The following is a 144,179-nucleotide window of genomic DNA, read 5'->3' on the forward strand; positions in this document are numbered from 1 at the left end:
CTAAGGCCCTAACTATTCGATGTGGTGGAGCAACGCCCTAGAGTGAAGCCTAGGTTGTCCGGAACGTAGAAATGACCATAGCTTTCACACTGGTTGCAATTACTCCTGTTATACAAGGGAAAAACTGTTGTACTTATATTGTATTTTATGCTTCTGGCGTTGACTTCTTAGGCCCTAACTATTCGATCTGGTGGAGCAACGCCCTAGAGTGAAGCCTAGGTTGTCCGGAACGTGGAAGTGACCATTACCTTCATACTGTTTGCGATTATTCATTCTATACGATGGTAAAGCTGTTGTACTTAAGTTGTATTTGATTCTTCTGGCGTTGAATTCTAAGTCCCTAGCTATTCGATATGGTGGAGCAACGCCCTGGAGTGAAGCCTAGGCTACCCGGAACGTAGAAGTGACCAGTACTTTCACACTGGTTGCAGTTATTCCTGTTATACAATGGAAAAACCGTCGCATTTTTATTGTATTTTATGCTTCTGGCGTTGTCTGCTTAGGCCCTAGCTATTCGATTTGTTGGAGCAATGCTCTAGAGTGAAGCCTAGGTTGCCTGGAACGTAGAAATGACCATTACCTTCACACTGCTTGCAATTATACATTTTATACGATGGAGGAACTGTTATACTTATGTTGTATTTTATTCTTCTGGCGTTGAATTCTAAGTCGCTAGCTATTCGATCTGGTAGAGCAACGCCGTAGAGTGAAGCCTAGGTTACCCGAAACTTAGAAATGTCCATTACCTTCAGGCTTGTTGCAATTATTCCTGTTATACGATGAGAAAACTGTTGTATTTATCTTGTATTTTATGCTTCTGGCATGGACTGCTAAGGCCCTAACTTTTCGATCTGGTGGAGCAACGCCATAGAGCGAAACCTAGGTTGCTCGGAACGTAGAAATGACCATTACTTGCACACTGGTTGCAACTATTCATTCTATACGATGGTAAAACTGTTGTACATATATCGTATTTTATGCTTCTGGCGTTGACTTCTTAGGCCCTAACTATTCGATCTGGTGGAGCAACGCCCTATCGTGAAGCCTCGGTTGCCCGGAACGTAGAAATGACCATTACTTCCACACTGTTTGCAATTATTCATATTATACAGTGGAAAAACTGTTGTATTTATATTGTATTTTATGCTTCTGGCATTGTCTTCTGAGGCCCTAACTATTCGATGTGGTGGAGCAACGCCCTAGAGTGAAGCCTAGGTTGCCCGGAACGTAGAAATGACCATTACTTGCACACTGGTTGCAATTATTCATTCTATACGATGGAAAAACTGTTGTACATATATCGTTTTTTATGCTTCTGGCGTTGACTTCTTAGGCCCTAACTATTCGATCTGGTCGAGCAACGCCCTAGAGTCAAGCCTAGGTTACCAGGACCGTAGAAATGACCAGTACTTTCACACTGGTTGCAATTATTCCAGCTATACGTTGGAAAAACTGTTGTATTTATATTGTATTTTATGCTTGTGACGTTGACTTCTTGGGCCCTAACTATTCGATCTGCTGGGCCGGCGCCCTAGAGTGAAGCCTAGGTTGCCCGAAGCGTAGAAATGGCCAATACTTTCACACTGGTTGCAATTATTCCACTTATACGTTGGAAAAACTGTTGCATTTTTATTGTATTTTATGCTTCTGACGTTGACTTCTATGTCGCTAGCTATTCGATCTGGTGGAGCAACGCCCTAGTGTGAAGCCTATGTTGCCCGGAACGTAGAAATGACCATCACTTCCACATTGGATGCTATTACTACTGTTATACGATGGAAAATCTGTTGTATCTTTATTGGATTTTATGCTTCGGGCGTTGACTTCTAAGGCCCTAGCTATTCGATCTGGTGGAGCAACGCCCTAGAGTGAAGCCTAGGTTGCCCTGAACGTAGAAATGACCATTCCTTTCACACTGTTTGCAATAATTCACTTTATACGATGGAGAAACCCTTGTATTTGTATTGTATTTTATGCTTCTGGCGTTGACTTCTAAGGCCGTAGCTATTAGATGTGGTGGAGCAACGCCCTTGAGTGAAGGCTAGGTATCCCGGAACGTAGAAATGACCATCACTTTCAAACTGGTTGCAATTACTCGTTTTATACGATGGAACAGCTGTTGTATTCATATTGTGTTTTATGCTTCTGGCGTTGACTTCTGAGGCCCTAACTATTCGATCTGGAGGAGCAACGCCTCAGAGGTATATCGAGGATGCCCGAACGAAGAAATGGACGTCACTTTCACACTGGTTGCTATTAATCGTTTTATACGATGGAACAGCTGTTGTATTTATATTGTGTTTTATGCTTCTGGCGTTGACTTGTTAGGACCTAACTATTCGATCTGGTGGAGCAACGCCCTAGAGTGAAGCCTAGGTTGCCCGGAACGTAGAAATGACCATTACCTTCACACAAATGGCAATTACTCATCTTATACGAAGGAAAAGCTGGTGTATTTATATTGTATTTTATGCATCTGGCGTTGTCTTCTTAGGCCCTAACTACTCGATCTGGTGGAGCAACGCCTTAGAGTGAAGCCTAGGTTGCCCGGAACGTGGAAGTGACCATTACCTTCACACTGTTTGCGATTATTCATTTTATGCGATGGTAAAGCTGTTGTACTTAAGTTGCATTTTATTCTTCTGGCTCTGAATTCTAAGTCTCTAGCTATTCGATCTGGTGGAGCAACGCCCTGGAGTGAAGCCTCGGCTACCCGGAACGTAGAAATGACCATTACCTTCACACTGCTTGCAATTATACATTTTATACGATGGAAGAACTGTTATACTTATGTTGTATTTTATTCTTCTGGCGTTGAATTCTAAGTCCCTAACTATTCGATGTGGTGGAGCAACGCCATGGAGCGAAACCTAGGTTGCTCGGAACGTAGAAATGACCATTACTTGCACACTGGTTGCAATTATTCATTCTATACGATGGAAAAAGTGTTGTACATATATCGTATTTTAGGCTTCTGGCGTTGACTTCTTAGGCCCTAACTATTCGATCTGGTAGAGCAATGCTCTAGAGTGAAGCCTAGGTTGCCCGGAACGTAGAAATGCCCATTACCTTCACACTGCTTGCAATTATACATTTTATACGATGGAAGAACTGGTATACTTATGTTGTATTTTATGCTTCTAGCGTTGTATTCAAAGTCCCTAACTATTCGATCTGTTGGAGCAACGCCCTGGAGTTAAGCCAAGGTTGCCCGGTACGTAGAAATGACCATAACTTTCACACTGGTTGCAATTATTCGTTCTATACAATGGAAAAACAGTTCTATTTATTTTGTATTTCATGCTTCGGGCGTTGACTTCTAACGCCCTAACTATTCGATCTGGTGGAGCGACGCCCTACAGTTAAGCCTAGGTTGCCCGGAACGTAGAAATGACCTTTACTTTCACACTGTTTGCAAATATACATTATATACGATGGAAATGCTGTTGTATTTATATTGTATTTTATGCTTCTGGCTTAGTCTTCTTAGGCCCTAACTATTCGATCTGGTGGAGCAATGCTCTGGAGTGAAGCCTAGGTTGCCCGGAACGTAGAAATGCCCATTACCTTCACACTGCTTGCAATTATACATTTTATACGATGGAAGGACTGCTATACTTATGTTGTATTTTATGCTTCTAGCGTTGTATTCAAAGTCCCTAACTATTCGATCTGGTGGAGCAATGCCCTGGAGTTAAGCCAAGGTTGCCCGGTACGTAGAAATGACCATAACTTTCACACTGGTTGCAATTATTCGTCCTATACAATGGAAAAACAGATCTATTTATTTTGTATTTCATGCTTCGGGCGTTGACTTCTAACGCCCTAACTATTCGATCTGGAGGAGCGACGCCCTACAGTTAAGCCTAGGTTGCCCGGAACGTAGAAAAGACCTTTACTTTCACACTGTTTGCAAATATACATTATATACGATGGAAAAGCTGTTGTATTTATATTGTATTTTATGCTTCTGGCGTTGACTTCTTAGGCCCTAACTATTCGATCTGGTGGAGCAATGCTCTAGAGTGAAGCCTAGGTTGCCCGGAACGTAGAAATGACCATTACCTTCACACTGCTTGCAATTATACATTTTATACAATGGAAGAACTGTTATACTTGTGTTGTATTTTATTCTTCTGGCGTTGAATTCTAAGTCCATAGCTATTCGATCTGGTGGAGCAACGCCCTAGAGTGAAGCCTAGGTTACCCGAAACGTAGAAATGACCATTACCTTCAGGCTTGATGCAATTATTCCTGTTATACGATGAAAAAACTGTTGTATTTATATTGTATTTTATGCTTCTGGCATTGACTTCTAAGGCCCTAACTATTCGATGTGGTGGAGCAACGCCATGGAGCGAAACCTAGGTTGCTCGGAACGTAGAAATGACCATTACTTGCACACTGGTTGCAATTATTCAATCTATACGATGGAAAAACTGTTGTACATATATCGTATTTTATGCTTCTGGCGTTGACTTCTAAGGCCCTAACTATTCGATGTGGTGGAGCAACGCCCTAGAGTGAAGCCTAGGTTGTCCGGAACGTAGAAATGACCATAGCTTTCACACTGGTTGCAATTACTCCTGTTATACAAGGGAAAAACTGTTGTACTTATATTGTATTTTATGCTTCTGGCGTTGACTTCTTAGGCCCTAACTATTCGATCTGGTGGAGCAACGCCCTAGAGTGAAGCCTAGGTTGTCCGGAACGTGGAAGTGACCATTACCTTCATACTGTTTGCGATTATTCATTCTATACGATGGTAAAGCTGTTGTACTTAAGTTGTATTTGATTCTTCTGGCGTTGAATTCTAAGTCCCTAGCTATTCGATATGGTGGAGCAACGCCCTGGAGTGAAGCCTAGGCTACCCGGAACGTAGAAGTGACCAGTACTTTCACACTGGTTGCAGTTATTCCTGTTATACAATGGAAAAACCGTCGCATTTTTATTGTATTTTATGCTTCTGGCGTTGTCTGCTTAGGCCCTAGCTATTCGATTTGTTGGAGCAATGCTCTAGAGTGAAGCCTAGGTTGCCTGGAACGTAGAAATGACCATTACCTTCACACTGCTTGCAATTATACATTTTATACGATGGAGGAACTGTTATACTTATGTTGTATTTTATTCTTCTGGCGTTGAATTCTAAGTCGCTAGCTATTCGATCTGGTAGAGCAACGCCGTAGAGTGAAGCCTAGGTTACCCGAAACTTAGAAATGTCCATTACCTTCAGGCTTGTTGCAATTATTCCTGTTATACGATGAGAAAACTGTTGTATTTATCTTGTATTTTATGCTTCTGGCATGGACTGCTAAGGCCCTAACTTTTCGATCTGGTGGAGCAACGCCATAGAGCGAAACCTAGGTTGCTCGGAACGTAGAAATGACCATTACTTGCACACTGGTTGCAACTATTCATTCTATACGATGGTAAAACTGTTGTACATATATCGTATTTTATGCTTCTGGCGTTGACTTCTTAGGCCCTAACTATTCGATCTGGTGGAGCAACGCCCTATCGTGAAGCCTCGGTTGCCCGGAACGTAGAAATGACCATTACTTCCACACTGTTTGCAATTATTCATATTATACAGTGGAAAAACTGTTGTATTTATATTGTATTTTATGCTTCTGGCATTGTCTTCTGAGGCCCTAACTATTCGATGTGGTGGAGCAACGCCCTAGAGTGAAGCCTAGGTTGCCCGGAACGTAGAAATGACCATTACTTGCACACTGGTTGCAATTATTCATTCTATACGATGGAAAAACTGTTGTACATATATCGTTTTTTATGCTTCTGGCGTTGACTTCTTAGGCCCTAACTATTCGATCTGGTCGAGCAACGCCCTAGAGTCAAGCCTAGGTTACCAGGACCGTAGAAATGACCAGTACTTTCACACTGGTTGCAATTATTCCAGCTATACGTTGGAAAAACTGTTGTATTTATATTGTATTTTATGCTTGTGACGTTGACTTCTTGGGCCCTAACTATTCGATCTGCTGGGCCGGCGCCCTAGAGTGAAGCCTAGGTTGCCCGAAACGTAGAAATGGCCAATACTTTCACACTGGTTGCAATTATTCCACTTATACGTTGGAAAAACTGTTGCATTTTTATTGTATTTTATGCTTCTGACGTTGACTTCTATGTCGCTAGCTATTCGATCTGGTGGAGCAACGCCCTAGTGTGAAGCCTATGTTGCCCGGAACGTAGAAATGACCATCACTTCCACATTGGATGCTATTACTACTGTTATACGATGGAAAATCTGTTGTATCTTTATTGGATTTTATGCTTCGGGCGTTGACTTCTAAGGCCCTAGCTATTCGATCTGGTGGAGCAACGCCCTAGAGTGAAGCCTAGGTTGCCCTGAACGTAGAAATGACCATTCCTTTCACACTGTTTGCAATAATTCACTTTATACGATGGAGAAACCCTTGTATTTGTATTGTATTTTATGCTTCTGGCGTTGACTTCTAAGGCCGTAGCTATTAGATGTGGTGGAGCAACGCCCTTGAGTGAAGGCTAGGTATCCCGGAACGTAGAAATGACCATCACTTTCAAACTGGTTGCAATTACTCGTTTTATACGATGGAACAGCTGTTGTATTTATATTGTGTTTTATGCTTCTGGCGTTGACTTCTGAGGCCCTAACTATTCGATCTGGAGGAGCAACGCCTCAGAGGTATATCGAGGATGCCCGAACGAAGAAATGGACGTCACTTTCACACTGGTTGCAATTATTCGTTTTATACCATGGAACAGCTGTTGCATTAATATTGTGTTTTATGCTTCTGGCGATGACTTCTTACTACCTAACTATTCGATCTGGTGGAGCAACGTCCTAGAGTGAAGCCTAGATTGCACGGAACGTAGAAATGACCATTACCTTCACACAAATTGCAATTATTCATTCTATACGATGGAAAAACTGTTGTATTTTTATTATATTTTATGCTCCGGGCGTAGACTTCTAAGGCCCTATCTATTCGATCTGGTGGAGCAACGCACTAGAGTGAAGCCCAGGTTGCCCCGAACGTAGAAATGACCATTACCTTTACACTGATTGCAATTATTCATTTTATACGATGGAAAAACTGTTGTATTTTTAATGTGTTTTATGCTTCGGGCATTGACTTCTAAGGCCCTAACTATTCGATCTTGTGGAGCAACGCCCTGGAGTTAAGCCAAGCTTGCCCGGAACGCAGAAATGACCATAACTTTTACACTGGTTGCAATTATTCGTTCTATACAATGGAAAAACTGTTCTATTTATTTCGTATTTCATGCTTCGGGCTTTAACTTCTAAGGCCCTAACTATTCGATCTGGTGGAGCGACGCCCTACAGTTAAGCCTAGGTTGCCCGGAACTTAGAAATGACCTTTACTTTCACACTGTTTGCAAATATACATTATATACGATGGAAAAGCTGTTGTATTTATATGGTATTTTATGCTTCTGGCGTTGACTTCTTAGGCCCTAACTATTGGATCTGGTGGAACAACGCCCTAGCGTGAAGCCTAGGTTGCCCGGAACGTAGAAGTGACCATAACTATCAGACTGGTTGCAATTATCCGTTTTATACGATGGAAAGACTGTTGTATTTATATTGTATTTTGTAGTTATTTCGTTGTCTTCTAGGGCCGTAGCTATTCGATATGGTTGAGCAACGCCCTCGAGTGAAACATAGGTTGCCCGGAACGCAGAAATGACCATAGCTTTCACACTGGTTGCAATTATTCCTGTTATACAAGGTAAACACTGTTGTATTTATATTGCATTTTATGCTTCCGGCGTTGACTTCTTAGGCCCTAACCATTCGATCTGGTGGAGCAACGCCCTAGAGAGAAGCCTAGGTTGCCCGGAACGTAGAAATGATCTTTACTTTCACACTGTTTGCAAATATACAGTATATACGATGGTAAAACTGTTGTACTTGTGTTGTATTTTATGCTTCTGGCCTTGACTTCTAAGGCCCTAACTATGCGATGTGGTGGAGCAACGCCCTAGAGTGAAACCTAGGTTGCCCGGAACGTAGAAATGACCATAGCTTTCACACTGGTTGCAATTATTCCTGTTATACAAGGGAAACACTGTTGTATTTACATTGCATTTTATGCTTCCGGCGTTGACTTCTTAGGCCCTAACTATTCGATCTGGTGGAGCAACGACCTAGTGTGAAGACTAGGTTGCCGGAACGTAGAAATGACCATTACTTTCACACTGGTTGCAATTACTCCTGTTATACGATGGAAAAACTGTTGTATTTTTATTGTGATTTATGCTTCTGGCGATGACTTGTTAGGACCTAACTATTCGATCTGGTGGGGCAACGCCCTAGAGTTAAGCCTAGGTTGCCCGGAACGTAGAAATGACCATTACCTTCACACAAATTGCAATTATTCATTTTATACGAAGGAAAAACTGTTGTATTTTTGTTGTATTTTCTGCTTCTGGCGTTGACTTCTTAGGCCCTATCTATTCGATCTGGTCGAGCAACGCCCTAGAGTGAAGCCTAGGTTGACCGGAACGTTGAAATGTCCATTAGATTCACTCTGGTTGCAAATTACTCCTCTTATACGATGAAAAAACTGTTGCACTTTTATTGTGTTTTGTGATTCTGCCGTTGACTTCTAAGGCCCCAGCTATTCGATTAGGTGGAGCAATGCCTCAGAGTGAATCCTAGGCTGGCCGGAACGTAGAAATGACCATTATCTTCACATTGGTTGCAATTAATCGTTTTGTGCAATGGTACAGCTGTTGCATTTATATTGTATTTTATGCTTCTGGCGTTGACTTCTATGGCCTAGCTATTCGATCTGGTGGACTAAAGCCCTAGAGTGAAGCCTAGGTTGCCCGGAACGTAGAACTGACCATTACCTTCACACTGGTTGCAATTATTCCTGTTATACGATGGAAAAACTGTTGAATTTATTTTGTATTTCATCTTCTTGCATTGACTTCATAGGCCCTAACTTTGCGATCTGGTGGACCAACGCCCTAGAGGGAAGCCTAGGTTGCCCGGAACGTAGAAATGGCCAATACTTTCACACTGATTGCAATTATTCATTTTATACGATGCAAAAGCTATTGTATTTTTATTGTATTTTATGCTTCTGACGATGACTTCTATATCGCTAGCTATTCGATCTGGTAGAGCAACGCCCTAGAGTGAAGCCTAGGTTGCCCGGAACGTAGAAATGGCCAATACTTTCACACTGGTTGCAATTATTCCAGTTATACGTTGGAAAAACTGTTGCATTTTTATTGTATTTTATGCTCCTGACGTTGACTTCTATGTCGCTAGCTATTCGATCTGGTGGAGCAACGCCCTAGTGTGAAGCCTATGTTGCCCGGAACGTAGAAATGACCATCACTTCCACATTGGTTGCTATTACTACTGTTATACGATGGAAAATCTGTTGTATCTTTATTGGATTTTATGCTTCGGGCGTTGACTTCTAAGGCCCTAGCTATTCGATCTGGTGGAGCAACGCCCTAGAGTGAAGCCTAGGTTGCCCTGAACGTAGAAATGACCATTCCTTTCACACTGTTTGCAATAATTCACTTTATACGATGGAGAAACCCTTGTACTTGTATTGTATTTTATGCTTCAGGCGTTGACTTCTAAGGCCGTATCTATTAGATGTGGTGGAGCAACGCCCTTGAGTGAAGGCTAGGTATCCCGGAACGTAGAAATGACCATCACTTTCACACTGGTTGCAATTACTCGTTTTATACGATGGAACAGCTGTTGTATTTATATTGTGTTTTATGCTTCTGGCGTTGACTTCTGAGGCCCTAACTATTCGATCTGGAGGAGCAACGCCTCAGAGGTATATCTAGGATGCCCGAACGAAGAAATGGCCGTCACTTTCACACTGGTTGCTATTAATCGTTTTATACGATGGAACAGCTGTTGTATTTATATTGTGTTTTATGCTTCTGGCGTTGACTTGTTAGGACCTAACTATTCGATCTGGTGGAGCAACGCCCTAGAGTGAAGCCTAGGTTGCCCGGAACGTAGATATGACCATTACCTTCACACAAATGGCAATTATTCATTTTATACGAAGGAAAAACTGTTGTATTTTTATTGTATTTTCTGCTTCTGGCGTTGACTTCTTAGGCCCTATCTATTCGATCTCGTGGAGCAACGCACTAGAGTGAAGCCCAGGTTGCCCCGAACGTAGAAATGACCATTACCTTTACACTGATTGCAGTTATTCATTTTATACGATGGAAAAACTGTTGTATTTTTAATGTGTTTTATGCTTCGGGCATTGACTTCTAAGGCCCTAACTATTCGATCTTGTGGAGCAACGCCCTGGTGTTAAGCCAAGCTTGCCCGGAACGCAGAAATGACCATAACTTTTACACTGGTTGCAATTATTCGTTCTATACAATGGAAAAACTGTTCTATTTATTTCGTATTTCATGCTTCGGGCTTTAACTTCTAAGGCCCTAACTATTCGATCTGGTGGAGCAACGCCCTACAGTTAAGCCTAGGTTGCCCGGAACGTAGAAATGACCTTTACTTTCACACTGTTTGCAAATATACATTATATACGATGGAAAAGCTGTTGTATTTATATGGTATTTTATGCTTCTGGCGTTGACTTCTTAGGCCCTAACTATTGGATCTGGTGGAACAACGCCCTAGTGTGAAGCCTAGGTTGCCCGGAACGTAGAAATGACCATAACTATCAGACTGGTTGCAATTATCCGTTTTATACGATGGAAAGACTGTTGTATTTATATTGTATTTTATAGTTATGGCGTTGTCTTCTAGGGCCGTTGCTATTCGATATGGTTGAGCAACGCCCTAGAGTGAAGCCTAGGTTGCCCGGAACGTAGAAATGACCATAGCTTTCATACAGGTTGCAATTATTCGTTTTATACGATGGAAAGACTGTTGTATTTATTTTGTATTTGGTGCTCCTGGCGTTGACTTCTTAGGCCCTAGCTATTGGATCTGGTGGACCAACGCCCTAGAGTGAAGCCTAGGTTGCCCGGAACGTAGAAATTATCTTTACTTTCACACTGTTTGCAAATATACAGTATATACGATGGTAAAACTGTTGTACTTGGGTTGTATTTTATGCTTCTGGCCTTGACTTCTAAGGCCCTAACTATGCGATGTGGTGGAGCAACGCCCTAGAGTGAAACCTAGGTTGCCCGGAACGTAGAAATGACCATAGCTTTCACACTGGTTGCAATTATTCCTGTTATACAAGGGAAACACTGTTGTATTTATATTGCATTTTATGCTTCCGGCGTTGACTTCTTAGGCCCTAACTATTCGATCTGGTGGAGCAACGCCCTAGAGAGAAGCCTAGGTTACCCGGACCGTAGAAATGACCAGTACTTTCACACTGGTTGCAGTTATTCCTGTTATACAATGGAAAAACTGTTGCGTTTTTATTGTATTTTATGCTTCTAGCGTTGTATTGAAAGTCCCTAACTATTCGAACTGGTGGAGCAACGCCCTGGAGTTAAGCCAAGGTTGCCCGGAACGTAGAAATGACCATAACTTTCACACTGGTTGCAATTATTCGTTCTATACAATGGAAAAACTGTTCTATTTATTTTGTATTTCATGCTTCGGGCGTTGACTTCTAAGGCCCTAACTAATCGATCTGGTGGAGCGACGCCCTACAGTTAAGCCTAGGTTGCACGGAACGTAGAAATGACCTTTACTTTCACACTGTTTGCAAATATACATTATATACGATGGAAAAGTTGTTGTATCTATATCGTATTTTATGCTTCTGGCGTTGACTTCTTAGGCCCTAACTAATCGATCTGGTGGAACAACGCCCTAGAGTGAAGCCTAGGTTGCCCGGAACGTAGAAATCACCTTTACCTTCACACTGTTTGCAAATATACATTATATACGATGGAAAAGCTGTTGTATTTATATTGTATTTTATGCTTCTGGCGTTGTCTTCTTAGGCCCTAACTATTCGATCTGGTAGAGCAATGCTCTAGAGTGAAGCCAAGGTTGCCCGGAACGTAGAAATGACCATAACTTTCACACTGGTTGCAATTATTCATTCTATACAATGGAAAAACTGTTCTATTTATTTTGTATTTCATGCTTCGGGCGTTGACTTCTAAGGCCCTTACTAATCGATCTAGTGGAGCGACGCCCTACAGTTAAGCCTAGGTTGCACGGAACGTAGAAATGACCTTTACTTTCACACTGTTTGCAAATATACATTATATACGATGGAAAAGCTGTTGTATTTATATGGTATTTTATGCTTCTGGCGTTGACTTCTTAGGCCCTATCTATTCGATCTGGTGGAACAACGCCCTAGAGTGAAGCCTAGGTTGCCCGGAACGTAGAAATGAGCTTTACTTTCACACTGTTTGCAAATATACATTATATACGATGGAAAAGCTGTTGTATTTATATTGTATTTTATGCTTCTGGCGTTGTCTTCTTAGGCCCTAACTATTCGATCTGGTGGAGCAATGCTCTAGAGTGAAGCGTAGGTTTCCCGGAACGTAGAAATGACCATTACCTTCAGACTGCTTGCAATTATACATTTTATACGATGGAAGAACTGTTATACTTATGTTGTATTTTATCCTTCTGGCGTTGAATTCTAAGTCCCTAGCTATTCGATCTGGTAGAGCAACGCCCTAGAGTGAAGCCTAGGTTGCCCGGAACGCAGAAATGACCATTACTTTCACACTGGTTGCAATTATTCCAGTTATACCTTGGAAAACTGTTGTATTTTTATTGTACTTTAATGTTGTGGCGTTGACTTCTATGTCGCTAGCTATTCGATCTGGTGGACTAAAGCCCTAGAGTGAAGCCTAGGTTGCCCGGAACGTAGAACTGACCATTACCTTCACACTGGTTGCAATTATTCCTGTTATACGATGGAAAAACTGTTGAATTTATTTTGTATTTCATCTTCTTGCATTGACTTCATAGGCCCTAACTATGCGATCTGGTGGACCAACGCCCTAGAGGGAAGCCTAGGTTGCCCGGAACGTAGAAATGGCCAATACTTTCACACTGATTGCAATTATTCATTTTATACGATGCAAAAGCTATTGTATTTTTATTGTATTTTATGCTTCTGACGATGACTTCTATATCGCTAGCTATTCGATATGGTTGAGCAACGCCCTAGAGTGAAGCCTAAGTTGCCCGGAACGTAGAAATGACCATAGCTTTCATACTGGTTGCAATTATTCGTTTTATACGATGGAAAAACTGTTGTACTTATATTGTATTTTCTGCTTCTGTCGTTGACTTCTTAGGCCCTAACTATTCGATCTGGTGGAGCAACGCCCTAGAGTGAAGCCTAGGTTGCCGGGAACGTAGAAATGACCACTACTTTCACACTGTTTGCAATTATTCATTTTATACGATGGAGAAACCCATGGATTTTCATTGTATTTTATGCTTCTGGCGTTGACTTCTAAGGCCGTAGCTATTACATGTGGCGGAACGGCGCCCTAGATTGAAGCCTAGGTTTCCCGGAACGTAGAAATGACTATCACTTTCACACTGGTTGCAATTATTCGTGTAATACGGTGGAAAAACTGTTGTATTTCTATTGTATTTTATGCTCCGGGCGTTGACTTCTAAGGCCCTAACTATTCGATCTGGCGGAGCAACGCCTCAGAGTTATATCCAGGATGCCCGGACGTAGAAATGGTCGTCACTTTCACACTGGTTGCAATTATTCGTTTTATACCATGGAACAGCTGTTGTATTAATATTGTGTTTTATGCTTCTGGCGATGACTTCTTACTACCTAACTATTCGATCTGGTGGAGCAACGTCCTAGAGTGAAGCCTAGATTGCACGGAACGTAGAAATGACCATTACCTTCACACAAATTGCAATTATTCATTCTATACGATGGAAAAACTGTTGTATTTTTATTATATTTTATGCTCCGGGCGTAGACTTCTAAGGCCCTATCTATTCGATCTGGTGGAGCAACGCACTAGAGTGAAGCCCAGGTTGCCCCGAACGTAGAAATGACCATTACCTTTACACTGATTGCAATTATTCATTTTATACGATGGAAAAACTGTTGTATTTTTAATGTGTTTTATGCTTCGGGCATTGACTTCTAAGGCCCTAACTATTCGATCTTGTGGAGCAACGCCCTGGAGTTAAGCCAAGCTTGCCCGGAACGCAGAAATGACCATAACTTTTACACTGGTTGCAATTATTCGTTCTATACAATGGAAAAACTGTTCTATTTATTTCGTATTTCATGCTTCGGGCTTTAACTTCTAAGGCCCTAACTATTCGATCTGGTGGAGCGACGCCCTACAGTTAAGCCTAGGTTGCCCGGAACTTAGAAATGACCTTTACTTTCACACTGTTTGCAAATATACATTATATACGATGGAAAAGCTGTTGTATTTATATGGTATTTTATGCTTCTGGCGTTGACTTCTAAGGCCCTATCTATTCGATCTGGTTGAGCAACGCCCTCGAGTGAAACCTAGGTTGCCCGGAACGTAGAAATGACCATAGCTTTCACACTGGTTGCAATTATTCCTGTTATACAAGGGAAACACTGTTGTATTTACATTGCATTTTATGCTTCCGGCGTTGACTTCTTAGGCCCTAACTATTCGATCTGGTGGAGCAACGACCTAGTGTGAAGACTAGGTTGCCGGAACGTAGAAATGACCATTACTTTCACACTGGTTGCAATTACTCCTGTTATACGATGGAAAAACTGTTGTATTTTTATTGTGATTTATGCTTCTGGCGATGACTTGTTAGGACCTAACTATTCGATCTGGTGGGGCAACGCCCTAGAGTTAAGCCTAGGTTGCCCGGAACGTAGAAATGACCATTACCTTCACACAAATTGCAATTATTCATTTTATACGAAGGAAAAACTGTTGTATTTTTGTTGTATTTTCTGCTTCTGGCGTTGACTTCTTAGGCCCTATCTATTCGATCTGGTCGAGCAACGCCCTAGAGTGAAGCCTAGGTTGACCGGAACGTTGAAATGTCCATTAGATTCACTCTGGTTGCAAATTACTCCTCTTATACGATGAAAAAACTGTTGCACTTTTATTGTGTTTTGTGATTCTGCCGTTGACTTCTAAGGCCCCAGCTATTCGATTAGGTGGAGCAATGCCTCAGAGTGAATCCTAGGCTGGCCGGAACGTAGAAATGACCATTATCTTCACATTGGTTGCAATTAATCGTTTTGTGCAATGGTACAGCTGTTGCATTTATATTGTATTTTATGCTTCTGGCGTTGACTTCTATGGCCTAGCTATTCGATCTGGTGGACTAAAGCCCTAGAGTGAAGCCTAGGTTGCCCGGAACGTAGAACTGACCATTACCTTCACACTGGTTGCAATTATTCCTGTTATACGATGGAAAAACTGTTGAATTTATTTTGTATTTCATCTTCTTGCATTGACTTCATAGGCCCTAACTTTGCGATCTGGTGGACCAACGCCCTAGAGGGAAGCCTAGGTTGCCCGGAACGTAGAAATGGCCAATACTTTCACACTGATTGCAATTATTCATTTTATACGATGCAAAAGCTATTGTATTTTTATTGTATTTTATGCTTCTGACGATGACTTCTATATCGCTAGCTATTCGATCTGGTAGAGCAACGCCCTAGAGTGAAGCCTAGGTTGCCCGGAACGTAGAAATGGCCAATACTTTCACACTGGTTGCAATTATTCCAGTTATACGTTGGAAAAACTGTTGCATTTTTATTGTATTTTATGCTCCTGACGTTGACTTCTATGTCGCTAGCTATTCGATCTGGTGGAGCAACGCCCTAGTGTGAAGCCTATGTTGCCCGGAACGTAGAAATGACCATCACTTCCACATTGGTTGCTATTACTACTGTTATACGATGGAAAATCTGTTGTATCTTTATTGGATTTTATGCTTCGGGCGTTGACTTCTAAGGCCCTAGCTATTCGATCTGGTGGAGCAACGCCCTAGAGTGAAGCCTAGGTTGCCCTGAACGTAGAAATGACCATTCCTTTCACACTGTTTGCAATAATTCACTTTATACGATGGAGAAACCCTTGTACTTGTATTGTATTTTATGCTTCAGGCGTTGACTTCTAAGGCCGTATCTATTAGATGTGGTGGAGCAACGCCCTTGAGTGAAGGCTAGGTATCCCGGAACGTAGAAATGACCATCACTTTCACACTGGTTGCAATTACTCGTTTTATACGATGGAACAGCTGTTGTATTTATATTGTGTTTTATGCTTCTCGCGTTGACTTCTGAGGCCCTAACTATTCGATCTGGAGGAGCAACGCCTCAGAGGTATATCTAGGATGCCCGAACGAAGAAATGGCCGTCACTTTCACACTGGTTGCTATTAATCGTTTTATACGATGGAACAGCTGTTGTATTTATATTGTGTTTTATGCTTCTGGCGTTGACTTGTTAGGACCTAACTATTCGATCTGGTGGAGCAACGCCCTAGAGTGAAGCCTAGGTTGCCCGGAACGTAGATATGACCATTACCTTCACACAAATGGCAATTATTCATTTTATACGAAGGAAAAACTGTTGTATTTTTATTGTATTTTCTGCTTCTGGCGTTGACTTCTTAGGCCCTATCTATTCGATCTCGTGGAGCAACGCACTAGAGTGAAGCCCAGGTTGCCCCGAACGTAGAAATGACCATTACCTTTACACTGATTGCAATTATTCATTTTATACGATGGAAAAACTGTTGTATTTTTAATGTGTTTTATGCTTCGGGCATTGACTTCTAAGGCCCTAACTATTCGATCTTGTGGAGCAACGCCCTGGTGTTAAGCCAAGCTTGCCCGGAACGCAGAAATGACCATAACTTTTACACTGGTTGCAATTATTCGTTCTATACAATGGAAAAACTGTTCTATTTATTTCGTATTTCATGCTTCGGGCTTTAACTTCTAAGGCCCTAACTATTCGATCTGGTGGAGCAACGCCCTACAGTTAAGCCTAGGTTGCCCGGAACGTAGAAATGACCTTTACTTTCACACTGTTTGCAAATATACATTATATACGATGGAAAAGCTGTTGTATTTATATGGTATTTTATGCTTCTGGCGTTGACTTCTTAGGCCCTAACTATTGGATCTGGTGGAACAACGCCCTAGTGTGAAGCCTAGGTTGCCCGGAACGTAGAAATGACCATAACTATCAGACTGGTTGCAATTATCCGTTTTATACGATGGAAAGACTGTTGTATTTATATTGTATTTTATAGTTATGGCGTTGTCTTCTAGGGCCGTTGCTATTCGATATGGTTGAGCAACGCCCTAGAGTGAAGCCTAGGTTGCCCGGAACGTAGAAATGACCATAGCTTTCATACAGGTTGCAATTATTCGTTTTATACGATGGAAAGACTGTTGTATTTATTTTGTATTTGGTGCTCCTGGCGTTGACTTCTTAGGCCCTAGCTATTGGATCTGGTGGACCAACGCCCTAGAGTGAAGCCTAGGTTGCCCGGAACGTAGAAATGATCTTTACTTTCACACTGTTTGCAAATATACAGTATATACGATGGTAAAACTGTTGTACTTGGGTTGTATTTTATGCTTCTGGCCTTGACTTCTAAGGCCCTAACTATGCGATGTGGTGGAGCAACGCCCTAGAGTGAAACCTAGGTTGCCCGGAACGTAGAAATGACCATAGCTTTCACACTGGTTGCAATTATTCCTGTTATACAAGGGAAACACTGTTGTATTTATATTGCATTTTATGCTTCCGGCGTTGACTTCTTAGGCCCTAACTATTCGATCTGGTGGAGCAACGCCCTAGAGAGAAGCCTAGGTTACCCGGACCGTAGAAATGACCAGTACTTTCACACTGGTTGCAGTTATTCCTGTTATACAATGGAAAAACTGTTGCGTTTTTATTGTATTTTATGCTTCTAGCGTTGTATTGAAAGTCCCTAACTATTCGAACTGGTGGAGCAACGCCCTGGAGTTAAGCCAAGGTTGCCCGGAACGTAGAAATGACCATAACTTTCACACTGGTTGCAATTATTCGTTCTATACAATGGAAAAACTGTCCTATTTATTTTGTATTTCATGCTTCGGGCGTTGACTTCTAAGGCCCTAACTAATCGATCTGGTGGAGCGACGCCCTACAGTTAAGCCTAGGTTGCACGGAACGTAGAAATGACCTTTACTTTCACACTGTTTGCAAATATACATTATATACGATGGAAAAGTTGTTGTATCTATTTCGTATTTTATGCTTCTGGCGTTGACTTCTTAGGCCCTAACTAATCGATCTGGTGGAACAACGCCCTAGAGTGAAGCCTAGGTTGCCCGGAACGTAGAAATCACCTTTACCTTCACACTGTTTGCAAATATACATTATATACGATGGAAAAGCTGTTGTATTTATATTGTATTTTATGCTTCTGGCGTTGTCTTCTTAGGCCCTAACTATTCGATCTGGTAGAGCAATGCTCTAGAGTGAAGCCAAGGTTGCCCGGAACGTAGAAATGACCATAACTTTCACACTGGTTGCAATTATTCATTCTATACAATGGAAAAACTGTTCTATTTATTTTGTATTTCATGCTTCGGGCGATGACTTCTAAGGCCCTTACTAATCGATCTAGTGGAGCGACGCCCTACAGTTAAGCCTAGGTTGCACGGAACGTAGAAATGACCTTTACTTTCACTCTGTTTGCAAATATACATTATATACGATGGAAAAGCTGTTGTATTTATATGGTATTTTATGCTTCTGGCGTTGACTTCTTAGGCCCTAACTATTGGATCTGGTGGAACAACGCCCTAGCGTGAAGCCTAGGTTGCCCGGAACGTAGAAGTGACCATAACTATCAGACTGGTTGCAATTATCCGTTTTATACGATGGAAAGACTGTTGTATTTATATTGTATTTTGTAGTTATTTCGTTGTCTTCTAGGGCCGTAGCTATTCGATATGGTTGAGCAACGCCCTAGAGTGAAACCTAGGTTGCCCGGAACGCAGAAATGACCATAGCTTTCACACTGGTTGCAATTATTCCTGTTATACAAGGGAAACACTGTTGTATTTATATTGCATTTTATGCTTCCGGCGTTGACTTCTTAGGCCCTAACCATTCGATCTGGTGGAGCAACGCCCTAGAGAGAAGCCTAGGTTGCCCGGAACGTAGAAATGATCTTTACTTTCACACTGTTTGCAAATATACAGTATATACGATGGTAAAACTGTTGTACTTGTGTTGTATTTTATGCTTCTGGCCTTGACTTCTAAGGCCCTAACTATGCGATGTGGTGGAGCAACGCCCTATAGTGAAACCTAGGTTGCCCGGAACGTAGAAATGACCATAGCTTTCACACTGGTTGCAATTATTCCTGTTATACAAGGGAAACACTGTTGTATTTACATTGCATTTTATGCTTCCGGCGTTGACTTCTTAGGCCCTAACTATTCGATCTGGTGGAGCAACGCCCTAGAGAGAAGCCTAGGTTACCCGGACCGTAGAAATGACCAGTACTTTCACACTGGTTGCAGTTATTCCTGTTATACAATGGAAAAACTGTTGCGTTTTTATTGTATTTTATGCTTCTAGCGTTGTATTGAAAGTCCCTAACTATTCGAACTGGTGGAGCAACGCCCTGGTGTTAAGCCAAGGTTGCCCGGAACGTAGAAATGACCATAACTTTCACGCTGGTTGCAATTATTCGTTCTATACAATGGAAAAACTGTTCTATTTATTTTGTATTTCATTCTTCGGGCGTTGACTTCTAAGGCCCTAACTAATCGATCTGGTGGAGCGACGCCCTACAGTTAAGCCTAGGTTGCACGGAACGTAGAAATGACCTTTAATTTCACACTGTTTGCAAATATACATTATATACGATGGAAAAGTTGTTGTATTTATATCGTATTTTATGCTTCTGGCGTTGACTTCTTAGGCCCTAACTAATCGATCTGGTGGAACAACGCCCTAGAGTGAAGCCTAGGTTGCCCGGAACGTAGAAATCACCTTTACCTTCACAGTGTTTGCAAATATACATTATATACGATGGAAAAGCTGTTGTATTTATATTGTATTTTATGCTTCTGGCGTTGTCCTCTTAGGCCCTAACTATTCGATCTGGTAGAGCAATGCTCTAGAGTGAAGCCAAGGTTGCCCGGAACGTAGAAATGACCATTACCTTCACTCTGCTTGCAAATATACATTTTATACGATGGAAGAACTGTTAGACTTATGTTGTATTTTATTCTTCTGGCGTTGAATTCTAAGGCCCTAACTATTCGATGTGGTGGAGCAACGCCATAGAGCGAAACCTAGGTTGCTCGGAACGTAGAAATGACCATTACTTTCACACTGGTTGCAATTATTCATTCTATACGATGGAAAAACTGTTGTACATATATCGTATTTTATGCTTCTGGCGTGGACTTCTCAGGCCCTAACTATTCTATCTCGTGGAGCAACGCCCTATGGTGAAGCCTAGCTTGCCCGGAACGTAGAAATGACCATAACTATCAGACTGGTTGCAATTATCCGTTTTATACGATGGAAAGACTGTTGTATTTATATTGTATGTTATAGTTATGGCGTTATTTTCTAGGTCCGTAGCTATTCGATATGGTTGAGCAACGCCCTAGAGTGAAGCCTAAGTTGCCCGGAACGTAGAAATGACCATAGCTTTCATACTGGTTGCAATTATTCGTTTTATACGATGGAAAAACTGTTGTACTTATATTGTATTTTCTGCTTCTGTCGATGACTTCTTAGGCCCTAACTATTCTATCTGGTGGAGCAACGCCCTAGAGTGAAGCCTAGGTTGCCGGGAACGTAGAAATGACCACTACTTTCACACTGTTTGCAATTATTCATATTATACGATGGAGAAACCCATGGATTTTCATTGTATTTTATGCTTCTGGCGGTGACTTCTAAGGCCGTAGCTATTACATGTGGCGGAACGGCGCCCTAGATTGAAGCCTAGGTTTCCCGGAACGTAGAAATGACTATCACTTTCACACTGGTTGCAATTATTCGTGTAATACGGTGGAAAAACTGTTGTATTTTTATTGTATTTTATGCTTCGGGCGTTGACTTCTAAGGCCCTAACTATTCGATCTGGCGGAGCAACGCCTCAGAGTTATATCTAGGATGCCCGAACGTAGAAATGGTCGTCACTTTCACACTGGTTGCAATTATTCGTTTTATACCATGGAACAGCTGTTGTATTTATATTGTGTTTTATGCTTCTGGCGATGACTTCTTACTACCTAACTATTCGATCTGGTGGAGCAACGACCTAGTGTGAAGACTAGGTTGCCGGAACGTAGAAATGACCATTACTTTCACACTGGTTGCAATTACTCCTGTTATACGATGGAAAAACTGTTGTATTTTTATTGTGATTTATGCTTCTGGCGATGACTTGTTAGGACCTAACTATTCGATCTGGTGGTGCAACGCCCTAGAGTTAAGCCTAGGTTGCCCGGAACGTAGAAATGACCATTACCTTCACACAAATTGCAATTATTCATTTTATACGAAGGAAAAACTGTTGTATTTTTGTTGTATTTTCTGCTTCTGGCGTTGACTTCTTAGGCCCTATCTATTCGATCTGGTCGAGCAACGCCCTAGAGTGAAGCCTAGGTTGACCGGAACGTTGAAATGTCCATTAGATTCACTCTGGTTGCAAATTACTCCTCTTATACGATGAAAAAACTGTTGCACTTTTATTGTGTTTTGTGATTCTGCCGTTGACTTCTAAGGCCCCAGCTATTCGATTAGGTGGAGCAATGCCTCAGAGTGAATCCTAGGCTGGCCGGAACGTAGAAATGACCATTATTTTCACATTGGTTGCAATTAATCGTTTTGTGCAATGGTACAGCTGTTGCATTTATATTGTATTTTATGCTTCTGGCGTTGACTTCTATGGCCTAGCTATTCGATCTGGTGGAGCAACGACCTAGTGTGAAGCCTAGGTTGCCGGAACTTAGAAATGACCATAACTTTCACACCGGTTGCAATTATTCGTTTTATACGATGGAAAAACTGTTGTATTTTTATTGTGATTTATGCTTCTGGCGATGACTTGTTAGGACCTAACTATTCGATCTGGTGGGGCAACGCCCTAGAGTTAAGCCTAGGTTGCCCGGAACGTAGAAATGACCATTACCTTCACACAAATTGCAATTATTCATTTTATACGAAGGAAAAACTGTTGTATTTTTGTTGTATTTTCTGCTTCTGGCGTTGACTTCTTAGGCCCTATCTATTCGATCTGGTCGAGCAACGCCCTAGAGTGAAGCCTAGGTTGACCGGAACGTTGAAATGTCCATTAGATTCACTCTGGTTGCAAATTACTCCTCTTATACGATGAAAAAACTGTTGCACTTTTATTGTGTTTTGTGATTCTGCCGTTGACTTCTAAGGCCCCAGCTATTCGATTAGGTGGAGCAATGCCTCAGAGTGAATCCTAGGCTGGCCGGAACGTAGAAATGACCATTATTTTCACATTGGTTGCAATTAATCGTTTTGTGCAATGGTACAGCTGTTGCATTTATATTGTATTTTATGCTTCTGGCGTTGACTTCTATGGCCTAGCTATTCGATCTGGTGGAGCAACGACCTAGTGTGAAGCCTAGGTTGCCGGAACTTAGAAATGACCATAACTTTCACACCGGTTGCAATTATTCGTTTTATACGATGGAGAAACCCTTGTATTTGTATTGTATTTTATGTTTCTGGCGTTGACTTCATAGGCCCTAACTATTCGATCTGGTGGACCAACGCCCTAGAGTGAAGCCTAGGTTGCCCAGAACGTAGAAATGACCATTACCTTCACACTGGTTGCAATTACTCCTGTTACGCGATGGAAAAACTGTTGTATCTTTATTGTATTTTATGCTTCGGGCGTTGAATTCTAAGGCCCTAGCTATTCCATCTGGTGGAGCAACGCCCTAGAGTGAAGCCTAGGTTGCCCTGAACGTGGAAATGACAATTCCTTTCACACTGTTTGCAATTATTCATTTTATACGATGGAGAAACCCTTGTATTTGTATTGTATTTTATGCTTCTGGCGTTGACTTCTAAGGCCGTAGCTATTAGATGTGGTGGAGCAACGCCCTTGAGTGAAGGCTAGGTATCCCAGAACGTAGAAATGACCATCACTTTCACACTGGTTGCAATTATTCGTTTTATACGATGGAACAGCTGTTGTATTTATATTGTGTTTTATGCTTCTGGCGTTGACTTCTGAGGCCCTAACTATTCGATCTGGCGGAGCAACGCCTCAGAGTTATATCTAGGATGCCCGAACGTAGAAATGGCCTTCACTTTCACACTGGTTGCAATTTTTCGTTTTATACCATAGAACAGCTGTTGTATTTATATCGTATTTTATGCTTCTGGCGATGACTTCTTACTACCTAACTATTCGATCTGGTAGAGCAAGGTCCTAGAGTGAAGCCTAGATTGTCCGGAACGTAGAAATGACCATTACCTTCACACTGGTTGCAGTTATTCCTCTTATACGATGGAAAAACTCTTGTATTTTTATTGTATTCTATGCTTCTGGCGTTGACTTCTTAGGCCCTAACTATTCGATCTGGTGGAGCAACGCCCTAGAGTGAAGCCTAGGTTGCCCGGAACGTAGAAATGACTATTACCATCACACTTGTTGCAATGACTTGTGTTATACGATGGAAAAACTGTTGAGTTTATTTTGTATTTTATCTTCTTGCATTGACTTCATAGGCCCTAACTATGCGATCTGGTGGACCAACGCCCTAGAGGGAAGCCTAGGTTGCCCGGAACGTAGAAATGACCATTAGCTTCACACTGGTTGCAATTATTCCATTTATACGTTGGAAAAACTGTTGTGTTTTTATGGTATTTTATGCTTCTGGTGTTGACTTCTATGTCGCTAGCAATTGGATATGGTGGTGCAACGCCCTAGAGTGAAGCCTAGGTTACCCGGAACGTAGAAATGACCATTACATTCACACTGATTGCAATTATTCATTTTATACGATGCAAAAGCTATTGTATTTTTATTGTATTTTATGCTTCTGACGATGACTTCTATATCGCTAGCTATTCGATCTGGTAGAGCAACGCCCTAGAGTGAAGCCTAGGTTGCCCGGAACGTAGTAATGGCCATTACCTTCACACTGGTTGCAGTTATTCCTCTTATACGATGGAAAAACTGTTGTATTTTTATTGTATTCTATGCTTCTGGCGTTGACTTCTTAGGCCCTAACTATTCGATCTGGTGGAGCAACGCCCTAGAGTGAAGCCTAGGTTGCCCGGAACGTAGAAATGACCATTACCATCACACTTGTTGCAATGACTTGTGTTATACGATGAAAAAACTGTTGTATTTTTATTGTATTTTATGCGTCTGGCGATGAATTCTAAGTCCCTAGCTATTCGATCTGGTGGAGCAACGCCCTAGAGTAAAGCCTAGGTTGCCCGGAACGCAGAAATGACCATTACTTTCACACTGGTTGCAATTATTCCAGTTATACGTTGGAAAACTGTTGTATTTTTATTGTATTTTAATGTTGTGGCGTTCACTTCTATATCGCCAGCTATTCGATCTGGTGGACTAAAGCCCTAGAGTGAAGCCTAGGTTGCCCGGAACGTAGAAATGACCATTACCTTCACACTGGTTGCAATTATTCCAGTTATACGTTGGAAAACTGTTGTATTTTTATTGTATTTTAATGTTGTGGCGTTGACTTCTATGTCGCTAGCTATTCGATCTGGTGGACTAAAGCCCTAGTGTGAAGCCTAGGTTGCCCGGAACGTAGAAATGACCATTACCTTCACACTGGTTGCAATTATTCCTGTTATACGATGAAAAAACTGTTGTATTTTTATTGTATTTTATGCGTCTGGCGATGAATTCTAAGTCCCTAGCCATTCGATCTGGTGGAGCAACGCCCTAGAGTAAAGCCTAGGTTGCCCGGAACGCAGAAATGACCATTACTTTCACACTGGTTGCAATTATTCCAGTTATACGGTGGAAAAATGTTGTATTTGTATTGTATTTTAATGTTGTGGCGTTCACTTCTATATCGCTAGTTATTCGATCTGGTGGACTAAAGCCCTAGAGTGAAGCCTAGGTTGCCCGGAACGTAGAAATGACCCTTACCTTCACACTGGTTGCAATTATTCCAGTTATACGTTGGAAAACTGTTGTATTTTTATTGTATTTTAATGTTGTGGCGTTGACTTCTTAGGCCCTAACTATTCGATCTGGTGGAGCAACGCCCTAGAGTGAAGCCTAGGTTGCCCGGAACGTAGAAATGACCATTACCATCACACTTGTTGCAATGACTTGTGTTATACGATGGAAAAACTGTTGAATTTATTTTGTATTTTATCTTCTTGCATTGACTTCATAGGCCCTAACTATGCGATCTGGTGGACCAACGCCATAGAGGGAAGCCTAGGTTGCCCGGAACGTAGAAATGACCATTAGCTTCACACTGGTTGCAATTATTCCATTTGTACGTTGGAAAAACTGTTGCGTTTTTATTGTATTTTATGCTTCTGGTGTTGACTTCTATGTCGCTAGCAATTGGATATGGTGGTGCAACGCCCTAGAGTGAAGCCTAGGTTACCCGGAACGTAGAAATGACTATTACCATCACACTTGTTGCAATGACTTGTGTTATACGATGGAAAAACTGTTGAGTTTATTTTGTATTTTATCTTCTTGCATTGACTTCATAGGCCCTAACTATGCGATCTGGTGGACCAACGCCCTAGAGGGAAGCCTAGGTTGCCCGGAACGTAGAAATGACCATAACTATCAGACTGGTTGCAATTATCCGTTTTATACGATGGAAAGACTGTTGTATTTATATTGTATGTTATAGTTATGGCGTTATTTTCTAGGTCCGTAGCTATTCGATATGGTTGAGCAACGCCCTAGAGTGAAGCCTAAGTTGCCCGGAACGTAGAAATGACCATAGCTTTCATACTGGTTGCAATTATTCGTTTTATACGATGGAAAAACTGTTGTACTTATATTGTATTTTCTGCTTCTGTCGATGACTTCTTAGGCCCTAACTATTCTATCTGGTGGAGCAACGCCCTAGAGTGAAGCCTAGGTTGCCGGGAACGTAGAAATGACCACTACTTTCACACTGTTTGCAATTATTCATATTATACGATGGAGAAACCCATGGATTTTCATTGTATTTTATGCTTCTGGCGTTGACTTCTAAGGCCGTAGCTATTACATGTGGCGGAACGGCGCCCTAGATTGAAGCCTAGGTTTCCCGGAACGTAGAAATGACTATCACTTTCACACTGGTTGCAATTATTCGTGTAATACGGTGGAAAAACTGTTGTATTTTTATTGTATTTTATGCTTCGGGCGTTGACTTCTAAGGCCCTAACTATTCGATCTGGCGGAGCAACGCCTCAGAGTTATATCTAGGATGCCCGAACGTAGAAATGGTCGTCACTTTCACACTGGTTGCAATTATTCGTTTTATACCATGGAACAGCTGTTGTATTTATATTGTGTTTTATGCTTCTGGCGATGACTTCTTACTACCTAACTATTCGATCTGGTGGAGCAACGACCTAGTGTGAAGACTAGGTTGCCGGAACGTAGAAATGACCATTACTTTCACACTGGTTGCAATTACTCCAGTTATACGTTGGAAAACTGTTGTATTTTTATTGTATTTTAATGTTGTGGCGTTGACTTCTTAGGCCCTAACTATTCGATCTGGTGGAGCAACGCCCTAGAGTGAAGCCTAGGTTGCCCGGAACGTAGAAATGACCATTACCATCACACTTGTTGCAATGACTTGTGTTATACGATGGAAAAACTGTTGAATTTATTTTGTATTTTATCTTCTTGCATTGACTTCATAGGCCCTAACTATGCGATCTGGTGGACCAACGCCATAGAGGGAAGCCGAGGTTGCCCGGAACGTAGAAATGACCATTAGCTTCACACTGGTTGCAATTATTCCATTTGTACGTTGGAAAAACTGTTGCGTTTTTATTGTATTTTATGCTTCTGGTGTTGACTTCTATGTCGCTAGCAATTGGATATGGTGGTGCAACGCCCTAGAGTGAAGCCTAGGTTACCCGGAACGTAGAAATGACTATTACCATCACACTTGTTGCAATGACTTGTGTTATACGATGGAAAAACTGTTGAGTTTATTTTGTATTTTATCTTCTTGCATTGACTTCATAGGCCCTAACTATGCGATCTGGTGGACCAACGCCCTAGAGGGAAGCCTAGGTTGCCCGGAACGTAGAAATGACCATAACTATCAGACTGGTTGCAATTATCCGTTTTATACGATGGAAAGACTGTTGTATTTATATTGTATGTTATAGTTATGGCGTTATTTTCTAGGTCCGTAGCTATTCGATATGGTTGAGCAACGCCCTAGAGTGAAGCCTAAGTTGCCCGGAACGTAGAAATGACCATAGCTTTCATACTGGTTGCAATTATTCGTTTTATACGATGGAAAAACTGTTGTACTTATATTGTATTTTCTGCTTCTGTCGATGACTTCTTAGGCCCTAACTATTCTATCTGGTGGAGCAACGCCCTAGAGTGAAGCCTAGGTTGCCGGGAACGTAGAAATGACCACTACTTTCACACTGTTTGCAATTATTCATATTATACGATGGAGAAACCCATGGATTTTCATTGTATTTTATGCTTCTGGCGTTGACTTCTAAGGCCGTAGCTATTACATGTGGCGGAACGGCGCCCTAGATTGAAGCCTAGGTTTCCCGGAACGTAGAAATGACTATCACTTTCACACTGGTTGCAATTATTCGTGTAATACGGTGGAAAAACTGTTGTATTTTTATTGTATTTTATGCTTCGGGCGTTGACTTCTAAGGCCCTAACTATTCGATCTGGCGGAGCAACGCCTCAGAGTTATATCTAGGATGCCCGAACGTAGAAATGGTCGTCACTTTCACACTGGTTGCAATTATTCGTTTTATACCATGGAACAGCTGTTGTATTTATATTGTGTTTTATGCTTCTGGCGATGACTTCTTACTACCTAACTATTCGATCTGGTGGAGCAACGACCTAGTGTGAAGACTAGGTTGCCGGAACGTAGAAATGACCATTACTTTCACACTGGTTGCAATTACTCCTGTTATACGATGGAAAAACTGTTGTATTTTTATTGTGATTTATGCTTCTGGCGATGACTTGTTAGGACCTAACTATTCGATCTGGTGGTGCAACGCCCTAGAGTTAAGCCTAGGTTGCCCGGAACGTAGAAATGACCATTACCTTCACACAAATTGCAATTATTCATTTTATACGAAGGAAAAACTGTTGTATTTTTGTTGTATTTTCTGCTTCTGGCGTTGACTTCTTAGGCCCTATCTATTCGATCTGGTCGAGCAACGCCCTAGAGTGAAGCCTAGGTTGACCGGAACGTTGAAATGTCCATTAGATTCACTCTGGTTGCAAATTACTCCTCTTATACGATGAAAAAACTGTTGCACTTTTATTGTGTTTTGTGATTCTGCCGTTGACTTCTAAGGCCCCAGCTATTCGATTAGGTGGAGCAATGCCTCAGAGTGAATCCTAGGCTGGCCGGAACGTAGAAATGACCATTATTTTCACATTGGTTGCAATTAATCGTTTTGTGCAATGGTACAGCTGTTGCATTTATATTGTATTTTATGCTTCTGGCGTTGACTTCTATGGCCTAGCTATTCGATCTGGTGGAGCAACGACCTAGTGTGAAGCCTAGGTTGCCGGAACTTAGAAATGACCATAACTTTCACACCGGTTGCAATTATTCGTTTTATACGATGGAAAAACTGTTGTATTTTTATTGTGATTTATGCTTCTGGCGATGACTTGTTAGGACCTAACTATTCGATCTGGTGGGGCAACGCCCTAGAGTTAAGCCTAGGTTGCCCGGAACGTAGAAATGACCATTACCTTCACACAAATTGCAATTATTCATTTTATACGAAGGAAAAACTGTTGTATTTTTGTTGTATTTTCTGCTTCTGGCGTTGACTTCTTAGGCCCTATCTATTCGATCTGGTCGAGCAACGCCCTAGAGTGAAGCCTAGGTTGACCGGAACGTTGAAATGTCCATTAGATTCACTCTGGTTGCAAATTACTCCTCTTATACGATGAAAAAACTGTTGCACTTTTATTGTGTTTTGTGATTCTGCCGTTGACTTCTAAGGCCCCAGCTATTCGATTAGGTGGAGCAATGCCTCAGAGTGAATCCTAGGCTGGCCGGAACGTAGAAATGACCATTATTTTCACATTGGTTGCAATTAATCGTTTTGTGCAATGGTACAGCTGTTGCATTTATATTGTATTTTATGCTTCTGGCGTTGACTTCTATGGCCTAGCTATTCGATCTGGTGGACCAACGCCCTAGAGTGAAGCCTAGGTTGCCCAGAACGTAGAAATGACCATTACCTTCACACTGGTTGCAATTACTCCTGTTACGCGATGGAAAAACTGTTGTATCTTTATTGTATTTTATGCTTCGGGCGTTGAATTCTAAGGCCCTAGCTATTCCATCTGGTGGAGCAACGCCCTAGAGTGAAGCCTAGGTTGCCCTGAACGTGGAAATGACAATTCCTTTCACACTGTTTGCAATTATTCATTTTATACGATGGAGAAACCCTTGTATTTGTATTGTATTTTATGCTTCTGGCGTTGACTTCTAAGGCCGTAGCTATTAGATGTGGTGGAGCAACGCCCTTGAGTGAAGGCTAGGTATCCCAGAACGTAGAAATGACCATCACTTTCACACTGGTTGCAATTATTCGTTTTATACGATGGAACAGCTGTTGTATTTATATTGTGTTTTATGCTTCTGGCGTTGACTTCTGAGGCCCTAACTATTCGATCTGGCGGAGCAACGCCTCAGAGTTATATCTAGGATGCCCGAACGTAGAAATGGCCTTCACTTTCACACTGGTTGCAATTTTTCGTTTTATACCATAGAACAGCTGTTGTATTTATATTGTGTTTTATGCTTCTGGCGATGACTTCTTACTACCTAACTATTCGATCTGGTGGAGCAACGCCATAGAGCGAAACCTAGGTTGCTCGGAACGTAGAAATGACCATTACTTGCACACTGGTGGCAATTATTCATTCTATACGATGGAAAAACTGTTGTACATATATCGTATTTTATGCTTCTGGCGATGACTTCTTACTACCTAACTATTCGATCTGGTAGAGCAAGGTCCTAGAGTGAAGCCTAGATTGTCCGGAACGTAGAAATGACCATTACCTTCACACTGGTTGCAGTTATTCCTCTTATACGATGGAAAAACTCTTGTATTTTTATTGTATTCTATGCTTCTGGCGTTGACTTCTTAGGCCCTAACTATTCGATCTGGTGGAGCAACGCCCTAGAGTGAAGCCTAGGTTGCCCGGAACGTAGAAATGACTATTACCATCACACTTGTTGCAATGACTTGTGTTATACGATGGAAAAACTGTTGAGTTTATTTTGTATTTTATCTTCTTGCATTGACTTCATAGGCCCTAACTATGCGATCTGGTGGACCAACGCCCTAGAGGGAAGCCTAGGTTGCCCGGAACGTAGAAATGACCATTAGCTTCACACTGGTTGCAATTATTCCATTTATACGTTGGAAAAACTGTTGTGTTTTTATGGTATTTTATGCTTCTGGTGTTGACTTCTATGTCGCTAGCAATTGGATATGGTGGTGCAACGCCCTAGAGTGAAGCCTAGGTTACCCGGAACGTAGAAATGACCATTACATTCACACTGATTGCAATTATTCATTTTATACGATGCAAAAGCTATTGTATTTTTATTGTATTTTATGCTTCTGACGATGACTTCTATATCGCTAGCTATTCGATCTGGTAGAGCAACGCCCTAGAGTGAAGCCTAGGTTGCCCGGAACGTAGTAATGGCCATTACCTTCACACTGGTTGCAGTTATTCCTCTTATACGATGGAAAAACTGTTGTATTTTTATTGTATTCTATGCTTCTGGCGTTGACTTCTTAGGCCCTAACTATTCGATCTGGTGGAGCAACGCCCTAGAGTGAAGCCTAGGTTGCCCGGAACGTAGAAATGACCATTACCATCACACTTGTTGCAATGACTTGTGTTATACGATGAAAAAACTGTTGTATTTTTATTGTATTTTATGCGTCTGGCGATGAATTCTAAGTCCCTAGCTATTCGATCTGGTGGAGCAACGCCCTAGAGTAAAGCCTAGGTTGCCCGGAACGCAGAAATGACCATTACTTTCACACTGGTTGCAATTATTCCAGTTATACGTTGGAAAACTGTTGTATTTTTATTGTATTTTAATGTTGTGGCGTTCACTTCTATATCGCCAGCTATTCGATCTGGTGGACTAAAGCCCTAGAGTGAAGCCTAGGTTGCCCGGAACGTAGAAATGACCATTACCTTCACACTGGTTGCAATTATTCCAGTTATACGTTGGAAAACTGTTGTATTTTTATTGTATTTTAATGTTGTGGCGTTGACTTCTATGTCGCTAGCTATTCGATCTGGTGGACTAAAGCCCTAGTGTGAAGCCTAGGTTGCCCGGAACGTAGAAATGACCATTACCTTCACACTGGTTGCAATTATTCCTGTTATACGATGAAAAAACTGTTGTATTTTTATTGTATTTTATGCGTCTGGCGATGAATTCTAAGTCCCTAGCCATTCGATCTGGTGGAGCAACGCCCTAGAGTAAAGCCTAGGTTGCCCGGAACGCAGAAATGACCATTACTTTCACACTGGTTGCAATTATTCCAGTTATACGGTGGAAAAATGTTGTATTTGTATTGTATTTTAATGTTGTGGCGTTCACTTCTATATCGCTAGTTATTCGATCTGGTGGACTAAAGCCCTAGAGTGAAGCCTAGGTTGCCCGGAACGTAGAAATGACCCTTACCTTCACACTGGTTGCAATTATTCCAGTTATACGTTGGAAAACTGTTGTATTTTTATTGTATTTTAATGTTGTGGCGTTGACTTCTTAGGCCCTAACTATTCGATCTGGTGGAGCAACGCCCTAGAGTGAAGCCTAGGTTGCCCGGAACGTAGAAATGACCATTACCATCACACTTGTTGCAATGACTTGTGTTATACGATGGAAAAACTGTTGAATTTATTTTGTATTTTATCTTCTTGCATTGACTTCATAGGCCCTAACTATGCGATCTGGTGGACCAACGCCATAGAGGGAAGCCTAGGTTGCCCGGAACGTAGAAATGACCATTAGCTTCACACTGGTTGCAATTATTCCATTTGTACGTTGGAAAAACTGTTGCGTTTTTATTGTATTTTATGCTTCTGGTGTTGACTTCTATGTCGCTAGCAATTGGATATGGTGGTGCAACGCCCTAGAGTGAAGCCTAGGTTACCCGGAACGTAGAAATGACTATTACCATCACACTTGTTGCAATGACTTGTGTTATACGATGGAAAAACTGTTGAGTTTATTTTGTATTTTATCTTCTTGCATTGACTTCATAGGCCCTAACTATGCGATCTGGTGGACCAACGCCCTAGAGGGAAGCCTAGGTTGCCCGGAACGTAGAAATGACCATAGCTTTCACACTGGTTGCAATTATTCCTGTTATACAAGGGAAAAACTTTTGTACTTATATTGTATTTTATGCTTCTGGCGTTCACTTCTTAGCTCCTAACTATTCGATCTGGTGGAGCAACGCCCTAGAGTGAAGCCTAGGTTGCCCTGAACGTAGAAATGACCATTCCTTTCACACTGTTTGCAATTATTCATTTTATACGATGGAGAAACCCTTGTATTTGTATTGTATTTTATGCTTCTGGCGTTGACTTCTAAGGCCGTAGCTATTAGATGTGGTGGAGCAACTCCCTTGAGCGAAGGCTAGGTATCCCGGAACGTAGAAATGACCATCACTTTCACACTGGTTGCAATTATTCGTCTTATACGATGGAACAGCTGTTGTATTTATATTGTGTTTTATGCTTCTGGCGTTGACTTCTGAGGCCCTAACTATTCGATCTGGAGGAGCAACGCCTCAGGGTTATATCTAGGATGCCCGAACGAAGAAATGGCCGTCACTTTCACACTGGTTGCAATTATTCGTTTTATACGATGGAACAGCTTTTGTATTTATATTGTGCTTTATGCTTCTGGCGTTGACTTGTTAGGACCTAACTATTCGATCTGGTGGAGCAACGCCCTAGAGTGAAGCCCAGGTTGCCCGGAACGTAGAAATGACCATTACCTTTACACTGATTGCAATTATTCATTTTATACGATGGAAAAACTGTTGTATTTTTAATGTATTTTATGCTTCGGACATTGACTTCTAAGGCCCTAACTATTCGATCTGGTGGAGCAACGCCCTAGAGTCAGGCCTATGTTGCCCGGAACGTAGAAATGGCCATTACTTTTACACTGGTTGCAATTATTCCAGTTACACGTTGGAAAAAATGTTGTATTTTTATTGTATGTTATGCTTCTGGCGTTGACTTCTATGTCGCTAGCTATTCGATCTGGTGGACCGACGCCCTAGAGTGAAGCCTAGGTTGCCCGGAACGTAGAAATGACCATAACTTTCACATTGGTGCAATTATTCGTTCTATACAATGGAAAAACAGTTCTATTTATTTTGTATTTCATGCTTCGGGCGTTGACTTCTAACGCCCTAACTATTCGATCTGGTGGAGCGACACCCTACAGTTAAGCCTAGGTTGCCCGGAACGTAGAAATGACCTTTACTTTCACACTGTTTGCAAACATACATTATATACGATGGAAAAGCTGTTGTATTTATATTGTATTTTATGCTTCTGGCGTTGTCTTCTTAGGCCGTAACTATTCGATCTGGTGGAGCAATGCTCTAGATTGAAGCCTAGGTTGCCCGGAACGTAGAAATGACCATTACTTTCACACTGCTTGCAACTATTCATTCTATACGATGGAAAAACTGTTGTACATAAATCGTATTTTATGCTTCTGGCGCTGACTTCTTAGGCCCTAACTATTCGATCTGGTGGAGCAACGCCCCAGAGTGAAGCCTAGGTTACCCGGACCGTAGAAATGACCAGTACTTTCACACTGGTTGCAGTTATTCCTGCTATACAATGGAAAAACTGTTGCATTTTTATTGTATTTTATGCTTCTGGCGTTGTATTCAAAGTCCCTAACTATTCGATCTGGTGGAGCAACGCCCTGGAGTTAAGCCAAGGTTGGCCGCAACGTAGAAATGACCATAGCTTTCACACTGGTTGCAGTTATTCGTTCGATACAATGGAAAAACTGTTCTATTTATTTTGTATTTCATGCTTCGGGCGTTGACTTCTAAGGCCCTCACTATTCGATCTGGTGGGGCGACGTCCTACAGTTAAGCCTAGGTTGCCCGGAACGTAGAAATGACCTTTACTTTCGCACTGTTTGCAAATATACATTATATACGACGGAAAAGCTGTTGTATTTATATTGTATTTTATGCTTCTGGCGTTGTCTTCCTAGGCCCTAGCCATTCGATCTGGTGGAGCAATGCTCTAGAGTGAAGCCTAGGTTGCCCGGAATGTAGAAATGACCATTACCTTCACACTGCTTGCAATTATACATTTTATACGATGGAGGAACTGTTATACTTATGTTGCATTTTATTCTTCTGGCGTTGTATTCTAAGTCCCTAGCTATTCGATCTGGTAGAGCAACGCCGTAGAGTGAAGCCTAGGTTACCCGAAACGTAGAAATGTCCATTACCTTCAGGCGTGTTGCAATTATTCCTGTTATACGATGAGAAAACTGTTGTATTTATATTGTATTTTATGCTTCTGGCATTGACTTCTAAGGCCCTAACTTTTCGATGTGGTGGAGCAACGCCATAGAGCGAAACCTAGGTTGCTCGCAACGTAGAAATGACCATTACTTGCACACTGGTTGCAACTATTCATTCTATACGATGGAAAAACTGTTGTACATATATCGTATTTTATGCTTCTGGCGTTGACTTCTTAGGCCCTAACTATTCGATCTGGTGGAGCAACGCCCTAGAGTGAAGCCTAGGTTGTCCGGAACGTGGAAATGACCATAGCTTTCACACTGGTTCCAGTTATTCCTGTTATACAATGGAAAAACTGTTGCATTTTTACTGTATTTTATGCTTCTGGCGTTGAATTCAAAGTCCCTAACTACTCAATCTGGTGGAACATGCCCTAGAGTTAAGCCTATGCTGCCCGGAAAGTAGAAATGACCATAACTTTCACAATGTTTGCAATCAATCATTTTATACGATGGAAATGCTGTTGTATTTATATTGTATTTTATGCTTCTGGAGTTGACATCTAAGGCCGTAACTATTCGATGTGATGGAGCAACGCCCAAGAGTGAAGTCTAGGTTGCCCGGAACGTAGAACTGATCCGTACTTTCACACTGGTTGCAGTTATTCCTGTTATTCGACGGAAAAACTTTTGCATTTTTATTGTATTTTATGTTTCTTGCGTTGCATTCTAAGTCCCTAACTATGCGGTCTGGTGGAGCAACGCCCTACAGTTAAGCCTAGGTTGCCCGGAACGTGGAAGTGACCATTACCTTCAAACTGTTTGCGATTATTCATTTAATACGATGGTAAAACTGTTGTACTTAAGTTGTATTTTATTCTTCTGGCGTTGAATTCTAAGTCCCTAGCTATTCGATCTGGTGGAGCAACGCCCTAGAGTGAAGCCTAGGTTACCCGAAACGTAGAAATGACCATTACCTTCAGGCTTGTTGCAATTATTCCTGTTATACGATGAAAAAACTGTTGTATTTATATTGTATTTTATGCTTCTGGCATTGACTTCTAAGGCCCTAACTATTCGATGTGGTGGAGCAACGCCATGTAGCGAAACCTAGGTTGCCCGGAACGTAGAAATGACCTTTACTTTCACACTGTTTGCAAATATACATTATATACGATGGAAAAGCTGTTGTATTTATATTGTATTTTATGCTTCTGGCGTTGACTTCTTAGGCCCTAACTATTCGATCTGGTAGAACAACGCCCTAGAGTGAAGACTAGGTTGCCTGGAACGTAGAAATGTCCTTTGCTTTCACACTGTTTGCAAATATACATTATATACGATGGAAAAGCTGTTGTATTTATATTGTATTTTATGCTTCTGGCGTTGACTTCTTAGGCCCTAACTATTCGATCTGGTAGAACAACGCCCTAGAGTGAAGCCTAGGTTGCCCGGAACGTAGAAATGTCCTTTACTTTCACACTGTTTGCAAATATACATTATATACGATGGAAAAGCTGTTGCATTTATATTGTATTTTATGCTTCTGGCGTTGTCTCCTTAGGCCCTAACTATTCGATCTGGTGGAGCAATGCTCTAGAGTGAAGCCTAGGTTGCCTGGAACGTAGAAATGACCATAACTTTCACACTGGTTGCAATTATTCGTTCTATACAATGGAAAAACTGTTCTATTTATTTTGTATTTCATGATTCGGGCGTTGACTTCTAAGGCCGTAACTATTCGATCTGCTGGAGCGACGCCCTACAGTTAAGCCTAGGTTGCCCGGAACGTAGAAATGACATTTACTTTCACACTGTTTGCAAATATACATTATATACGATGGAAAAGCTGTTGTATTCATATTGTATTTTATGCTTCTGGAGTTGACTTCTAAGGCCGTAACTATTCGATGTGATGGAGCAACGCCCATGAGTGAAGCCTAGGTTGCCCGGAACGTAGAACTGACCAGTACTTTCACACTGGTTGCAGTTATTCCTGTTATTCGACGGAAAAACTTTTGCATTTTTATTGTATTTTATGTTTCTTGCGTTGCATTCTAAGTCCCTAACTATGCGATCTGGTGGAGCAACGCCCTACAGTTAAGCCTAGGTTGACCGGAACGTGGAAGTGACCATTACCTTCAAACTGTTTGCGATTATTCATTTAATACGATGGTAAAGCTGTTGTACTTAAGTTGTATTTTATTCTTCTGGCGTTGAATTCTAAGTCCCTAGCTATTCGATCTGGTGGAGCAACGCCCTAGAGTAATGCCTAGGTTACCCGAAACGTAGAAATGACCATTACCTTCAGGCTTGTTGCAATTATTCCTGTTATACGATGAAAAAACTGTTCTATTTATTTTGTATTTCATGCTTCGGGCGTTGACTTCTAAGGCCCTATCCATTCGATCTGGTGGAGCGACGCCCTACAGTTAAGCCTAGGTTGCCCGGAACGTAGAAATGACCTTTACTTTCACACTGTTTGCAAATATACATTATATACGATGGAAAAGCTGTTGTATTTATATTGTATTTTATGCTTCTGGCGTTGACTTCTTAGGCCCTAACTATTCGCTCTGGTAGAACAACGCGCTAGAGTGAAGCCTAGGTTGCCCGGAACGTAGAAATGACCTTTACTTTCACACTGTTTGCAAATATACATTATATACGATGGAAAAGCTGTTGTATTTATATTGTATTTAATGCTTCTGGCGTTTGCTTCTCAGGCCCTTACAATTCGATCTGGTGGAACAACGCCGTAGATTGAAGCCTAGGATGCCCGGAACGTAGAAATGACTATCACTTTCACACTGGTTGCAATTATTCCAGTTATACGATGGACAAACTGTTGGATTTTTATTGTACTTTATGCTTCTGGCGTTGACTTCTAAGGCCCTAACTATTCGATCTGGTGGAGCAACGCCCTAGGCTGAAGCCTAGGTTGCCCGGGACGTAGAAATGACCATAACTATCAGACTGGTTGCAATTATTCGTTTTATACGATGGAAAAACTGTTGTATTTATTTTGTATTTGGTGCTCCTGGCGTTGACTTCTTAGGCCCTAGCTATTCGATCTGGTGGAGGAACGCCCTGGAGTGAAGCCTAGGCTACCCGGAACGTAGAAGTGACCAGTACTTTCACACTGGCTCCAGTTATTCCTGTTATACAATGGAAAAACTGTTGCATTTTTATTGTATTTTATGCTTCTGGCGTTGTATTCAAAGTCCCTAACTATTGGATCTGGTGGAGCAACGCCCTGGAGTTAAGCCAAGGTTGCCCGGAACGTAGAAATGACCAAAACTTTTACACTGGTTGCAATGATTCGTTCTATACAATGGAAAAACTGTTCTATTTATTTTGTATTTCATGCTTCGGGCGTTGACTTCTAAGGCCCTATCCATTCGATCTGGTGGAGCGACGCCCTACAGTTAAGCCTAGGTTGCCCGGAACGTAGAAATGACCTTTACTTTCACACTGTTTGCAAATATACATTATATACGATGGAAAAGCTGTTGTATTTATATTGTATTTTATGCTTCTGGCGTTGACTTCTTAGGCCCTAACTATTCGCTCTGGTAGAACAACGCCCTAGAGTGAAGCCTAGGTTGCCCGGAACGTAGAAATGACCTTTACTTTCACACTGTTTGCAAATATACATTATATACGATGGAAAAGCTGTTGTATTTATATTGTATTTTATGCTTCTGGCGTTGTCTCCTTAGGCCCTAACTATTCGATCTGGTAGAGCAATGCTCTAGAGTGAAGCCTATGTTGCCCGGAATGTAGAAATGACCATTACCTTCAGGCTTGTTGCAATTATTCCTGTTATACGATGGAAAAGCTGTTGTATTTATATTGTATTTTAAGCTTCTGGCGTTGTCTTCTTAGGCCCTAACTATTCGATCTGGTGGAGCAATGCTCTAGGGTGAAGCCTAGGTTGCCCGGAACGTAGAAATGACCATTACTTTCACACTGGTTGCAACTATTCATTCTATACGAAGGAAAAACTGTTGTACATAAATCGTATTTTATGCTTCTGGCGCTGACTTCTTAGGCCCTAACTATTCGATCTGGAGGAGCAACGCCCTAGGGTGAAGTCTAGCTTGCCCCGAACGTAGAAATGACCATAACTATCAGACTGGTTGCAATTATCCGTTTTATACGATGGAAAGACTGTTGTATTTATATTGTATTTTATAGTTATGGCGTTGTCTTCTAGGGCCGTAGCTATACGATATGGTTGAGCAACGCCCTAGAGTGAAGCCTAGGTTACCCGGAACGTAGAAATGACCATTACCTTCAGGCTTGTTGCAATTATTCCTGTTATACGATGAAAAAACTGTTGTACTTATATTGTATTTTATGCTTCTGGCATTGACTTCTAAGGCCCTAACTATTCGATGTGGTGGAGCAACGCCATAGAGCGAAGCCTAGGTTACCCGGAACGTAGAAATGACCATTACCTTCAGGCTTGTTGCAATTATTCCTGTTATACGATGAAAAAACTGTTCTATTTATTTTGTATTTCATGCTTCGGGCGTTGACTTCTAAGGCCCTATCCATTCGATCTGGTGGAGCGACGCCCTACAGTTAAGCCTAGGTTGCCCGGAACGTAGAAATGACCTTTACTTTCACACTGTTTGCAAATATACATTATATACGATGGAAAAGCTGTTGTATTTATATTGTATTTTATGCTTCTGGCGTTGACTTCTTAGGCCCTAACTATTCGCTCTGGTAGAACAACGCGCTAGAGTGAAGCCTAGGTTGCCCGGAACGTAGAAATGACCTTTACTTTCACACTGTTTGCAAATATACATTATATACGATGGAAAAGCTGTTGTATTTATATTGTATTTTATGCTTCTGGCGTTGTCTCCTTAGGCCCTAACTATTCGATCTGGTGGAGCAATGCTCTAGAGTGAAGCCTAGGTTGCCCGGAACGTAGAAATGCCCATTACCCTCAAACTGTTTGCGATTATTCATTTAATACGATAGTAAAACTGTTCTACTTAAGTTGTATTTTATTCTTCTGGCGTTGAATTCTAAGTCCCTAGCTATTCCATCTGGTGGAGCAACGCCCTAGAGTGAAGCCTAGGTTACCCGAACCGTAGAAATGACCATTACCTTCAGGCTTGTTGCAATTATTCCTGTTATACGATGAAAAAACTGTTGTATTTGTATTGTATTTTATGCTTCTGGCATTGACTTCTAAGGCCCTAACTATTCAATGTGGTGGAGCAACGCCATGGAGCGAAACCTAGGTTCCTCGGAACGTATAAATGACCATTACTTGCACACTGGTTGCAATTATCCGTTTTATACGATGGAAGAACTGTGGTACTTATATTGTATTTAATGCTTCTGGCGTTTGCTTCTCAGGCCCTTACAATTCGATCTGGTGGAACAACGCCGTAGATTGAAGCCTAGGATGCCCGGAACGTAGAAATGACTATCACTTTCACACTGGTTGCAATTATTCCAGTTATACGATGGACAAACTGTTGGATTTTTATTGTACTTTATGCTTCTGGCGTTGACTTCAAAGGCCCTAACTATTCGATCTGGTGGAGCAACGCCCTAGGCTGAAGCCTAGGTTGCCCGGGACGTAGAAATGACCATAACTATCAGACTGGTTGCAATTATTCGTTTTATACGATGGAAAAACTGTTGTATTTATTTTGTATTTGGTGCTCCTGGCGTTGACTTCTTAGGCCCTAGCTATTCGATCTGGTGGAGGAAGGCCCTGGAGTGAAGCCTAGGCTACCCGGAACGTAGAAGTGACCAGTACTTTCACACTGGCTCCAGTTATTCCTGTTATACAATGGAAAAACTGTTGCATTTTTATTGTATTTTATGCTTCTGGCGTTGTATTCAAAGTCCCTAACTATTGGATCTGGTGGAGCAACGCCCTGGAGTTAAGCCAAGGTTGCCCGGAACATAGAAATGACCATAACTTTTACACTGGTTGCAATGATTCGTTCTACACAATGGAAAAACTGTTCTATTTATTTTGTATTTCATGCTTCGGGCGTTGACTTCTAAGGCTCTATCCATTCGACCTGGTGGAGCGACGCCCTACAGTTAAGCCTAGGTTGCCCGGAACGTAGAAATGACCTTTACTTTCACACTGTTTGCAAATATACATTATATACGATGGAAAAGCTGTTGTATTTATATTGTATTTTATGCTTCTGGCGTTGACTTCTTAGGCCCTAACTATTCGATCTGGTAGAACAACGCCCTAGAGTGAAGCCTAGGTTGCCCGGAAGGTAGAAATGTCCTTTGCTTTCACACTGTTTGCAAATATACATTATATACGATGGAAAAGCTGTTGTATTTATATTGTATTTTATGCTTCTGGCGTTGTCTCCTTAGGCCCTAACTATTCGATCTGGTGGAGCAATGCTCTAGAGTGAAGCCTAGGTTGCCTGGAACGTAGAAGTGACCATAACTTTCACACTGGTTGCAATTATTCGTTCTATACAATGGAAAAACTGTTCTATTTATTTTGTATTTCATGATTCGGGCGTTGGCTTCTAAGGCCGTAACTATTCGATCTGCTGGAGCGACGCCCTACAGTTAAGCCTAGGTTGCCCGGAACGTATAAATGACATTTACTTTCACACTGTTTGCAAATATACATTATATACGATGGAAAAGCTGTTGTATTTATATTGTATTTTATGCTTCTGGCGTTGTCTTCTTAGGCCCTAACTATTCGATCTGGTGGAGCAATGCTCTAGAGTGAAGCCTATGTTGCCCGGAATGTAGAAATGACCATTACCTTCAGGCTTGTTGCAATTATTCCTGTTATACGATGTAAAAACTGTTGTATTTATATTGTATTTTATGCTTCTGGCATTGACTTCTAAGGCCCTAACTATTCGATGTGGTGGAGCAACGCCATAGACCGAAACCTAGGTTGCTCGGAACGTAGAAATGACCATAGCTTTCACACTGGTTGCAATTATTCCTGTTATACAAGGGAAAAACTGTTGTACTTATATTGTATTTTATGCTTCTGGCATTGACTTCTAAGGCCCTAACTATTCGATGTGGTGGAGCAACGCCATAGAGAGAAACCTAGGTTGCTCGGAACGTAGAAATGACCATTACTTGCGCACTGGTTGTAATTATTTATTCTATACGATGGAAAAACTGTTCTACATATATCGTATTTTATGCTTCTGGCGTTGACTTCTAAGGCCCTAACCATTCGATGTGGTGGAGCAACGCCCTAGAGTGGAGCCTAGGTTGCCCGGAACGTGGAAATGATCATAGCTTTCACACTGGTTGCAATTATTCCTGTTATACAAGGGAAAAACTGTTGTACTTATATTGTATTTTAAGCTTCTGGCGTTGACTTCTTAGACCCTAACTAGTCGATCTGGTGGAGCAATGCTCTAGGGTGAAGCCTAGGTTGCCCGGAACGTAGAAATGACCATTACTTTCACACTGGTTGCAACTATTCATTCTATACGAAGGTAAAACTGTTGTACATAAATCGTATTTTATGCTTCTGGCGCTGACTTCTTAGGCCCTAACTATTCGATCTGGAGGAGCAACGCCCTAGGGTGAAGTCTAGCTTGCCCCGAACGTAGAAATGACCATAACTATCAGACTGGTTGCAATTATCCGTTTTATACGATGGAAAGACTGTTGTATTTATATTGTATGTTATAGTTATGGCGTTATCTTCTAGGGCCGTAGCTATTCGATATGGTTGAGCAACGCCCTAGAGTGAAGCCTAGGTTGCCCGGAACGTAGAAATGACCATAGCTTTCATACTGGTTGCAATTATTCGTTTTATACGATGGAAAAACTGTTGTATTTATATTGTATTTTATGCTTCTGGCATTGACTTCTAAGGCCCTAACTATTCGATGTGGTGGAGCAACGCCATAGAGCGAAACCTAGGTTGCTCGGAACGTAGAAATGACCGTTACTTGCGCACTGGTTGCAATTATTTATTGTATACGATGGAAAAACTGTTGTACATATATCGTATTTTATGCTTCTGGCGTTGACTTCTTAGGCCCTAACTATTCGATCTGGTGGCGCATTGCTCTAGAGTGAAGCGTAGCTTGCGCGGAACGTAGAAATGACCATTACCTTCACACTGCTTGCAATTATACATTTTATACGATGGAAGAACTGTTATACTTATGTTGTATTTTATCCTTCTGGCGTTGAATTCTAAGCCCTAGCTATTCGATCTGGTGGAGCAACGCCCTAGAGTGAAGCCTAGGTTACCCGAAACGTAAAAATGACCATAACTTTCACACTGGTTGCAATTATTCGTTCTATACAATGGAAAAACTGTTGCATCTTTATTGTATTTTATGATTCTGGCGTTAAATTCTATGTCCCTAACTATGCGATCTGGTGGAGCAACGCCCTACAGTTAAGCCTAGGTTGCCCAGAACGTAGAAATGGCCTTTACTTTCACACTGTTTGCAAATATACATTATATACGATGAAAAAAATGTTGTATCTATTTTGTATTTTATGCTTCTGGCGCCGACTTCTTAGGTCCCAACTATTGGATCTGGTGGAGCAACGCCCTGGGGTGAAGCCCAGGTTGCGCGGAACGTAGAAAAGATCATAACTTTCACACTGGTTTCAATTATTCGTTTTATACAATGGAAAAACTGTTGTACTTAGGTTGTATTTTATTCTTCTGGCGTTGAATCCTAACTCCCTAGCTGTTCGATCTGGTGGAGCAACGCCCTGGAGTGAAGCCTAGGTTACCCGGAACGTAGAAATGACCAGTGCTTTCTCACTGGTTGCAGTTATTCCTGTTATACAATGGAAGAGCTGTTGCATTTTTATTGTATTTTATGCTTCTGGCGTTGAATTCAAAGTCCCTAACTAGTCAATCTGGTGGAACATGCCCTAGAGTTAAGCCTAGGTTGCCCGGAAAGTAGAAATGACCATATCTTTCACACTGTTTGCAATCAATCATTTTATACGATGGAAATGCTGTTGTATTTATATTGTATTTTATGCTTCTGGCGTTGTCTTCTTAGGCCCTAACTATTCGATCTAGTGGCGCAATGCTCTAGAGTGAAGCCTAGGTTGCCCGGAACGTAGAAATGACCAGTACTTTCACACTGGTTGCAGTTATTCCTGTTATTCGACGGAAAAACTTTTGCATTTTTATTGTATTTTATGTTTCTTGCGTTGAATTCTAAGTCCCTAACTATGCGATCTGGTGGAGCAACGCCCTACAGTTAAGCCTAGGTTGCCCGGAACGTGGAAGTGACCATTACCTTCAAACTGTTTGCGATTATTCATTTAATACGATGGTAAAACTGTTCTACTTAAGTTGTATTTTATTCTTCTGGCGTTGAATTCTAAGTCCCTAGCTATTCGATCTGGTGGAGCAACGCCCTAGAGTGAAGCCTAGGTTACCCGAAGCGTAGAAATGACCATTACCTTCAGGCTTGTTGCAATTATTCCTGTTATACGATGCAAAAACTGTTGTATTTATATTGTATTTTATGCTTCTGGCATTGACTTCTAAGGCCCTAACTATTCAATGTGGTGGAGCAACGCCATGGAGCGAAACCTAGGTTGCTCGGAACGTATAAATGACCATTACTTGCACACTGGTTGCAATTATCCGTTTTATACGATGGAAGAACTGTGGTACTTATATTGTATTTAATGCTTCTGGCGTTTGCTTCTCAGGCCCTTACAATTCGATCTGGTGGAACAACGCCGTAGATTGAAGCCTAGGATGCCCGGAACGTAGAAATGACTATCACTTTCACACTGGTTGCATTTATTCCAGTTATACGATGGACAAACTGTTGGATTTTTATTGTACTTTATGCTTCTGGCGTTGACTTCTAAGGCCCTAACTATTCGATCTGGTGGAGCAACGCCCCAGGCTGAAGCCTAGGTTGCCCGGGACGTAGAAATGACCATAACTATCAGACTGGTTGCAATTATTCGTTTTATACGATGGAAAGTCTGTTGTATTTATATTGTATTTTATAGTTATGGCGTTGTCTTCTAGGGCCGTAGGTATTCGATGTGGTTGAGCAACACCCTAGAGAGAAGCCTAGGTTGCCCGGAACGTAGAAGTGACCATAGCTTTCATACTGGTTGCAATTATTCGTTTTATACGATAGAAAAACTGTTGTATTTTTATTTTATTTTATGCTTCAGGCGTTGACTTCCTAGGCCTTAGCTATACGATGTGGTGGAGCAACGCCCTAGAGTGAAGCCTAGGTTGCCCGGAACGTAGAAATGACCATTACTTTCACACTGGTTGGAGTTATTCCTGTTATACAATGGAAAAACTGTTGCATTTTTATTGTATTTTATGTTTCTGGCGTTGTATTCAAAGTCCCTAACTATGCGATCTGGTGGAGCAACGCCCTGGAGTTAAGCCAAGGTTGCCCGGAACGTAGAAATGACCATAACTTTTACACTGGTTGCAATTATTCGTTCTATACAATCGAAAAACTGTTCTATTTATTTTGTACTTCATGCTTCGGGCGTTGACTTCTAAGGCCCTAACTATTCGATCTGGTGGAGCGACGCCATACAGTTAAGCCTAGGTTGCCGGGAACGTAGAAATGACATTTACTTTCACACTGTTTGCAAATATACATTATATACGATGGAAAAGCTGTTGTATTTATATTGTATTTTATGCTTCTGGCGTTAACTTCTTAGGCCCTAACTATTCGATCTGGTGGAACAACGCCCTAGACTGAGGCCTAGGTTGCCCGGAACATAGAAATGACCTTTACTTTCACACTGTTTGCAAATATACATTATATACGATGGAAAAGCTGTTGTATTTATATTGTATTTTATGCTTCTGGCGTTGTCTTCTTAGGCCCTAACTATTCGATCTGGTGGAGCAATGCTCTAGGGTGAAGCCTAGGTTGCCCGGAACGTAGAAATGACCATTACTTTCACACTGGTTGCAACTATTCATTCTATACGAAGGAAAAACTGTTGTACATAAATCGTATTTTATGCTTCTGGCGCTGACTTCTTAGGCCCTAACTATTCGATCTGGAGGAGCAACGCCCTAGGGTGAAGTCTAGCTTGCCCCGAACGTAGAAATGACCATAACTATCAGACTGGTTGCAATTATCCGTTTTATACGATGGAAAGACTGTTGTATTTATATTGTGTTTTATAGTTATGGCGTTGTCTTCTAGGGCCGTAGCTATACGATATGGTTGAGCAACGCCCTAGAGTGAAGCCTGGGTTGCCCGGAACGTAGAAATGACCATAGGCTTCATACTGGTTGCAATTATTCGTTTTATACGATGGAAAAACTGTTGTATTTATTTTGTATTTTATAGTTATGGCATTGTCTTCTAGGGCCCTAACTACTCGATCTGTTAGAACAACGCCCTAGAGTGAAGCCTAGGTTGCCCGGAACGTAGAAATGACCTTTACTTTCACACTGTTTGCAAATAAACATTATATACGATGGAAAAGCTGTTGTATTTATATTGTATTTTATGCTTCTGGCGTTGTCTCCTTAGGCCCTAACTATTCGATCTGGTGGAGCAATGCACTAGAGTGAAGCCTAGGTTGCCCGAAACGTAGAAATGACCATTACCTTCAGGCTTGTTGCAATTATTCCTGTTATACGATGAAAAAACTGTTGTACTTATATTGTATTTTATGCTTCTGGCATTGACTTCTAAGGCCCTAACTATTCGATGTGGTGGAGCAACGCCATAGAGCGAAGCCTAGGTTGCTCGGAACGTAGAAATGACCATTACTTTCACACTGGTTGCAATTATTCATTCTATACGATGGAAAAACTGTTGTACATATATCGTATTTTATGCTTCTGGCGTTGACTTCTTAGGCCCTAACTATTCGATCTGGTGGAGCAACGCCCAATGGTGAAGCCTAGCTTGCCCGGAACGTAGAAATGACCATAACTATCAGACTGGTAGCAATTATCCGTTTTATACGATGGAAAGACTGTTGTATTTACATTGTATGTTATAGTTATGGCGTTATCTTCTAGGGCCGTAGCTATTCGATATGGTTGAGCAACGCCCTAGAGAGAAGCCTAGGTTGCCCGGAACGTAGAAGTGACCATAGCTTTCATACTGGTTGCAATTATTCGTTTTATACGATAGAAAAACTGTTGTATTTTTATTTTATTTTATGCTTCAGGCGTTGACTTCCTAGGCCTTAGCTATACGATGTGGTGGAGCAACGCCCTAGAGTGAAGCCTAGGTTGCCCGGAACGTAGAAATGACCATTACTTTCACACTGGTTGCAGTTATTCCTGTTATACAATGGAAAAACTGTTGCATTTTTATTGTATTTTATGCTTCTGGCGTTGTATTCAAAGTCCCTAACTATGCGATCTGGTGGAGCAACGCCCTGGAGTTAAGCCAAGGTTGCCCGGAACGTAGAAATGACCATAACTTTTACACCGGTTGCAATTATTCGTTCTATACAATCGAAAAACTGTTCTTTTTATTTTGTATTTCATGCTTCGGGCGTTGACTTCTAAGGCCCTAACTATTCGATCTGGTGGAGCGACGCCATACAGTTAAGCCTAGGTTGCCCGGAACGTGGAAATGACATTTACTTTCACACTGTTTGCAAATATACATTATATACGATGGAAGAGCTGTTGTATTTATATTGTATTTTATGCTTCTGGCGTTAACTTCTTAGGCCCTAACTATTCGATCTGGTGGAACAACGCCCTAGAGTGAAGCCTAGGTTGCCCGGAACGTAGAAATGACCTTTACTTTCACACTGTTTGCAAATATACATTATATACGATGGAAAAGCTGTTGTATTTATATTGTATTTTATGCTTCTGGCGTTGTCTTCTTAGGCCCTAACTATTCGATCTGGTGGAGCAAGGCTCTAGAGTGAGGCCTAGGTTGCACGGAACGTAGAAATAACCATTACTTTCACACTGGTTGCAACTATTCATTCTATACGATGGAAAAACTGTTGTACATAAATCGTATTTTACGCTTCTGGCGCTGACTTCTTAGGCCCTAACTATTCGATATGGAGGATCAACGCCCTAGGGTGAAGCCTAGCTTGCCCCGAACGTAGAAATGACCATAACTATCAGACTGGTTGCAATTATCCGTTTTATAGGATGGAAAGCCTGTTGTATTTATATTGTATTTTATAGTTATGGCGTTGTCTTCTAGGGCCGTAGGTATACGATATGGCTGAGCAACGCCCTAGAGTGAAGCCTAGGTTGCCCGGAACGTAGAAATGACCATTACTTGCGCACTGGTTGCAATTATTTATTCTATACGATGGAAAAACTGTTGTACATATATCGTATTTTATGCTTCTGGCGTTGACTTCTAAGGCCCTAACTATTCGATCTGGTGGAGCGACGCCCTACAGTTAAGCCTAGGTTGCCCGGAACGTAGAAATGACCTTTACTTTCACACTGTTTGCAAATATACATTATATACGATGGAAAAGCTGTTGTATTTATATTGTATTTTATGCTTCTGGCGTTGACTTCTTAGGCCCTAACTATTCGATCTGGTAGAACAACGCCCTAGAGTGAAGCCTAGGTTGCGCGGAACGTAGAAATGACCTTTACTTTCACACTGTTTGCAAATATACATTATATACGATGGTAAAGCTGTTGTATTTATATTGTATTTTATGCTTCTGGCGTAGACTTCTTAGGCCATAACTATCAGATCTGGTGGAAGGACGCCCTCGAGTGAAGCCTAGGTTGCCCGGAAAATAGAAAAGACCATTACCTTCACACTGGTTGCAATTATTCCTGTTACACGATGGAAAAACTGTTGCATCTTTATTGTATTTTATGATTCTGGCGTTAAATTCTATGTCCCTAACTATGCGATCTGGTGGAGCAACGCCCTACAGTTAAGCCTAGGTTGCCCAGAGCGTAGAAATGGCCTTTACTTTCACACTGATTGCAAATATACATTATATACGATGAAAAAACTGTTGTATCTATTTTGTATTTTATGCTTCTGGCGCCGACTTCTTAGGTCCTAACTGTTGGATCTGGTGGAGCAACGACCTGGGGTGAAGCCCAGGTTGCGCGGAACGTAGAAAAGATCATAACTTTCACACTGGTTTCAATTATTCGTTTTATACAATGGAAAAACTGTTGTACTTAGGTTGTATTTTATTCTTCTGGCGTTGAATTCTAACTCCCTAGCTGTTCGATCTGGTGGAGCAACGCCCTAGAGTGAAGCCAAGGTTACCCGGAACGTAGAAATGACCAGTACTTTCACACTCGTTGCAGTTATTCCTGTTATACGATTGAAAACCTGTTGCATTTTTATTGTATTTTATGCTTCTGGCGTTGAATTCAAAGTCCCTAACTACTCAATCTGGTGGAACATGCCCTAGAGTTAAGCCTAGGTTGCCCGGAAAGTAGAAATGACCATAACTTTCACACTGTTTGCAATGAATCATTTTATACGATGGAAATGCTGTTGTATTTATATTGTATTTTATGCTTCTGGAGTTGACATCTAAGGCCGTATCTATTCGATGTGATGGAGCAACGCCCAAGAGTGAAGCCTAGGTTGCCCCGAACGTAGAAATGACCAGTACTTTCACACTGGTTGCAGTTATTCCTGTTATTCGACGGAAAAACTTTTGCATTTTTATTGTATTTTATGTTTCTTGCGTTGAATTCTAAGTCCCTAACTATGCGATCTGGTGGAGCAACGCCATACAGTTAAGCCTAGGTTGCCCGGAACGTGGAAGTGACCATTACCTTCAGACTGCTTGCAATTATACATTTTATACGATGGAAAAAACTGTTATACTTATGTTGTATTTTATTCTTCTGGCGTTGAATTCTAAGTCCCTAGCTATTCGATCTGGTGGCGCAACGCCCTAGAGTGAAGCTTAGGTTACCCGGAACATAGAAATGACCAGTACCGTCGCACTGCTTGCAGTTATTCCTGTTATACAATGGAAGAACTGTTGCATTTTTATTGTATTTTATGCTTCTGGCGTTGTATTCAAAGTCCCTAACTATTCGATCTGGTGGAGCAACGCCCAGGAGTTAAGCCAAGGTTGCCCGGAACGTAGACATGACCATAACATTCACACTGGTTTCAATTATTCGTTTTATACAATGGAAGAACTGTTCTATTTATTTTGTATTTTATGCTTCGGGCGTTGACTTCTAAGGCCCTAACTATTCGATCTGGTGGAGCAACGCCCAGGAGTTAAGCCAAGGTTGCCCGGAACGTAGACATGACCATAACATTCACACTGGTTTCAATTATTCGTTTTATACAATGGAAGAACTGTTCTATTTATTTTGTATTTTATGCTTCGGGCGTTGACTTCTAAGGCCCTAACTATTCGATCTGGTGGAGCAACGCTCTACAGTTAAGCCTAGGTTGCCCGGAACGTAGAAATGACCATTACCTTCACACTGTTTGCGAATATTCATTTGATACGATGGAAAAACTGTTGTATTTATTTTGTATTTCATGCTACGGGCGTTGACTTCTAAGACCCTAACTATTCGATCTGGTGGTGCAGCGCCCTACAGTTAAGCCTAGGTTGCCCGGAACGTAGAAGTGACCTTTACTTTCACACTGTTTGCAAATATACATTAAATACGATGGTAAAGCTGTTGTATTTATATTGTATTTTATGCTTCTGGCGTTGACTTATTAGGCCCTAACTATCCGATCTGGTGGAAGGACGCCCTAGAGTGAAGCCTAGGTTGCCCGGGAAATAGAAAAGACCATTACATTCACACTGGTTGCAATTATTCCTGTTATACGATGGAAAAACTGTTGCATCTTTATTGTATTTTATGATTCTGGCGTTAAATTCTATGTCCCTAACTATGCGATCTGGTGGAGCTACGCCCTAGAGTTAAGCCTAGGTTGCCCAGAACGTAGAAATGGTCTTTACTTTCACACTGTTTGCAAATATACATTATATACGATGAAAAAAATGTTGTATCTATTTTGTATTTTATGCTTCTGGCGCCGACTTCGTAGGTCCTAACTATTGGATCTGGTGGAGCAACGCCCTGGGGTGAAGCCCAGGTTGCGCGGAACGTAGAAAAGATCATAACTTTCACACTGGTTTCAATTATCCGTTTTATACAATGGAAAAATTGTTGTACTTAGGTTGTATTTTATTCTTCTGGCGTTGAATTCTAACTCCCTAGCTGTTCGATCTGGTGGAGCAACGCCCTGGAGTGAAGCCTAGGTTACCCGGAACGTAGAAATGACCAGTGCTTTCTCACTGGTTGCAGTTATTCCTTTTATATGATTGAAAAGCTGTTGCATTTTTATTGTATTTTATGCTTCTGGCGTTGAATTCAAAGTCCCTAACTACTCAATCTGGTGGAACATGCCCTAGAGTCAAGCCTAGGTTGCCCGGAAAGTAGAAATGACCATATCTTTCACACTGTTTGCAATCAATAATTTTATACGATGGTGAAGCTGTTGTACTTAAGTTGTATTTGATTCTTCTGGCGTTGAATTCTAAGTCCCTAGCTATTCGATCTGGTGGAGCAACGCCCTGGGGTGAAGCCTAGGCTACCCGAACGTAGAAGTGACCAGTACTTTCACACTGGTTGCAGTTATTCCTGTTATACAATGGAAAAACTGTTGCATTTTTATTGTATTTTATGCTTCTGGCGTTGTATTCGAAGTCCCTAACTACTCGATCTGGTGGAGCAACGCCCTGGAGTTAAGCCAAGGTTGCCCGGAACGTAGAAATGGCCATAACTTTTACACTGGTTGCAATTATTCGTTCTATACAATGGAAAAACTGTTGTACTTATATTGTATTTTATGCTTCTGGCGTTGACTTCTTAGGTCCTAACTATTCGATCTGGTGGAGCAACGCCCTAGAGTGAAGCCTAGGTTGTACGGAACGTGGAAGTGACCATTACCTTCACACTGTTTGCGATTATTCATTTTATACGATGGTAAAGCTGTTGTACTTAAGTTGTATTTTATCCTTCTGGTGTTGACTTCTTAGGTCCTAGCTATTGGATCTGGTGGAGCAACGCCCAGGAGTTAAGCCAAGGTTGCCCGGAACGTAGAAATGACCATAACATTCACACTGGTTTCAATTATTCGTTTTATACAATGGAAAAACTGTTCTATTTATTTTGTATTTCATGCTTCGGGCGTTAACTTCTAAGTCCATAACTATTCGATCTGGTGGAGCGACGCCCTACAGTTAAGCCTATGTTGCCCGGAACGTAGAAATGACCTTTACTTTCACACTGTTTGCAAATATACATTATATACGATGGAAAAGCTGATGTATTTATATTGTATTTTATGCTTCTGGCGTTGACTTCTTAGGCCCTAACTATTCGATCTGGTGGAACAACGCCCTGCAGTGAAGCTTAGGTTGCCCGGAACGTAGAAATGACCTTTAGTTTCACACTGTTTGCAAATATACATTATATACGATGGAAAAGCTGTTGTATTAATATTGTATTTTATGTTTCTGGCGTTGTCTTCTTAGGCCCTAACTATTCGATCTGGTGGAGCAATGCTCTAGAGTGAAGCCTAGGTTGCCCGGCACGTAGAAATGACCATTACCTTCACACTGTTTGCAATTATACATTTTACACGATGGAAGAACTGTTATACTTATGTTGTATTTTATCCATCTGGCGTTGAATTCTAAGTCCCTAGCTATTCGATCTGGTGGAGGAACGCCCTAGAGTGAAGCCTAGGTTACCCGAAACGTAGAAATGACCATTACGTTCAGGCTTGTTGCAATTATTCCTGTTATACGATGAAAAAACTGTTGTATTTATATTGTACTTAATGCTTCTGGCATTGACTTCTAAGGCCCTAACTATTCGATGTGGTGGAGCAACGCCATAGAGCGAAACCTAGCTTGCCCGGAACGTAGAAATGACCATAACTATCAGACTGGTTGCAATTATCCGTTTTATACGATGGAAAGACTATAGTATTTATATTGTATCTTATAGTTATGGCGTTGTCTTCTAGGGCCGTAGCTATTCGATATGGTTGAGCAACGCCCTAGGGTGAAGCCTAGGTTGCCCGGAAAGTAGAAATGACCATAACTTTCACACTGTTTGCAATGAATCATTTTATACGATGGAAATGCTGTTGTATTTATATTGTATTTTATGCTTCTGGAGTTGACATCTAAGGCCGTATCTATTCGATGTGATGGAGCAACGCCCAAGAGTGAAGCCTAGGTTGCCCCGAACGTAGAAATGACCAGTACTTTCACACTGGTTGCAGTTATTCCTGTTATTCGACGGAAAAACTTTTGCATTTTTATTGTATTTTATGTTTCTTGCGTTGAATTCTAAGTCCCTAACTATGCGATCTGGTGGAGCAACGCCATACAGTTAAGCCTAGGTTGCCCGGAACGTGGAAGTGACCATTACCTTCACACTGCTTGCAATTATACATTTTATACGATGGAAAAAACTGTTATACTTATGTTGTATTTTATTCTTCTGGCTTTGAATTCTAAGTCCCTAGCTATTCGATCTGGTGGCGCAACGCCCTAGAGTGAAGCTTAGGTTACCCGGAACATAGAAATGACCAGTACCGTCACACTGCTTGCAGTTATTCCTGTTATACAATGGAAGAACTGTTGCATTTTTATTGTATTTTATGCTTCTGGCGTTGTATTCAAAGTCCCTAACTATTCGATCTGGTGGAGCAACGCCCAGGAGTTAAGCCAAGGTTGCCCGGAACGTAGACATGACCATAACATTCACACTGGTTTCAATTATTCGTTTTATACAATGGAAGAACTGTTCTATTTATTTTGTATTTTATGCTTCGGGCGTTGACTTCTAAGGCCCTAACTATTCGATCTGGTGGAGCAACGCCCAGGAGTTAAGCCAAGGTTGCCCGGAACGTAGACATGACCATAACATTCACACTGGTTTCAATTATTCGTTTTATACAATGGAAGAACTGTTCTATTTATTTTGTATTTTATGCTTCGGGCGTTGACTTCTAAGGCCCTAACTATTCGATCTGGTGGAGCAACGCCCTACAGTTAAGCCTAGGTTGCCCGGAACGTAGAAATGACCATTACCTTCACACTGTTTGCGAATATTCATTTGATACGATGGAAAAACTGTTGTATTTATTTTGTATTTCATGCTACGGGCGTTGACTTCTAAGACCCTAACTATTCGATCTGGTGGTGCAGCGCCCTACAGTTAAGCCTAGGTTGCCCGGAACGTAGAAGTGACCTTTACTTTCACACTGTTTGCAAATATACATTAAATACGATGGTAAAGCTGTTGTATTTATATTGTATTTTATGCTTCTGGCCTTGACTTATTAGGCCCTAACTATCCGATCTGGTGGAAGGACGCCCTAGAGTGAAGCCTAGGTTGCCCGGGAAATAGAAAGGACCATTACCTTCACACTGGTTGCAATTATTCCTGTTATACGATGGAAAAACTGTTGCATCTTTATTGTATTTTATGATTCTGGCGTTAAATTCTATGTCCCTAACTATGCGATCTGGTGGAGCAACGCCCTAGAGTTAAGCCTAGGTTGCCCAGAACGTAGAAATGGTCTTTACTTTCACACTGTTTGCAAATATACATTATATACGATGAAAAAAATGTTGTATCTATTTTGTATTTTATGCTTCTGGCGCCGACTTCTTAGGTCCTAACTATTGGATCTGGTGGAGCAACGCCCTGGGGTGAAGCCCAGGTTGCGCGGAACGTAGAAAAGATCATAACTTTCACACTGGTTTCAATTATCCGTTTTATACAATGGAAAAATTGTTGTACTTAGGTTGTATTTTACTCTTCTGGCGTTGAATTCTAACTCCCTAGCTGTTCGATCTGGTGGAGCAACGCCCTGGAGTGAAGCCTAGGTTACCCGGAACGTAGAAATGACCAGTGCTTTCTCACTGGTTGCAGTTATTCCTTTTATATGATTGAAAAGCTGTTGCATTTTTATTGTATTTTATGCTTCTGGCGTTGAATTCAAAGTCCCTAACTACTCAATCTGGTGGAACATGCCCTAGAGTTAAGCCTAGGTTGCCCGGAAAGTAGAAATGACCATATCTTTCACACTGTTTGCAATCAATCATTTTATACGATGGTAAAGCTGTTGTACTTAAGTTGTATTTGATTCTTCTGGCGTTGAATTCTAAGTCCCTAGCTATTCGATCTGGTGGAGCAACGCCCTGGGGTGAAGCCTAGGCTACCCGAACGTAGAAGTGACCAGTACTTTCACACTGGTTGCAGTTATTCCTGTTATACAATGGAAAAACTGTTGCATTTTTATTGTATTTTATGCTTCTGGCGTTGTATTCGAAGTCCCTAACTACTCGATCTGGTGGAGCAACGCCCTGGAGTTAAGCCAAGGTTGCTTGGAACGTAGAAATGGCCATAACTGTTACACTGGTTGCAATTATTCCTGTTATACAAGGGAAACACTGTTGTATTTATATTGTATTTTATGCTTCTGGCGTTGACTTCTTAGGCCCTAGCTATTCGATCTGGTGGAGCAACGCCCTAGAGTGAAGCCTAGGTTACCCGAAACGTAGAAATGACCATTACGTTCAGGCTTGTTGCAATTATTCCTGTTATACGATGAAAAAACTGTTGTATTTATATTGTACTTAATGCTTCTGGCATTGTCTTCTAAGGCCCTAACTATTCGATGTGGTGGAGCAACGCCATAGAGCCAAACCTAGCTTGCCCGGAACGTAGAAATGACCATAACTATCAGACTGGTTGCAATTATCCGTTTTTTACGATGGAAAGACAATAGTATTTATATTGTATCTTATAGTTATGGCGTTGTCTTCTAGGGCCGTAGCTATTCGATATGGTTGAGCAACGCCCTAGGGTGAAGCCTAGGTTGCCTGGAACGTAGAAATGACCATAGCTTTCATACTGGTTGCAGTTATTCCTGTTATACAATGGAAAAACTGTTGCATTTTTATTGTATTTTATGCTTCTAGCGTTGTATTCAAAGTCCCTAACAATTCGATCTGGTGGAGCAACGCCCTGGAGTTAAGCCTAGGTTGCCCGGAAAGTAGAAATGACCATAACTTTCACACTGTTTGCAATGAATCATTTTATACGATGGAAATGCTGTTGTATTTATATTGTATTTTATGCTTCTGGAGTTGACATCTAAGGCCGTATCTATTCGATGTGATGGAGCAACGCCCAAGAGTGAAGCCTAGGTTGCCCCGAACGTAGAAATGACCAGTACTTTCACACTGGTTGCAGTTATTCCTGTTATTCGACGGAAAAACTTTTGCATTTTTATTGTATTTTATGTTTCTTGCGTTGAATTCTAAGTCCCTAACTATGCGATCTGGTGGAGCAACGCCATACAGTTAAGCCTAGGTTGCCCGGAACGTGGAAGTGACCATTACCTTCACACTGCTTGCAATTATACATTTTATACGATGGAAAAAACTGTTATACTTATGTTGTATTTTATTCTTCTGGCTTTGAATTCTAAGTCCCTAGCTATTCGATCTGGTGGCGCAACGCCCTAGAGTGAAGCTTAGGTTACCCGGAACATAGAAATGACCAGTACCGTCACACTGCTTGCAGTTATTCCTGTTATACAATGGAAGAACTGTTGCATTTTTATTGTATTTTATGCTTCTGGCGTTGTATTCAAAGTCCCTAACTATTCGATCTGGTGGAGCAACGCCCAGGAGTTAAGCCAAGGTTGCCCGGAACGTAGACATGACCATAACATTCACACTGGTTTCAATTATTCGTTTTATACAATGGAAGAACTGTTCTATTTATTTTGTATTTTATGCTTCGGGCGTTGACTTCTAAGGCCCTAACTATTCGATCTGGTGGAGCAACGCCCAGGAGTTAAGCCAAGGTTGCCCGAAACGTAGACATGACCATAACATTCACACTGGTTTCAATTATTCGTTTTATACAATGGAAGAACTGTTCTATTTATTTTGTATTTTATGCTTCGGGCGTTGACTTCTAAGGCCCTAACTATTCGATCTGGTGGAGCAACGCCCTACAGTTAAGCCTAGGTTGCCCGGAACGTAGAAATGACCATTACCTTCACACTGTTTGCGAATATTCATTTGATACGATGGAAAAACTGTTGTATTTATTTTGTATTTCATGCTACGGGCGTTGACTTATTAGGCCCTAACTATCCGATCTGGTGGAAGGACGCCCTAGAGTGAAGCCTAGGTTGCCCGGGAAATAGAAAGGACCATTACCTTCACACTGGTTGCAATTATTCCTGTTATACGATGGAAAAACTGTTGCATCTTTATTGTATTTTATGATTCTGGCGTTAAATTCTATGTCCCTAACTATGCGATCTGGTGGAGCAACGCCCTAGAGTTAAGCCTAGGTTGCCCAGAACGTAGAAATGGTCTTTACTTTCACACTGTTTGCAAATATACATTATATACGATGAAAAAAATGTTGTATCTATTTTGTATTTTATGCTTCTGGCGCCGACTTCTTAGGTCCTAACTATTGGATCTGGTGGAGCAACGCCCTGTGGTGAAGCCCAGGTTGCGCGGAACGTAGAAAAGATCATAACTTTCACACTGGTTTCAATTATCCGTTTTATACAATGGAAAAATTGTTGTACTTAGGTTGTATTTTACTCTTCTGGCGTTGAATTCTAACTCCCTAGCTGTTCGATCTGGTGGAGCAACGCCCTGGAGTGAAGCCTAGGTTACCCGGAACGTAGAAATGACCAGTGCTTTCTCACTGGTTGCAGTTATTCCTTTTATATGATTGAAAAGCTGTTGCATTTTTATTGTATTTTATGCTTCTGGCGTTGAATTCAAAGTCCCTAACTACTCAATCTGGTGGAACATGCCCTAGAGTTAAGCCTAGGTTGCCCGGAAAGTAGAAATGACCATATCTTTCACACTGTTTGCAATCAATCATTTTATACGATGGTAAAGCTGTTGTACTTAAGTTGTATTTGATTCTTCTGGCGTTGAATTCTAAGTCCCTAGCTATTCGATCTGGTGGAGCAACGCCCTGGGGTGAAGCCTAGGCTACCCGAACGTAGAAGTGACCAGTACTTTCACACTGGTTGCACTTATTCCTGTTATACAATGGAAAAACTGTTGCATTTTTATTGTATTTTATGCTTCTGGCGTTGTATTCGAAGTCCCTAACTACTCGATCTGGTGGAGCAACGCCCTGGAGTTAAGCCAAGGTTGCTCGGAACGTAGAAATGGCCATAACTGTTACACTGGTTGCAATTATTCCTGTTATACAAGGGAAACACTGTTGTATTTATATTGTATTTTATGCTTCTGGCGTTGACTTCTTCGGCCCTAGCTATTCGATCTGGTGGAGCAACGCCCTAGAGTGAAGCCTAGGTTACCCGAAACGTAGAAATGACCATTACGTTCAGGCTTGTTGCAATTATTCCTGTTATACGATGAAAAAACTGTTGTATTTATATTGTACTTAATGCTTCTGGCATTGTCTTCTAAGGCCCTAACTATTCGATGTGGTGGAGCAACGCCATAGAGCCAAACCTAGCTTGCCCGGAACGTAGAAATGACCATAACTATCAGACTGGTTGCAATTATCCGTTTTTTACGATGGAAAGACTATAGTATTTATATTGTATCTTATAGTTATGGCGTTGTCTTCTAGGGCCGTAGCTATTCGATATGGTTGAGCAACGCCCTAGGGTGAAGCCTAGGTTGCCTGGAACGTAGAAATGACCATAGCTTTCATACTGGTTGCAGTTATTCCTGTTATACAATGGAAAAACTGTTGCATTTTTATTGTATTTTATGCTTCTAGCGTTGTATTCAAAGTCCCTAACAATTCGATCTGGTGGAGCAACGCCCTGGAGTTAAGCCAAGGTTGCCCGGAACGTAGAAATGACCACAACTTTTACACTGGTTGTAATTATTCGTTCTATACAATGGAAAAACTGTTCTATTTATTTTGTATTTTATGCTTCGGGCGTTGAGTCGTAAGTCCCTGAGTATTCGGTCTGGTGGAGCAACGCCCTAGAGTGTAGCCTAGGATGCCCGGAACGTAGAAATGACCATTACCTTCACACTGTTTGCGAATATTCATTTGATACGATGGAAAAACTGTTGTATTTATTTTGTATTTAATGCTACGGGCGTTGACTTCTAAGGCCCTAACTATTCGATCTGGTGGAGCAGCGCCCTACAGTTAAGCCTAGGTTGCCCGGAACGTAGAAGTGACGTTTACTTTCACACTGTTTGCAAACATACATTAAATACGATGGTAAAGCTGTTGTATTTATATTGTATTTTATGCTTCTGGCGTTGACTTCTTAGGCCCTAACTATCCGATCTGGTGGAAGGACGCCCTAGAGTGAAGCCTAGGTTGCCCGGAACATAGAAAAGACCATTACCTTCACACTGGTTGCAATTATTCCTGTTATACGATGGAATAACTGTTGCATCTTTATTGTATTTTATGATTCTGGCGTTAAATTCTATGTCCCTAACTATGCGACCTGGTGGAGCAACGCCCTACAGCTAAGCCTAGGTTGGCCAGAACGTAGAAATAGCATTTACTTTCACACTGTTTGCAAATATACATTATATACGATGAAAAAAATGTTGTATCTATTTTGTATTTTATGCTTCAGGCGCCGACTTCTTAGGTCCTAACTATTGGATCTGGTGGAGCAACGCCCTGAGGTGAAGCCCAGCTTGCGTGGAACGCAGACAAGATCATAACTTTCGCACTGGTTTCAATTATTCGTTTTATACAATGGAAAAACTGTTGTACTTAGGTTGTATTTTATTCTTCTGGCGTTGAATTCTAACTCCCTAGCTGCTCGATCTGGTGGAGCAACGCCCTATGGTGAAGCCTAGGTTACCCGGAACGTAGAAATGACCAGTACTTTCACACTGGTTGCAGTTATTCCTTTTATACGATTGAAAAGCTATTGCATTTTTATTGTATTTTATGCTTCTGGCGTTGAATTCAAAGTCCCTAACTACTCAATCTGGTGGAACATGCCCTAGAGTTAAGCCTAGGATGCCCGGAAAGTAGAAATGACCATAACTTTCACACTGTTTGCAATCAATCATTTTATACGATGGAAATGCTGTTGTATTTATATTGTATTTTATGCTTCTGGAGTTGACTTCTAAGGCCGTAACTATTCGATGTGATGGAGCAACGCCCACGAGTGAAGCCTAGGTTGCCCGGAACGTAGAAATGACCAGTACTTTCACACTGGTTGCAGTTATTCCTGTTATTCGACGGAAAAACTTTTGCATTTTTATTGTATTTTATGTTTCTTGCGTTGAATTCTAAGTCCCTAACTATGCGATCTGGTGGAGCAACGCCCTACAGTTAAGCCTAGGCTGCCCGGAACGTGGAAGTGAGCATTACCTTCAAACTGTTTGCGATTATTCATTTAATACGATGGTAAAACTGTTGTACTTAAGTTGTATTTTTTTCTTCTGGCGTTGAATTCTAAGTCCCTAGCTATTCGATCTGGAGGAGCAACGCCCTAGAGTGAAGCCTAGGCTACCCGGAACGTAAAAATGACCAGTACTTTCACACTGGTTGCAGTTACTCCTGTTATACAATGGAAAAACTGTTGCATTTTTATTGTATTTTATGCTTCTGGCGTTGTATTCAAAGTCCCTAACTATTCGATCTGGTGGAGCAACGCACTACAGTTAAGCCTAGGTTGCCCGGAACGTAGAAATGACCTTTACTTTCAGACTGTTTGCAAATATACATTATATACGATGGAAAAGCTGTTGTATTTATTTTGTATTTTATGCTTATGGCGTTGAATTCTAAGTCCCCAGCTATTCTATCTGGTGGAGCAATTCTCTAGTGTAAAGCCTAGGTTGCCCGTAACGTAGAAATGGCCATTACCTTCACACTGCTTGCAATTATACATTTTATACGATGGAAAAACTGTTATACTTATGTTGTATTTTATTCTTCTGGCGTTGAATTCTAAGTCCCTAACTATTCGATCTGGTGGAGCAACGCCCAGGAGTTAAGCCAAGGTTGCCCGGAACGTAGAAATGACCATAACATTCACACTGGTTTCAATTATTCGTTTTATACAATGGAAGAACTGTTCTATTTATTTTGTATTTTATGCTTCGGGCGTTGGCATCTAAGGTCCTAACTATTCGATCTGGTGGAGCAACGCCCTACAGTTAAGCCTAGGTTGCCCGGAACGTAGAAATGACCTTTACTTTCAGACTGTTTGCAAATATACATTATATACGATGGAAAAGCTGTTGTATTTATATTGTATTTTATGCTTCTGGCATTGTCTTCTTAGGCCCTAACTATTCGATCTGGTGGAGCAATGCTCTAGAGTGAAGCCTAGGTTGCCCGGAACGTAGAAATGACCATTACCTTCAGGCTTGTTGCAATTATTCCTGTTATACGATGAAAAAACTGTTGTATTTATATTGTATTTTATGCTTCTGGCATTGACTTCTAAGGCCCTAACTATTCGATGTGGTGGAGCAACGCCATAGAGCGAAACCTAGGTAGCTCGGAACGTAGAAATGACCATTACTTGCGCACTGGTTGCAATTATTTATTCTATACGATGGAAAGACTGTTGTACATATATCGTATTTTATGCTTCTGGCGTTGACTTCTAAGGCCCTAACTATTCGATGTGGTGGAGCAACGCCCTAGAGTGAAGTCTAGCTTGTCCGGAACGTGGAAGTGACCATTACCTTCACACTGCTTGCGATTATTCATTTTATACGATGGTAAAGCTGTTGTACTTAAGTTGTATTTGATTCTTCTGGCGTTGAATTCTAAGTCCCTAGCTATTCGATCTGGTGGAGCAACGCCCTAGAGTGAAGCCTAGGTTACCCGGAACATAGAAATCACAGGTACTTTCACACTGGTTGCAGTTATTCCTGTTATACAATGGAAGAGCTGTTGCCTTTTTATTGTATTTTATGCTTCTGGCGTTGTATTCAAAGTCCCTAACTATTCGATCTGGTGGAGCAACGCCCAGGAGTTAAGCCAAGGTTGCCCGGAACGTAGAAATGGCCATAACGTTCACACTGGTTTCAATTATTCGTTTTATACAATGGAAGAACTGTTCTATTTATTTTGTATTTTATGTTTCGGGCGTTGACTTCTAAGGCCCTAACTATTCGATCTGGTGGAGCAACGCCCTACAGTTAAGCCTACGTTGCCCGGAACGTAGAAATGACCTTTACTTTCAGACTGTTTGCAAATGTACATTATATACGATGGAAAAGCTGTTGTATTTATATCGTATTTTATGCTTATGGCGTTGACTTCTAAGGCCCTGACTATTCGATCTGGTGTAGCAACGCCCTAGAGTGAAGCCTAGGTTGCCCGGAACGTATAAATGACCATTACCTTCACACTGTTTGCGATTATTAATTTGATACGATGGAAAATCTGTTGTATTTATTTTGTATTTCATGCTTCGGGCGTTGACTTCTAAGGCCCTAACCAATTCGATCTGGTGGAGCAGCGCCCTACAGTTAAGCCTAGGTTGCCCGGAACGTAGAAGTGGCCTTTAATTTCACACTGTTTGCAAACATACATTAAATACGATGGTAAAGCTGTTGTATTTATATTGTGTTTTATGCTTCTGGAGTTGACTTCAAAGTCCCTAACTATTCGAACTGGTGGAGCAACGCCCAGGAGTTAAGCCAAGGTTGCCCGGAACGTAGAAATGACCATAACATTCCCACTGGTTTCAATTATTCGCTTTATACAATGGAAGAACTGTTCTATTTATTTTGTATTTTATGCTTCGGGCGATGACTTCTAAGGCCCTAACTATTCGATCTGGTGGGAAAACGCCCTAGATTGAAGCCTAGATTACCCGGAACGTAGAAATGACTATCACTATCACACTGGTTGCAATTATTCCAGTTACACGATGGAAAAACTGTTGTATCTTTATTGTATTTTATGCTTCGTGCGTTGACTTCTAAGGCCCTAACTATTCGATCTGGTGCAGCAACGCCCTAGAGTCAAGCCTAGGTTGCACGGAACGTAGAAATGACCATTACCTTCACACTGATTGCATTTATTCATTTTATACGATGGAAAAACAGTTGTATTTTTATTGTATTTTATGCTCAGGGCGTAGACATCTATGGCCCTAGCTATCCGATCTGGTGGAGCAACACCCTACAGTGAAGCCTAGCTTGCCCGGAACGTTGAAATGACTCTCACTTTTACACTGGTTGCAATTATTCGTGTTATACGATGGAAAAACCGTTGCATTTTCATTGTATTTTACGCTTCTGGCGTTGACTTCCAAGGCCCTAACAATTCGATCTGGTGGAGCAACGCCCTAGAGCGAAGCCTAGGTCTCCCAGAACGTAAAAATGACCATCACTTTCACACTGGTTGCAATTACTCCTGTTATACGATAGAAAAACTGTTGTAAATTTATTGTATTTTATGCTTCGGGCGTTGACTTCCAAGCCCCTAACTATTCGATCTGGTGGAGCAACGCCCTAGAGCGAAGCCCAGGTTGCCCGGAACGTAGAAATGGCCATTACTTTCACTCTGGATGCAATTATTCGTGTTACACGATGGAAAAACTGTTGCATTCTTATTGTATTTTATGCTTCGGTCGTTGACTTCTAAGGCCCTAGCTATTTGATCTGGTGGATCAACGCCCTAGAGTGGAGGATAGGTTGCCCGGAATGTAGAAATGGCCATTACTATCACGCTGGATGCAATTATTCCTGTTATACGATGGAAAAACTGTTGTATTTTTATTGTATTTTATGCTTCTGGCGTTGAATTCTAAGTGCCTAGCTATTCGATCTGGTGGAGCAACGCCCTAGGGTGAAGCCTAGGTTGCCCGGAACGTAAAAATGGCCATTACATCCACACTGTTTGCAATCATTCATTTTATACGATGAAAAAACTGTTGTATTTATATTGCATTTTATGCTTCTGGCGTTGACTTCTAAGGCCGTAGCTATTCGATGTGGTGGAGCAACTCCCTAGAGTGAAGCCTAGGTTGCCCGGAACGTAGAAATGACTATCACTTTCACATTGGTTGCAATTATTCGTTTTATACGGTGGAACAGCTGTTGTATTTACATTCTGTTATATGCTTCTGGCGTTGACTTCTGAGGCCCTAACTATTCGATCTGGTGGAGCAATGCCCTAGAGTGAAGCCTAGGTTGCCCGGAACGTAGAGATGACCATCACTTTCACACTGGTTGCAATTACACCTGTTATACGATGGAAAAACTGTTGCATTTGTTTTGTGTTTTACGCTTCTGGCGTTGACCTCTAAGGCCCTAACAATTCGATCTGGTGGAACAACGCACTAGAGTGATGCCTAGGTTGCCCGGAACGTAGAAATGACCTTTACCTTCACACCGATTGCAATTATTCGTTTCATACGATGGAAAAACTGTTGTATCTGTTTTGTATTTTATGATTCTGGCGTTGAGTTCCAAGGCCCTAACAATTTGATGTTGTGGAACAACGCCCTAGAGTGAAGCCTAGGTTGCCCGGAGCGTAGAAATGACTATCACTTTCACATTGGCTGCAATTATTCGTTCTATACGATGGATCGGCTGTCTTATTTATATTCTGTTTTATGCTTCTGGCGTTGACTTCTTAGGCCCTAACTATTCGATCTGGTGGAGCAATGCCCTAGAGCGAAGTCTAGGTTGCCCGGAACGTGGAAATGACCATCACTTTCACACTGGTTGCAATCACTCCTGTTATACGATCGAAAAACTGTTGTATCTTTATGGTATTTTATGCTTCGGGCGTTGACTTCCAAGGCTCTAACAATTCGATGTGGTGGATCAGCGACCTAGAGTGAAGCCTAGGTTGCCCGAACTAAGAGATGACCATCACTTTCACACTGGTTGCAATTACACCTGTTATTCGATGGAAAAACTGTTGCATTTGTTTTGTATTTTACGCTTCTGGCGTTGACCTCTAAGGCCCTAACAATTCGATCTGGTGGAACAACGCCCTAGAGTGATGCCTAGGTTGCCCGGAACGTAGAAATGACCATTACCTTCACACCGATTGCAATTATTCGTTTCATACGATGGAAAAACTGTTGTATCTGTTTTGTATTTTATGATTCTGGCGTTGACTTCCAAGGCCCTAACAATTCGATCTGGTGGAACAACGCCCTAGAGTGAAGCCTGGGTTGCCCGGAACGTAGAAATGGCAATTACTTTCACACTAGGATCCAATTATTCGTTTTATACGATGGACAAACTGTTGTACTTATATTGTATTTATGCTTCTGGCGTTGACTTCTAAGTCGCCAGCTATTCGATCTGGTGGAGGAACGCCCTAGAGCGAAGCATAGGTTGCCCGGAACGTAGAAATGACCATCACTTTCACACTGGTTGCAATTACTCCAGTTACGCGAAGGAAAAACTGTTGTATCCTTATTGTATTTTATGCTTCGGGCGTTGACTTCTAAGGCCCTAACTATTCCATCTGGTGGAGCAACGCCCTAGAGTGAAGGCTAGGTTGCCCGGAACGTAGAAATGGCCGTTACTATCACACTGGTTGCTGTTACTACTTTTATACGTTGGAAACACTGTTGTATCTTTATTGTATTTTATGCTTCGGGCGTTGACTTCTTAGACCCTAACTATTCGATCTGTTGGAGCAACGCCCTAGAGTGAAGCCTAGGTTGCCCGGAATGTAGAAATGACTATCACTTTCACACTGGTTGCAGTTATTCGTGTTATACGATGGAAAAAACAGTTGTATTTTTATTTTATTTTATGCTCCGCGCGTTGACTTCTAAGGCCCTAACTATTCGATCTGGTGGAGCAACGCCCCAGAGTGAAGCCTATGTTGCCCGGAACGTAAAAATGGCCATTACTTCCACACTGTTTGCAGTTATTCCTTTTATACGATTGAAAAGCTATTGCATTTTTATTGTATTTTATGCTTCTGGCGTTGAATTCAAAGTCCCTAACTACTCAATCTGGTGGAACATGCCCTAGAGTTAAGCCTAGGATGCCCGGAAAGTAGAAATGACCATAACTTTCACACTGTTTGCAATCAATCATTTTATACGATGGAAATGCTGTTGTATTTATATTGTATTTTATGCTTCTGGAGTTGACTTCTAAGGCCGTAACTATTCGATGTGATGGAGCAACGCCCAAGAGTGAAGCCTAGGTTGCCCGGAACGTAGAAATGACCAGTACTTTCACACTGGTTGCAGTTATTCCTGTTATTCGACGGAAAAACTTTTGCATTTTTATTGTATTTTATGTTTCTTGCGTTGAATTCTAAGTCCCTAACTATGCGATCTGGTGGAGCAACGCCCTACAGTTAAGCCTAGGCTGCCCGGAACGTGGAAGTGAGCATTACCTTCAAACTGTTTGCGATTATTCATTTAATACGATGGTAAAACTGTTGTACGTAAGTTGTATTTGATTCTTCTGGCGTTGAATTCTAAGTCCCTAGCTATTCGATCTGGTGGAGCAACGCCCTAGAGTGAAGCCTAGGTTACCCGGAACATAGAAATCACAGGTACTTTCACACTGGTTGCAGTTATTCCTGTTATACAATGGAAGAGCTGTTGCCTTTTTATTGTATTTTATGCTTCTGGCGTTGTATTCAAAGTCCCTAACTATTCGATCTGGTAGAGCAACGCCCAGGAGTTAAGCCAAGGTTGCCCGGAACGTAGAAATGACCATAACGTTCACACTGGTTTCAATTATTCGTTTTATACAATGGAAGAACTGTTCTATTTATTTTGTATTTTATGTTTCGGGCGTTGACTTCTAAGGCCCTAACTATTCGATCTGGTGGAGCAACGCCCTACAGTTAAGCCTAGGTTGCCCGGAACGTAGAAATGACCATTACCTTCACACTGTTTGCGAATATTCATTTGATACGATGGAAAAACTGTTGTATTTATTTTGTATTTCATGCTACGGGCGTTGACTTCTAAGACCCTAACTATTCGATCTGGTGGTGCAGCGCCCTACAGTTAAGCCTAGGTTGCCCGGAACGTAGAAGTGGCCTTTAATTTCACACTGTTTGCAAACATACATTAAATACGATGGTAAAGCTGTTGTATTTATATTGTGTTTTATGCTTCTGGAGTTGACTTCAAAGTCCCTAACTATTCGAACTGGTGGAGCAACGCCCAGGAGTTAAGCCAAGGTTGCCCGGAACGTAGAAATGACCATAACATTCCCACTGGTTTCAATTATTCGCTTTATACAATGGAAGAACTGTTCTATTTATTTTGTATTTTATGCTTCGGGCGATGACTTCTAAGGCCCTAACTATTCGATCTGGTGGGAAAACGCCCTAGATTGAAGCCTAGATTACCCGGAACGTAGAAATGACTATCACTATCACACTGGTTGCAATTATTCCAGTTACACGATGGAAAAACTGTTGTATCTTTATTGTATTTTATGCTTCGTGCGTTGACTTCTAAGGCCCTAACTATTCGATCTGGTGCAGCAACGCCCTAGAGTCAAGCCTAGGTTGCACGGAACGTAGAAATGACCATTACCTTCACACTGATTGCATTTATTCATTTTATACGATGGAAAAACAGTTGTATTTTTATTGTATTTTATGCTCAGGGCGTAGACATCTATGGCCCTAGCTATCCGATCTGGTGGAGCAACACCCTACAGTGAAGCCTAGCTTGCCCGGAACGTTGAAATGACTCTCACTTTTACACTGGTTGCAATTATTCGTGTTATACGATGGAAAAACCGTTGCATTTTCATTGTATTTTATGCTTCGGGCGATGTCTTCAAAGACCCTAACTATTCGATCTGGTGGAGCAATGCCCTAGAGTGAAGCCTAGGTTGCCCGGAACATAGAAATGACTATCACTTTCACACTGGTTGCAATTATTCGTGTTATACGATGGAAAAACTGTTGCATTCTTATTGTATTTTATGCTTCGGTCGTTGACTTCTAAGGCCCTAGCTATTCGATCTGGTGGAGCAACGCCCTAGAGTGAACCATAGGTTGCCCGGAACGTAGAAATGACCATAACTTTCACACCGGTTGCAATTATTCGTTTTATACGATGGAAAAACTGTTGCATTTGTTTTGTATTTTACGCTTCTGGCGTTGACTTCTAAGGCCCTAACAATTCAACCTGGTGGAACAACGCCCTCGAGTGAAGCCAAGGTTGCCCGGAATGTAGAAATGACCATAACTTTCACACAGGTTGCAATTATTCGTTTTATACGATGGAAAAGCTGTTGTATTTATATTGTGTTTTATGATTCTGGCGTTGACTTCTTAGGCCCTAGCTATTCGATCTGGTGGAGCAACGCCCTAGAGTGATGCCTAGGTTGCCCGGAACGTAGAAATGACCATTACCTTCACACTGATTGCGATTATTCATTTTATACGATGAAAAAGCTATTGTATTTTTATTGTATTTTATGCTTCGGGCGTTGACTTCTAAGGCGCTAACAATTCGATGTGGTGCAACAACGCCCTAGAGTGAAGCCTAGGTTGCACGGAACGTAGAAATGACCATTACCTTCACACTGATTGCAATTATTCATTTTATACGATGGAAAAACTGTCGCATTTTCATTGTATTTTGTGCTTAGGGCGCTGACTTCTGAGGCCCTAACTATTCGATCTGGTGGAGCAATGCCCTAGAGCGAAGTCTAGGTTGCCCGGAACGTGGAAATGACCATCACTTTCACACTGGTTGCAATCACTCCTGTTATACGATGGAAAAACTGTTGTATCTTTATGGTATTTTATGCTTCGGGCGTTGACTTCCAAGGTCCTAACAATTCGATGTGGTGGAACAACGACCTAGAGTGAAGCCTAGGTTGCCCGGAACGTAGAGATGACCATCACTTTCACACTGGTTGCAATTACACCTGTTATACGATGGAAAAACTGTTGCATTTGTTTTGTGTTTTACGCTTCTAGCGTTGACCTCTAAGGCCCTAACAATTCGATGTGGTGGAACAACGCACTAGAGTGATGCCTAGGTTGCCCGGAACGTAGAAATGACCTTTACCTTCACACCGATTGCAATTATTCGTTTCATACGATGGAAAAACTGTTGTATCTGTTTTGTATTTTATGATTCTGGCGTTGAGTTCCAAGGCCCTAACAATTTGATGTTGTGGAACAACGCCCTAGAGTGAAGCCTAGGTTGCCCGGAGCGTAGAAATGACTATCACTTTCACATTGGCTGCAATTATTCGTTCTATACGATGGATCGGCTGTCTTATTTATATTCTGTTTTATGCTTCTGGCGTTGACTTCTTAGGCCCTAACTATTCGATCTGGTGGAGCAATGCCCTAGAGCGAAGTCTAGGTTGCCCGGAACGTGGAAATGACCATCACTTTCACACTGGTTGCAATCACTCCTGTTATACGATCGAAAAACTGTTGTATCTTTATGGTATTTTATGCTTCGGGCGTTGACTTCCAAGGCCCTAACAATTCGATGTGGTGGATCAGCGACCTAGAGTGAAGCCTAGGTTGCCCGGAACGTAGAAATGGCAATTACTTTCACACTAGGATCCAATTATTCGTTTTATACGATGGACAAACTGTTGTACTTATATTGTATTTTATGCTTCTGGCGTTGACTTCTTAGGCCCCTACTAATCGATCTGGTGGGAAAACGCCCTAGATTGAAGCCTAGCTTAACCGGAACGTAGAAATGACTATCACTATCACACTGGTTGCAATTATTCCAGTTATACGATGGAAAAACTGTTGCATCTTTATTGTATTTTATGCTTCGTGCGTTGACTTCTAAAGCCCTAACTGTTCGATCTGGTGCAGCAACGCCCTAGAGTCAAGCCTAGGTTGCACGGAACTTAGAAATGACCATTACCTTCACACTGATTGCATTTATTCATTTTATACGATGGAAAAACAGTTGTATTTTTATTGTATTTTATGCTCAGGGCGTAGACTTCTATGGCCCTAGCTATCCGATCTGGTGGAGCAACACCCTACAGTGAAGCCTAGCTTGCCCGGAACGTAGAAATGACCATCACTTTCACACTGGTTGCAATTATTCGTGTTATACGATGGAAAAACTGTTGCATTCTTATTGTATTTTATGCTTCGGTCGTTGACTTCTAAGGCCCTAGCTATTCGATCTGGTGGAGCAACGCCCTAGAGTGAACCATAGGTTGCCCGGAACGTAGAAATGACCATAACCTTCACACCGGTTGCAATTATTCGTTTTATACGATGGAAAAACTGTTGCATTTGTTTTGTATTTTACGCTTCTGGCGTTGACTTCTAAGGCCCCAACAATTCAACCTGGTGGAACAACGCCCTCGAGTGAAGCCAAGGTTGCCCGGAATGTAGAAATGACCATAACTTTCACACAGGTTGCAATTATTCGTTTTATACGATGGAAAAGCTGTTGTATTTATATTGTGTTTTATGCTTCTGGCGTTGACTTCTTAGGCCCTAGCGATTCGATCTGGTGGAGCAACGCTCTAGAGTGATGCCTAGGTTGCCCGGAACGTAGAAATGACCATTACCTTCACACTGATTGCGATTATTCATTTTATACGATGAAAAAGCTATTGTATTTTTATTGTATTTTATGCTTCGGACGTTGACTTCTAAGGCGCTAACAATTCGATGTGGTGCAACAACGCCCTAGAGTGAAGCCTAGGTTGCACGGAACGTAGAAATGACCATTACCTTCACACTGATTGCAATTATTCATTTTATACGATGGAAAAACTGTCGCATTTTCATTGTATTTTGTGCTTAGGGCGTTGACTTCTAAGGTCCTAACTATTCGTTCTGGTGGAGCAACGCCCTAGAGCGAAGCTTAGGTTGCCCGGAACGTAGAAATGGCCATAACTTTCACACCGGTTGCAATTATTCGTTTTATACGAAGGAAAAACTGTTGTATTTGTTTTGTATTTTATGCCTCAGGCGTTGATTTCTTAGGACCTAACAATTCGATATGGTGGTGCAACGCCCTAGAGTGAAGCCTAGGTTGCCCGGAGCGTAGAAATGACTATTACCTTCACACTGATTGCAATTATTCATTTTATGCGATGGAAAAACTGTTGCATTCTTATTGCATTTTATGCTTCGGTTGTTGACTTCTAAGGCCCTAGCTATTTGATCTGGTGGATCAACGCCCTAGAGTGAAGGATAGGTTGCCCGGAACGTAGAAATGGCCATTACTATCACACTGGATGCAATTATTCCTGTTATACGATGGAAAAACTGTTGTATTTTTATTGTATTTCATGCTTCTGGCGTTGAATTCTAAGTCCCTAGCTATTCGATCTGGTGGAGCAACGCCCTAGAGTGAAGCCTAGGTTGCCCGGAGCGTAGAAATGGCAATTACTTTCACACTGGATCCAATTATTCGTTTTATACGATGGAAACACTGTTGTATTTATATTGTATGTTATGCTTCTGGCGCTGACTTCTTAGGCCCTTGCTATTCGATCTGGTGGAACAACGCCCTAGATTGAATCCTAGGTTGCCCGGAACGTAGAAATGGCTATCACTTTCACATTGGATGCAATTATGCGTTTTATACGATGAAACAGCTGTTGTATATATATTCTGTTTTATGCTTCTGGCGTTGACTTCTTAGGCCCTAACCATTCAATCTGGTGGAGCAACGCCCTGCAGCGAAGCCTAGGTTGCCCGGAACGTAGAAATGACCGTTACCATCACACTGATTGCAATTATTCATCTTATACGATGAAAAAGCTATTGTATTTTTATTGTATTTTATGCTTCGGGCGTTGACTTCTAAGGCCCTAACTATTCGATCTGGTGCGGCAACGCCCTAGAGTGAAGGCAAAGTTGCCCGGAACGTAGAAATGGCCATTACTATCACACTGGATGCAATTATTCCTGTTATACGATGGAAAAACTGTTGCATTTTTATTGTATTTATGCTTCTGGCGTTGACTTCTAAGTCGCCAGCTATTCGATCTGGTGGAGGAACGCCCTAGAGCGAAGCATAGGTTGCCCGGAACGTAGAAATGACCATCACTTTCACACTGGTTGCTATTACTCCAGTTACGCGAAGGAAAAACTGTTGTATCCTTATTGTATTTTATGCTTCGGGCGTTGACTTCTAAGGCCCTAACTACTCGATCTGGTAGGGCAACGCCCTAGAATGAAGCCTAGGTTGCCCTGAACGTAGAAATGACCATTACTTTCGCACTGTTTGCAATTATTCACTTTATACGATCGAGAAACCCTTGTATTTGTATTGTATTTTATGCTTCTGGCGTTGACTACTGAGGCCCTAACTATTCGATCTGGAGGAGCAACGCCTCAGAGTTATATCTAGGATGCCCGAACGTAGAAATGGCCGTCACTTTGACACTGGTTGCAATTATTCGTTTTATACCTTGGAACAGCTGTTGTATTTATATTGTGCTTTATGCTTCTCGCGAAGACTTCTTAGGACCTAACTATTCGATCGGGAGATGCAGCGCCCTAGAGTGAAGCCTGGGTTGCCCCGAACGTAGAAGTGACCATAACTTTCACACCGGTTGCAATTATTCGTTTTATACGATGGAAAAACTGTTGCGTTTGTTTTGTATTTTACGCTTCTGGCGTTGACTTCTAAGGCCCTAACAATTCGATCTGGCGGAACAACGCCCTAGAGTGAAGCCTAGGTTGCCCGGAACGTAGAAATGGCAATTACTTTCACACTGGATTCAATTATTCGTTTTATACGATGGACAAACTGTTGGACTTATATTGTATTTTATGCTTCTGGCGTTGACTTCTTAGGCCCTTACTAATCGATCTGGTGGGAAAACGCCCTAGATTGAAGCCTAGGTTGCCCGGAACGTGGAAATGACCATCACTTTCACACTGGTTGCAATCACTCCTGTTATACGATGGAAAAACTGTTGTATCTTTATGGTATTTTATGCTTCGGGCGTTGACTTCCAAGGTCCTAACAATTCGATGTGGTGGAACAACGACCTAGAGTGAAGCCTAGGTTGCCCGGAACGTGGAAATGACCATCACTTTCACACTGGTTGCAATCACTCCTGTTATACGATGGAAAAACTGTTGTATCTTTATGGTATTTTATGCTTCTGGCGTTGACCTCTAAGGCCCTAACAATTCGATCTGGTGGAACAACGCACTAGAGTGATGCCTAGGTTGCCCGGAACGTAGAAATGACCTTTACCTTCACACCGATTGCAATTATTCGTTTCATACGATGGAAAAACTGTTGTATCTGCTTTGTATTTTATGATTCTGGCGTTGAGTTCCAAGGCCCTAACAATTTGATGTTGTGGAACAACGCCCTAGAGTGAAGCCTAGGTTGCCCGGAGCGTAGAAATGACTATCACTTTCACATTGGCTGCAATTATTCGTTCTATACGATGGATCGGCTGTCTTATTTATATTCTGTTTTATGCTTCTGGCGTTGACTTCTTAGGCCCTAACTATTCGATCTGGTGGAGCAATGCCCTCGAGCGAAGTCTAGGTTGCCCGGAACGTGGAAATGACCATCACTTTCACACTGGTTGCAATCACTCCTGTTATACGATCGAAAAACTGTTGTACCTTTATGGTATTTTATGCTTCGGGCGTTGACTTCCAAGGCCCTAACAATTCGATTTGGTGGATCAGCGACCTAGAGTGAAGCCTAGGTTGCCCGGAACGTAGAGATGACCATCACTTTCACACTGGTTGCAATTACACCTGTTATTCGATGGAAAAACTGTTGCACTTGTTTTGTATTTTACGCTTCTGGCGTTGACCTCTAAGGCCCTAACAATTCGATCTGGTGGAACAACGCCCTAGAGTGATGCCTAGGTTGCCCGGAACGTAGAAATGACCATTACCTTCACACCGATTGCAATTATTCGTTTCATACGATGGAAAAACTGTTGTATCTGTTTTGTATTTTATGATTCTGGCGTTGACTTCCAAGGCCCTAACAATTTGATGTTGTGGAACAACGCCCTAGAGTGAAGCCTAGGTTGCCCGGAGCGTAGAAATGACTATCACTTTCACATTGGCTGCAATTACTCCTCTTATACGATGGAAAAACTGTTGTATCTTTATTGTAATTTATACTTCGGGCGTTGACTTCTAAATTCCTAGATACTCTATCTGGTGGTGCAACGCCCTAGAGTGAACCCTAGGTTGCCCGGAACGTAGAAATGTCCATTACTTTCACGCTGGATGCAATTATTCGTTTTATACGATGGCAAAACTGTTGCATTTATATTGTGTTTCATGCTTCTGGCGTTGACTTCTTAGGCCGTAACTATTCGATCTGGTGGAGCAACGCCCTAGAGTGAAGCCTAGGTTGCACGGAACGTAGAAGTGACCATAACTTTCACACCGGTTGCAATTATGCGTTTTATACAATGGAAAAACTGTTGTATTTATTTTGCTTTTTATGCTCCGGGCGTAGACTTCTAAGGGCCTAGATATTCGATCTGGTGGTGCAACGCCCTAGAGTGAAGCCTAGGTTGCCCGGAATGTAGAAATGACCATAACTTTCACACTGGTTGCAATTATTCGTTTTATAGGATGGAAAATCTGTTGTATTTATATAGTATTTTATGCTTCTGGCGTTGAATTCTAAGCCCCTAGCTATTCGATATGATGGAGCAACGCCCTAGAGTGAAGCCTAGGTTGCCGGGAACGTAGAAATGGCCATTACCTTCACACTGGTTGCAATTATCCGTTTTATACGATGGAAAAGCTGTTGTATTTATATTGTGTTTTATGCTTCTGGCGTTGACTTCTTAGGCCCTAATTATTCGATCTGCCTGAACAGCGCCCTGGATTGATGCCTAGGTTGCCCGGAACGAAGAAATGACCATCACTTTCACACTGTTTGCAATTATTCATTTTATACGATGTAACATCTGTTGTATTTATATTCTGTTTTATGCTTCTGGAGTTGACTTCTTAGGCCCTAACCATTCGATCTGGTCGAGCAACGCCCTAGGGCGAAGCCTAGGTTGCCCAGAACGTAGATATGACTACCACTTTCATACTGGTTGCCATTATTCGTGTTATACGATGGAAAGACTGTTGCATTTTTATTGTATTTTATGCTTCGGGCGTTGACTTCTAAGGCCCTTGCTATTCGATCTGGTGGAGCAACGCCCTAGAGTGAAGCCTAGTTTGCCCGCAACCTAGAAATGACTATCACTTTCATAGTGGTTGCAATTATTCGTGTTATACGTTGGAAAAACTGTTGCACTTTCATTGTATTTTTGCTTCGGGCGTTGACTTCTAAGACCCTAACTATTCCATCTGGTCAAGCAACGCCCTAGAGTGAAGCCTAGGATTCCCTGAACGTAGAAATGACCATAAATTTCACACCGGTTGCAATTATTCGCTTTATACGATGGAAAAGCTGTTGCATTTGTTTTATATTTTACGCTTCTGGCGTTGACTTCTAAGGCCCTAACGATTCGATCTGGTGGAACAACGCCCTAGAGTGAAGCCTAGGTCGCCCAGAACGTAGAAATGACCATCACATTCACACTGGTTGCAGTTACTCCTGCTATACGATGGAAAAACTGTTGTATCTTTATTCTATTTTATGCTTCGGGCGTTGACTTCTAAGGCCGTAGCTATTCGATGTGGTGAAACAACGCCCTAGATTGAATCCTGGGTTGCACGGAACGTAGAAGTGACCATAAATTTCACACCGGTTGCAATTATTCGCTTTATACGATGGAAAAACTGTTGCACTTGTTTTGTATTTTACGCTTCTGGCGTTGACTTCTAAGGCCCTAACAATTCGATCAGGTGGAGCAACGCCCTAGAGCGAAGCCTAGGTCGCCCAGAACGTCAAAATGACCATCACTTTCACACTGGTTGCAATTACTCCTGTTATACGATGGAAAAACTGTTGTATCTTTATTGTATTTTATGCTTCAAGCGTTGAATTCCAAGTCCATAGCTATTCTATCTGGTGGAGAAACGCGCTAGTGTGAAGCCTATGTTGCCCGGAACGTAGAAATGATCAGTACCTTCACACTGGTTCCAGTTATACCTGTTATACGATGGAAAGACTGTTGTATTTTTATTGTATTTTATGCTACCGGAGTAGACTTCTAAGGCCCTAGCTATGCGATCTGGTGGAGCAACGCGCTAGAGTGAAGACTAGTTTGCCCGGAACGTAGAAATGACTATCACCTTCACACTGGTACAATTATTCCTGTTAAACGATGGAAAAACTGTTGTATTTTTATTGTATTTTATGCTTCTGCCGTTGAATTCTAAGTCCCTAACAATTCGAGTTGGAGGGACAACGCCCTAGAGTGAAGCCTAGGTCGCCCAGAGCGTAGAAATGACCATCACTTTCACACTGGTTGCAATTACTCCTGTTATACGATGGAAAAACCGTTGTAGTTATATTGTATGTTACGCTTCTGGCGTTGACTTCTTAGGCCCTTTCTATTCGATCTGGTGGAACAACGCCCTATATTAAATCCTAGGTTGCCCGGAACGTAGAAATGACCATAACTTTCACACCGGTTGCAATTACTCGTTTTATACGATGGAAAAACTGTTGTATTTATATTGTATTTTATGCTTCTGGCGTTGACTTCGAAGGCCGTAGCTATTCGATGTGGTGGAGCAACTCCCAAGAGTGAAGCCTAGGTTGCCCGGAACGTAGAAATGACCATTACTTTCACACTGGTTGCAATTAAACCTGCTATACGATGAAAAGCTGTTGTATCTTCATTGTATTTTATGCTTCGGGCGTTGACTTCTAAATTCCCAGCTACTCGATCTGGTGGTGCAACGCCCTAGAGTGAACCCTAGGTTGCCCGGAACGTAGAAATGACCACCACTTTAACACTGGTTGCAATTACTCCTCTTATACGATGGAAAAACTGTTGTATCTTTATTGTATTTTATGCTTCGGGCGTTGACTTCTAAATTCCTAGCTACTCGATCTGGTGGAGCTACGCCCTAGAGTGAACCCTAGGCTGCCCGGAACGTAGAAATGTCCATTACTTTCACGCGGGATGCAATTATTCGTTCTATACGATGGAAAAACTGTTGCATTTATATTGTGTTTTATGCTTCTGGTGTTTACTTCTTAGGCCCTAACAATTCGATCTGGTGGAGGAACGCCCTAGAGTGAAGCCTAGGTTGCCCGGAACGTCGAAATGACCATTACCTTCACACCGATTGCAATTATTCGTTCCATACGATGGAAAAACTGTTGTATCTGTTTTGTATTTTATGATTCTGGCGTTGACTTCCAAGGCCGTAACAATTCGATGTTGTGGAACAACGCCCTAGCGTGAAGCCTAGGTTGCCCGGAGCGTAGAAATGACTATCACTTTCACATTGGCAGCAATTGTTCGTTTTATACGATGGAACGGCAGTCGTATTTATATTCTGTTTTATGCTTCTGGCCTTGACTTCCTAGGCCCTAACTATTTGATCTGGTGAAGCAACGCCCTAGAGCGAAGCCTAGGTTGCCCGGAACGTAGAAGTGACCATAACTTTCACACCGGTTGCAATTATTCGTTTTATACGATGGAAAAACTGTTGCATCGGTTATGTATTTTACGCTTCTGGCGTTGACTTCCAAGGCCCTAACAATCCGATGTGGTGGAACAACGACCTAGAGTGAAGCCCAGGTTGCCCGGAACGTAGAAATGACCACCACTTTCACACTGGTTGCAATTACTCCTCTTATACGATGGAAAAACTGTTGTATCTTTATTATATTTTATGCTTCGGGCGTTGACTTCTAAATTCCTAGCTACTCGATCTGGTGGTGCAACGCCCTAGAGTGAACCCTAGGTTGCCCGGAGCGTAGAAATGACTATCACTTTCACATTGGCTGCAATTGTCCGTTTTATACGATGGAACGGCTGTCGTATTTATATTCTGTTTTATGCTTCTGGCGTTGACTTCCTAGGCCCTAACTATTCGATCTGGTGAAGCAACGCCCTAGAGCGAAGCCTAGGTGGCCCGGAACGTAGAAATGATCATTACCCTCACACTGATTGCAATTATTCATTTTATGCGATGGAAAAACAGTTGTATTTTTATTGTATTTTATGCTCCGGGCGTAGACTTCTAAGGCCCTAGCTATTCGATCTGGTGGAGCAACGCCCTAGAGTGAAGCCTGGGTTGCCCGGAACGTAGAAATGACTATCACTTTCACACGGGTTGCAACTATTCGTGTTATACGATGGAAAAACCGTTGCATTTTCATTGTATTTTATGCTTCGGGCGTTGACTTCTAAGGCCCTAACTATTCTATATGGTGGAGCAATGCGCGAGACTGGAGCCTAGGTTGCCCGGAACGTAGAAATGACCATAACTTTCACACGGGTTGTAATTATTCGTTTTATACGATGGAAGAACTGTTGCATTTGTTTTGTATTTTATGATTCTGGCGTTGACTTCCAAGGCCCTAACAATTCGATGTGGTGGAACAACGACCTAGAATGAAGCCTAGGTTGCCCGGAACGTAGAAATGACCACCACTTTCACACTGGTTGCAATTACTCCTCTTATACGATGGAAAAACTGTTGTATCTTTATTGTATTTTATGCTTCGGGCATTGACTTCTAAATTCCTAGCTACTCGATCTGGTGGTGCAACGCCCTAGAGTGAACCCTAGGTTGCCCGGAACGTAGAAATGTCCATCACTTTCACGCTGGATGCAATTATTCGTTTTATACGGTGGAAAAACTGTTGCATTTATATTGTGTTTTATGCTTCTGGCGTTGACTTCTTAGGCCCTAACAATTCGATCTGGTGGAGCAACGCCCTAGAGTGAAGCCTAGGTTGCCCGGAACGTAGGAATGACCATCATCTTCACACTGGTTGCAATTATTCCTGTTATACGATGGAAAAAATGTTGTATTTATATTGTATCTTATGCTTCTGGAGTTGACTTCTAAGTCCGTAGCTAATCGATCTGGCGGAGCAACGCCCTAGAGTGAAGCCTAGGTTGCACGGAACGTAGAAGTGACCATAACTTTCACACCGGTTGCAATTATTCGTTTTATACGATGGAAAGACTGTTGTATTAATTTTGCTTTTTATGCTCCGGGCGTAGACTTCTAAGGCCCTAGATATTCGATCAGATGGAGCAACGCCCTAGAGTGAAGCCTGGGTTGCCCGGAATGTTGAAATGACCATAACTTTCACACTGGTTGCAATTATTCGTTTTATACGATGGAAAAGCTGTTGTATTTATATAGTATTTTATGCTTCTGGCGTTGAATTCTAAGCCCCTAGCTATTCGATCTGGTGGAGCAACGCCCTAGACTGAAGCCTAGGTTGCCCGGAGCGTAGAAATGACTATCACTTTCACTCTGGATGCAATTATTCGTTTTATACGATGGAATAACTGCTGTATTTATATTGTGTGTTATGCTTCTGGCGTTGACTTCTTAGGCCCTAGCTATACGATCTGGTGGATCAACGCCCTATAGTGAAGCCTAGGTAGCCCAGAACGTAGAAATGACTATCACTTTCACATTGGTTGCAATTATTCGTTTTGTACGATGTAACATCTGTTGTATTTATATTCTGTTTTATGCTTCTGGCGTTGACTTTTTAGACCCTAACTATTCGATCTGGTGGAGCAACGCCCTAGAGCGAAGCCTAGGTGGCACAGAACGTAGAAATGACTACCACTTTCATACTGGTTGCCTTTATTCGTGTTATACGATGGAAGGGCTGTAGCATTTTTATTGTATTTTATGCTTCGGGCGTTGACTTCTAAGGCCCTAGCCATTCGATCTGGTGGAGCAACGCCCTAGAGTGAAGCCTAGGATTCCCGGAACGTAGAAATGACCATAAATTTCACACCGGTTGCAATTATTCGCATTATACGATGGAAAAACTGTTGCATCGGTTATGTATTTTACGCTTCTGGCGTTGACTTCTAAGGCCCTAACAATCCGATCTGGTGGAGCAACGCCCAAGGGCGAAACCTAGGTCGCCCAGAATGTAGAAATGACCATCACTTTCACACTGGTTGCAATTACTCCTGTTATACGATGGAAAAACTGTTGTATCTTTATTGTATTTTATGCTTCGGTCGTTGACTTCTAAGGCCCTAACTATTCGATCTGGTGGAGCAACGTCCTAGAGTGAAGCCTAGGTTGCCCGGAACGTAAAAATGGCCATTACTTCCACACTGTTTGCAATCATTCATTTTATACGATGGAAAAACTGTTGTATTTATATTGTATTTTATGCTTCTGGCGTTGACTTCTAAGGCCGTAGCTCTTCGATGTGGTGGAGCAACTCCCTAGAGTGAAGCCTAGGTTGCCCGGAACGTAGAAATGATCAGTACTTTCACACTGGTTCCAGTTATTCCTGTTATACGATGGAAAGACTGTTGTGTTTTTATTGTATTTTTTTCTTCTGGCGTTGAATTCTAAATCCCTAGCTATTCGATCTGGTGGTGCAACGCCCTAGAGTGAAGCCTAGGTTTCCCGGAACGTGGAAATGACCATCACTATCACACTGGTTGCAATTTCTCCAGTCATACGATGGAAAAACTGTTGCATTTATTTTGTATTTTACGCTTCTGGCGTTGACCTCTAAGGCCCTAACCATTCGACCTGGTGGAACAACGCCCTAGAGTGATGCCTAGGTTGCCCGGAACGTAGAAATGACCATTACCTTCACACCGATTGTAATTATTCGTTTCATACGATGGAAAAACTGTTGTATCTGTTTTGTATTTTATGATTCTGGCGTTGACTTCCAAGGCCCTAACAATTCGATGTTGTGGAACACCGCCCTAGAGTGAAGCCTAGGTTTCCCGGAGCGTAGAGATGACTATCACTTTCACATTGGCTGCAATTATTCGTTTTATACGATGGAACGGCTGTCGTATTTATATTCTGTTTTATGCTTCTGGCGTTGACTTCCTAGGCCCTAACTATTCGATCTGGTTAAGCAACGCCCTAGAACGAAGCCTAGGTTGCCCGGAACGTAGAAATGACCATTACCTTCACACTGATTGCAATTATTCATTTTATGCGATGGAAAAACAGTTGTATTTTTATTGTATTTTATGCTCCGGGCGTAGACTTCTAAAGCCCTAGCTATTCGATCTGGTCGAGCAACACCCTAGAGTGAAGCCTGGGTTGCCCGGAACGTAGAAATGACTATCACTTTCACACGGGTTGCAACTATTCGTGTTATACGATGGAAAAACCGTTGCATTTTCATTGTGTTTTATGCTTTGGGCGTTGACTTCTAAGGCCCTAACTATTCTATATGGTGGAGCAACGCCCGAGACTGGAGCCTAGGATGCCCGGATCGTAGAAATGACCATAACTTTCACAGGGGTTGCAATTATTCGTTTTATACGATGGAAGAACTGTTGCATTTGTTTTGTATTTTATGATTCTGGCGTTGACTTCCAAGGCCCTAACAATACGATGTGGTGGAACAACGACCTAGAGTGAAGCCTAGGTTTCCCGGAACGTAGAAATGACCATCACTTTCACACTGGTTGCAATTATTCCTGTTATACGATGGAAAAAATGGTGTATTTATATTGTATTTTATGCTTCTGGAGTTGACTTCTAAGTCCGTAGCTAATCGATCTGGTGGAGCAACGCCCTAGAGTGAAGCCTAGGTTGCACGGAACGTAGAAGTGACCATAACTTTCACACCGGTTGCAATTATTCGTTTCAAACGATGGAAAAACTGTTGTATTTATTTTGCTTTTTATGCTCCGGGCGTAGACTTCTAAGGCCCTACATATTCGATCTGGTGGAGCAACGCCCTAGAGTGAAGCCTAGGTTGCCCGGAATGTAGAAATGACCATAACTTTCACGCTGGATGCAATTATTCGTTTTATACGATGGAAAAACTGTTGTATTTATCTTGTATTTGGTGTTCCTGGCGTTGACTTCTTAGGCCCTAGCTATTGGATCTGGTGGACCAACGCCCTAGAGTGAAGCCTAGGTTGCCCGGAACGTAGAAATGACCATAACATTCATACTGGTTGCAATTACTCGTTTTATACGATGGAAAAACTGTTGCATTTTTATTTTATTTTATGCTTCTAGCGTTGACTTCTAAGTCCCTAGCTATTCGCTCTCGTGGAGCAACGCCCTAGAGTGAAGCCTAGGTTGCCCGGGACGTAGAAATGACCATCAGCTTCACTCCGGTTGCAATTATTCCTGTTATGCGATGGAAAAACTGTTGTATTTATATTATATTTTATACTTCAGGCGTTGACTTCTAAGTCCATAGCTAATCGATCTGGTGGAGCAACGCCCTAGAGTGAAGCCTAGGTTGCACGGAACGTAGAAGTGACCATAACTTTCACACCGGTTGCAATTATTCGTTTCATACGATGGAAAAACTGTTGTATCTGTTTTGTATTTTATGATTCTGGCGTTGACTTCCAAGGCCGTAACAATTCGATGTTGTGGAACAACGCCCTAGCGTGAAGCCTAGGTTGCCCGGAGCGTAGAAATGACTATCACTTTCACATTGGCTGCAATTGTTCGTTTTATACGATGGAACGGCTGTCGTATTTATATACTGTTTTATGCTTCTGGCGTTGACTTCCTAGGCCCTAACTATTCGATCTGGTGAAGCAACGCCCTAGAGCGAAGCCTAGGTTGCCGGAACGTAGAAATGACCATTACCCTCACACTGAATGCAATTATTCATTTTATGCGATGGAAAAACAGTTGTATTTTTATTGTATTTTATGCTCCGGGCGTAGACTTCTAAGGCCCTAGCTATTCGATCTGGTGGAGCAACGCCCTAGAGTGAAGCCTGGGTTGCCCGGAACGTAGAAATGACTATCACTTTCACACGGGTTGCAACTATTCGTGTTATACGATGGAAAAGCCGTTGCATTTTCATTGTATTTTATGCTTCGGGCGTTGACTTCTAAGGCCCTAACTATTGTATATGGTGGAGCAACGCCCGAGACTGGTGCCTAGGTTGCCCGGAACGTAGAAATGTCCATAACTTTCACACGGGTTGCAATTATTCGTTTTATACGATGGAAGAACTGTTGCATTTGTTTTGTATTTTATGATTCTGGCGTTGACTTCCAGGGCCCTAACTATTCGATGTGGTGGAGCAACGCCCTAGAGCAAAGCCTAGGTTGCCCGGAACGTAGAAATGGCCATAACTTTCAAACTGGTTGCAATTATTCGTTTTATACGATGGAAAAACTGTTGTATCTATTTTGTATTTGGTGCTTCTGGCGTTGACTTCTTAGGCACTAACTATTGGATGCGGTGAACAAACGCCCTAGTGTGAAGCCTAGGTTGCCCGGAACGTTGAAATGACCATATCTTTCACACTGGTTGCAATTGTCCGTGTTATACGATGAAAAAACTGTTGCGTTTTTATTGTGTTTTATGTGTCTGGTGTTGACTTCTTAGGCCCTAACTATTGGATCTGGTGGACCAACGCCCTAGAGTGAAGTCCAGGTTGCCGGAACGTGGAACTGACCATCACTTTCACATATGATGCAATTATTCCTGTTATACGAAGGAAAAACTGTTGTATTTTTATTGTATTTTATGTTTCGGGCGTTGGCTTCTAAGGCCCTAGCTATTCGATCTTGTGGAGCAACGCACTAGAGTGAAGCCTAGGTTGCCCGAAACGTAGAAATGACCGTTACCTTCAGTCTTGTTGCAATTACTTATGCTATACGATGGACAAACGGTTGGATTTTGATTGTACTTTGTGCTTCTGGCGTTGACTTCTAAGGCCCTACGTATTCGATCTGGTGGAGCAATGCCTCAGAGTTAAGTCTAGGATGACCGGAACGCAGAAATGGTCATTACTTTCACACTGGTTGCAATTATTCGTTTTATACGATGGAAAAAGTGTTGTACATATATCGTATTTTATGCTTCTGGCGTCGACTTCCTAGGCCCTAACTATTCGATCAGGTGGAGCAGCGCCCTAGGGTGAATCCTAGGCTGCCCGGAACGTAGAAATGATCATAACTTTCATACTGGTTTCAATAACTCGTTTTATACGACGGAAAAACTGTTGTATTTATATTGTATTTTATGCATCAGGCGTTGACTTCTTAGGCCCTAACTATTCGATCTGGTGGAACAACGCCCTAGAGTGAAGCCTAGGTTTCCCGGAACGTAGAAATGACCATCACCTTCACTCTGGTTGCAATTATTCCTGTTATACGATGGAAAAACTGTTGTATTTTTATTGTATTTTATGCTTCTGGCGTTGACTTCTAAGGCCCTTGCTATTCGATCTGTTGGAGCAACGCCCTAGGGTGACGCCTAGGTTGCCCGGAATGCAGAAATGACCATCACCATCACTCTGGTTGCAATTATTCCTGTTAAACGATGGAAAAACTGTTGTATCTTTATTGTATTTTATGCTTCGGGCGTTGACTTCTAAGGCCCTAACTATTGGATCTGGTGGAGCAATGCCCTAGGGTGAAGCCTCGGTTGCCCGGAATGTAGAAATTACCATAATTTTCATACTGGTAACAATTATTCGTTTTATGCGATGGAAAAACTGTTGTATTTATATTGTATCTTATGCTTCTGGCGGTGAGTTCCAAGACCGTATCTATTCGATGTTGTGGAGCAACACCCTAGAGTGAAGCCTAGGTTGCCCGGAACGCAGAAATGACCATACCTTTCACACTGTTTGCTTTATTCCTGTTATACGACGGAAAAACTGTTGTATTTATATTGCATTTTATGCTTCTGGCGCAGACTTCATAGGTCCTAACTATTCGATCTGGTGGAACAACGCCCCAGAGTGAAGGCTAGGTTGCCCGGAACGTAGAAATGATCATTGCTTTCGCACTGTTTGCAAATATACATTATATACGATGGAAAAACCGTTGCATTTTCATTGTGTTTTATGCTTCGGGCGTTGACTTCTAAGGCCCTAACTATTCTATATGGTGGAGCAACGCCCGAGACTGGAGCCTAGGATGCCCGGATCGTAGAAATGACCATAACTTTCACAGGGGTTGCAATTATTCGTTTTATACGATGGAAGAACTGTTGCATTTGTTTTGTATTTTATGATTCTGGCGTTGACTTCCAAGGCCCTAACAATACGATGTGGTGGAACAACGACCTAGAGTGAAGCCTAGGTTTCCCGGAACGTAGAAATGACCATCACTTTCACGCTGGTTGCAATTATTCCTGTTATACGATGGAAAAAATGTTGTATTTATATTGTATTTTATGCTTCTGGAGTTGACTTCTAAGTCCGTAGCTAATCGATCTGGTGGAGCAACGCCCTAGAGTGTAGCCTAGGTTGCACGGAACGTAGAAGTGACCATAACTTTCACACCGGTTGCAATTATTCGTTTCAAACGATGGAAAAACTGTTGTATTTATTTTGCTTTTTATGCTCCGGGCGTAGACTTCTAAGGCCCTACATATTCGATCTGGTGGAGCAACGCCCTAGAGTGAAGCCTAGGTTGCCCGGAATGTAGAAATGACCATAACTTTCACGCTGGATGCAATTATTCGTCTTATACGATGGAAAAACTGTTGTATTTATCTTGTATTTGGTGTTCCTGGCGTTGACTTCTTAGGCCCTAGCTATTGGATCTGGTGGACCAACGCCCTAGAGTGAAGCCTAGGTTGCCCGGAACGTAGAAATGACCATAACATTCATACTGGTTGCAATTACTCGTTTTATACGATGGAAAAACTGTTGCATCTTTATTTTATTTTATGCTTCTAGCGTTGACTTCTAAGTCCCTAGCTATTCGCTCTCGTGGAGCAACGCCCTAGAGTGAAGCCTAGGTTGCCCGGGACGTAGAAATGACCATCACATTCACTCCGGTTGCAATTATTCCTGTTATGCGATGGAAAAACTGTTGTATTTATATTATATTTTATGCTTCAGGCGTTGACTTCTAAGTCCGTAGCTAATCGATCTGGTGGAGCAACGCCCTAGAGTGAAGCCTAGGTTGCACGGAACGTAGAAGTGACCATAACTTTCACACCGGTTGCAATTATTCGTTTCATACGATGGAAAAACTGTTGTATCTGTTTTGTATTTTATGATTCTGGCGTTGACTTCCAAGGCCGTAACAATTCGATGTTGTGGAACAACGCCCTAGCGTGAAGCCTAGGTTGCCCGGAGCGTAGAAATGACTATCACTTTCACATTGGCTGCAATTGTTCGTTTTATACGATGGAACGGCTGTCGTATTTATATACTGTTTTATGCTTCTGGCGTAGACTTCCTAGGCCCTAACTATTCGATCTGGTGAAGCAACGCCCTAGAGCGAAGCCTAGGTTGCCCGGAACGTAGAAATGACCATTACCCTCACACTGAATGCAATTATTCATTTTATGCGATGGAAAAACAGTTGTATTTTTATTGTATTTTATGCTCCGGGCGTAGACTTCTAAGGCCCTAGCTATTCGATCTGGTGGAGCAACGCCCTAGAGTGAAGCCTGGGTTGCCCGGAACGTAGAAATGACTATCACTTTCACACTGGTTGCAATTATTCGTTTTATACGATGGAAAAACTGTTGTATTTATTTTGTATTTGGTGCTTCTGGCGTTGACTTCTTAGGCCCTAACTATTGGATCTGGTGGACGAACGCCCTAGAGTGAAGCCCAGGTTGCCGGAACGTGGAACTGAACATCACGTTCACATTTGATGCAATTATTCCTGTTATACGAAGGAAAAACTGTTGTATTTTATTGTATTTTATGTTTCGGGTGTTGGCTTCTAAGGCCCTAGCTATTCGATCTTGTGGAGCAACGCACTAGAGTGAAACCTAGGTTACCCGAAACGTAGAAATGACCATTACTTTGACTCTGGTTGCAATTACTTATGCTATACGATGGACAAACTGTTGGATTTTGATTGTACTTTATACTTCTGGCGTTGACTTCTAAGGCCCTATGTATTCGATCTGGTGGAGCAATGCCTCAGAGTTAAGTCTAGGATGCCAGGAACGTAGAAATGACCGTTACCTTCACTCTTGTTGCAATTATTCCTGTTATACGATGGACAAACTGTTGGATATTGATTGTACTTTATGCTTCTGGCGTTGACGTCTAAGGCCCTACGTATTCGATCTGGTGGAGGAATGCCTCAGAGTTAAGTCTAGGATGCCCGGAACGTAGAAATGATCATTACTTTCACACTGGTTGCAATTGTTCGTTAAATACGATGGAAAAACTGTTGTACATATATCGTATTTTATTCTTCTGGCGTTGACTTCCTAGGCCCTAACTATTCGATCAGGTGGAGCAGCGCCCTAGGGTGAATCCTAGGCTGCCCGGAACGTAGAAATGATCATAACTTTCATACTGGTTTCAATAATTCGTTTTATACGACGGAAAAACTGTTGTATTTATATTGTATTTTATGCATCAGGCGTTGACTTCTTAGGCCCTAACTAAACGATCTGGTGGAACAACGCCCTAGAGTGAAGCCTAGGTTGCCCGGAACGTAGAAATGACCGTCACCTTCACTCTGGTTGCAATTATTCCTGTTATACGATGGAAAAACTGTTGTATCTTTATTGTATTTTATGCTTCGGGCGTTGACGTCTAAGGCCCTAGCTATTCGATCTGGTGGAGCTACGCCCTAGAGCCAAGCCTAGGTTGACAGGAACGTAGAAATGACCATAACTTTCACACTGGTTGCAATTATTCGTTTCATACGATGGAAAAACTGTTGTACTTATTTTGTATTTTATGCTTCGGGCGTTGACTTCTAAGGCCCTAGCTATTCGATCTGGTGGAGCAACGCCCTAGAGTGAAGCCTGGGTTGCCCGGAACGTAGAAATGACTATCACTTTCACACGGGTTGCAACTATTCGTGTTATACGATGGAAAAGCCGTTGCATTTTCATTGTATTTTATGCTTCGGGCGTTGACTTCTAAGGCCCTAACTATTGTATATGGTGGAGCAACGCCCGAGACTGGTGCCTAGGTTGCCCGGAACGTAGAAATGTCCATAACTTTCACACGGGTTGCAATTATTCGTTTTATACGATGGAAGAACTGTTGCATTTGTTTTGTATTTTATGATTCTGGCGTTGACTTCCAGGGCCCTAACTATTCGATGTGGTGGAGCAACGCCCTAGAGCAAAGCCTAGGTTGCACGGAACGTAGAAATGGCCATAACTTTCAAACTGGTTGCAATTATTCGTTTTATACGATGGAAAAACTGTTGTATCTATTTTGTATTTGGTGCTTCTGGCGTTGACTTCTTAGGCACTAACTATTGGACGCGGTGAACAAACGCCCTAGTGTGAAGCCTAGGTTGCCCGGAACGTTGAAATGACCATATCTTTCACACTGGTTGCAATTGTCCGTGTTATACGATGAAAAAACTGTTGCGTTTTTATTGTGTTTTATGCGTCTGGTGTTGACTTCTTAGGCCCTAACTATTGGATCTGGTGGACCAACGCCCTAGAGTGAAGTCCAGGTTGCCGGAACGTGGAACTGACCATCACCTTCACATATGATGCAATTATTCCTGTTATACGAAGGAAAAACTGTTGTATTTTTATTGTATTTTATGTTTCGGGCGTTGGCTTCTAAGGCCCTAGCTATTCGATCTTGTGGAGCAACGCACTAGAGTGAAGCCTAGGTTGCCCGAAACGTAGAAATGACCGTTACCTTCAGTCTTGTTGCAATTACTTATGCTATACGATGGACAAACGGTTGGATTTTGATTGTACTTTGTGCTTCTGGCGTTGACTTCTAAGGCCCTACGTATTCGATCTGGTGGAGCAATGCCTCAGAGTTAAGTCTAGGATGACCGGAACGTAGAAATAGTTATTACTTTCACACTGGTTGCAATTATTCGTTTTATACGATGGAAAAACTGTTGTACATATATCGTATTTTATGCTTCTGGCGTCGACTTCCTAGGCCCTAACTATTCGATCAGGTGGAGCAGCGCCCTAGGGTGAATCCTAGGCTGCCCGGAACGTAGAAATGATCATAACTTTCATACTGGTTTCAATAACTCGTTTTATACGACGGAAAAACTGTTGTATTTATATTGTATTTTATGCATCAGGCGTTGACTTCTTAGGCCCTAACTATTCGATCTGGTGGAACAACGCCCTAGAGTGAAGCCTAGGTTTCCCGGAACGTAGAAATGACCATCACCTTCACTCTGGTTGCAATTATTCCTGTTATACGATGGAAAAACTGTTGTATTTTTATTGTATTTTATGCTTCTGGCGTTGACGTATTAGGCCCTAACTATTCGATCTGGTGGAACAACGCCCTAGAGTGAAGCCTAGGTTGCCCGGAACGTAGAAATGAACATTACATTCACACTGGTTGCAATTATTCGATTTATACGATGGACAAACTGTTGGATTTTGATTGTACTTTATGCTTCTGGCGTTGACTTCTAAGGCCCTTGCTATTCGATCTGTTGGAGCAACGCCCTAGGGTGACGCCTAGGTTGCCCGGAATGTAGAAATGACCATCACCATCACTCTGGTTGCAATTATTCCTGTTAAACGATGGAAAAACTGTTGTATCTTTATTGTATTTTATGCTTCGGGCGTTGACTTCTAAGGCCCTAACTATTGGATCTGGTGGAGCAATGCCCTAGGGTGAAGCCTCGGTTGCCCGGAATGTAGAAATTACCATAATTTTCATACTGGTAACAATTGTTCGTTTTATGCGATGGAAAAACTGTTGTATTTATATTGTATCTTATGCTTCTGGCGGTGAGTTCTAAGACCGTATCTATTCGATGTTGTGGAGCAACACCCTAGAGTGAAGCCTAGGTTGCCCGGAACGCAGAAATGACCATACCTTTCACACTGTTTGCTTTATTCCTGTTATACGATGGAAAAACTGTTGTATTTATATTGCATTTTATGCTTCTGGCGCAGACTTCATAGGTCCTAACTATTCGATCTGGTGGACGAACGCCCTAGAGTGAAGCCCAGGTTGCCGGAACGTGGAACTGAACATCACGTTCACATTTGATGCAATTATTCCTGTTATACGAAGGAAAAACTGTTGTATTTTATTGTATTTTATGTTTCGGGTGTTGGCTTCTAAGGCCCTAGCTATTCGATCTTGTGGAGCAACGCTCTAGAGTGAAACCTAGGTTACCCGAAACGTAGAAATGACCATTACTTTCACTCTGGTTGCAATTACTTATGCTATACGATGGACAAACTGTTGGATTTTGATTGTACTTTATACTTCTGGCGTTGACTTCTAAGGCCCTATGTATTCGATCTGGTGGAGCAATGCCTCAGAGTTAAGTCTAGGATGCCAGGAACGTAGAAATGACCGTTACTTTCACTCTTGTTGCAATTATTCCTGTTATACGATGGACAAACTGTTGGATATTGATTGTACTTTATGCTTCTGGCGTTGACTTCTAAGGCCCTACGTATTCGATCTGGTGGAGGAATGCCTCAGAGTTAAGTCTAGGATGCCCGGAACGTAGAAATGATCATTACTTTTACACTGGTTGCAATTGTTCGTTAAATACGATGGAAAAACTGTTGTACATATATCGTATTTTATTCTTCTGGCGTTGACTTCCTAGGCCCTAACTATTCGATCAGGTGGAGCAGCGCCCTAGGGTGAATCCTAGGCTGCCCGGAACGTAGAAATGATCATAACTTTCATACTGGTTTCAATAATTCGTTTTATACGACGGAAAAACTGTTGTATTTATATTGTATTTTATGCATCAGGCGTTGACTTCTTAGGCCCTAACTAAACGATCTGGTGGAACAACGCCCTAGAGTGAAGCCTAGGTTGCCCGGAACGTAGAAATGACCGTCACCTTCACTCTGGTTGCAATTATTCCTGTTATACGATGGAAAAACTGTTGTATCTTTATTGTATTTTATGCTTCGGGCGTTGACTTCTAAGGCCCTAGCTATTCGATCTGGTGGAGCTACGCCCTAGAGCCAAGCCTAGGTTGACAGGAACGTAGAAATGACCATAACTTTCACACTGGTTGCAATTATTCGTTTCATACGATGGAAAAACTGTTGTACTTATTTTGTATTTTATGCTTCTGGCGTTGACTTCTTAGGCCCTAACTATTCGATTTGCTGGACCAACGCCCCAGAGTGAAGCCTAGGTCGCTCGGAATGTAGAAATGACCATCACTTTCACTCTGGTTGCAATTATTCCTGTTATACGATGGAAAAACTGTAGTATTTTAATTTTATTTTATTCTTCTGGCGTTGGCTTCTTAGGCCCAAACTATTCGATCTGGTGGAGCAACGCCCTAGAGTGGAGCCTAGGTCGCTCGGAACGTAGAAATGATACATTCCTTTCACACTGATTGCAATTATCCATTTTATACGACGGAAAAGCTGCTGCATTTATATTGTATTTTATGCTTCCGGCGTAGTCTTCTAAGGCCGTAGATATTAGATGTGGTGGAATAACGCCCCAGCATGAAGCCTAGGTCGCTCGGAATGTATAAATGACCATTACTTTCACACTGTTTGCAAATATACATTATATGCGATGTAAAAGCTGTTATATTTATATTGTGTTTTATGCTTCTGGCGTTGACTTCTTAGGCCCTAACTATTTGATATGGTGGAGCACCGCCCTAGAGTAAAGCCTAGGTTGCCCGGAACATAGAAAAGACCAATACATTCACACTGGTTGCAATTATTCCTGTTATACGATGGAAAGACTGTTGTATTTTTATTGTATTTTATGCTTCTGGCGTTGACTTCTTAGGCCCTAACCATTCGATTTGCTGGACCAACGCCCCAGAGTGAAGCCTAGGTCGCCCGGAATGTAGAAATGACCATCACTTTCACTCTGGTTGCAATTATTCCTGTTATAAGGTGGAAAAACTGTATTATTTTTATTGTAATTTATGCTTCTCGCGGTGACTTCTTAGGCTCTATCTATTCAATCTGGTGAAGCATCGCCCTTGAGTAATGCCTAGGTTGCCCGGAACATAGAAATGACCATTACCTTCACACTTGTTGCAATTATTCCTGTTATACGATGGAAAAACTGTTGTATTTTAATTTTATTTTATGCTTCTGGCGTTGGCTTCTTAGGCCCAAACTATACGATCTGGTGGAGCAACGCCCTTGAGTAATGCCTAGGTTGCTCGGAACGTAGAAATGATACATTCCTTTCACACTGATTGCAATTATCCATTTTACACGACGGAAAAGCTGCTGTATTTATATTGTATTTTATCCTTCCGGCGTAGTCTTCTAAGGCCGTAGATATTAGATGTGGTGGAATAACGCCCCAGCATGAAGCCTAGGTCGCTCGGAATGTATAAATGACCATCACTTTCACACTGGTTGCAATTATTCCTGTTATAAGATGGAAAAACTGTAGTATTTTTACTGTATTTTATGCTTCGGGCGTTGACTTCTAAGGCCCTAGCTATTCGATTTGTTGGAGCAACGCCCTAGCGTGGAGCCTAGTTTGCACGGAACGTAGAAATGACCATAATTTTCACATCGGTTGCAATTATTCGTTTTATACGATGGAAAAACTGTTGCATTTGTTTTGTATTTTACGCTTCTCGCGTTGACTTCTAAGGCCCTAACAATTCGTACTGGCGGAACAACGCCCTAGAGTGAAGCCTAGGTCGCCCGGAACGTAGAAATGACCATCACTTTCACACTGGTTGCAATTATGCCTGTTATATGATGGAAGAGCTGTTGTATTTTTTTTGTATTTTATGCACCTGGTGTTGACTTCCTAGGCCCTAACTATTCGATCTGGTGGAGCAACGCCTCAGAGTTATATCTAGGATGGCCGGAACGTAGAAATGGCCGTCACTTTCACACTGATTGCAATTATTCATTTTATACGATGGAAAAACTATTGTATTTTCATTGTATTTTATGCTTCGGGCGTTGATTTCTAAGGCCATAACTATTGGATCTGGTGGAGCAATGCCCTAGGGTGAAGCCTCGGTTGCCCGGAATGTAGAAATTACCATAATTTTCATACTGGTAACAATTGTTCGTTTTATGCGATGGAAAAACTGTTGTATTTATATTGTATCTTATGCTTCTGGCGGTGAGTTCTAAGACCGTATCTATTCGATGTTGTGGAGCAACACCCTAGAGTGAAGCCTAGGTTGCCCGGAACGCAGAAATGACCATACCTTTCACACTGTTTGCTTTATTCCTGTTATACGATGGAAAAACTGTTGTATTTATATTGCATTTTATGCTTCTGGCGCAGACTTCGTAGGTCCTAACTATTCGATCTGGTGGACGAACGCCCTAGAGTGAAGCCCAGGTTGCCGGAACGTGGAACTGAACATCACGTTCACATTTGATGCAATTATTCCTGTTATACGAAGGAAAAACTGTTGTATTTTATTGTATTTTATGTTTCGGGTGTTGGCTTCTAAGGCCCTAGCTATTCGATCTTGTGGAGCAACGCTCTAGAGTGAAACCTAGGTTACCCGAAACGTAGAAATGACCATTACTTTCACTCTGGTTGCAATTACTTATGCTATACGATGGACAAACTGTTGGATTTTGATTGTACTTTATACTTCTGGCGTTGACTTCTAAGGCCCTATGTATTCGATCTGGTGGAGCAATGCCTCAGAGTTAAGTCTAGGATGCCAGGAACGTAGAAATGACCGTTACCTTCACTCTTGTTGCAATTATTCCTGTTATACGATGGACAAACTGTTGGATATTGATTGTACTTTATGCTTCTGGCGTTGACTTCTAAGGCCCTACGTATTCGATCTGGTGGAGGAATGCCTCAGAGTTAAGTCTAGGATGCCCGGAACGTAGAAATGATCATTACTTTCACACTGGTTGCAGTTATTCCTGTTATACGATGGAATAACTGTTGTATTTTTATTGTATTTTATGCTTGTCGCGTTGACTTCTTAGGCCCTAACTATTCGATCTGGTGGAGCAACGCCCTAGAGCGAAGCCTAGGTTGCCCCGAACGTAGATATGGCCATTACTTTTACACTGGATGCAATTATTCGTTTTATACGTTGGAAAAACTGTTGTATTTATTCTCTATTTTATGCTTCGGGCGGTGACTTCTAAGGCCCTAACTATTCGATCTGGTGGAGCAACGCCCTAGAGTCAAGCCTAAGTTGCCCGGAACGTAGAAATGACCATAACTTTCACACTTGTTGCAATTATTCGTTTTATACGATGGAAAAACTGTTGAATCTATTTTGTATTTTATGCTGCTGGCGTTGACTTCATAGGCCCTAACTATTCGATCTGGTGGGCAAACGCCCTAGAGTGAAGCCTAGGTTGCCCGGAGCGTAGGAATGACCATTACCTTCACACTGGTTGCAATTATTCCTGTTATACGATGGATGAACTGATGTATTTTTATTGTATTTTATACTTCTCGCGTTGACTTCTTAGGCCCGAACAATTCGATCTTGTGGAGCAACGCACTAGAGTGAAGCCTAGGTTACCCGAAACGTAGAAATGACCATTACTTTCACTCTGGTTGCAATTACTTATGCTATACGATGTACAAGCTGTTGGATTTTGATTGTACTTTATGCTTCTGGCGTTGACTTCTAAGGCCCTACGTATTCGATCTGGTGGAGGAATGCCTCAGAGTTAAGTCTAGGATGCCCGGAACGTAGAAATGATCATTACTTTCACACTGGTTGCAATTATTCGTTTTATACTATGGAAAAACTGTTCTATTTATTTTGTATTTTATGCTTCGGGCGTTGACTTCTAAGGCCCGAGCTATTCGACGTTGTGGAGCAACGCCCTAGAGAGAAGCCTAGGCTGCCCGGAACGTAGAAATGACCATCACCTTCACTCTGGTTGCAATTATTCCTGTTATACGATGGAAAAACTGTTGTATCTTTATTGAATTTTATGCTTCGGGCGTTGACTTCTAAGGCCCTAGCTATTCGATCTGGTGGAGCTACGCCCTAGAGCCAAGCCTAGGTTGACAGGAACGTAGAAATGAACATAACTTTCACACTGGTTGCAATTATTCGTTTCTTACGATGAAAAAACTGTTGTACTTATTTTGTATTTTATACTTCGGGCGTTGACTTCTAAGGCCCGTAGTATTGGTTCTGGTGGAACAACGCCCTAGAGTGGAGCCTAGGTTGCCCGGTACGTAGAAATGACCATTACCTTCACACTGGTTGCAGTTATTCCTGTTATACGATGGAAAAACTGTTGTATTTTTATTGTATTATATGCTTCGGGCGTTGACTTCTAAGGACCTAACTATTCCATCTGGTGGAGCAACGCCCTAGAGTGAAGCCTAGGTTGCCCGGAACGAAGAAATGACCGTTACCCTCACACTGGTTGCAATTATTCCTGTTATACGATGGAAGAACTCTTGTATTTTTATTGTATTTTATGCTTGTCGCGTTGACTTCTTAGGCCCTAACTATTCGATCTGGTGGACAAACGCCCTAGAGTGAAGCCTAGGTTGCACGGAAGGTAGAAATGACCATTACTTTCACACTGTTTGCAATTATTCATATTATACGATGCAAAAACTGTTGCATTTTCATTGTATTTTATGCTTCTGGAGTTAACTTCTTAGGCCCTAACTATTCGATCTGGTGGAGCAACGCCCTAGAGTGAAGGCTAGGTTGCCCGGAACGTAGAAATGACCATCACTTTCACACTGGTTGTAATTACTCCTGTAATGCGATGGAAAAACTGTTGTATCTTTATTGTGTTTTATGCTTCTGGCGTTGACTTCTTAGGCCCTAACTATTCGATCTGGTGGACCAACGCCCTAGGGTCAAGCCTAGCTTGCCAGGAACGTAGAAATGACCATAACTTTCACACCGGTTGCAATTATTCGTGTTATACGAAGGAAAAACTATTGTACTTGTTTTGCATTTTATGCTTCTGGCGTTGACTTCTTAGTCCCTTACTATTGGATATGGTGGAACAACGCCCTAGAGTGGAGCCTAGGTTGCCCGGAACGTAGAAATGACCATTACCTTCACACTGGTTGCAGTTATTCCTGTTATATGATGGAAAAACTGTTGTATTCTTATTGTATTTTATGCACCTGGCGTTATCTTCCTAGGCCCTAACTATTCGATCTGGTGGAGCAACGCCTCAGAGTCATACCTAGGATGGCCGGAACGTAGAAATGGCCGTCACTTTCACACTGATTGCAATTATTCATTTTATACGATGGAAAAACTATTGTATTTTCATTGTATTTTATGCTTCGGGCGTTGATTTCTAAGGCCCTAACTATTCCATCTGGTGGACCAACGCCCCAGAGTGAAGCCTAGGTCGCCCGGAATATAGAAATGACCATCTCTTTCACACTGGTTGCAATTATTCCTGTTATACGATGGAAAAACTGTTGTATTTATTTTGTATTTGGTGCCTCTGGCGTTGACTTCTTAGGCCCTCATTATTCGATCTGGTGGAGCAACGCCCTAGAGTGAAGCCTAGGTTTCCCGGAACGTAGAAATTACCATTACTCTCACACTGATTGCAATTACTCCTGTTATACGACGGAAAAACTATTGTACTTGTTTTGTATTTTATGCTTCTGGCGTTGACTTCTTAGTCCCTTACTATTGGACCTGGTGGAACAACGCCCTAGAGTGGAGCCTAGGTTATCCGTCACGTAGAAATGGCCAGTACTTTCACCCTGGTTGCAGTTATTCCTCTTATACGATGGAAAAACTGTTGTATTTTTATTGTATTTTATGCTTCTGGCGTTGACTTCTTAGGCCCTAACTATTCGATTTGCTGGACCAACGCCCCAGAGTGAAGCCTAGGTCGCTCGGAATGTAGAAATGACCATCACCTTCACTCTGGTTGCAATTATTCCTGTTATACGATGGAAAAACTGTAGTATTTTTATTGTACTTTATGCTTCTGGCGTTTACTTCTTAGGCCCTAACTATTCGATCTGGTGGAGCAACGACCTACAGTGAAGCCAAGGTTACCGGGAACGTAGAAATGACCATACCTTTCACACTCGAACTATTATTCGTTTTATACGATGGAAAAACTGTTGTATTTATATTGTATTTTATGGTCCTGGCGTTGACTTCTTAGGTCCTAGCTATTCGATCTGGTGGAGCAGCGCCTTAGAGTGAAGCCTAGGTTGCCCGGAACGTAGAAATGACCATACCTTTCACACTGGTTGCTATTACTCCTGTTATACGATGGAAAAACTGTTGTATTTTAATTTTATTTTATTCTTCTGGCGTTGGCTTCTTAGGCCCAAACTATTCGATTTGCTGGACCAACGCCCCAGAGTGAAGCCTAGGTCGCCCGGAATGTAGAAATGACCATCACTTTCACTCTGGTTGCAATTATTCCTGTTATAAGGTGGAAAAACTGTATTATTTTTATTGTAATTTATGCTTCTCGCGGTGACTTCTTAGGCTCTATCTATTCAATCTGGTGAAGCATCGCCCTTGAGTAATGCCTAGGTTGCCCGGAACATAGAAATGACCATTACCTTCACACTTGTTGCAATTATTCCTGTTATACGATGGAAAAACTGTTGTATTTTAATTTTATTTTATGCTTCTGGCGTTGGCTTCTTAGGCCCAAACTATACGATCTGGTGGAGCAACGCCCTTGAGTAATGCCTAGGTTGCTCGGAACGTAGAAATGATACATTCCTTTCACACTGATTGCAATTATCCATTTTATACGACGGAAAAGCTGCTGTATTTATATTGTATTTTATCCTTCCGGCGTAGTCTTCTAAGGCCGTAGATATTAGATGTGGTGGAATAACGCCCCAGCATGAAGCCTAGGTCGCTCGGAATGTATAAATGACCATCACTTTCACACTGGTTGCAATTATTCCTGTTATAAGATGGAAAAACTGTAGTATTTTTACTGTATTTTATGCTTCGGGCGTTGACTTCTAAGGCCCCAGCTATTCGATTTGTTGGAGCAACGCCCTAGCGTGGAGCCTAGTTTGCACGGAACGTAGAAATGACCATAATTTTCACATCGGTTGCAATTATTCGTTTTATACGATGGAAAAACTGTTGCATTTGTTTTGTATTTTACGCTTCTCGCGTTGACTTCTAAGGCCCTAACAATTCGTACTGGCGGAACAACGCCCTAGAGTGAAGCCTAGGTCGCCCGGAACGTAGAAATGACCATCACTTTCACACTGGTTGCAATTATTCTTGTTATACGATGGAAAGGCTGTTGTATTTTTATTGTATTTTATGCTTCTGTCGTTGACTTCTTAGGCCCTAACTATTCGACCTGGTAGAGCAACGCCCTAGAGTGAAGCCCTGGTTGTCCGGAACGTAGAAATGACCATAACTTTCACTCTGGTTGCAATTATTCCTGTTATACGATGGAAAAACCGTTGTATTTTTATTGTTTTTTATGCTTCGGGCGTTGACTTCTAAGGCCCTGGCTATTCGATTTGGTGGAGCAACGCCCTAGAGTGGAGCCTAGGTTGGCCGAAACGTAGAAATGAAAGTACTTTCACACTGGTTGCAGTTATTCCTGTTATACGATGGAAAAACTGTTGCATTTTTATTGTATTTTATGCTTCTGGCGTTGAATTCTAAGTCCCTAACCATTCGATCTCGTGGAGCAACGCCCTAGAGTGACTAGTAGGTTGCCCGGAACGTAGAAATGACCATTACTTTCACACTGTTTGCAAATATACATTATATACGGTGGAAAACCTGAAATATTTATATTGTATTTTATGCTTCTGGCGTTGACTTCGTAGGCCCAAACTATTTGATATGGTGGAGCACCGCCCTAGAGTAATGCCTAGGTTCCCCGGAACATAGAAGAGACCATTACCTTCACACTGGTTGCAATTATTCCTCTTATACGATGGAAGGACTGTTGTATCTTTATTGTATTTTATGCTTCCAGCGTTGACTTCTAAGGCCGTAGCTACTAGATGTGGTGGAATAACGCCCTAGAATGAAGCCCAGGTTGCCCGGAACGTAGGAATGACCATCACTTTCACACTGTTTGCAATCATTCATTTTATAGGATGGAAAAACTGTTTTACTTATATAGTATTTTATTCTTCTGGCGTTGAAATCTAAGTCCCTAGCTATTCGATCAGGTGGAGCAGCGCCCTAAAGTGAAGCCTAGGTTGCCCGGAACGTAGAAATGACCATTACTTTCACACTGTTTGCAAATATATAGTATATACGATGGAAAAGCTGTTATATTTTAATTGTATTTTATGCTTCTGGCGTTGGCTTCGTAGGCCCTAACTATTCGATCTGGTGGAGCAGCGACCTAGAGTGAAACCTAGGTTGCCCGGAACGTTGAAATGAACATTACTTTTACTCTGGTTGCAATTACTTATGCTATACGATGGACAAACTGTTGGATTTTGATTGTACTTTATACTTCTGGCGTTGACTTCTAAGGCCCTATGTATTCGATCTGGTGGAGCAATGCCTCAGAGTTAAGTCTAGGATGCCAGGAACGTAGAAATGACCGTTACCTTCACTCTTGTTGCAATTATTCCTGTTATACGATGGACAAACTGTTGGATTTTGATTGTACTTTATGCTTCTGGCGTTGACTTCTAAGGCCCTACGTATTCGATCTGGTGGAGGAATGCCTCAGAGTTAAGTCTAGGATGCCCGGAACGTAGAAATGATCATTACTTTCACACTGGTTGCAATTATTCGTTTTATACTATGGAAAAACTGTTCTATTTATTTTGTATTTTATGCTTCGGGCGTTGACTTCTAAGGCCCGAGCTATTCGACGTTGTGGAGCAACGCCCTAGAGAGAAGCCTAGGCTGCCCGGAACGTAGAAATGACCATCACCTTCACTCTGGTTGCAATTATTCCTGTTATACGATGGAAAAACTGTTGTATCTTTATTGAATTTTATGCTTCGGGCGTTGACTTCTAAGGCCCTAGCTATTCGATCTGGTGGAGCTACGCCCTAGAGCCAAGCCTAGGTTGACAGGAACGTAGAAATGAACATAACTTTCACACTGGTTGCAATTATTCGTTTCCTACGATGAAAAAACTGTTGTACTTATTTTGTATTTTAAGCTTCGGGCGTTGACTTCTAAAGCCCGTACTATTGGTTCTGGTGGAACAACGCCCTAGAGTGGAGCCTAGGTTGCCCGGTACGTAGAAATGACCATTACCTTCACACTGGTTGCAGTTATTCCTGTTATACGATGGAAAAACTGTTGTATTTTTATTGTATTATATGCTTCGGGCGTTGACTTCTAAGGACCTAACTATTCCATCTGGTGGAGCAACGCCCTAGAGTGAAGCCTAGGTTGCCCGGAACGAAGAAATGACCGTTACCCTCACACTGGTTGCAATTATTCCTGTTATACGATGGAAGAACTCTTGTATTTTTATTGTATTTTATGCTTGTCGCGTTGACTTCTTAGGCCCTAACTATTCGATCTGGTGGACAAACGCCCTAGAGTGAAGCCTAGGTTGGACGGAAGGTAGAAATGACCATTACTTTCACACTGTTTGCAATTATTCATATTATACGATGCAAAAACTGTTGCATTTTCATTGTATTTTATGCTTCGGGCGTTGACTTCTAAGGACCTAACTATTCCATCTGGTGGAGCTACGCCCTAGAGTGAAGCCTAGGTTGCCCGGAACGTAGAAATGACCATCACTTTCACACTGGTTGCAATTACTCCTGTTATACGATGGAAAAACTGTTGTACCTTTATTGTATTTTATGCTTCGGGCGTTGACTTCTAAGGCCCTAACTCTTCGATCTGGTGGAGCAACGCCCTAGAGCGAAGCCTAGGTTGCCCCGAACGTAGATATGGCCATTACTTTCACACTGGATGCAATTATTCGTTTTATACGTTGGAAAAACTGTTGTATTTATTCTCTATTTTATGCTTCGGGCGGTGACTTCTAAGGCCCTAACTATTCGATCTGGTGGAGCAACGCCCTAGAGTCAAGCCTAAGTTGCCCGGAACGTAGAAATGACCATAACTTTCACACTTGTTGCAATTATTCGTTTTATAGGATGGAAAAACTGTTGAATTTATTTTGTATTTTATGCTTCTGGCGTTGACTTCATAGGCCCTAACTATTCGATCTGGTGGACCAACGCCCTAGAGTGAAGCCTAGGTTGCCCGGAACGTAGGAATGACTATTACCTTCACACTGGTTGCAATTATTCCTGTTATACGAAGGATGAACTGATGTATTTTTATTGTATTTTATGCTTCTCGCGTTGACTTCTTAGGCCCGAACAATTCGATCTGGTGGACAAACGCCCTAGTGTGAAGCCTCGGTTACACGTAACGTAGAAATGACCATTACTTTCACACTGTTTGCAATTATTCATATTATACGATGCAAAAACTGTTGCATTTTCATTGTATTTTATGCTTCGGGCGTTGACTTCTAAGGACCTAACTATTCCATCTGGTGGAGCTACGCCCTAGAGTGAAGCCTAGGTTGCCCGGTACGTAGAAATGACCATTACCTTCACACTGGTTGCAGTTATTCCTGTTATACGATGGAAAAACTGTTGTATTTTTATTGTATTATATGCTTCGGGCGTTGACTTCTAAGGACCTAACTATTCCATCTGGTGGAGCAACGCCCTAGAGTGAAGCCTAGGTTGCCCGGAACGAAGAAATGACCGTTACCCTCACACTGGTTGCAATTATTCCTGTTATACGATGGAAGAACTCTTGTATTTTTATTGTATTTTATGCTTGTCGCGTTGACTTCTTAGGCCCTAACTATTCGATCTGGTGGACAAACGCCCTAGAGTGAAGCCTAGGTTGCACGGAAGGTAGAAATGACCATTACTTTCACACTGTTTGCAATTATTCATATTATACGATGCAAAAACTGTTGCATTTTCATTGTATTTTATGCTTCTGGAGTTAACTTCTTAGGCCCTAACTATTCGATCTGGTGGAGCAACGCCCTAGAGTGAAGGCTAGGTTGCCCGGAACGTAGAAATGACCATCACTTTCACACTGGTTGTAATTACTCCTGTAATGCGATGGAAAAACTGTTGTATCTTTATTGTGTTTTATGCTTCTGGCGTTGACTTCTTAGGCCCTAACTATTCGATCTGGTGGACCAACGCCCTAGGGTCAAGCCTAGCTTGCCAGGAACGTAGAAATGACCATAACTTTCACACCGGTTGCAATTATTCGTGTTATACGAAGGAAAAACTATTGTACTTGTTTTGCATTTTATGCTTCTGGCGTTGACTTCTTAGTCCCTTACTATTGGATATGGTGGAACAACGCCCTAGAGTGGAGCCTAGGTTGCCCGGAACGTAGAAATGACCATTACCTTCACACTGGTTGCAGTTATTCCTGTTATATGATGGAAAAACTGTTGTATTCTTATTGTATTTTATGCACCTGGCGTTATCTTCCTAGGCCCTAACTATTCGATCTGGTGGAGCAACGCCTCAGAGTCATACCTAGGATGGCCGGAACGTAGAAATGGCCGTCACTTTCACACTGATTGCAATTATTCATTTTATACGATGGAAAAACTATTGTATTTTCATTGTATTTTATGCTTCGGGCGTTGATTTCTAAGGCCCTAACTATTCCATCTGGTGGACCAACGCCCCAGAGTGAAGCCTAGGTCGCCCGGAATGTAGAAATGACCATCACTTTCACTCTGGTTGCAATTATTCCTGTTATACGATGGAAAAACTGTAGTACTTTTATTGTACTTTATGCTTCTGGCGTTTACTTCTTAGGCCCTAACTATTCGATCTGGTGCAGCAACGCCCTAGGGTAAAGCTTATATTGCCCGGAATATAGAAATGACCATCTCTTTCACACTGGTTGCAATTATTCCTGTTATACGATGGAAAAACTGTTGTATTTATTTTGTATTTGGTGCTTCTGGCGTTGACTTCTTAGGCCCTCATTATTCGATCTGGTGGAGCAACGCCCTAGAGTGAAGCCTAGGTTTCCCGGAACGTAGAAATTACCATTACTCTCACACTGATTGCAATTACTCCTGTTATACGACGGAAAAACTATTGTACTTGTTTTGTATTTTATGCTTCTGGCGTTGACTTCTTAGTCCCTTACTATTGGACCTGGTGGAACAACGCCCTAGAGTGGAGCCTAGGTTATCCGTCACGTAGAAATGGCCAGTACTTTCACCCTGGTTGCAGTTATTCCTCTTATACGATGGAAAAACTGTTGTATTTTTATTGTATTTTATGCTTCTGGCGTTGACTTCTTAGGCCCTAACTATTCGATTTGCTGGACCAACGCCCCAGAGTGAAGCCTAGGTCGCTCGGAATGTAGAAATGACCATCACCTTCACTCTGGTTGCAATTATTCCTGTTATACGATGGAAAAACTGTAGTATTTTTATTGTACTTTATGCTTCTGGCGTTTACTTCTTAGGCCCTAACTATTCGATCTGGTGGAGCAACGACCTACAGTGAAGCCAAGGTTACCGGGAACGTAGAAATGACCATACCTTTCACACTCGAACTATTATTCGTTTTATACGATGGAAAAACTGTTGTATTTATATTGTATTTTATGCTCCTGGCGTTGACTTCTTAGGTCCTAGCTATTCGATCTGGTGGAGCAGCGCCTTAGAGTGAAGCCTAGGTTGCCCGGAACGTAGAAATGACCATACCTTTCACACTGGTTGCTATTACTCCTGTTATACGATGGAAAAACTGTTGTATTTTAATTTTATTTTATTCTTCTGGCGTTGGCTTCTTAGGCCCAAAATATTCGATTTGCTGGACCAACGCCCCAGAGTGAAGCCTAGGTCGCCCGGAATGTAGAAATGACCATCACTTTCACTCTGGTTGCAATTATTCCTGTTATAAGGTGGAAAAACTGTATTATTTTTATTGTAATTTATGCTTCTCGCGGTGACTTCTTAGGCTCTATCTATTCAATCTGGTGAAGCATCGCCCTTGAGTAATGCCTAGGTTGCCCGGAACATAGAAATGACCATTACCTTCACACTTGTTGCAATTATTCCTGTTATACGATGGAAAAACTGTTGTATTTTAATTTTATTTTATGCTTCTGGCGTTGGCTTCTTAGGCCCAAACTATACGATCTGGTGGAGCAACGCCCTTGAGTAATGCCTAGGTTGCTCGGAACGTAGAAATGATACATTCCTTTCACACTGATTGCAATTATCCATTTTATACGACGGAAAAGCTGCTGTATTTATATTGTATTTTATCCTTCCGGCGTAGTCTTCTAAGGCCGTAGATATTAGATGTGGTGGAATAACGCCCCAGCATGAAGCCTAGGTCGCTCGGAATGTATAAATGACCATCACTTTCACACTGGTTGCAATTATTCCTGTTATAAGATGGAAAAACTGTAGTATTTTTACTGTATTTTATGCTTCGGGCGTTGACTTCTAAGGCCCTAGCTATTCGATTTGTTGGAGCAACGCCCTAGCGTGGAGCCTAGTTTGCACGGAACGTAGAAATGACCATAATTTTCACATCGGTTGCAATTATTCGTTTTATACGATGGAAAAACTGTTGCATTTGTTTTGTATTTTACGCTTCTCGCGTTGACTTCTAAGGCCCTAACAATTCGTACTGGCGGAACAACGCCCTAGAGTGAAGCCTAGGTCGCCCGGAACGTAGAAATGACCATCACTTTCACACTGGTTGCAATTATTCTTGTTATACGATGGAAAGGCTGTTGTATTTTTATTGTATTTTATGCTTCTGTCGTTGACTTCTTAGGCCCTAACTATTCGACCTGGTAGAGCAACGCCCTAGAGTGAAGCCCTGGTTGTCCGGAACGTAGAAATGACCATAACTTTCACTCTGGTTGCAATTATTCGTTTCCTACGATGAAAAAACTGTTGTACTTATTTTGTATTTTAAGCTTCGGGCGTTGACTTCTAAAGCCCGTACTATTGGTTCTGGTGGAACAACGCCCTAGAGTGGAGCCTAGGTTGCCCGGTACGTAGAAATGACCATTACCTTCACACTGGTTGCAGTTATTCCTGTTATACGATGGAAAAACTGTTGTATTTTTATTGTATTATATGCTTCGGGCGTTGACTTCTAAGGACCTAACTATTCCATCTGGTGGAGCAACGCCCTAGAGTGAAGCCTAGGTTGCCCGGAACGAAGAAATGACCGTTACCCTCACACTGGTTGCAAATATTCCTGTTATACGATGGAGGAACTCTTGTATTTTTATTGTATTTTATGCTTGTCGCGTTGACTTCTTAGGCCCTAACTATTCGATCTGGTGGACAAACGCCCTAGAGTGAAGCCTAGGTTGGACGGAAGGTAGAAATGACCATTACTTTCACACTGTTTGCAATTATTCATATTATACGATGCAAAAACTGTTGCATTTTCATTGTATTTTATGCTTCGGGCGTTGACTTCTAAGGACCTAACTATTCCATCTGGTGGAGCTACGCCCTAGAGTGAAGCCTAGGTTGCCCGGAACGTAGAAATGACCATCACTTTCACACTGGTTGCAATTACTCCTGTTATACGATGGAAAAACTGTTGTACCTTTATTGTATTTTATGCTTCGGGCGTTGACTTCTAAGGCCCTAACTCTTCGATCTGGTGGAGCAACGCCCTAGAGCGAAGCCTAGGTTGCCCCGAACGTAGATATGGCCATTACTTTCACACTGGATGCAATTATTCGTTTTATACGTTGGAAAAACTGTTGTATTTATTCTCTATTTTATGCTTCGGGCGGTGACTTCTAAGGCCCTAACTATTCGATCTGGTGGAGCAACGCCCTAGAGTCAAGCCTAAGTTGCCCGGAACGTAGAAATGACCATAACTTTCACACTTGTTGCAATTATTCGTTTTATAGGATGGAAAAACTGTTGAATTTATTTTGTATTTTATGCTTCTGGCGTTGACTTCATAGGCCCTAACTATTCGATCTGGTGGACCAACGCCCTAGAGTGAAGCCTAGGTTGCCCGGAACGTAGGAATGACTATTACCTTCACACTGGTTGCAATTATTCCTGTTATACGAAGGATGAACTGATGTATTTTTATTGTATTTTATGCTTCTCGCGTTGACTTCTTAGGCCCGAACAATTCGATCTGGTGGACAAACGCCCTAGTGTGAAGCCTCGGTTACACGTAACGTAGAAATGACCATTACTTTCACACTGTTTGCAATTATTCATATTATACGACGCAAAAACTGTTGTATTTACATTGTATTTTATGCTTCTGGAGTTAACTTCTTAGGCCCTAACTATTCGATCTGGTGGAGCAACGCCCTAGAGTGAAGGCTAGGTTGCCCGGAACGTAGAAATGACCATCACTTTCACACTGGTTGTAATTACTCCTGTAATGCGATGGAAAAACTGTTGTATCTTTATTGTGTTTTATGCTTCTGGCGTTGACTTCTTAGGCCCTAACTATTCGATCTGGTGGACCAACGCCCTAGGGTCAAGCCTAGCTTGCCAGGAACGTAGAAATGACCATAACTTTCACACCGGTTGCAATTATTCGTGTAATACGAAGGAAAAACTATTGTACGTGTTTTGCATTTTATGCTTCTGGCGTTGACTTGTTAGTCCCTTACTATTGGATATGGTGGAACAACGCCCTAGAGTGGAGCCTAGGTTGCCCGGAACGTAGAAATGACCATTACCTTCACACTGGTTGCAGTTATTCCTGTTATATGATGGAAAAACTGTTGTATTCTTATTGTATTTTATGCACCTGGCGTTATCTTCCTAGGCCCTAACTATTCGATCTGGTGGAGCAACGCCTCAGAGTCATACCTAGGATGGCCGGAACGTAGAAATGGCCGTCACTTTCACACTGGTTGCAATTATTCATTTTATACGATGGAAAAACTATTGTATTTTCATTGTATTTTATGCTTCGGGCGTTGATTTCTAAGGCCCTAACTATTCCATCTGGTGGACCAACGCCCCAGAGTGAAGCCTAGGTCGCGCGGAATGTAGAAATGACCATCACTTTCACTCTGGTTGCAATTATTCCTGTTATACGATGGAAAAACTGTAGTACTTTTATTGTACTTTATGCTTCTGGCGTTTACTTCTTAGGCCCTAACTATTCGATCTGGTGCAGCAACGCCCTAGAGTAAAGCTTATATTGCCCGGAATATAGAAATGACCATCTCTTTCACACTGGTTGCAATTATTCCTGTTATACGATGGAAAAACTGTTGTATTTATTTTGTATTTGGAGCTTCTGGCGTTGACTTCTTAGGCCCTCATTATTCGATCTGGTGGAGCAACGCCCTAGAGTGAAGCCTAGTTTGCCCGGAACGTAGAAATGACCATAATTTTCACATCGGTTGCAATTATTCGTTTTATACGATGGAAAGACTGTTGCATTTGTTTTGTATTTTACGCTTCTCGCGTTGACTTCTAAGGCCCTAACAATTCGTACTGGCGGAACAACGCCCTAGAGTGAAGCCTAGGTCGCCCGGAACGTAGAAATGACCATCACTTTCACACTGGTTGCAATTATTCTTGTTATACGATGGAAAAGCTGTTATATTTTAATTGTATTTTATGCTTCTGGCGTTGGCTTCGTAGGCCCTAACTATTCGATCTGGTGGAGCAGCGACCTAGAGTGAAACCTAGGTTGCCCGGAACGTTGAAATGACCATTACTTTCACTCTGGTTGCAATTACTTATGCTATACGATGGACAAACTGTTGGATTTTGATTGTACTTTATACTTCTGGCGTTGACTTCTAAGGCCCTATGTATTCGATCTGGTGGAGCAATGCCTCAGAGTTAAGTCTAGGATGCCAGGAACGTAGAAATGACCGTTACCTTCACTCTTGTTGCAATTATTCCTGTTATACGATGGACAAACTGTTGGATTTTGATTGTACTTTATGCTTCTGGCGTTGACTTCTAAGGCCCTACGTATTCGATCTGGTGGAGGAATGCCTCAGAGTTAAGTCTAGGATGCCCGGAACGTAGAAATGATCATTACTTTCTCACTGGTTGCAATTGTTCGTTAAATACGATGGAAAAACTGTTGTACATATATCGTATTTTATTCTTCTGGCGTTGACTTCCTAGGCCCTAACTATTCGATCAGGTGGAGCAGCGCCCTAGGGTGAATCCTAGGCTGCCCGGAACGTAGAAATGATCATAACTTTCATACTGGTTTCAATAATTCGTTTTATACGACGGAAAAACTGTTGTATTTATATTGTATTTTATGCATCAGGTGTTGACTTCTTAGGCCCTAACTAAACGATCTGGTGGAACAACGCCCTAGAGTGAAGCCTAGGTTGCCCGGAACGTAGAAATGACCGTCACCTTCACTCTGGTTGCAATTATTCCTGTTATACGATGGAAAAACTGTTGTATCTTTATTGTATTTTATGCTTCGGGCGTTGACTTCTAAGGCCCTAGCTATTCGATCTGGTGGAGCTACGCCCTAGAGCCAAGCCTAGGTTGACAGGAACGTAGAAATGACCATAACTTTCACACTGGTTGCAATTATTCGTTTCATACGATGGAAAAACTGTTGTACTTATTTTGTATTTTATGCTTCGGGCGTTGACTTCTAAGGCCCTTACTATTGGATCTGGTGGAACAACGCCCTAGAGTGGAGCCTAGGTTGCCCGGTACGTAGAAATGACCATTACCTTCACACTGGTTGCAGTTATTCCTGTTATACGATGGATGAACTGATGTATTTTTATTGTATTTTATGCTTCTCGCGTTGACTTCTTAGGCCCGAACAATTCGATCTTGTGGAGCAACGCACTAGAGTGAAGCCTAGGTTACCCGAAACGTAGAAATGACCATTACTTTCACTCTGGTTGCAATTACTTATGCTATACGATGGACAAACTGTTGGATTGTGATTGTACTTTATGCTTCTGGCGTTGACTTCTAAGGCCCTACGTATTCGATCTGGTGGAGGAATGCCTCAGAGTTAAGTCTAGGATGCCCGGAACGTAGAAATGATCATAACTTTCACACTGGTTGCAATTATTCGTTTTATACTATGGAAAAACTGTTCTATTTATTTTGTATTTTATGCTTCGGGCGTTGACTTCTAAGGCCCGAGCTATTCGACGTTGTGGAGCAACGCCCTAGAGAGAAGCCTAGGCTGCCCGGAACGTAGAAATGACCATCACCTTCACTCTGGTTGCAATTATTCCTGTTATACGATGGAAAAACTGTTGTATCTTTATTGAATTTTATGCTTCGGGCGTTGACTTCTAAGGCCCTAGCTATTCGATCTGGTGGAGCTACGCCCTAGAGCCAAGCCTAGGTTGACAGGAACGTAGAAATGAACATAACTTTCACACTGGTTGCAATTATTCGTTTCCTACGATGAAAAAACTGTTGTACTTATTTTGTATTTTAAGCTTCGGGCGTTGACTTCTAAAGCCCGTACTATTGGTTCTGGTGGAACAACGCCCTAGAGTGGAGCCTAGGTTGCCCGGTACGTAGAAATGACCATTACCTTCACACTGGTTGCAGTTATTCCTGTTATACGATGGAAAAACTGTTGTATTTTTATTGTATTATATGCTTCGGGCGTTGACTTCTAAGGACCTAACTATTCCATCTGGTGGAGCAACGCCCTAGAGTGAAGCCTAGGTTGCCCGGAACGAAGAAATGACCGTTACCCTCACACTGGTTGCAATTATTCCTGTTATACGATGGAAGAACTCTTGTATTTTTATTGTATTTTATGCTTGTCGCGTTGACTTCTTAGGCCCTAACTATTCGATCTGGTGGACAAACGCCCTAGAGTGAAGCCTAGGTTGGACGGAAGGTAGAAATGACCATTACTTTCACACTGTTTGCAATTATTCATATTATACGATGCAAAAACTGTTGCATTTTCATTGTATTTTATGCTTCGGGCGTTGACTTCTAAGGACCTAACTATTCCATCTGGTGGAGCTACGCCCTAGAGTGAAGCCTAGGTTGCCCGGAACGTAGAAATGACCATCACTTTCACACTGTTTGCAATTATTCATATTATACGACGCAAAAACTGTTGTATTTACATTGTATTTTATGCTTCTGGAGTTAACTTCTTAGGCCCTAACTATTCGATCTGGTGGAGCAACGCCCTAGAGTGAAGGCTAGGTTGCCCGGAACGTAGAAATGACCATCACTTTCACACTGGTTGTAATTACTCCTGTAATGCGATGGAAAAACTGTTGTATCTTTATTGTGTTTTATGCTTCTGGCGTTGACTTCTTAGGCCCTAACTATTCGATCTGGTGGACCAACGCCCTAGGGTCAAGCCTAGCTTGCCAGGAACGTAGAAATGACCATAACTTTCACACCGGTTGCAATTATTCGTGTAATACGAAGGAAAAACTATTGTACGTGTTTTGCATTTTATGCTTCTGGCGTTGACTTGTTAGTCCCTTACTATTGGATATGGTGGAACAACGCCCTAGAGTGGAGCCTAGGTTGCCCGGAACGTAGAAATGACCATTACCTTCACACTGGTTGCAGTTATTCCTGTTATATGATGGAAAAACTGTTGTATTCTTATTGTATTTTATGCACCTGGCGTTATCTTCCTAGGCCCTAACTATTCGATCTGGTGGAGCAACGCCTCAGAGTCATACCTAGGATGGCCGGAACGTAGAAATGGCCGTCACTTTCACACTGATTGCAATTATTCATTTTATACGATGGAAAAACTATTGTATTTTCATTGTATTTTATGCTTCGGGCGTTGATTTCTAAGGCCCTAACTATTCCATCTGGTGGACCAACGCCCCAGAGTGAAGCCTAGGTCGCGCGGAATGTAGAAATGACCATCACTTTCACTCTGGTTGCAATTATTCCTGTTATACGATGGAAAAACTGTAGTACTTTTATTGTACTTTATGCTTCTGGCGTTTACTTCTTAGGCCCTAACTATTCGATCTGGTGCAGCAACGCCCTAGAGTAAAGCTTATATTGCCCGGAATATAGAAATGACCATCTCTTTCACACTGGTTGCAATTATTCCTGTTATACGATGGAAAAACTGTTGTATTTATTTTGTATTTGGAGCTTCTGGCGTTGACTTCTTAGGCCCTCATTATTCGATCTGGTGGAGCAACGCCCTAGAGTGAAGCCTAGTTTGCCCGGAACGTAGAAATGACCATAATTTTCACATCGGTTGCAATTATTCGTTTTATACGATGGAAAGACTGTTGCATTTGTTTTGTATTTTACGCTTCTCGCGTTGACTTCTAAGGCCCTAACAATTCGTACTGGCGGAACAACGCCCTAGAGTGAAGCCTAGGTCGCCCGGAACGTAGAAATGACCATCACTTTCACACTGGTTGCAATTATTCTTGTTATACGATGGAAAAGCTGTTATATTTTAATTGTATTTTATGCTTCTGGCGTTGGCTTCGTAGGCCCTAACTATTCGATCTGGTGGAGCAGCGACCTAGAGTGAAACCTAGGTTGCCCGGAACGTTGAAATGACCATTACTTTCACTCTGGTTGCAATTACTTATGCTATACGATGGACAAACTGTTGGATTTTGATTGTACTTTATACTTCTGGCGTTGACTTCTAAGGCCCTATGTATTCGATCTGGTGGAGCAATGCCTCAGAGTTAAGTCTAGGATGCCAGGAACGTAGAAATGACCGTTACCTTCACTCTTGTTGCAATTATTCCTGTTATACGATGGACAAACTGTTGGATTTTGATTGTACTTTATGCTTCTGGCGTTGACTTCTAAGGCCCTACGTATTCGATCTGGTGGAGGAATGCCTCAGAGTTAAGTCTAGGATGCCCGGAACGTAGAAATGATCATTACTTTCACACTGGTTGCAATTGTTCGTTAAATACGATGGAAAAACTGTTGTACATATATCGTATTTTATTCTTCTGGCGTTGACTTCCTAGGCCCTAACTATTCGATCAGGTGGAGCAGCGCCCTAGGGTGAATCCTAGGCTGCCCGGAACGTAGAAATGATCATAACTTTCATACTGGTTTCAATAATTCGTTTTATACGACGGAAAAACTGTTGTATTTATATTGTATTTTATGCATCAGGTGTTGACTTCTTAGGCCCTAACTAAACGATCTGGTGGAACAACGCCCTAGAGTGAAGCCTAGGTTGCCCGGAACGTAGAAATGACCGTCACCTTCACTCTGGTTGCAATTATTCCTGTTATACGATGGAAAAACTGTTGTATCTTTATTGTATTTTATGCTTCGGGCGTTGACTTCTAAGGCCCTAGCTATTCGATCTGGTGGAGCTACGCCCTAGAGCCAAGCCTAGGTTGACAGGAACGTAGAAATGACCATAACTTTCACACTGGTTGCAATTATTCGTTTCATACGATGGAAAAACTGTTGTACTTATTTTGTATTTTATGCTTCGGGCGTTGACTTCTAAGGCCCTTACTATTGGATCTGGTGGAACAACGCCCTAGAGTGGAGCCTAGGTTGCCCGGTACGTAGAAATGACCATTACCTTCACACTGGTTGCAGTTATTCCTGTTATACGATGGATGAACTGATGTATTTTTATTGTATTTTATGCTTCTCGCGTTGACTTCTTAGGCCCGAACAATTCGATCTTGTGGAGCAACGCACTAGAGTGAAGCCTAGGTTACCCGAAACGTAGAAATGACCATTACTTTCACTCTGGTTGCAATTACTTATGCTATACGATGGACAAACTGTTGGATTGTGATTGTACTTTATGCTTCTGGCGTTGACTTCTAAGGCCCTACGTATTCGATCTGGTGGAGGAATGCCTCAGAGTTAAGTCTAGGATGCCCGGAACGTAGAAATGATCATAACTTTCACACTGGTTGCAATTATTCGTTTTATACTATGGAAAAACTGTTCTATTTATTTTGTATTTTATGCTTCGGGCGTTGACTTCTAAGGCCCGAGCTATTCGACGTTGTGGAGCAACGCCCTAGAGAGAAGCCTAGGCTGCCCGGAACGTAGAAATGACCATCACCTTCACTCTGGTTGCAATTATTCCTGTTATACGATGGAAAAACTGTTGTATCTTTATTGAATTTTATGCTTCGGGCGTTGACTTCTAAGGCCCTAGCTATTCGATCTGGTGGAGCTACGCCCTAGAGCCAAGCCTAGGTTGACAGGAACGTAGAAATGAACATAACTTTCACACTGGTTGCAATTATTCGTTTCCTACGATGAAAAAACTGTTGTACTTATTTTGTATTTTAAGCTTCGGGCGTTGACTTCTAAAGCCCGTACTATTGGTTCTGGTGGAACAACGCCCTATAGTGGAGCCTAGGTTGCCCGGTACGTAGAAATGACCATTACCTTCACACTGGTTGCAGTTATTCCTGTTATACGATGGAAAAACTGTTGTATTTTTATTGTATTATATGCTTCGGGCGTTGACTTCTAAGGACCTAACTATTCCATCTGGTGGAGCAACGCCCTAGAGTGAAGCCTAGGTTGCCCGGAACGAAGAAATGACCGTTACCCTCACACTGGTTGCAATTATTCCTGTTATACGATGGAAGAACTCTTGTATTTTTATTGTATTTTATGCTTGTCGCGTTGACTTCTTAGGCCCTAACTATTCGATCTGGTGGACAAACGCCCTAGAGTGAAGCCTAGGTTGGACGGAAGGTAGAAATGACCATTACTTTCACACTGTTTGCAATTATTCATATTATACGATGCAAAAACTGTTGCATTTTCATTGTATTTTATGCTTCGGGCGTTGACTTCTAAGGACCTAACTATTCCATCTGGTGGAGCTACGCCCTAGAGTGAAGCCTAGGTTGCCCGGAACGTAGAAATGACCATCACTTTCACACTGGTTGCAATTACTCCTGTTATACGATGGAAAAACTGTTGTACCTTTATTGTATTTTATGCTTCGGGCGTTGACTTCTAAGGCCCTAACTCTTCGATCTGGTGGAGCAACGCCCTAGAGCGAAGCCTAGGTTGCCCCGAACGTAGATATGGCCATTACTTTCACACTGGATGCAATTATTCGTTTTATACGTTGGAAAAACTGTTGTATTTATTCTCTATTTTATGCTTCGGGCGGTGACTTCTAAGGCCCTAACTATTCGATCTGGTGGAGCAACGCCCTAGAGTCAAGCCTAAGTTGCCCGGAACGTAGAAATGACCATAACTTTCACACTTGTTGCAATTATTCGTTTTATACGATGGAAAAACTGTTGAATTTATTTTGTATTTTATGCTTCTGGCGTTGACTTCATAGGCCCTAACTATTCGATCTGGTGGAGCAACGCCCTAGAGTGAAGCCTTGGTTGCCCGGAACGTAGAAATGACCATTACTTTCACCAGTCTGAAAGTTATGGTCATTTCTACGTTCCGGGCAACCAGGAAAAACTGTTGTACTTATATCGTATTTTATGCTTCTGGCGTTGACTTCTGAGGCCCTAACTATTCGATTTGCTGGACCAACGCCCCAGAGTGAAGCCAAGGTCGCCCGGAACGTAGAAATGACCATATCTTTCACACTGGTTGCAATTATTCCTGTTATACGATGGTAAAACTGATGTATTTTTATTGTATTTTATGCGTCTGGAGTTGTTTTCTAAGGCCCAAACTATTCGACCTGTTGGAGCAACGCCCGAGAGTGAAGTCTAGGTTGCGCGGAACGTAGAAATGCCCATTACTTTCACACTGGTTGTAATTATTCCTGTTATACGTTGGAATAACTGCTGTATTTTTATTTTATTTTATGCTTCTGGAGTTGACTTCTAAGGCCCTAGCTGTTCGATCTGGTGGTGCAACGCCCTAGGGTGAAGCCTAGGCTGCCAGGAACGTAGAAACGACCATCACCTTGAATCTGGTTGCAATTATTCATTTTATACGATGGAAAAACTGTTGTATTTATATTGTATTTTATGCTTCTGCCGTTGACTTCTTAGGCCCTATGTATTGGCTGTGGTGGGCCAACGCCCTAGATTGTAGCCCAGGTTGCCCGAAACGTAGAAATGACCATATCTTTCACACTGGTTGCAATTATCCCTGTTATACGATGAACAAAATGTTGTATTTTTATTGTATTTTATGTTTCAGGCGTTGACTTCTAAGGCCCTAACTATTCGATGTGGTGGAGCAACGCCCTAGAGCAAAACCTAGGTTGCCCGGAACGTAGAAATGGCCATAACTTTCAAACTGGTTGCAATTATACCTTTTATACGATAGAAAAACTGGTGTATTTATTTTGTAGTTTATGTTTCTGGCGTTAATTTCTAATGCTCATACTCATCCATTTGGCGAAGCAACGCCCTAGAGTGACGTCTAGCCTGCCCGGAACGTAGAAATGTCTGTTACTTTCACTCTGGTTGCAATTATTCCTTTTATAGGAAGTAAAAACTGTTGTATTTTTATTGTATTTTAAGCTTCTGGCGTTGACATCTAAGGCCCTAGTCACTCGATCTGGTGGACTAACGGCCTAGAGTGAAGTCTACGTTGCCCGGAACGTAGAAATGACCATAACTTTCACACTGGTTGCAATTATTCCAGTCATACGATGGAAAATACAATATGTAAAATACAAGAAAAATACAACAGTTATTCCATCGTATAAAAGCAATAATTGCGATCATTGTGAAAGTTATTGTCATTTCTCCGTTCCGGGCAACCTATACATCACTCTAGGGCGTCGGTCCACCAGATCGAATAGCTAGGGCCTAAGAAGTCAACGCCAGAAGCATAAAGTACAATAAAAATACAACAGCTTTTCCATCGTATATAGTGAATAATTTCAACCAGTGTGAAAGTAAAGGTCATTTCTACGATCCGGGCAACCTAGGTTTCGCTCTGGGGCGTTCCTCCACCACATCCAATAGCTAGGGGCTCAGAAGTCAACGCCAGAAGCATAAAATACAATATAAATACAACAGTTTTTCCATTGTATAAAATGAATAATTGCAAACAGTGTGAAAGTAATTGTCATTTCCACCTTTCGGGAAACTAGGCTTCCCTCCAGGGCGTTGCTCCACTACATCGAATAGCTACGGCCTTAGAAGTCAACGCCTGAAGCATAAAATACAATATAAATACGACAGCTTTTCAATCGTATAACAGGAGTAATTGCAGCCAGTGTGAACGTAACGGCCATTTCTACGTTCTGGTAATCCTAGACTTAACTCTGAGGCATTGCTCCACCAGATCGATCAGTTAGGTCCTTAGAAGTCAAAGCCAGAAGCATAAAATACAAAATAAATACAACAGCCTTTCCATCGTATAAAACGGACAATTGCAACCTGTGTGAAAGTTATGGTCATTTCTACGTTCCGGGCAACCTAGGCTTGACTCTAGGGCGTTGCTCCACCAGATCGAATAGGTAGGGCCATAGAGGTCAACGCCCGAAGCATAAAATACAATAAAGATACAACAGTTTTTCCATCGCACAACAGGAATAAATGCAACCAGTGTGAAAGTGATGGTCATTTCTACGTTCCGTGCAACCTAGGCTTCACTCTAGGGCGTTGTTCCTCCAGATCGAATAGATAGGGCCTAAGAAGTCAACGCCAGAAGCATCAAGTACAAAATAAATACAACAGTTTTTCCATCGTATAAAACGTATAACAGCAACCAGTGTGAAAGTAGTGGTCATTTCTACGTTCCGGGTAACCTAGGCTTCACCCTAGGGCATTGCTCCTCCAGATCGAATAGCTAGGGCATCAGAAGTCAACGCCAGAAGCATAAAATAAAATAAAATTACAACAGTTTTTCCATCGTGCAACAGGAATAATTGGAACCAGTGTGAAGGTGATGGTCATTTCTACGTTCCGGGCAACCTAGGCTTAACTCTAGGGCGCTTCTCCACCAGATCGTATAGATAGGGACTTTGAATACAACGCCAGAAGCATAAAATACAATAAAAATGCGACAGTTTTTCCATCGTACGACAGGTGTAACAGCAACCAGTGTGAGAGTGATGGTCGTTTTTACGATACCGGAAACCTAGGCTTAACTCTAGGGTGTTGCTAAACCAGATCGAATAGGTACGGCCTTAGAAGTCAACGCTAGAAGCATAAAATACAATATAAATACAACCGTTTTTCCTTCGTACAACAGGAATAATTGCAACCAATGTGAAAGTAATGGTTATTTCTGCGTTCCGGGCAACCTAGGCTTCACTCTAGGGCGTTGCTCCACCACATCGAATAGTTAGGGCCTAAAAAGTCAACGCCAGAAGCATAATGTATAATAAGAATACAACAGTTTTTCCATTGTATAACAGGAATAATTGCAACCAGACTGAAAGGTATGGTCATTACTACGCTCCGGTCAACCTAGGCTTCACTATAGGGCGTTGCTCCATTAGATGGAATAGTTAGGGCCTAAGAAGTCAACGCCAGAAGCATAAAATACAATATAAATGCAACAGCTTTTCCATCGTATATAGTGAATAATTTCAACCAGTGTGAAAGTAAAGGTCATTTCTACGTTCCGGGCAACGTAGGTTTCGCTCTAGGGCGTTGCTCCACCACATCCAATAGCTAGGGGCTCAGAAGTCAACGCCAGAAGCATAAAATACAATATAAATACAACAGTTTTTCCATCACATAAAACGAATAACTGCAACCAGTGTGAAAATAATGGCTATTTCAACGTTCCGGGCATCCTAGACTTAACTCTAGGACGTTGCTCCACCACATCGAATAGCTATGGCCTAGGAAGTCAACGCCGGAAGCATAAAATACAATATAAATACATCAGTTTTTCCATCGTATCACAGGAATAATTGCAACCAGTGTGAAGGATATGGTCATTTCTACGTTCCGGGCAACCTAGGCTTCACTTTTGGGCGCTGGTCCACCAGATCCAATAGTTAGGGCCTAAGAAGACAACGACAGAAGCACCAAGTACAAAATAAATACAACAGTTTTTCCATCGCGTAAAACGAATAATTGCAACCAGTGTGAAAGTAATGGTCATTTCTACGTTTCGGGCAACCGAGGCTTCACTCTAGGGCGTTGCTCCACCACATCGAATAGCTACGGCCTTAGAAGTCAACGCTAGAAGCATAAAATAAAATAAAAATACAACAGTTTTTCAATAGTAGAACAGGAATAATTCCAACCAGTGTGAAAGATATGGTCATTTCTACGTTCAGGGCAACCTAGGCTTCACTCTTGGGCGCTGGTCTACCAGATCCAATAGTTAGGGCCTAAGAAGACAACGACAGAAGCACCAAGTACAAAATAAATACAACAGTTTTTCCATCGCGTAAAACGAATAATTGCAACCAGTGTGAAAGTAATGGTCATTTCTACGTCCCGGGCAACCTAGGCTTCACTCTAGGGCGTTGTTCCACCAGATCGAATAGTTAGGGCCTAAGAAGTCAACGCCAGAAGCAGAAATACAGTAAAAATGCAACAGCCTTTCCATCGTATAGCATGAATAATTGCAACCAGTGTGAACGTAATGATCATTTCGACGTTTGGGGCATCCTAGACTTAGCTCTGAGGCATTGCTCCACAAGATGGAAGAGTTAGGGCCTTAGAAGACAACGCCAGAAACATAAAATACAAAATAAATACAAAAGTCTCTCAATCGTATAAAACGAATAATTGCAAACAATGTGAAGGTTATGGTCATATCTACGTTCCGGGTAACCTAGGGTTGACTCTGGGGCGTTTTTCCACCAGATCGAATAGTTAGGGCCTAAGAAGTCAACGCCAGAAACACCAAATACAAAATAAATACAAAAGTCTTTCCATCGTATAAAACGAATAATTGCTAGCAGTGTGACAGTTATGGTCATTTCTACGTTCCGGGGAACCTAGGCTTCACTCTAGGGCGTTGCTCCACCGCATCGAATAGCTACGGCCTAAGAAGTCAAAGCCTGAAGCTTAAAATACAATATAAATACAAGAGTTTTTCCATCGTATGGCAGGAATAATTGCAATCAATTGTGAAACATATGGTCATAACTACGTTCCGGGCAAGCTAGGCTTCACTCTAGGTCGTGGCTCCACCAGATCGAATAGTTAGGGACTTAGAAGTCAACGCCCGAAGCATAAAATACAAAATAAATAGAACAGTTTTTCCATAGTATAAAACGAATAATTGCAACCAGGGTGAACGTAATGGCCATTTCAACGCTCCGGGTATCCTAGACTTAACTCTGAGGCATTGCTCCACCAGATCGAATACGTAGGTCCTTAGAGGTCGACGACGGAAGCGTAAAGTACAATAAAAATCCGACAGTTTGTACATCGTATAACAGAAATAAATGCAACCAGTGTAAAAGTAAAGGTCATTTCTTCGTTATGGGCAACCTGGGTTTCGCTCTAGGGCGTTGCTCCAACACATCCAATAGCTAGGGGCTTAGAAGTCAACGCCAGAAGCATAAAATACAATATAAATACAACAGTTTTTCCATTGTATAAAATGAATAATTGCAAACAGTGTGAAAGCAATTGTCATTTCCACCTTCCGGGAAACTAGGCTTCAATCTAGGGCGTTGCTCCACTACATCGAATAGCTACGGCCTTAGAAGTCAACGCCTGAAGCATAAAATACAATATAAATACGACAGCTTTTCAATCGTATAACAGGAATAATTGCAGTCAGTGTGAACGTAATGGCCATTTCTACGTCCCGGTAATCCTAGACTTAACTCTGAGGCATTGCTCCACCAGATCGATGAGTTAGGGCCTTAGAAGTCAAAGCCAGAAGCATAAAATACAAAATAAATACAACAGCCTTTCCATTGTATAAAACGAACAATTGCAACCAGTGTGAAAGTTATGGTCATTTCTACGTTCCGGGCAACCTAGGCTTGACTCTAGGGCGTTGCTCCACCAGATCGAATAGGTAGGGCCATATAGGTCAACGCCAGAAGCATCAACTACAAAATAAATGCAACAGTTTTTCCATCGTATAAAAAGTATAACAGCAACCAGTGTGAAAGTAATGGTCATTTCTACGTTCCGGGCAACCTAAGCTTAACTCTAGGGCGCTTCTCCACCAGATCGAATAGATAGGGACTTTGAATACACCGCCAGAAGCATAAAATACAATAAAAATGCGACAGTTTTTCCATCGTACGACAGGTATAACAGCGACCAGTGTGAGAGTGATGGTCGTTTCTACGTTCCGGGAAACCCAGGCTTAACTCTAGGGCGCTTCTCCACCAGATCGAATAGATAGGGACTTTGAATACACCGCCAGAAGCATAAAATACAATAAAAATGCGACAGTTTTTCCATCGTACGACAGGTATAACAGCAACCAGTGTGAAAGTACTGGACATTTCTGCGTTCCGGTCAACCCAGGCTTCACTCGAGGGCGTTGCTCCTGCAGATCGAATAGCTAGGGCACTAGAATTCAACGCCTGAGGCATAAAATAAAATAAAATTATAACAGTTTGTACATCGTATAACAGGAATAATTGCAACCAGTGTGAAAGTAAAGGTCATTTCTACGTTCCGGGCAACCTAGGTTTCGCTCTAGGGCGTTGCTCCACCACATCCAATAGCTAGAGGCTTAGACGTCAACGCCAGAAGCATAAAATACAATATAAATACAACAGTTTTTCCATTGTATAAAATGAATAATTGCAAACAGTGTGAAAGTAATTGTCATTTCCACCTTTCGGGAAACTAGGCTTCCCTCCAGGGCGTTGCTCCACTACATCGAATAGCTACGGCCTTAGAAGTCAACGCCTGCAGCATAAAATACAATATAAATACGACAGCTTTTCAATCGTATAACAGGAGTAATTGCAGCCAGTGTGAACGTAACGGCCATTTCTACGTTCCGGTAATCCTAGACTTAACTCTGAGGCATTGCTCCACCAGATCGATCAGTTAGGTCCTTAGAAGTCAAAGCCAGAAGCATAAAATACAAAATAAATACAACAGCCTTTCCATCGTATAAAACGGACAATTGCAACCTGTGTGAAAGTTATGGTCATTTCTACGTTCCGGGCAACCTAGGCTTGACTCTAGGGCGTTGCTCCACCAGATCGAATAGGTAGGGCCATAGAGGTCAACGCCCGAAGCATAAAATACAATAAAGATACAACAGTTTTTCCATCGCACAACAGGAATAAATGCAACCAGTGTGAAAGTGATGGTCATTTCTACGTTCCGTGCAACCTAGGCTTCACTCTAGGGCGTTGTTCCTCCAGATCGAATAGTTAGGGCCTAAGAAGTCAACGCCAGAGGCATCAAGTACAAAATAAATACAACAGCTTTTCCATCGTATAAAACGTATAACAGCAACCAGTGTGAAAGTAGTGGTCATTTCTACGTTCCGGGTAACCTAGGCTTCACCCTAGGGCATTGCTCCTCCAGATCGAATAGCTAGGGCATCAGAAGTCAACGCCAGAAGCATAAAATAAAATAAAATTACAACAGTTTTTCCATCGTGCAACAGGAATAATTGGAACCAGTGTGAAGGTGATGGTCATTTCTACGTTCCGGGCAACCTAGGCTTAACTCTAGGGCGCTTCTCCACCAGATCGTATAGATAGGGACTTTGAATACAACGCCAGAAGCATAAAATACAATAAAAATGCGACAGTTTTTCCATCGTACGACAGGTGTAACAGCAACCAGTGTGAGAGTGATGGTCGTTTTTACGATACCGGAAACCTAGGCTTAACTCTAGGGTGTTGCTAAACCAGATCGAATAGGTACGGCCTTAGAAGTCAACGCTAGAAGCATAAAATACAATATAAATACAACCGTTTTTCCTTCGTACAACAGGAATAATTGCAACCAATGTGAAAGTAATGGTTATTTCTGCGTTCCGGGCAACCTAGGCTTCACTCTAGGGCGTTGCTCCACCACATCGAATAGTTAGGGCCTAAAAAGTCAACGCCAGAAGCATAATGTATAATAAGAATACAACAGTTTTTCCATTGTATAACAGGAATAATTGCAACCAGAGTGAAAGGTATGGTCATTACTACGCTCCGGTCAACCTAGGCTTCACTCTAGGGCGTTGCTCCATCAGATGGAATAGTTAGGGCCTAAGAAGTCAACGCCAGAAGCATAAAATACAATATAAATGCAACAGCTTTTCCATCGTATATAGTGAATAATTTCAACCAGTGTGAAAGTAAAGGTCATTTCTACGTTCCGGGCAACCTAGGCTTCTCTCTAGGGCGCTGCTACACCAGATCGAATAGTTACGGTCTTAGAAGTCAACACCAGAAGATAAAAATACAACAAAAATGCAACAGTTTTTCCATCGTATAGCATGAATAACTGCAACCAGTGTGAAAGTAATGGTCATTTCTACGTTCCGGGCAACATAGGCCTCATTCTAGGGCGTTGTTCCACCAGATCGAACAGTTAGGGCCTAAGAAGTCAACGCCAGAAGCATAAAATACAATATAAATACAACAGTTCTTCCATCGTATAAAACGAATAATAGCAACCAGTCTGAAAGTTATGGTCAGTTCTACGTCCCGGGCAACCTAGGAATCACCCTAGGGCGTTGCTCCAACAGATCCAATTGTTAGGGCCTAAGAAGTCAACGCCAGGAGCACCAAATACAAAATAAATACAACAGTTTTTCCATCGTATAAAACGAATAATTGCAACCAGTATGAAAGCTATGGTCATTTCTACGTTCCGGGCAACCTAGGCTTCACTCTAGGGCGTTGCTCAACCAGATCGAATAATTAGGGACTTTGAATACAACGCCAGAAGCATAAAATACGATAAAAATGCAACAGTTCTTCCATTGTATAACAGGAATAACTAAAACCAGTGTGAAAGTACTGGTCATTTCCACGTTCCGGGTAACCTAGGCTTCACCCTAGGGCGTTGGTCCACCAGATCGAATAGCTAGGGACTTAGAATTCATCACCAGAAGAATAAAATGCAACATATGTACAACAGTTTTTCCATCGTATAAAATGTATATTTGCAAACAGTGTGAAAGAAAAGGTCATTTCTACGTTCCGGGCAACCTAGGCTTAACTGTAGGGCGTCGCTCCACCAGATCGAATAGTTAGGGCCTATGAAGTCAGCGCCAGAAGCATAAAATACAATCTAAATACAACAGTTTTTCCTTTGTATACCAGGAATAATTGCAACCAGTGTGAAAGCTATGGCCATTTCTACGTTCCGGGCAACCTAGGCTTCACTCTAGGGCGTTGCCCCACCACATCGAATAGTTAGGGCCTTAGAAGTCAATGCCAGAAGCATAAAGTATAATATATATACAACAGTTTTTCCATCGTATAACAGGAATGATTGCAACCAGAGTGAAGGTGATGGTCATTTCTACGTTTCGGGCAACCTAGGCTTCACTCTAGGGCGTTGCTCCACCAGATCGAATAGCTGGGGCCTTAGAAGTCAACGCCCGAAACATAAAATACAGTAAATATAAAACAGTTTTTCCATCGAATAAAACGAATAATTGCAACAAGTGTTAATGGTATGGTCACTTCTACGTCACGCGCAAGCTAGGCTTCACTCTAGGGCGCTGCTCCATCAGATCGAATAGCTAGGACCTTAGAAGTCAAAGCCAGAAGATGAAAATACAATAAAAATGCAACAGTTTTTCCATCGTGTAGCATGAATAACTGCAACCTGTGTGAAAGTAATTGTCATTTCTACGTTCCGGGCAACCTAGGCTTCATTCTAGGGCGTTGTCCCACCAGATCGAACAGTTAGGGCCTCAGAAGACAACGCCAGAAGCATAAAATACAATATAAATACAACAGATTTTCCATCGTATAAAACGAATAATAGCAACCAGTGTGAAAGTTATGGTCATTTCTACGTTCCGGGCAACCTAGGCTTCACTCTAGGTCGTTGCTCCACCAGATCGAATAGTTAGGGCCTAAGAAGTCAACGCCCGGAGCATAAAATACAATACAAATACATCAGTTTTTCCATCGTATAACAGGAATAATTGCAACCAGAGTGAAGCTGGTGGTCATTTCTACGTTCCGGGATACCTAGGCTTCACACTAGGGCGTTGCTCCACCAGATCGAATAGCTGGTGCCTTAGAAGTCAACGCCAGAAGCATAAAACACAATATAAATACAACAGCTTTTCCATCGTATATAATGTATATTTGCAAACAGTGTGAAGGTAAAGGTCATTTCTACGTTCCGGGCAACCTAGGCTTTACTCTAGAGCATTGCTCCACCAGATCGAATAGTTAGGGCCTAAGAAGACAACGCCAGAAGCATAAAATGCAATATAAATACAACAGCTATTCCATCGTATATAATGTATATTTGCAAACAGTGTGAAAGTAAAGGTCATTTCTACGTTCCGGGCAACCTAGGCTTAAATGTAGGGCATCGCTCCACCAGATCGAATAGTTAGGGCCTAAGAAGTCAGCGCCAGAAGCATAAAATACAATGTAAATACAATAGTTTTTCGCTTGTATAACAGGAATAATTGCAACCAGTGTGAAAGCTATGGTCATTTCTACGTTCCGGGCAACCTAGGCTTCACTCTAGGGCGTTGCTCCACCACATCGAATAGCTAGGGACTTAGAAGTCAACGCCAGAAGCATAAAATAAAGTTAAAGTACAGCAGTTTTTCCATAGTATAAAAAGAATGATTGCAACCAGTGTGGAAGTAATGGTCTTTTCTACGTTTCGGCCAACACAGGCTTCACTCTTGAACGTTGCCCCACGAGATCGAATAGCTAGGACCTTAGAAGTCAACGCCAGAAGCATAAAATACAATAAAAATAAAACAGTTTTTCAATCGTATAGCATGAATAATTGCAACCAGTGTGAAAGTAATGGTCATTTCTACGTTTCGGGCAACCTATGCTTCACTCTAGGGCATTGCTCCACCAGATCGAATAGCTGGGGCCTTAGAAGTCAACGCCCGAAACATAAAATACAGCAAAAATAAAACAGTTTTTCCATCGAATAAAACGAATAATTGCAACAAGTGTTAATGGTATGGTCACTTCTACGTCACGCGCAAGCTAGGCTTCACTCTAGGGCGTTGCTCCATCAGATCGAATAGCTAGGACCTTAGAAGTCAAAGCCAGAAGATGAAAATACAATAAAAATGCAACAGTTTTTCCATCGTATAGCATGAATAACTGCAACCAGTGTGAAAGTAATTGTCATTTCTACGTTCCGGGCAACCTAGGCCTCATTCTAGGGCGTTGTTCCACAAGATCGAACAGCTAGGGCCTAAGAAGTCAACGCCAGAAGCATAAAATACAATATAAATACAACAGTTTTTCCATCGTATAAAACGAATAATAGCAACCAGTCTGAAAGTTATGGTCAGTTCTACGTCCCGGGCAACCTAGGAATCACCCTAGGGCGTTGCTCCAACAGATCCAATTGTTAGGGCCTAAGAAGTCAACGCCAGGAGCACCAAATACAAAATAAATACAACAGTTTTTCCATCGTATAAAACGAATAATTGCAACCAGTATGAAAGCTATGGTCATTTCTACGTTCCGGGCAACCTAGGCTTCACTCTAGGGCGTTGCTCAACCAGATCGAATAATTAGGGACTTTGAATACAACGCCAGAAGCATAAAATACGATAAAAATGCAACAGTTCTTCCATTGTATAACAGGAATAACTAAAACCAGTGTGAAAGTACTGGTCATTTCCACGTTCCGGGTAACCTAGGCTTCACCCTAGGGCGTTGGTCCACCAGATCGAATAGCTAGGGACTTAGAATTCATCACCAGAAGAATAAAATGCAACATATGTACAACAGTTTTTCCATCGTATAAAATGTATATTTGCAAACAGTGTGAAAGAAAAGGTCATTTCTACGTTCCGGGCAACCTAGGCTTAACTGTAGGATGTCGCTCCACCAGATCGAATAGTTAGGGCCTATGAAGTCAGCGCCAGAAGCATAAAATACAATGTAAATACAACGGTTTTTCCTTTGTATACCAGGAATAATTGCAACCAGTGTGAAAGCTATGGCCATTTCTACGTTCCGGGCAACCTAGGCTTCACTCTAGGGCGTTGCCCCACCACATCGAATAGTTAGGGCCTTAGAAGTCAATGCCAGAAGCATAAAGTATAATATATATACAACAGTTTTTCCATCGTATAACAGGAATGATTGCAACCAGAGTGAAGGTGATGGTCATTTCTACGTTTCGGGCAACCTAGGCTTCACTCTAGGGCGTTGCTCCACCAGATCGAATAGCTGGGGCCTTAGAAGTCAACGCCCGAAACATAAAATACAGTAAATATAAAACAGTTTTTCCATCGAATAAAACGAATAATTGCAACAAGTGTTAATGGTATGGTCACTTCTACGTCACGCGCAAGCTAGGCTTCACTCTAGGGCGCTGCTCCATCAGATCGAATAGCTAGGACCTTAGAAGTCAAAGCCAGAAGATGAAAATACAATAAAAATGCAACAGCTTTTCCATCGTATATAATGTATATTTGCAAACAGTGTGAAAGTAAAGGTCATTTCTACGTTCCGGGCAACCTAGGCTTCACTCTAGGGCATTGTTCCATCAGATCGAATAGTTAGGTCCTAAGAAGCCAACGCCAGAAGCATAAAATACAATATAAATACAACAGTTTTTCGATCGCATATAATGTATATTTGCAAACAGTGTGAAAGTAAAGGTCATTTCTACGTTCCGGGCAACCTAGGCTTAACTGTAGGGCGTCGCTCCACCAAATCGAATAGTTAGGGCCTAAGAAGTCAGCGCCAGAAGCATAAAATACAATGTAAATACAACAGTTTTTCCTTTGTATAACAGGAATAATTGCAACCAGTGTGAAAGCTATGGTCATTTCTACGTTCCGGCAACCTAGGCTTCACTCTAGGGCGTTGCTCCACCAGATCGAATAGCTAGGCACTTAGAAGTCAACGCCAGAAGCATAAAATAAAATAAAAATACAACAGTTTTTCCATCGTATAAAACGAATAATTGCAACCAGTATGAATGTTATGGTCATTTTTACGTTCCGGGCAACCTAGGCTTCACTCTAGGGCGTTGCTCAACCACATCGAATAGCTAGGGCCCTAGAAGACAACGCCATAGCTATTAAATACAATATAAATACAACAGTCTTTCCATCCTATAAAACGGATAATTGCAACCAGTCTGATAGTTATGGTCATTTCTACGTTCCGGGCAACCTAGGCTTGACTCTAGAGCATTGCTCCACCAGATCGAATAGGTAGTGCCTAAGAAGACAACGCCAGAAGCATAAAATGCAATATATATTCAACAGCTTTTCCACCGTATATAATGTGTACTTGCAAACAGTGTGAAATTAAAGGTCATTTCTACGTTCCGGGCAACCTAGGCTTCACTCTAGGGCGTTGCTCAACCAGATCGAATAATTAGGGACTTTGAATACAACGCCAGAAGCATAAAATACGATAAAAATGCAACAGTTCTTCCACTGTATAACAGGAATAACTAAAACCAGTGTGAAAGTACTGGTCATTTCCACGTTCCGGGTAACCTAGGCTTCACCCTAGGGCGTTGGTCCACCAGATCGAATAGCTAGGGACTTAGAATTCATCACCAGAAGAATAAAATGCAACATATGTACAACAGTTTTTCCATCGTATAAAATGTATATTTGCAAACAGTGTGAAAGAAAAGGTCATTTCTACGTTCCGGGCAACCTAGGCTTAACTGTAGGGCGTCGCTCCACCAGATCGAATAGTTAGGGCCTATGAAGTCAGCGCCAGAAGCATAAAATACAATGTAAATACAACAGTTTTTCCTTTGTATACCAGGAATAATTGCAAACAGTGTGAAAGATATGGTCATTTCTACGTTGCGGGCATTCTAGGCTTCACTCTAGGGTATTGCTCCAACACATCGAATAGCTACGGCCTTATAACTCAACGCCATAAGTATAAAAAACAATATAAATACAACAGTTTTACGATTGTATAAAATGAATAATTGCAGACAGTGTGGAGGTAATGGTCATTTCTACTTTCCGGGCAACCTAGGCTTCACTCTAGGGCGTTGCTCCACCAGATCGAATAGTTAGGGCCCAAGAAATCAACGCCAGAAGCATATAAATACGATATATGTACCACAGTTTTTCCATCTTATAAAACGAATAATTGAAACCAGTGTGAAAGCAATAGGCATTTCTACGTTCCGGGGATCCTAGACTTAACTCGGAGGCATTGCTCCACCAGATCGAAATATAGGGCCTTAGAAGTCAACGCCAGAAGCATAAAGTACAACAAAGATCCAACAGTTTGTCCATCGTATAACAGGAAAAATAGCAACCAGTGTGAAGGTAATGGTCATTTCTTCGTTCCGGGCAACCTAGGCTTCACTCTAGGGCGTTGCTCCAGCAGATCCAATAGCTAGGACCTCAGAAGTCAACACCCGGAGCATAAAATACAATAAAAATACCACAGTTTTTCCATCGTATAACAGGAATAATTGCAACCAGAGTGAAGGTGATGGTCATTTCTAAGTTCCGGGCAACCTAGGCTTCACTCTATAGCGTTGCTCCACCAGATCGAATAGCTCGGGCCTTAGAAATCAACGCCAGAAACACAAAATAAAGTAAAAATACAACAGTTATTGCATCGTATAACAGGAATAATTACAACCAGTGTGAAAGTAATGGGCATTTCTACGTTCCGGGCAACCTAGGCTTCACCCTAGGGCGTTGCTCCACCAGATCGAATAGTTAGGTCCTAAGAAGTCAACGCCAAAAGCATAAAATACGATATATGTACAACAGCTTTTCCATCTTATAAAACGAATAAGTGCAACCAGTGTGAAAGCAATGGCCATTTCTACGTTCCGGGCATCATAGACTTAACTCTAGGGCGTTGCTATACCAGATCGAATAGCTACGGCCTTAGAAGTCAACGCCCGAAGCATAAAATACAATAAAAATACAACAGCTTTTCCATCGTATAACAGGAATAATAGCAACCAGAGTGAAGGTGATGGTCACTTGTAAGTTCCGGGCAACCTAGGCTTCACCCTAGAGCGTTGCACCACCAGATCGAATAGCTAGGGCCTTAGAAGTCAACGTCAGAAGCATAAAATAAAATATAAATACAACAGTTATTCCATCGTATAACAGGAATAATTATAACCAGTGTGAAAGTAATGGGCATTTCTACGTTCCGTGCAACCTAGGCTTCACTCTAGGGCGTTGCTCCACCAGGTCGAATATTTAGGGCCGGAGAAAACAACTCCAGACGCATAAAACACAAGAAAAATGCAACAGTTCTTTCATCGTATTACAGGAACAATTGCAACATGCCTGAAGGTAATGGTCATTTCTACTTTCCGGGCAATCTAGGCTTGACACTAGGGCGTTGCTTCACCAGATCGAATAGTTAGGGCCTTAGATGTCAACGCCCGAAGCATAAAATACAAAATAAATAGGACATATTTTCCAGTGTGTAAAATGAATAATTGCAACCAGCGTAAATGTACGGTCATTTCTAGGTCCCTAGCAGCCTAGGCTTCACTCTAGGGCATTGTCCCACCAATTCGAATAGTTAGGGCCTAAGAAGTCAACGCCAGAAGCATAAAATACAATAGATATACAACAGTTTTTCCATCGTATAACAGGAATAATTGCAACCAGTGTGAAAGTACTGGTCATTTCTATGTTCCGGGTGACCTAGGCTTCACTCTACGGCATTGCTCCACAAGATCGAATAGCTAGGACCTAAGAAGTCTACACCAGAAGCATAAAATACAATATAAATACAACAGTTTTTCCATCGTATAATACGAATGATTGCAACCAGTGTGAAAGCAATGGCCACTTCTACGTTCCGGGCAACATAGGCTTCACTCTGGGGCGTTGTTCCACCAGATCGAATAGTTAGGGCCTAAGAAGACAACGCCAGAGGCATAAACTGCAATATAAATACAACAGTTGTTCCCTTGTATAACAGGAATAATTGCAACCAGTGTGAAAGTAATGGTCATTTCTACGTTCCGGGCAACCTAGGTTTCGCTCTAGGGCGTTGCTCCACCACATCGAATAGTTAGGGCCTTAGTATATAACTCCAGACGCATAAAATACAATAAAAATGCAGCGGCTTTTTCATCGTACAACAGGAATAATTGCAACAAGCCGGAAGGTAATGGTCACTTCTACGTTCCGGGCAATCTAGGCTTCTCTCTAGAGCGTTGCTCCACCAGGTCGAATAGTTAGGGCCTAAGAAGTCAACGTCAGAAGCATAAAATACAATAGAAATACAACAGTTTTTCCATCGTATAACAGGAATAATTGCAAACAGTGTGGAAGTAATGGTCATTTCTACGTTGCGGGCATCCTAGGCTTCACCCTAGGGCGTTGCTCCACCACATCGAATAGCTACGGCCTTAGGAGTCAACGCCAGAAGCACAAAATCAAATAAAAATACAACAGTTATTCCATCGTGTAACAGCAATAATTATAACCAGTGTGAAAGTGATGGGCATTTCTTCATACCGGGCAACCTAGGCTTCACTCTAGGGCGTTGCTCCTCCAAATAGAATAGCTAGGGCCCAGGAAGTCAACGCCAGAAGCATAAAATACAATATAAATACAACAGTTTTTCCCTTGTATAACACGAATAATTGCAACCAGTGTGAAAGGTAGGTCATTTCTACGTTCCGGGCAACCTAGGCTTCACTCTAGGGCGCTGTTCCACCACATCGAATAGCTGCGGCCTTAGAAGTCAACGCCTGAGGCATAACATAGAATATAAGTACAACAGTTATTCCATCGTATAAAACGAATGATTGCAACCAGTGTGAAAGCAATGGCCACTTCTACGTTCCGGGCAACATAGGCTTCACTCGGGGGCGTTGTTCCACCAGATCGAATAGTTAGGGCCTAAGAAGACAACGCCAGAGGCATAAACTGCAATATAAATACAACAGTTGTTCCCTTGTATAACAGGAATAATTGCAACCAGTGTGGAAGTAATGGTTATTTCTACGTTCCGGGCAACCTAGGCTCCACGCTAGGGCGTTGCTCCACCACCTCGAATAGCTACGGCCTTAGGAGTCAACGCCAGAGGCATAACATACAATATAAGAACAACAGTTTTTCCATCGTATAAAACGAATAATTGCAATCAGTATGAAGGTTATGGTCATTTCTACGTTCCGGGCAACCTAGGCTTCACTGGAGGCGTTGCTCCACCAGATCCAATAGTTAGGGCCTAAGAAGTCAACGCCAGATGCATAACGTACAATAAAAATACAACAATTTGTCCATCGTATAACAGGAATAATTGCAACCAGTGTGAAAGTAATGGTCATTTCTACGTTCCGGGCAACCTAGGTTTCGCTCTAGGGCGTTGCTCCACCACATCGAATAGTTAGGGCCTTAGTATATAACTCCAGACGCATAAAATACAATAAAAATACAGCGGCTTTTTCATCGTACAACAGGAATAATTGCAACAAGCCGGAAGGTAATGGTCACTTCTACGTTCCGGGCAATCTAGGCTTCTCTCTAGAGCGTTGCTCCACCAGGTCGAATAGTTAGGGCCTAAGAAGTCAACGTCAGAAGCATAAAATACAATAGAAATACAACAGTTTTTCCATCGTATAACAGGAATAATTGCAACCAGTGTGAAAGACATGGTCAATTCTACAATACGGACAACCTAGGCTTCACTCTAGGGCGTTGCTCGACCACATCCAATAGCTATGGCCTTAGAAGTCAACGCCAGAAGCATTAAATACAATATAAATACAATAGTTTTTCCATCGTATTAAACGAATAATAGCAACCAGTATGAAAGTTATGGTCATTTCTTCGTTCCGGGCAACCTAGGCTTCACTCTAGGGCGTTGCTCTAGCAGATCCAATAGCTAGGACCTCAGAAGTCAACACCCGGAGCATAAAATACAATAAAAATACCACAGTTTTTCCATCGTATGACAGGAATAATTGCAACCAGAGTGAAGGTGATGGTCATTTCTAAGTTCCGGGCAACCTAGGCTTCACTCTATACCGTTGCTCCACCAGATCGAATAGCTCGGGCCTTAGAAATCAACGCCAGAAACACAAAATAAAGTAAAAATACAACAGTTATTGCATCGTATAACAGGAATAATTACAACCAGTGTGAAAGTAATGGGCATTTCTACGTTCCGGGCAACCTAGGCTTCACCCTAGGGCGTTGCTCCACCAGATCGAATAGTTAGGTCCTAAGAAGTCAACGCCAAAAGCATAAAATACGATATATGTACAACAGCTTTTCCATCTTATAAAACGAATAAGTGCAACCAGTGTGAAAGCAATGGCCATTTCTACGTTCCGGGCATCATAGACTTAACTCTAGGGCGTTGCTATACCAGATCGAATAGCTACGGCCTTAGAAGTCAACGCCCGAAGCACAAAATACAATAAAAATACAACAGCTTTTCCATCGTATAACAGGAATAATAGCAACCAGAGTGAAGGTGATGGTCACTTGTAAGTTCCGGGCAACCTAGGCTTCACCCTAGAGCGTTGCACCACCAGATCGAATAGCTAGGGCCTTAGAAGTCAACGTCAGAAGCATAAAATAAAATATAAATACAACAGTTATTCCATCGTATAACAGGAATAATTATAACCAGTGTGAAAGTAATGGGCATTTCTACGTTCCGTGCAACCTAGGCTTCACTCTAGGGCGTTGCTCCACCAGGTCGAATATTTAGGGCCGGAGAAAACAACTCCAGACGCATAAAACACAAGAAAAATGCAACAGTTCTTTCATCGTATTACAGGAACAATTGCAACATGCCTGAAGGTAATGGTCATTTCTACTTTCCGGGCAATCTAGGCTTGACACTAGGGCGTTGCTTCACCAGATCGAATAGTTAGGGCCTTAGATGTCAACGCCCGAAGCATAAAATACAAAATAAATAGGACATATTTTCCAGTGTATAAAATGAATAATTGCAACCAGCGTAAATGTACGGTCTTTTCTACGTCCCTAGCAGCCTAGGCTTCACTCTAGGGCATTGTCCCACCAATTCGAATAGTTAGGGCCTAAGAAGTCAACGCCAGAAGCATAAAATACAATAGATATACAACAGTTTTTCCATCGTATAACAGGAATAATTGCAACCAGTGTGAAAGTACTGGTCATTTCTATGTTCCGGGTGACCTAGGCTTCACTCTACGGCATTGCTCCACAAGATCGAATAGCTAGGGACTTAGAATTCAACGCCAGAAGAACAAAATACAACATAAGTACAACAGTTTTTCCATCGCATAAAATGTATAATTGCAAGAAGTGTGAAGGTAATGGTCATTTCTACGTTCCGGCAACCTAGGCTTCACTCTAGGGCATTGCTCCACCACATCGAATAGCTAAGGCCTTAGAAATCAACGCCAGAAACACAAAATAAAGTAAAAATACAACAGTTATTGCATCGTATAACAGGAATAATTACAACCAGTGTGAAAGTAATGGGCATTTCTACGTTCCGGGCAACCTAGGCTTCACCCTAGGGCGTTGCTCCACCAGATCGAATAGTTAGGTCCTAAGAAGTCAACGCCAAAAGCATAAAATACGATATATGTACAACAGCTTTTCCATCTTATAAAACGAATAAGTGCAACCAGTGTGAAAGCAATGGCCATTTCTACGTTCCGGGCATCATAGACTTAACTCTAGGGCGTTGCTATACCAGATCGAATAGCTACGGCCTTAGAAGTCAACGCCCGAAGCATAAAATACAATAAAAATACAACAGCTTTTCCATCGTATAACAGGAATAATAGCAACCAGAGTGAAGGTGATGGTCACTTGTAAGTTCCGGGCAACCTAGGCTTCACCCTAGAGCGTTGCACCACCAGATCGAATAGCTAGGGCCTTAGAAGTCAACGTCAGAAGCATAAAATAAAATATAAATACAACAGTTATTCCATCGTATAACAGGAATAATTATAACCAGTGTGAAAGTAATGGGCATTTCTACGTTCCGTGCAACCTAGGCTTCACTCTAGGGCGTTGCTCCACCAGTTCGAATATTTAGGGCCGGAGAAAACAACTCCAGACGCATAAAACACAAGAAAAATGCAACAGTTCTTTCATCGTATTACAGGAACAATTGCAACATGCCTGAAGGTAATGGTCATTTCTACTTTCCGGGCAATCTAGGCTTGACACTAGGGCGTTGCTTCACCAGATCGAATAGTTAGGGCCTTAGATGTCAACGCCCGAAGCATAAAATACAAAATAAATAGGACATATTTTCCAGTGTATAAAATGAATAATTGCAACCAGCGTAAAAGTTACGGTCATTTCTACGTCCCTAGCAGCCTAGGCTTCACTCTAGGGCATTGTCCCACCAATTCGAATAGTTAGGGCCTAAGAAGTCAACGCCAGAAGCATAAAATACAATAGATATACAACAGTTTTTCCATCGTATAACAGGAATAATTGCAACCAGTGTGAAAGTACTGGTCATTTCTATGTTCCGGGTGACCTAGGCTTCACTCTACGGCATTGCTCCACAAGATCGAATAGCTAGGGACTTAGAATTCAACGCCAGAAGAACAAAATACAACATAAGTACAACAGTTTTTCCATCGCATAAAATGTATAATTGCAAGAAGTGTGAAGGTAATGGTCATTTCTACGTTCCGGCAACCTAGGCTTCACTCTAGGGCATTGCTCCACCACATCGAATAGCTAAGGCCTTAGAAATCAACGCCAGAAACACAAAATAAAGTAAAAATACAACAGTTATTGCATCGTATAACAGGAATAATTACAACCAGTGTGAAAGTAATGGGCATTTCTACGTTCCGGGCAACCTAGGCTTCACCCTAGGGCGTTGCTCCACCAGATCGAATAGTTAGGTCCTAAGAAGTCAACGCCAAAAGCATAAAATACGATATATGTACAACAGCTTTTCCATCTTATAAAACGAATAAGTGCAACCAGTGTGAAAGCAATGGCCATTTCTACGTTCCGGGCATCATAGACTTAACTCTAGGGCGTTGCTATACCAGATCGAATAGCTACGGCCTTAGAAGTCAACGCCCGAAGCATAAAATACAATAAATATACAACAGCTTTTCCATCGTATAACAGGAATAATAGCAACCAGAGTGAAGGTGATGGTCACTTGTAAGTTCCGGGCAACCTAGGCTTCACCCTAGAGCGTTGCACCACCAGATCGAATAGCTAGGGCCTTAGAAGTCAACGTCAGAAGCATAAAATAAAATATAAATACAACAGTTATTCCATCGTATAACAGGAATAATTATAACCAGTGTGAAAGTAATGGGCATTTCTACGTTCCGTGCAACCTAGGCTTCACTCTAGGGCGTTACTCCACCAGTTCGAATATTTAGGGCCGGAGAAAACAACTCCAGACGCATAAAACACAAGAAAAATGCAACAGTTCTTTCATCGTATTACAGGAACAATTGCAACATGCCTGAAGGTAATGGTCATTTCTACTTTCCGGGCAATCTAGGCTTGACACTAGGGCGTTGCTTCACCAGATCGAATAGTTAGGGCCTTAGATGTCAACGCCCGAAGCATAAAATACAAAATAAATAGGACATATTTTCCAGTGTATAAAATGAATAATTGCAACCAGCGTAAAAGTTACGGTCATTTCTACGTCCCTAGCAGCCTAGGCTTCACTCTAGGGCATTGTCCCACCAATTCGAATAGTTAGGGCCTAAGAAGTCAACGCCAGAAGCATAAAATACAATAGATATACAACAGTTTTTCCATCGTATAACAGGAATAATTGCAACCAGTGTGAAAGTACTGGTCATTTCTATGTTCCGGGTGACCTAGGCTTCACTCTACGGCATTGCTCCACAAGATCGAATAGCTAGGGACTTAGAATTCAACGCCAGAAGAACAAAATACAACATAAGTACAACAGTTTTTCCATCGCATAAAATGTATAATTGCAAGAAGTGTGAAGGTAATGGTCATTTCTACGTTCCGGGCAACCTAGGCTTGACTCTAGGGCGATGCTTCACCAGATCGAATAGTTAGGGCCTTAGAAGTCAACGCCAGAAGGACAAAATAAAATAAAAATACAACAGTTATTCCATCGTATAACAGGAATAATTACAACCAGTGTGAAAGTAATGGGCATTTCTACGTTCCCTGCAACCTAGGCTTCACTCTAGAGCGTTGCTCCACCAGATCGAATAGTTAGGGCCTAAGAAATCAACGCCAGAAGCATAAAATACGATATATGTACAACAGCTTTTCCATCGTATATAATGTATATTTGCAAACAGTGTGAAAGTAAAGGTCATTTCTAAGTTCCGGGCAACCTAGGTTTCGCTGTAGGGCGCTGCTGCACCTGATCGAATAGCTAGGGACTTAAAAGTCAACGCCAGAAGCAGAAAATACAATATAAATACCACAGTTTTTTCATCGTATAACAGGAATAATTGCAACCAGAGTGAAGGTGATGGTCATTTCTAAGTTCCGGGCAACCTAGGCTTCACTCTAGAGCGTTGCTCCACCAGATCGAATAGTTAGGGCCTAAGAAATCAACGCCAGAAGCATAAAATACGATATATGTACAACAGCTTTTCCATCGTATATAATGTATATTTGCAAACAGTGTGAAAGTAAAGGTCATTTCTAAGTTCCGGGCAACCTAGGTTTCGCTGTAGGGCGCTGCTGCACCTGATCGAATAGCTAGGGACTTAAAAGTCAACGCCAGAAGCAGAAAATACAATATAAATACCACAGTTTTTTCATCGTATAACAGGAATAATTGCAACCAGAGTGAAGGTGATGGTCATTTCTAAGTTCCGGGCAACCTAGGCTTCACTCTAGAGCGTTGCTCCACCAGATCGAATAGTTAGGGCCTAAGAAATCAACGCCAGAAGCATAAAATACGATATATGTACAACAGCTTTTCCATCGTATAAAACGAATAAGTGCAACCAGTGTGAAAGCAATGGCCATTTCTACGTTCCGGGCATCCTAGACTTAACTCTAGGGCGTTGCTCCACCACATCGAATAGCTACGGCCTTAGGAATCAACGCCAGAGGCATAAAATACAGAATAAATACAAAAGTTTTTCCATCGTATATCAAGAATAATTGCAACCAGTGTGAAAGTAATTGGCATTTCTGCGTTCCGTGCAACCTAGGCTTCAATCCAGGCTGTTGGTCCACCAGGTCGAATAGTTAGGGCCTTAGAAAACAACTCCAGACGCATAAAATACAATATAAATACAACAGTTTTTCAACCGTATAACAGGAATATTTGCAAACAGTGTGAAGGATATGGTCATTTCTACGTTGCGGGCATCCTAGGCTTCACTCTAGGGCATTGCTCCACCACATCGAATAGCTAAGGCCTTAGAAGTCAACGCCATAACTGTAAAAAACAATATAAATACAACAGTTTTTCCATCGTATAAAATGAATAATTGCAAACAGTGTGGAGGTAATGGTCATTTCTACTTTCCGGGCATCCTGGGCTTCACCAGAGGGCGTTGCTCCAACAGATCCAATAGTTAGGACCTAAGAAGTCAACGCCAGAAGCACAAAATACAAAATAGATAAAACAGTTTTTCCATCGTATAACAAGAATAATTGCAACCAGTGTGAAAGTGATGGTCATTTCTGCATTCCGGGCAACCTAGGCTTCACTCTAGGGCGTTGCTCCTCCAGATAGAATATTTAGGGCCCAGGAAGTCAACGCCAGAAGCATAAAGTACAATATAACTACAACAGCTTTTCCCTTGTATAACAGGAATAATTGCAACCAATGTGAAGGATATGGTCATTTCTACTATCAGGGCAACCTAGGCTTCACTCCAGAGCGTTGCTGCACCACATCGAATAGCTACGGCCTTAGGAGTCAACGCCAGAGCCATAAAATACAAAATAAATACAACAGTTTTTCCATCGTATAACAAGAATAATTGCAACCAGTGTGAAAGTGATGGACATTTCCACGTTCCGGGCAACCTAGGCTTCACTCTAGGGCGTTGCTTCTCCAGATCGAATAGCTACGGCCTAAGAAGTCTACACCAGAAGCATAAAATACAATATAAATACAACAGTTTTTCCATCGCATAACAGGAATAATTGCAACCAGTGTGAAAGTGATGGTCGTTTCTACGTTCCGGGCAACCTAGGCTTCAGTCTAGGGCGTGGTTCCCCCAGATCGAATAGATAGGGCCTAAGAAGCCTACGCCAGAAGCATAAAATACAATATAAATACCACATATTTTCCATCGTATAACAGGAATAATTGCAACCAGAGTGAAGGTGATGGTCTTTTCTAAGTTCCGGGCAACCTAGGCTTCACTCTAGAGCGTTGCTCCACCAGATGGAATAGCTAGGGCCTTAGAAGTCAACGCCAGAAGCACAAAATAAAATAAAAATACAACAGTTGTTCCATCGTATAACAGGTATAATTACAACCAGTGTGAAGGTGATGGTCACTTCTAAGTTCCGGGCAACCTAGGCTACACCCTAGAGCGTTGCACCACCAGATCGAATAGCTAGGGCCTTAGAAGACAACGCCAGAAGCGTAAAATAAAATATAAATACAACAGTTATTCCCTCATATAAGAGGAATGATTGCAACCAGTGTGAAAGCTATGGCCATTTCGAAGTTGCGGGCAACCTAGGCTGTACTCTAGGGCGTTGCTCCACCAGACCGAATAGTTAGGGCCTAAGAAGTCAACGCCAGAAGCATAAAATACAATATAAATACAACAGTTTTTCCCTTGTATAACAGGAATAATTGCAACCAGTGTGAAAGCTATGGTCATTTCTACGTTCCGGGCAACCTAGGCTTCACTCTAGGGCATTGTTCCACCAGATCGAATAGTTAGGGCCTAAGAAGACAACGCCAGAAGCATAAAATACAATATAAATACAACAGCTTTTCCACCGTATATAATGTATATTTGCAAACAGTGTGAAAGTAAAGGTCATTTCTACGTTCCGGGCAACCTAGGTTTCGCTGTCGGGCGTTGCTCCACCAGATCGAAGAGCTAGGGACTTAGAAGTCAACGCCAGAAGCATAAAATACAATAAAAATACAACAGTTTTTCCATCGTATAAAAGGAATAATTGCAACCAGTGTGAAAGTAATGGTCATTTCTACGTTCCGGGCAAACTAGGCTTCACTCTAGTGCATTGTTCCACCAGATCGAATAGTTAGGGCCTAAGAAGTCAACGCCAGAAGCATAAAATACAATATAAATACAACAGATTTTCCATCGTATATAATGTATATTTGCAAACAGTGTGGAAGTAAAGATCATTTCTACGTTCCGGGCAACCTAGGTTTCGCTCTAGGGCGTTGCTCCACCAGATCGAATAGCTAGGGACTTAGAAGTCAACGCCAGAAGCATAAAATACAATAAAAATACAACAGTTTTTCCATCGTATAAAAGGAATAATTGCAACCAGTGTGAAAGTAATGGTCATTCCTACGTTCCGGGCAACCTAGGTTTCACTCTTGGGCGTTGCCCACCACACCGAATGGCTACGGCCTTAGAAGTCAATTCGAGAAGCATAAAATACAATATAAATACAACAGCTTTTCCATCGTATAAAATGAATAATTGCAAACAGTGTGGAGGTAATGGTCATTTCTACTTTCCGGGCAACCTAGGCTTCACTCTAGGGCGTTTCGCCACCACATCGAATAGCTACGGCCTTAGAAGTCAACGTCTGAAGCATACAATATAATATAAATACAACAGTTTTTCCATCGTATAACAGGAATAATTGCAAGCAGTGTGACAGACATGGTCATTTCTATGTTCCGGGCAACCTAGGCTTCAGTCTAGGGCGTTGCTCCACCACATCGAATAGCTACGGCCTTAGGAGTCAACGCCAGAGGCATAAAATACAAAATAAATGCAACAGTTTTTCCAACGTATAACAAGAATAATTGCAACCAGTGTGAAAGTGATGGTCATTTCTACATTCCGGGCAACCTAGGCTTCACTCTAGGGCCATGCTCCACCAGATCGAATAGTTAGGGCCTAAGAAGTCAACGACAGAAGCATAAAATACAATATAAATACAACAGTTTTTGCCTTGTATAACAGGAATAATTGCAACCAGTGTGAAAGCTATGGTCATTTCTACGTTCCGGGCAACCTAGGCTTCACTCTAGGGCGTTGCTCCACCACATCGAATAGCTACGGCCTTAGAACACAACGCCATAACTATAAAATACAATATAAATACAACAGTCTTTCCATCGTATAAAACGAATAATTGAAACCAGTCTGATAGTTATGTTCATTTCTACGTCCCGGGCAACCTAGGCTTCACTCTAGGGCGCTGCTCCACCAGATCTAATAGTTAGGGCCTAAGAAGTCAATGCCAGAAGCATAAAATACGATATATGTATAACAGTTTTTCCATCGCATAAAATGAGTAATTGCAACCAGTGTGAAAGTAACGGCCATTTCTACGTTCCGGGAATCCTAGACTTAACACAGAGACATTGCTCCACCAGATCGAATACATGGGGCCTTAGAAGTCAACGCCAGAAGCATAAAGTACATTAAAAATCCAACAGTTTGTCCATCGTATAACAGGAATAGTTGCAACCAGTGTGAAAGCTATGGTCATTTCTACGTTTCGGGCAACCTAGGCTTCACTCTAGGGCGTTGCTCCACCACATCGAATAGTTAGGGCCTTAGAAGACAACGCCAGAAGCATAAAATACAATATAAATACAACAGTTTTTCCACCGTATATAATGTATATTTGCAAACAGTGTGAAAGTAAAGGTCATTTCTACGTTCCGGGCAACCTAGGTTTCGCTGTCGGGCGTTGCTCCACCAGATCGAAGAGCTAGGGACTTAGAAGTCAACGCCAGAAGCATAAAATACAATAAAAATACAACAGTTTTTCCATCGTATAAAAGGAATAATTGCAACCAGTGTGAAAGTAATGGTCATTTCTACGTTCCGGGCAAACTAGGCTTCACTCTAGTGCATTGTTCCACCAGATCGAATAGTTAGGGCCTAAGAAGTCAACGCCAGAAGCATAAAATACAATATAAATACAACAGATTTTCCATCGTATATAATGTATATTTGCAAACAGTGTGGAAGTAAAGATTATTTCTACGTTCCGGGCAACCTAGGTTTCGCTGTAGGGCGTTGCTCCACCAGATCGAATAGCTAGGGACTTAGAAGTCAACGCCAGAAGCATAAAGTACAATAAAAATACAACAGTTTTTCCATCGTATAAAAGGAATAATTGCAACCAGTGTGAAAGTAATGGTCATTCCTACGTTCCGGGCAACCTAGGTTTCACTCTTGGGCGTTGCCCACCACACCGAATGGCTACGGCCTTAGAAGTCAATTCGAGAAGCATAAAATACAATATAAATACAACAGCTTTTCCATCGTATAAAATGAATAATTGCAAAAAGTGTGGAGGTAATGGTCATTTCTACTTTCCGGGCAACCTAGGCTTCACTCTAGGGCGTTTCGCCACCACATCGAATATCTACGGCCTTAGAAGTCAACGTCTGAAGCATACAATATAATATAAATACAACAGTTTTTCCATCGTATAACAGGAATAATTGCAAGCAGTGTGAAAGACATGGTCATTTCTACGTTCCGGGCAACCTAGGCTTCACTCTAGGGCGTTGCTCCACCACATCGAATAGCTACGGCCTTAGGAGTCAACGCCAGAGGCATAAAATACAAAATAAATACAACGGTTTTTCCATCGTATAACAAGAATAATTGCAACCAGTGTGAAAGTGATGGTCATTTCTACATTCCGGGCAACCTAGGCTTCACTCTAGGGCCATGCTCCACCAGATCGAATAGTTAGGGCCTAAGAAGTCAACGACTGAAGCATAAAATACAATATAAATACAACAGTTTTTGCCTTGTATAACAGGAATAATTGCAACCAGTGTGAAAGCTATGGTCATTTCTACGTTCCGGGCAACCTAGGCTTCACTCCAGGGCGTTGCTCCACCACATCGAATAGCTACGGCCTTAGAAGTCAACGCCTGAAGCATAAAATATAATATAAACACAACAGTTTTTCCATCGCATAACAGGAATAATTGCAACCGGAGTGAAGGTGATGGTCATTTCTACGTCCCGTGCAGCCTAGGCTTCACTCTAGGGCGTTGCTCCACGAGAGCGAATAGCTAGGGACTTAGAAGTCAACGCTAGAAGCATAAAATAAAATTAAAATGCAACAGTTTTTCCATCGTATAAAACGAGTAATTGCAACCAGTATGAATGTTATGGTCATTTCTACGTTCCGGGCAACCTAGGCTTCACTCTAGGGCGTTGGTCCACCAGATCCAATAGCTAGGGCCTAAGAAGTCAACGCCAGGAACACCAAATACAAGATAAATACAACAGTTTTTCCATCGTATAAAACGAATAATTGCTACCAGTATGAAAGCAATGGTCATTTCTACGTTCCGGGCAACCTAGGCTTCACTCTAGGGCGTTGCTCAACCACATCGAATAGCTACGGCCCTAGAACACAACGCCATAACTATAAAATACAATATAAATACAACAGTCTTTCCATCGTATAAAACGAATAATTGAAACCAGTCTGATAGTTATGTTCATTTCTACGTCCCGGGCAACCTAGGCTTCACTATAGGGCGCTGCTCCACCAGATCTAATAGTTAGGGCCTAAGAAGTCAACGCCAGAAGCATAAAATATAATATAAGTACAACAGTTTTTCCACCGTATAACAGGAACAATTGCAACCAGTGTGAAGGTAACGGCCATTTCTACGTTCCGGGCATCCTAGACTTAACACTGAGCCATTGCTCCGCCAGATCGAATACATAGGGCCTTAGAAGTCAACGCCAGAAGCATAAAGTACATTAAAAATCCAACAGTTTGTCAATCTTATAACAGGTATAATTGCAACCAGTGTGAAAGTAATGGTCATTTCTACGTTCCGAGCAACCTAGGTTTCGCTCTGTGGCGTAGCTCCACCTCATCGAATAGTTAGGGCCTTAGATGTCAATGCCAGAAGCATAAAATACAATACAAATACAACAGCTTTTCCATTGTATAAAATGAATACTTGCAAACAGTGAGGAAGTAATGGTCATTTCTACGTTCCGTGCAACCTATGCTTCACTGTAGGGCGTTGCTCCACCAGATCGAATAGTTAGGGCCTAAGAAGTCAACGCCAGAAGCATAAAATGCAATATAAATACAACAGTTTTTCCCTTGTATAACAGAAATAATTGCAACCAGTGTGAAAGCTATGGTCATTTCCACGTTCCGGGCAACCTAGGCTTCACTCTAGGGCGTTGCTCCACCACATCGAATAGTTAGGGCCTTAGAAGTCAATGCCAGAAGCATAAAATACAATATAAATACAACAGTTTTTCCACTGTATAATATGAATAATTGCAAACAGTGTGGAAGTAATGGTCACTTCTGCGTTCCGGGCAACCTAGGCTTCACTCTAGGGCGTTGGTCCACCAGATCCAATAGTTAGGGCCTAAGAAGTCAACGCCAGGGGCACCAAATACAAAATAAATACAACAGTTTTTCCATCGTATAATACGAATAATTGCAACCAGTATGAATGTTATGGTCATTTCTACGTTCCGGCCAACCTAGGCTTCACTCTAGGGCGTCGGTCCACCAGATCCAATAGCTAGGGCCTAAGAAGTCAACGCCAGGTACACCAAATACAAGATAAATACAACAGTTTTTCCATCGTACAAAACGAATAATTGCAACCAGTATGAAAACTATGGTCATTTCTATGTTCCGGGCAACCTAGGCTTCACACTAGGGCGTTGCTCAACCACATCGAATAGCTACGGCCCTAGAACACAACGCCATAACTATAAAATACAATATAAATACAACAGTCTTTCCATCGTATAAAACGAATAATTGCAACCAGTCTGATAGTTATGGTCATTTCTACGTCCCGGGCAACCTAGGCTTCACCATAGGGCGCTGCTCCACCAGATCGAATAGTTAGGGCCTAAGAAGTCAACGCCAGAAGTATAAAATACGATATATGTACAACAGTTTTTCCATCGTATAAAATGAATAATTGCAACCAGTGTGAAAGTAACGGCCATTTCTACGTTCCGGGCACCCTAGACTTAACACTGAGCCATTGCTCCGCCAGATCGAATACATAGGGCCTTAGAAGTCAACGCCAGAAGCATAAAATACGATATATGTACAACAGTTTTACCATCGTATAACAGGAATAATTGCAACCAGAGTGAAGGTGATGGTCATTTCTACGTCCCGGGCAACCTAGGCTTCACTCTAGGGCGTTACTCCACGAGATCGAATAGCTAGGGACTTAGAAGTCAACTCTAGAAGCATAAAATAAAATAAAAATACAACAGTTTTTCCATCGTATAAAACGAATAATTGCAACCAGTATGAATGTTATGGTCATTTCTACGTTCTGGGAAGCCTAGGCTTCACTCTAGCGCGTGGGTCCACCAGATCCAATAGCTAGGGCCTAAGAAGTCAATGCCAGAAGCATAAAATGCCATATAAATACATCAGTTGTTCCACTGTATAATACGAATAATTGCAAACAGTGTGGAAGTAATGGTCATTTCTACGTTCCGGGCAACCTAGACTTCACCCTAGGGCGTGGCTCCACCAGATCGAATAGTTAGGGCCTAAGAAGTCAATGCCAGAAGCATAAAATACGATATATGTATAACA

The sequence above is a fragment of the Calliopsis andreniformis genome, unplaced genomic scaffold, assembly GCF_051401765.1.
Source record: "Calliopsis andreniformis isolate RMS-2024a unplaced genomic scaffold, iyCalAndr_principal scaffold0001, whole genome shotgun sequence".
Lineage (NCBI taxonomy): Eukaryota > Metazoa > Arthropoda > Insecta > Hymenoptera > Andrenidae > Calliopsis > Calliopsis andreniformis.